Source organism: Melanaphis sacchari, unplaced genomic scaffold, assembly GCF_002803265.2.
Source record: "Melanaphis sacchari strain LSU unplaced genomic scaffold, SCAv2.0 Contig1988_pilon_pilon, whole genome shotgun sequence".
NCBI lineage: Eukaryota > Metazoa > Arthropoda > Insecta > Hemiptera > Aphididae > Melanaphis > Melanaphis sacchari.
This window is the reverse complement of record NW_020270968.1, coordinates 8284-152462: the sequence shown is the minus strand read 5'-3', so window position 1 is coordinate 152462 and position 144179 is coordinate 8284. Positions and strand designations below refer to the sequence as shown.

The 144179-nt window shown below is 30.3% G+C and overlaps 2 protein-coding genes and 1 pseudogene across 6 annotated transcripts; 1 reads left to right on the top strand and 2 right to left on the bottom strand.

Moving 5' to 3' along the window:
* Positions 1 to 39372: 39372 nt before the first annotated feature.
* Positions 39373 to 110865, bottom strand: LOC112592851 (segmentation polarity homeobox protein engrailed-like). Of its 5 annotated transcripts, XM_025336998.1 has the most exons (6): positions 110392 to 110835; positions 92907 to 93942; positions 79019 to 79114; positions 55941 to 55946; positions 45425 to 45756; positions 39373 to 40017 (listed from the first exon to the last, which is right to left on the bottom strand). In XM_025336998.1, exons 2-6 carry the CDS (start codon positions 93739 to 93741, stop codon positions 39997 to 39999), a joined length of 1290 nt encoding a protein of 429 aa, XP_025192783.1. In that variant the 5' UTR covers positions 93742 to 93942; positions 110392 to 110835; the 3' UTR covers positions 39373 to 39996. The 5 variants fall into 5 exon arrangements, with proteins under 5 accessions (XP_025192783.1, XP_025192785.1, XP_025192784.1 ...); XM_025337000.1 differs by lacking the exons at positions 55941 to 55946; positions 79019 to 79114 and having other exon boundaries at positions 39928 to 40017; positions 110392 to 110833; XM_025336999.1 differs by lacking the exons at positions 55941 to 55946; positions 79019 to 79114 and having other exon boundaries at positions 39928 to 40017; positions 92901 to 93942; positions 110392 to 110832.
* Positions 110866 to 122988: 12123 nt separating this feature from the next.
* Positions 122989 to 126618, top strand: LOC112592872 (annotated as a pseudogene).
* An 11343-nt stretch (positions 126619 to 137961) lies between these two features.
* LOC112592871 (piggyBac transposable element-derived protein 2-like) lies at positions 137962 to 140400 on the bottom strand. Its single transcript, XM_025337034.1, has 3 exons — positions 140159 to 140400; positions 140047 to 140089; positions 137962 to 139969 (listed from the first exon to the last, which is right to left on the bottom strand). The coding sequence occupies exons 1-3, from the start codon at positions 140220 to 140222 to the stop codon at positions 137962 to 137964; spliced, it is 2115 nt and encodes a 704-aa protein (XP_025192819.1). The 5' UTR covers positions 140223 to 140400.
* Positions 140401 to 144179: the final 3779 nt, after the last annotated feature.

Below are 144179 nucleotides of genomic sequence, written 5' to 3'. Positions count from 1 at the left end.
ATAAATTATTATTAATGTAACTGGTGTAGCCGTGTATATAGATAATTATAACTAAGCACCTATCATGACGCTCATGCACGCAATGGGTTTGGTCTGAGATCTACTTATGTTTTTAACGGTTACATTTATTATTAAATATTTTGGTCTTTGGGCTGATAAATATTTGAATACAATTCATAATATATTAGGTTGAAGTAAATTACTATATAATTAAGTATAAAAATAAACGTACAAGTACCCACAGATAATTTCTTTCCAAGTTGACGAAATAATAAATATCGTTATTTATAACTTAAGCATCTAAATTTGTCCAAGTATAATAAAAAAATAAATAAAAATCTATAGTAACTGTTTAATTAGTTCATTAATGAATATTTATTCAGTGTTTACTTGGAATACCAATTGATTGGTACATAGAAAATGTATACGAAATAATTAAACCGAGTTCATTAATAAATGCGGAAAATCATTGGTAGAAGAACATGAGCATCTGCGATCACATCAAGAAATACGTAATAATAATAAAGAAAAAAAATGCAATACTACCAATATTACCGATATTATATTGATTGTTAAATAATTATCCAGAGGACATTTAAATATTTAATCCAATGGGTCAATGTAAATTAAAGTTAACCACGGGAACAATTAACTTGGGAGTATTTACTCGTCCAATCCGTTATTTATTAAATGTAAGTCGATTGTGTTAAAATTGTATATGAGTTGATTTTTTCACAAATCTTAATTTTTCACACGTCAATAGCCCTGCAACCTTTTTGGATGTTGCTTAGGTACTATTACGACTGTTCTGCCTAATAATAATTACTCACTAACGATAATACCTAATTATAAACCGATTCGATCTCGCGAGACCACTGAAGTGCTCGTCGTACGCATACACATTATTCGTGTCTATTCTATATAATATATATATATATACGTGTAGATAATATGATGTGTTACACATATTATCATTATTGTTGTTATTATTATCGTAAACCTATATCATACAACAATAATAAAATACTGTGTTGTGAGACCAGGTGTCAAAACACCGAGTATACCGAGCATTGTGCAAAGGTATGCCAGCGTATATATGTGTGTGATGTGAGGTGGTCCGCTCGCGTATCGATATCGTCCAAGGTTAATGGCTCAATATCGTATATAATATTATCATTGTATACGAGTGTTCGTGTGTGTGTGTGTGTGTGTGTGTGTGTGTTGGTCGACGACGGCGGTGGCGATTTGTTACGCACCAGCGGGGGGGAAACGATCCGAATTTTCAAAAACACAATACCCCCCTCCCCCTGGCACATGGAAGCGTACTTGACACACACGTACGGTCATCACATCCATGACCGACCCGATGTTACGTATACACGTGTGTGTGTGTGTGTGTGTGTTCATGTGCGGCGTAACGATCGCCTTTTTCCACACCCGCCGCCGCCGCTGCTACCCACCCGCTGACTCGTGTACACATTATATACGAACGCGTAATCAGCTCACTTTATCGGCGGCCACCCAAAAACCTGCGGCACCGGGCGTTAATCGCGTCACCCTGTTTCTCTCTCGCTCACACGCCGTCTTAACATTTTTTTCTCTCCGAAAAGTCCCCTTTTGCTTAGATCATGCACATTTGTAAATTTATATATATATATATATATATATATATATGTATAATATATTTACGCACAACATAATAATAATATGTATAACTGCCGCCGCTGCTACTCGCCGGGTGGTAAACGACGAGCACTCCGGCCGGACGCATTATACATTATTATTATTATTATTATTATTAGTATACACGGATCGACTTCGCGGACCTTTTACGATATTGTTCGTTATAATATCGAACGTCTTGCAAGGCTTATACTTGTATAGACTCTCGCTCGTCATGCGCGCACCGCGTCAAATCGTTTTTACGGGTTTCCACACCAAAATATTGTGATACGCTCGCCGCCGCCGTTAATCGGTCCCTCGCCAAATAACGCACCGCGACCAGTTGTCAATGTTTGTTGCACGGATATAGGTGAAATATCGTACGGGTAGAATTACATATTATTATTATTATTATTGTTCATTATAACGTCCTATACCTGTATTATAGGTGTATACGGGTAAACTATATAAAGTGTGTGAGTGTGTGTGTATGTGTTTAGGTATAGGAGGTACAATATTGTGTCACACCGCGTTTTTAAAATCGATCGTTAACTCGCACACCCATCGTTATATTATATTATTATTGTTATTATTATTTAGATCTTCTGTAACGTGTATTATTGTCGTTTAGAGTGTGTTGCTAGCCAGTTATATACGTGCGCGCAGATGTTTTTCCGTTTTGTCGTAAACGATACACACGACAATCCTTTTATCGTACAATCCGCTTTATCCGTGAATCCGTGGTGTAGTTATAATATTATTTTACTCGATTTCACGCATAGTAGGTGCCTATATACTGTGCCAGTGGCGCAAAAAAATCCCTAAAACAGTTTATACCTTGCGATGATGACTTATAAATATGTTTTATCAATATATCTTTTTGACATCTCTTAAAAAGCTACACATTGATAGCGTGATGTGATCACAATTTTCCAAATCGGAGGTGAGGAACACTTTTTATGCATTTTGGAGAATTACCATTTCCGATACCAATTAGATAATAACATGAAATTTAAAATAATATTTTAACACTAATTATTATAAAACTTCAAGATTGGTATTATTATGCATAAATATTTATAATAATTTATAATCGAATAATGATAGTGTTCATTGGTTAGGTATTACCTCAATGGTATAAATTTTGTAACTAAAACCAAAGATTTACATATTATTTTTAAAAATATATGCTACCACAAAAATTGAATAAAAATAAAAATATTGAATTTTTGTGAATGGGTGACAAAATTAAAATCATTTAAAAGGGGGAAGCAGATTTAAAAATAATTAATACTCCTCTAATGTGGGCGAGGTATGGTCACACTATACATATTTATTCTCTAAACGGAAAATAATTACATCTAATTATCTAAATAACGTCAATTAACATTGCCAAAATATTTAAAATAATCTACCCACAATACGTTCTAAAGTACCAACTTAATGTTTTAAAAATTATTTTTGTATGGACGTTTTATTTTAAATATAGGTAATAGACATATAAATTATCTATACAAAATACTCTTGAAACTTATTTTTGAACATGGAACACTTTTTATAATAAATACTAATAAATAACATTATTTTTAGAAATTAATTATAAGAAATTATAGTGCAAAAATATTTGTTAGTAGATATTAGTAATATAAATATTAGTAATACTGCATGATAATACAAAATAAAATAAATAAAAAACACGTAATATATTGAATCAACTTATTTAGCAAAAAATAAAAAACAAAATATGAATATTATTTATACTACATGGTTCAAAGTAAAAATTTGAAAAATTTGTATTTAATGTATTAAGGTGAAGATAAAAATAATAATTATTATTCCCAAACTTTTTTTCCGTAATGCCTTTTTTTTTGGACCAAATTGAACCGCAGTGCCCTGCTGTGAATACCATGGAAAACAGAACAAAAAAATACCTATTGATAATGAATTTTATGAATTTTATTAAACCTAATGCAATCAAAACTAAGTACCTCATACTAATCTAATTATAATTATAATTAAAGTATTTTTAAACATAAAAAATATTGCTGTTAGTCATAACAAACATGAATACGTTGCTAACTAATAATTTAAAATGAGAATAAAATTTATTATTTAATTTTCCTTTTAATACAATTAAACCAGAATACAACAAAAAAAATCTTAACGTGGTTGCTTTCAAATATTCTAAATCATCTAATATTCTGGGTAACCTACAAAACTAACGGAACGCAAGATCTGAGATCGACTATTCGATTAGAAATTAATATTTTATTTTGAGTTTTGATTCTAACATCTTTTTTTACCTTTTAACCAAAATAAAGTTCTTATAACTGCTTCATATAACCCATAATCATATATTATGCATTTAGTTTAGTCTAAAGAAACTGTGTTAGCAATATTTACTGATAGAAGTTCTTGTGGGCTTTTTCCTTTACGATAATGTTCTTTATTTTGATTACGAAACGATTCATTACTTCTTAAGCGTTGTTCCCCTTCACATTGAGCAAAAATGCTTATGCTGGTACACTACGTACAAAATTACTTGCTTTAAATTTTAATAAAATTTCATCACAACATAAACCAATGTTTGATAACTCCAAAAGTTCAATAATAAATTAATTAAAAATATGTAAAGAAAGAACCTTGCAATTTGTAGAAATTAGAATGAACAGCATCTTAAGATCGTCAGTCAGCAGTGTCCGGGTAAAAAAATTGTTGGCAAAAATAACAATAATAATAATGATGACTTTCGATAATCGATTGTTCTAGATTTCTTCTATAAATATATTTTTAATAATATTTTTTTAATTATATTTTACGTTATTGTTTACCCATAATAATTGACAGTGGTAAATTATTACGTATATTAAATATTATTATAATACATTGTGTACACAGATATTTATGATATGTGACTTTCCAATATTAGAGCGTAGATATTAATAAATTATAATAATTGAATAATTATTTGTATCAGTTAAATATATAAATTGCGGACGTAAAATATAAAAATTATAATTCTGTACCCAGTGTTTTGTTAAAAATACCATTCAACGTCTTCCTCATATTATGTCTGTATCATGCAACATCTATAGATAACAAATCGTCGACAATAATACAATACTTTATAAAAGCCACTACAAAATTGATATGTCTAGTCAACAATTTTGTGTAAAAAATACCTGGATTTTAATGTACTCGCATTATCAACGTCTTTGTGCCGTCGCACGAATCACTGATACGTTATTTGGCGATCGACTGACGTATGTGTAACGTGTTATTAGTTTTTCAGGTTTTTCTAGTTGTTACTTGTTCATGTTACTAATTGTTCATAATTTATATTCATAAATCATAATTAATAATGTGTGATTCTGACTTGTTTAACTTCTTGACGTCATGGGATTCATCTCAATATATTGATATATTTCAAAGTAAGTTTTATCAACATATTTATAATAGTAACTAATGGGTACTTAGCAGATAAATAGTATAGTAGACTAAACTTATTACTAAAAGTTCTGAAGATATTTAATAGGTACATAAAAGTAGATACCCACATAAAAGTAAGCATACACATGAAATATGAATGTACTTTAAATAATATGTACGTATACACATATAATTAATATATATATATATATATAAAACATTTAGGTGAAAAAAAAAATGTTTTAAGAGATTAACTATGTAGCAATTATATCACTACCTATGTGTGTAATTATAATGTGCACCTAGTATTATAATTAATGAATTTACGATCTTCCAACTTTTTTTTTTTTGTTATATTCTACATAGGTTATTATAACGATTTCGAGTTTAAGAAGTTCGAAATAACCAAGTTCGACTGTAGGTACTTAAAAATTCACATTATTTTATTGTTTTTAGATCCAATGGATTTTTAATTTACATAAGTTCCTTATAATTCTCTTAACAGTTTTCTCAAGAGACATTCTGACTCTAATTTCATCAATTTTAGATACTTCTTATTGAGCATAAATTTAAGACGGATTCACAGTCGAGTAAAAAGTTTTAATTTTAATTTTAGCAATGCCTTTGGTTTTTTTCAATGATAAAAAAATTCATGAAATAGAAAATTAAAATAGTTTTTATATACAGAGTGATCTTAACTCATATTACATCCCATATTTACTTATTATGCTCATTTTTATAAATGTTTAATATAATATTAATATAGTTATACTTAAAACACATTTAATACATGATTATAGTATATAATAATTTTAACTATCATATTATGAAACCTATAGTAGCTATGTGAATTGGAAAAATAAGTATAATATGATTGTATAATATTTGAATGTAGGTATAATAAATATATATCATTTTTATAATATTGATAATACTCGTACACTAAAACAGCAAATAAATTGTGTATTATATTTTGTGATGACACTCATTTCCTGATTATATTATAATTTTATTTATTTTTTTCTTATGGTTTTTTTTCCGTTAACTTATGATATGGTTACCGCGAGGAGATGCGCGGATGCGATCGGTTTTGGTCGGCGCGCGTTTTGGAAATAATTTCATATCAACATTTTAATGGTAAATAATGAATAATAAATTACTTGTATTATTATTTATAAAATCGCACTGAATTATCAGAAGTATTAATTAAAAACAATAATTATAAATTTTATTAGGTATTGATATTTATATTTTAACATTCCATTACTTATATGATTTTTACACACCATTCAATAATCAACTGTACTAGAATAGATCTTGAGTGTATTGCACTTTTCCAAACAAACGTCATTAACAGTCTGATTTTTTATTATGACTGTTAGATGTATAAAATATAATAATAGCCTAGTGCTGTTTATTTTTAATTTGTTGTATCTACAGTATGTAATAAAAACTTCAAACGGATTTTTGTAATGTTAATTATAAAATATATAGTAACAGCCCATGATTATTTATTTTAAAGCTACCTATTGAATATATAAATTTCAGTCGATAAATAAATTTGTATAGTATGTGTAGGTTATATGTTGCTATGTATCTTGTTAGTAGAACGCAGGTCATAATTTCTAAGACCTGCAAAATAAATAAATATAATAAAAACATATGAATTAATTTTTCTAATTTTATTTTCTAAGTCCAACAACCCAGTTGGCAAGACCGGTTCGTATGAAGATAATTAGTCTACTATTATATTCCTTATAACTGGATATGATTAGGCATACATATAGAGTATAGACAGCCACTTTATTCGAAAGAACGAGGGAGGTGTATTGCATACTTGCACCTCATTCTACCTATCCTGTCGTTCGAAACTACCGCACAAATAATAATAATATACGTTCGGGCAAAATAATATGCCTATGCCGTTTTACACATTAATATATATATATAACGTAATTACGATACGTATAATACTAATGGGCGTCCGTTTTCCATAATAATATTGTGTTCACGTTGTAAAAATGTTAATATATTATAACGTACATTATACAGGAGGTAACTACTAACTATACGCATAATTTAATATATATTATTATTTATAACGATATTGCAATTCCCATATACATGCAAGCCGATGACATTGTATACGACTGCCGCAGTTGTTCTCATTAGCGTTATACTCGTATATAAACACAGATACAGGTATTCGACTAAGTGGCTACCTACCTACCTTTTATATTATAATGTAGGCTGGGGAGTCAATGCTTTAATATTTAGCGTATAATATTATAATTATTAGTGTACAACCATGTATGATGCGGTTATCGTTATTTTATCGTCTGACGTTCGCGTGCATCTGCTGCAATATGTACAAACGTGCAATAACTATATATTATAACGAACGTGCTCCTGAGATATCATCACTATTTTTCCATTATTACTTATAAGGTACCGAATTTTGAGGCCGTAAAAAATGCGTTTAGATGACTTAAAAATCAAAAAAAAAAACCTATTTAAGTTTATCAATATAGCTTACTGCAGTTTATTCACTTTTCATATAATAAATATTATTTGATTCAGATCAGCTACGGTATAAAGAACACATCTATTGAATAGTGTATCTATAGTACATTATTTTAATACAAATTGAATTAGAACAGTTAATTATGGTTGGTTAAAAATCTACGGAAAAAATTTCATAAATAAATCAGTTTTTAAGCTTTTTTTCGTAACACACAGAGCTTTTAATACATTATTTCTCTATGACTATGGTAGTGTTAATATTGGTTCATCTTATTGGATATTAATGTGTAAAATCTGAAAGATTCTTTTATAGATTTCATAAAAAATCTTTTTGAATTTCTCTAAACATTGGGTCACACCTTGTACTTCAACAGTGTTGATATTCCAGCACTGGTTAAGTACTGATAGTAAATATTTGTCAATTACTGATAGTATTAATGTTTAGTATATGTATATACTCTATAGATACCTACAGTTATAATATTTCCTATCACAATTGGTGCTGTATTAACTTAAAGTAAGATATTGCAGTTCCAGTCCTGGTAACAGCTGTCTACAAATTGTATATTTTCTAATGCCTGTCCTTACCCCTAAAACTCAGTTTTCCCCACTAAAAAATGTTGTCTGATACTATACAAAATCGGTGGAATCGAATAAGTCTATTTACGCATCACACCTGATATATTGACTTCGTCGAGCCTTTCATTTAGTAATTTATTAATATTTAAAATTATAATCTAAATTGTGGGCAGTTGATTTGTTATCTATTATAGCATTAATCATTATTTGAGTTAAATAATTTTTTCAAATGAATTACATTAATTATATTTTAAATTTATTTTAAAGTACATATTCATATACATCATACCATAGGTATTTTTCTTATAAAATAAATATTATATTCCTAGTGTTACATACATCAATAAATTAATTATTAGAATTAAGAATTGATTAAAATATAAATGCAGTCTATAACTTATTGATAGTTTCTATCAGTTTTATATGTTTAACTCTTCGCGGAAACAATAGGTATATAAATGTAAATATAGTAGCTGACGGTGTTGTTACCGGATTTTTAAATTTTTTTTAGAAAAGAACAGTATTATAGAATATTTACAATCTGTATATATAATAATACAATGAGCAAATTGGATGATAGTAAAATAAGCATGGTAGCAGTATGACTGAAGGTGACGTCTATAATACTCAACTTCAATAGTAGTTGTTTTTATTTATTTTTTATTTTTTTTTAAATTTTTGACTGTTTAAATAAATAAATCACGAGATCAGTTGCATTTAAAACGTCGAGATGGATTATCAGGAATAGTGGTAGAGAACAGATTAAAAATTAGTGGGATAAGGTGTGTGTGTTTGCATGGTAGTTAATAGTAATAATGGAAAAGATTTAATAAAATGCAAATACTAAGATCATTATGCGTAGAAAGTGGTTGCTAACATGCAATGGAGCATTCGTTATTTTTCTTAAATTTAATCGAATGAAATGATTGAAAAATATTTAAGTTTGATACTTTGGCAGCACCCCAAAGTTTTTAATACCATATCATTTCAAGATGAAAATTGATACATACATACAGCTTTTTTCAAAACACCATATTTCAGCAGAATCGACAGGTCCATGGTAATTTAAGCTTAAAATAAATATCATTATAAAATTTAATTTAATGATGATAATAATTCAGACCCTAGTGGCTGATATTACCTAACTTTTTTTCATCGACGTAATTCGAAACTTGTGTCTCATCGTCGCACCCGAAACTGAATAAAGCAGAATTCATTTTCACGTTCAACTGCACGTTTGCACTATATATTGGCGAAAATTGCAGATTTTATAAAATTGCATTTATTTATATTTATTGCATCCGATATCGGTGATAATCTGAAAAGTTTTATTTTTGCGTTTGTAATGACGTATTATGCAGTACGTGATTGTAGAATAATTGTGTAAACGTCGACATAAATCGTAAATAAATGAATAAAACAACTTGTGATTTTTTTCTGATTCTAGTGGAAAATTGTTTGTCACGATACCATAAATTACAAATGAAAAATAAACTTTGGTTATTTAGATTCGTATACTACATTTTTTTTTTTTTTTTGTTTGTTTGGAAAATAATGTAAAACAAACAAAAGTAATCAATACATCTGACCTCCAATAATCGTTTTTATTGTTTATGTATGTATAACAGGTGGTTATAGTTATATTAAATACACTATTTACACGGTCGGTGATAATTATTATATTCAATATTTATTCATTTCATTTGTCCAAACAGTAAATCGTTATGTACATACTATTATATTTGTACCCACCTACCTTAATAATATATATTATGTAAATACTTGTACCTATATATTACGTCGTGACGTGAAAATATATAAATTGTTGTTCATTAATTTTATTATTAATAAATAATTAGCCTGACCGTTTATGAAAATTATTGTGTTAATACACGTTTCGCAGTGATTTAGTAAATGGCTTCCGTATTAAATTTATTGCTGTTTCGTGTTTTGCTACTGAAAAATACTTTTGTATTTGCACGTTGCGCTGAGTAAACGTAATTTCGGTACGAATAGAAAATCACGTCATTCAATTTTCTAATTATTTTCCTACATACACCTACGCAAAAATATAACGCAACTAGCTGACTCGGTTACGCGTTGCTGTGGCTGTTATAATCTATTGAATTAATGCTATACTAAACTATTTACAAAGTTCTTAATTGACAACATGAAAATTATATTTTACAAATGAGGTAGATGACGTTAATTTTTAATAATTATTTTTATTACTTTAAATTATAAAAATTTATAATTTTAATTTAAGCAAGCGCTAATCAGTGTACAGTATTTTTGTTTAACTTATCTTTTGCTAACACAAATAGATTTGATGGTTTCCTTATACGTGAGCATATGACATAAATGACGCTAATTCATTGTACGCTTAATTTATATAAATAAAGATATATCTTTAATCGAGATATGAACTATCCTATTTTTTAAGTTTGATCAAATCACACACAATAGCAAAACAAAATCAAAATCGGTTGTGTAATTCTATATTGCATTGCACGCAAACCCGTTATACGCTTAATTCGTATAAATAGTATTGCATGTATATAAATAAAATTATACGTAGTGATTCACCAAGCAGACTTACTTTATTAAAATTCAGTATTTTGGAATATTTTTAAGTATAAAGCTATACATTCATATAGCTATAGATCAAAATTTGTCCCAGAAGTTTTTGAGTAATTAAATTTTAAGTACTATACGCTAATGATATAAGTTATAAGCAAGTATAACAAGTTTAAGAGTGAAAAATGATTCATGTATTTGTTATTTATTATCTGTAGCAATCGCAGTTGTGAGTGAAAATCCCACTGAATTTTAAATGATTATTTAGGATTTTATTACAGGGAAAGGAAACCACGGTTTCTTAAACACTCTGATAGATATTATCAACAACTACGAGTAGGTATATATTTATATTATTGTTTTCTTGAAACAAAATATGGTGATAAATTGTTTTTCTAATTTGAATAGCCAAGAGAATATTAGCTTGTGGATGGAAAAATTATTGGATTTTTCTAAATCATTTATGGTCTAGGTTCCTCGTTTCATTCAATATCATAACTGATATTTAATCATGGAAAATTTTCCTAATATTTTAATAAATGTAAAACTCAAGAAATTTTGTTTGTAAAACAATTGTATTATAGAATTTTCAAATTTTATTGAAAAAAACTGTTGCTATTCGAGATCCAAAATAAATATAATTTTATTTGAAATTTACAAAGGTTTCTATATAATGTAATTCTAATATATCAATTGATTTTAAAATATTGTTTCTTGTGTATATGGTTCGTATGTTTATGCATTTAAAACTACTGTAATATGCATGTATGCACTAAAAAAATACGAAATATGCAATCAAAACACGCGTTAGAAATTATAAAATATGCATTTTTAGCCAATAAAAACACCAAAATATGCACAAAAAAATTTATTGAAATTCATAAAACATAAATATTTTATTTTTATTGCCTAGTAGTTATTTTTATTTATTATTTTTTTAATGCAATTTAAAATACATTTTTTTTTTTAAAATTACATAGCGTTTTATTTACTTTAATTTACAATATTATTTATTACCATTATTAGTGTAACACTGTGCTACTATGGTTTTTTTAATTTGTTCAAATTTGTAACTGCGTCTATTATCGCTAAGTAAATTTTTGTAGCATGAAAAGCTTCGTTTTATATCAATTGATGATATTGGAGCATATTTGAAAAATGCAATATCCTCAACATTCAAATAATCTTCTATTTCTTCCATAGTAATAACTTCACCGGAATGCATTTTCGAAATTTGTTCTAAAATTTTAAATACTTTATTTTTTTTTAATTACATTCTGAAATTTACTGTAAATTTCTTTTCCCGTTTTTAATTTAAATTGTTTTTTTTTTAAATATACTGAAATATGCATTTTTATTTTTAAAACCCCAAAATATGCAATTAAAATTTAAAAAAAAACCATTAAATATGCAAAAACATGCAAAATAAAAATAGTATTATTTGATTCCATTAAACATGAATCAAATTTGTATCCAGGTATGAATGAAATTGGATAAATAGAAAATAATATGCAATTTCACCAACATCCAAGCCATACTTATATATAATCTAGAATGAATTTTTATAATTCGACATTCAAATTAATTATGACAAGTAATATAAATTCAAGGAATTCAAAATTAATGTTGTAACTTGTAAGTAAGATTATTTAAACATTTATGAATATTTTTATACACATAGGTAACCATTAGCCAATTTATCGTTTTCATATTTTTAATAATATGTAAAATATTATTTTAATGTTTCATACTGTTCTACTATACGTTTTACTGGCACTCACTATAAAAACAAACGTGTTTGTGATGGTTTTAATTGATAAAATACTTAAAATACCTTACATTCTGTTTGTCTTGTATAACTCTGGTGCATAAAATTGTTAATATCCCTAATTAAAGTTTCTACTTCAACGGGAAGTTTTGAGCAAACATAATTTGCACACAGAGCCAATGAATGGTATACACATTTAACTAAAAATAGCTGAGGGATATCTTTTTGATGAAGAGTTTTCTACCAATTATTTAAACCCATCATTAAATTTACAACATCAGATGCGAAACCAATCATATTAGCTTGATAATATATTTGATTTTAAATAGAAAAATTTAAAATAACATCAAACATATTTTTAAGCAGTAGCATTAGGTTTAAAACCTTAATTCTCAAATCAATGTTCGTTCTTACTGCTATTTGACAAAATTAATATTAGTTAATTCATCTATCATTAATGAAAATGTATGAGTTATCATAACATTAATTATGTTTTCAAAATCAGTAAAATCAGTAATAAAATTTACTATATTCGTATATAAATAAAGCTATTTTAATTTTTAATATCAGTGACTTCAATATATTTTTTTAACTAGTTGATTTTTATTTCTAGTTCATGGACCAAAGGAAGTTTTGCAGATGGTTGTGTTTCGATGTTGTTTTGTGTTTTTTTTACAGCTGCAACACTCCCTTTGTAATAATTTTTATATGTCTAACATTTAAAAAAAATACTCTTTTCAAACTCGAACAAATCCATTTATATTCATTTTGCCATAACGTATTATATTTATGTTTATATTTTAATTTTCTCTTTTTTGGTAAGACTTTTCTTTATCAATATTATAATAAAGTATAACATTTTTGATAATTTTATTGTGCATTTCTGTAATATTATTTTATACCATCACGAATTTGTAAAACAATATTATTATTCTTATACCAGTAAAAAAAAAAAATATTAAGGGAGAGGTAGTTATCCATTTACTCATATCCTCTTTCGTAAACAAAGCAACCACATAAATCGATAAATAAGTTAAGTTTTTTTTTAAATATGATTGAAAGTTATAGTGATAACCTGTTGGTGTTGAAAATTAATGAAATTCATAAATTACATTGTTATGATAATAATTTTATTGGTATTTTACTAGTACCTGCAGCTGTAGACGCGAGACCGATAAATCTATTCGAAAAATCAAACGAGAAAAGTTAGACTAAAAATAAACTCTGGTGTATAACCCCGTTCCATTATCGCTGACGTTATAAAAATAATAAAAAAAATCATAATTTCTGTATAACTCGGTTCAACAAGACGGATAGCACACGCTATTTAATATGTTCTGTATCTAGAATATTAATTCGAAAAAAACTCCAAAACGTATACAATATTATTTAATGTAAGTACAATATTTGTCAACGTTCGTTCCCAAACCGTAAATTAAAATGAATACCATCGAAGAACGTAGATTATTTTTCCGCCGCCACCACCACTGTTTATTATTACTACTAGTCAGTGTTATTTTATGTAATTGAAAAAAAAAGTAATAAAACGAGAGGGACTGATTTCGGTGGTGATTACCCGAGAACGACGGGCACATTACACCCGCACCGCGTCGAATACAACATGGTCGATGTTTTTTTTTGTTTCGTTTCCATTTGTCCGACCATTATGTTATTATATGAGGTACCTATATAATATACCTACCCTTTTTTTCGCGCGGGTTCTCCCATGCGTATGCCTGATATATATCAATGTTTTCTTCTACATTAACAGCTACAGTCGTGTATACATTATACATCGTTATATGCGCATGTATGCCCGAAGAGTTTACAGCCATTTAACGTTTTAAACAGTAATAAACAACCCTTAGAAAACGTCTAAAAAAATAAAAAAAAGTTTTACAACAATACACTTGACGAGCAGGCGGTATAATATAAGAAAGGTAAAAATTACTCGAACAGCCACAGAATGTGTTTTTTTTTGTTTTTTATTTGAAAAATAAAATATTTTTAAAAAGTGATCTTTCGCAAAGATATACTCTTAAATTATTTTTCGTGTGACATAACTCTCTTGTATTCAATGTTTAAATGACTGGTTTTTACAATTATTAATTTATATTGGGTTTTTCAGCAAGTTAGCGATGTTATCAGATATATTATAAATTTATAACAATAGAGTACGATTGTTCATATACATAGCTGTGAATTTTTTGGTATCTAAATTGTAATGTAATTGGTACCAACATATTTATATAAATAAAAAAGTAATGCATTTGTTGCATTCGTATTTCTTAATGATTTAGAAACTATTCATCATATTCATATTTACTTACTAACGGTGCTTTAGATTTGATAGATTTTCTTAAAAAACTTGTTACCTTTTGTTGCGGATCGGAGGACCACTACACAACACACTTTTCGAAAGTACAACGTTCACTTACACAAAACTCTGTTTACTTGAATTCCACAACTAAATGTTGTTTTTTTCTACAATGAATTGGATTGGCTCGAGTTACTACTGCAGTCAGTACAATTATGTCGGTGGTTCAGGTGTTTGTTTTATAGTTTTTAAGCGTTTGTTTATCTCTCTTTTGTACAATCCGGATATAGGTATAGGAAGATACTTATGTATTTCATTTGTCGCGTCGTCTACATAATCTAAATCCCAAGAGGCCAAAACCGTTGTATTCGGTTACCTACTGTTTGTATAAATGTTGATTGTCATCAGTCATCACGAAATCTTTGTATGCATAGACTGCATAAATTATAAAACTAGATCAGAAAGACATGTTTACACTGTATATCTTAAAGGTATATTTAAATTTAAATATAAATAATCTACGAATGGATTTACAGTTATAAACTTTGTGATTAATCGCAATTAGATATTTAAGCGACGATATGTTATCATACATTCTCAGATTAAAAATGTCCAACATTCTTAATTACTTGTCTAATTTATATAATTTATGCATAACCATATATCGGTAAAAATTCGACCACGAACATCTCTCGAGACCAACAAAATATATTGCTTTACATAAAATAAATTTTATCGTCTTGTTTTTACTGTAACGATGAACAAATAATCATCAAAAACCATTGTACTTATGTATGATCTTTTATCCTCACGCTGAAGAAAATAAAAGTACTCACTAAAAATATGACTCTGAGTTATTCAATTCACAGTTTTTATTCACAACTATCGTTTGTCTCTAGATAAATACTGTAAAATTTATCCAGCTTAAGTAAATAATAATAATTAAGTATAACGAATGCGATTATATTAAACTTTTTAAAAGATGTGTATTAATGACTAATGTTAAGTTTTCATGAATAATGATATTTAAAATGTAATTTAATGAATATATATTTTTTATACTGTTGTTTTACAAACAAAAATAATACTTTACTACCTGGTGTATACAGACGAAATTAAATGGTTCTTTGTATATTAATTCTGTAGTAATGACTCACGCAACGTCGTTAAAGCAGCCTGTATCTCGTGACATCAGAATAATGATCCGACTGAAAGTCTCAAGCACTATTACAGAGGGTGCAGTAATAAACCGTGCTACGAATTAATGTCAACAATATTTTTAGAATATATAGACAGACGGTTGGTTATTTGAAAGAGTTATGTTTAAACGTGTTTTTAAGTACCTGGTAATTTGCTATTATACATATTTTTCCCTAAATTGTATTTTGTCTCTCTTTCTATGTAAGTAGAATAGTTTATGTTCCATGTGAAATGCATAATGCACGCACCGGTGTTTTTCTTCAGATTTTGCGAAGTTATATTAGTTGCTTTGGTAAATATGGAAGACACAGATTGTTTTACGATTGAATATCAAGCAAAAGTGTTGTGAAATTTATAATAAAACATTAATCGATATTACTACTTTTACATCTGATTATAAATATGTATGTGTTTAATGGCCAATAATTGGTAGAGAATCTTTCAAAATTGATAACATTTTTTTAATCTATTTATTTGAGCTTTTATTGGCTTAAAATATTCATAACAATATGAATATTTTACAATAACAATTTTAGAATGTATGTAAGAGAAAAAAAACTAGAAGAAATTGTAACTTAAATTCTTAAATTTTGGACTTAACTTTTTAATAGATTTGCAGTTCGTAAAATGTAATTCAAAATTATATAATCAAATAAATTGTTTCTTTTTTAATTATGTTTTTAAACAATGATTTTGAATTGTATTTAGTATTACCATATTTTTATTTTTGTTTCCAAATACTTTAAATGGATATTATTACTTTCTTTATACGTTTTTCATGAAATATATACGTTTTTATACTATAATAATATTTAAATATTATTAAGGGAAGTACTAAATTACCGCATTTAATACCTACTATATAATATATTAACCTGACAACAGTATATTGTAACCCTTAAATCTGATCTGACTACACCTGCTGCGTATTTGTTAAGTTCGTGTCGTTTAGATACTTTATTTTGTTTTAAAATATCGTTAAAACGAACCACTCGCGTTTTGTGTTTCATCATTTTTACATTTAAAAATCGAATATGTTCCTAGTTCGAATAAAAAACATGAAAAACGCACGCTCAAAACCACTTGATAAAATCATAACGATATACAGCAATATAAACGCAGACGAAACGATGTTTATCCGTACATGTGATTTTTACGATATTGTCTATGCGGGCTATGTCGGTATCTATATCTTTAATAAACGCCTTAAGTTTTTGAGCGTGTTTTAGATTCGACTATAGATCATCCAACCGTTGTCAGATGATGAAATCGTTCGCTCAAATTTTGTATTTTGTATGTTTTGAAACGTCATTACGACGTTTTACATTTCACCGACTCGACTGCATGCAATGGTATATGGGACAACGCAGTTGACCAGAGCGAAACGAAAATGCAATTCGTCGCTGGCCGTAATCGCAAAAAAAAAAAAAACACGATATTCACGCTTTGTTAGCGATATCGGAGTGACGAACACTACGTCGTCAACGGACGTGTTATGACCATCGAAAGTCGTGGATGCGATTATGACGACTTGGTGGATGAGGAGCACTGTCGGAATTCCGCAGGAGTTCCGCGTCGTCAAACGTTTCGCAAACGATTATAATATTAACTACGCGCGATAATCACGCCGCGGAGTCGTCGCCGGAGCTGTCTTGGCCGACGGCAAACGACGGGCTGCAATAATAATAATCGTAACAATGACGACGACGACGATGACGACGACGAAGACGCGAGTCGAAACGGAGTCGGAGAGTCGCGTTAATTAAAAACGGTCGTTCCGTACAGACATCGTCGCCGGTGTAGTATATAATATACGGTGCGTGTGTCAGTGCGGGAATTCTCGTCCGTGATGAATTGAATTGGCGCATAGTGGCGCGGTACATACACAACACACCTACTGTGTACGGCCAAACCGTCGTAGTAGGTATAGTACCGCTCTGTAGCGCTGCGTTGTTTTGTAACGCGGAATAAATGCGAATTGACGGCGACGAGGCGGCGGTGGGCTGCGGGACGCAAAAGGCACGTCGCCGCCGTCGCACTCCTCGGCCGTCGTGCGCACGGCAATACTGTGCAGCACGGCCGAGGTATGGTAATCGAATAATAAAAGGGTGTGGACCGTGCGGGGGTCGGAAAGAGAAAGGGGCGGCGGCGGCGGCGGCGGCGCTGAAGACAGATCGCATTCGTAATTTAACGCATAAACACGCACACGATAATAATAGTAATAATAATAATAATGATATATATATGTGTGTGTATATACGTTGTGGTAGTTCATATATGTATATATAATACATAGTGTGTGTGTGTGTGTATAAGAAGGGGAGAAACACTTAACATCGTTATCGCGTATATATAGTGTCATGTCGTGTGTAAACCGACCCCGACGACCGTATAAATGAATATATATATATATATATATATATATATATATGTGTGTGTGTGTGTGTGTGTGTGTGTGTGTGTGTGTTTGTGTGTATGTATATATTTACATGTGTGTGTACGTGTGTACATTGTGCGCGCGCGTGTGTGTACATAAAAGCGTCCGAGTGCATGAAAGGGCTGCACACGTACTCGTTCGCGGAGAGCTTATCGCGGAAAGGCAACAATCGACGGCGGCCGCGCCTTTGTGAATATATTAATGTACGTTACACAATACGTATATTGTACCGCCTTATATCACGCGGACGGCCTTTGGCGTCGATACGACCATTTCCCCGTCCCCCCCCCCCCATCATTCGTTTTCGTGTTTCTCACTCGTTCTGTCCGTCTCTCTCTCTCTCTCGCCCCCTCTCTCCCCCTTGTCTCTATCTATCTATCTATCTATCTCTCGTCCTGGGCCCCCTTCTCCGCTCGAGTACAATATATCTCGTCCCCGAATAGGGTTGGTTCGACTGAATTACCCAAATGTCGCGTGGGGCGCGTGTTTATTATTATTATTATTTTACGCGCGTTTCGGCCTTGCACGCCGTGTCTAAAAATTTAATTCATGGCGTGATCTATCTATCGATATTATTCTACCCCCGAAAGACGCCGCGCACAATATGTACAACGTACACCTATTAAGACGCCGCCGACGAGAGTTTGAGATTTGTCACGCACTACAGGCGTGTACTAAACGACGAGCATACATTCGGGTCTGCTAAGGGTTCATTTTAAGTACTTTTGTACTCTACATAATATACAGATTATAGTTTTGTAATGTAAGTCGTTATAGTAGTAGGCATACTTATTTAATTCGTTCTCTCGAGAGTCCAGATCGGTGTATTGGACTCCGTCATCGATTGAGTAGAGATATAATTTTGTGCGTTGGACCGTTTAAGATAATTGTCCTATTATATTATAATATTATGTCGGTACTTATCTACAATGTAATATAAATTCAAATGACCGTTGAAAGAACAATTTACTAGGCTTTCGATTTGAAAGATACCCATTTTCAAAGTAGTATAAATATATAAAGTTTATATTGTGTACTTATAAACTACAAGTTAAGTTTACCGCATATATATGTGTACCTATGTGTGCGTGTGTTTATACTGGCTTAAATTTCTTTTCACTTTTACAAATCTTAACAAATCTGCCGTGATATATCTTGATATATGATGTGTAAATCTTGGCAAAGAATTAAACAGTATAGTAGACTTATTACGACCATTTTATCATATCCTAATCTTTAATTAATTATTTATACACAAAAACTCTTGTTTTTTATTCCTTAGCTTGGTGTTGTATTCGTTTGTACAATAATAATAATAAAATATCCAAATAATTAAACATAGAACATTATATTCAATTGCTTTTAAACTAATTTTAATAGTAGGTACACACGAATCCTCAATTATATATGTATTAATATTTAATTACCTACCTGTTTATTATTATTATTTTTTTTTTTTTTAATGGCATCTCAATAATTATTAATCACGATCTACTTATGTACATCTACTAAAATAAATTGACCGACAAATTCCAAAATAACCAGCTCAATAATTACTCCAACTAATATTGAACTGGTTATAATTAACGAATTTAATTGGGTTTTAAATTGTTTCAACAGCAACAACTACTGGTTATGTATACTCGTGTCTGATGAAATCATTATTGTCGGTTTTAGGAATAAATCTAATAAAGCTTTCCAATGCCATTCTCATTTTGGTGATTTATAGCGTATTTTTTTCGTTGATTCACGCGTAGACTTTTCAATGACGTCAATCGTTTTATCGATGATAATTATATAAGTGTGTCCAAACAAAAGATACAATTGAAACTGTTGATAGCTTAAAAAATTAACAACAAATAATTAATTATTTAGTATTTCGATTGCTCGCTTTAATTTATTTTTTAACATCTATATTGTTGTTTGTAGATATAACTACGTTATCAAGGCTACGCACAATAACGTGCGTATTATTTGATTGTTATCGGTTGAAACGTGAATAATAGGAACTTCCCATAAATTTCAAAATTATTTATTAGGTAACAAATATTGTTGAGCTTGGTAAACGACTATCGTGTACAGATCAAGACAGCATTGAAATATATTATACATACCTACTACCTACCTACCTTTGATTATTTATAATACCAATTAGGGAACTTTAAATCTTATAATTGCCACTTAATAGGTTGTCATTATAAAATGTAAAAAACAAAACCAATGACGTTTGCACTTATTTTGTTTCTTAAAACTTAACTGTAGTGTTCTTAATAACAATAGTATTTTTCGTTTAAGGATCTCCTTATGGTTGTAGAAATAATGTGTAAAAGCATAATTACGCGGATTTAAAAGATTTTAAAAATGGGTGTGAACCAGTTGTGTCTAAAACAAAATTTGTATTTTAGGGCTAGTATAATAATTGCACCAGTTATTCTTACCGTTGATTTTTCGAAAAACACAAAAATAATTATTAATTTGCGGTCAACAATTTATTATTAAATCAAAATATTATTTCATTATTAACAACGAATTAAATTGATAGACGAAAACGAGTTTTCACTTTTTATTATCGTTACGATCTATAGACTTCTATACTATCGTTACGATTGTTATTTATTTATATGCTTATAAATCGGTACGTTCCACGCATTAATATATGTACAATTAAATGTTGTTACTAAATTTGCTAACCATTTCGTTGAAAACTATATTTCATTTAACTTTACATTCACTTCGATATTGTGGGCATCTAATTTAATAAGTTCTGAACTGTAGAACCAATGATCGTGAAAATGTTCACGCTTCATTTTCATCAAACTTTAATTTTTACTATCAAAATAATATTTTTGTCTTTCTAAAAGCAACTATATAGGTATGGAAACAGAAACAAGCTCTTAAATTGCATTAAACAACAGTACTGAACAAGATAAATATACATAAAAAACGAGCGTATTAAGTAAAAAAATAGTCGTAGAATAGGACTGGAGAAATACAATTCTTAAAAAATGACTAGCAAAGAATTTTTATAATCAGTTTCTTATTATTATAGTAAATTATAAATAATATATACTATAAAAAAAAGCTTAGTGTGTGATTAATTTAATCGTAATTATACATTGATGGCTTATGCTGATGGTGATTTTGCGTTTTTTCGACCTAAAAAAATCAAGTTTACTAATGCTAGAAGCATTACATACAATTATTAAAGCGATAATCCAAAAATAAAATTGTAGTGGATATGGTAAAAAATTCCGGACTGACGCAGTACCAGAATGTCAAGACTCTTCTGTAATCATTTTTTTTTTTCATTTTGACCCATACTATTTGTTAATATAAATATTAATATCATTGTTACCATTGATAATATTTGTACATACATTAGTAGGTATATATTTACTTTGAAGTTTTAACTTAAATTACATAATTTTCATTATATTAGATACTTAATTTGTTATGATTGTTTTAGATTGATAATTATTGTATGCGCGTTACGAAAATTGTCATCTGCATTACTAGAGTAGTTGTAAACGTATAACATTTTACCATCAAAGTTGTAATTTAGAAAACGTCAAATATGGGCAGTGTCTTGCCAATTAACGTCTTTATCTTTCTTCCAGGAAGTATTGTAAGTTTCTAGGTTAAAATGTCAACCAGTATTCAGTGTTGACATATCAATGCTCATACGTTATATCTACCTATTATATTCGATTTAAACAATACTAGTCTTCAATAACCATCGATAAAGTAAATACAGCTGTTTGAATGAATTTTATGTATTTATTTTTCATTATTAAAAAAAAAAAAAAATAAATAAATAAATAAATAATAAGAAAAATACTATATGCGTACTCTACTGTAACATGCTGTGTCAAACACTTATTTTTATGATATGTTAATCTCTTGGAGATGAGTGATAATCTTCATCGCGCGTAACTTAAACGATATTATAATAATTATAATTATCGCATTGTTTACCTCGTGAAAAATCATCTTTAATTTTGAATAATATAATTAACCGCTTCTTAAAAGAATCTAAAAACATACCTTAAAAATAATTATAGATAAAACAGATCGCATATTTCAGCATTGCAAAATATTAACAACTGAATGAAGCTATCTTTAGATAGAACTATAGAAGATTATAGATAGATCTTTAGAAAGATATTTTTTTGTTTGAAAGGGCGTATTTTACACAAGTTAACATGTATCTTACATAAAAATCAAATTTCTTCCACCTTTAAATTATTAATTTATAGCTATTATGTTACGCATTTTGTATTTTATATGATCATTTTTAAATTTGTCAACTATATCCAATTAAGTTAAAAATTTCATAAAATAATTTCAAATCAATTGTTTATCTTTGACCGACTTTGTCCAATTGAATTGAATATTTTAAATATGTATAGTAATATGTTTATATTTGTATCATATTTAAAAAAGTAAATTTTTTAAAATATAATACTATTAGTTACACGCGTAAGTTGAACAATAAACGTAATTATTATTATTATGTACTACAATGATAAGAAGTTTATAAGACCATGGCCGAGCAATACCCGTACAGCTCATGCGGCACATCGTAAGCATCTGCTGTGTGATAATATTATTGTCGACGTATAATTCTCAACACGTCGGGATGGACGCACTTCGGTCACAGCGCGAAAAATAGACTGAAAAAAATCCGCTGTCGTTGGCGGATTTCAGTTTATAGCGCTCGCTCTAAATGCAGGAAGTGATGTGCAATAAAAACAGTTAAAGCTCTCGTCTCCGACCCAAAACCACCCCTACCTACACCCGCCCCCCCGACTATGGGGTCGATTAAAATAACTATACGGTACGTGTCGCGTATACACTACCGTTGACACAATGTACACAAGTGTGCGTGCATGTATACTAATATACATTTACTCGTACATATATATTATGTACAATTACATATATATACATAGACGACGTTGTTTTGTATAAAGAATTTCCGACAGCAGTCGCCCTCGCTAACCCCTCCGTTACTATCCACTCCAGAAACGCCGTTGAAATAAAAATCGCTTTCACGCGAATTACGTTTTGCCCGTATTATATTATTATACACATACACTATCCGCGGGGCTGCCACCGTTGCCGGCGAGTCGTTGTATACTCGTATGTATATATATATACTTACACCACAGCCAACAGGGTCGGACCCGACGACCCCCATCTCCCACCGCCACTCGATAAGTCGTTCGATTTTGAAACGCGATTTTTTTTAAATCTCTCTGGAATTTAATCAGCGGCCAATAAACCGTGTGCGCGCGGAATGTCTTGTCTGCCACCCACTCGGTATATCATATTATCATGCACAATATAATATAATAAATATATATACATTGTGTGTGTGTGTGATGTGTATAGTGCTCGCGCCAATTGCGTGTGAACAATTTAACGGCACAATTAAAATTTTAAAAAACTTCCCTCACCCCAAAACTACTCTTATACCTCTCCCCATACCCTGATATAAGGGTTGATGTGACATGGACGAGTTATACGCTCGCCGACGAAATACGAGCTGTAGCGGGATATTAAATTTAAAATTAAAAAAAAACCGTCCAATTGTAAAATCGAAACGCTGAACGCTCGACCGACGGATATAGTATAACGTATAATATATAACGTCATGATATACGTAAAAATGTATAATAGTTACACATTATATTATATTATACAATATAATCGCTTCGCCACCGGCCGGCGACGGGATAACGAAAAATGCGTTTTTAACGAAAACATGTGTGCGACGTATTATACGCGTTTATACGAATAACCGATTTCGAGAGATGACCGAATCGACCGTGAGAAATGTGCGACATGATTCCCCGCAGTTTTGTAAATTACATATTATATTATACACATGTGCACGAAACGATGAACGTTTAAAAAACTTTGATATTCGATTAAGAGCTGTGTGTCAGAGCAGAAGAGCGCGATCGCAATAACAGCGGCCGTCACACTTAAAGAAGGAACGCACATTTCACCCAAATCTATATACGCATGGCAGCCAAACGAACAAAGACAATATAAATCATTTGGGTTTTCTGTGGGAGGGCCATTTAATCAAGTCTTTTGTAAAAAATGGTGCTAGATAGCACGCCGACTTAAATAAGCTTAAAAAAATTATAATACAGTGAATTGGATAAAAATAATAGGTGCATGGTACTAGGTTATCAAAATAAACTTTATGAATACAATTCTCTATATATGAATTTACATAAAAAATTTCAATCTCACCTAACCATATTAATTTCAAATCCCACAACAACAATGCTACTATAAGTACTAGATAATAGATATACCAGTTTTGACTTTTAAAAATACGCGTTGTCGGTGATCTTTTAAAAATCAATATTCATAAAAAAAAAGTTAAACTAATGTTTATCTAAATCTGGAATTAATCCTTTTTTTTTTGCTTTTTGTCTTGTAAAATTTACAATTTATAAAGAAAAAAATAAGATTTAAATTTAAACTTTACTATTTTTCTTCATTATATCATAACTTAACGAGTTACACATATACATAGTTACTTAACCAGTCTTGACAATAATATTATTGACGAAAGCTTAACCGGAAAATGTTATTACTTCATTAAAGCAAATTATACTATTTTTCACAATAAGAGTACGTTAGTTAATTAATTTTGTATAATATAAAACCTAAAACGGTTGAATCTGGTTCGTAACTTTGAGATTTTTATAATTTTTTTATCATGGTTATAACTTTAAAGTTTTAGACAATTTTTAACAAATAGAATGGATTAACAATATGTAGCTATATTTTTAATAGTTATAGTTAGTCATCAATGTTATTTTTTTTTAGATTTTATGTATATTATATACTTATTTCAAGTTCTGTCCAAATATTTCCAATCATTTATACTATAATACCAAACTAAATTATTTTTTTATTACGTAACATAAAATAGATGCGTAACAAAGTAATCAGCACAATCGGTTGATAGGTATAAAGAATATTATTTCGGAATGGCAGACGCGCCCGAAAATGGCATTAGACTTTATTTTACTCGCACTACCGCGGTTATTGGTATTTCATTAAAATATTATAGGTGTGTTAACTACCTACATGCTATCGCCACTAATAAACAATAATATTATTACTATTATAGTTAGGTATAATATATTTTAATATACGCATGCGGCGGTCATTCCACTGGAAACTAGCCAATTCGACGGGCACGATATTATTTATGCTATTACCCATCATAATGTTTTTATTAAAACCGTTGTCCGACACATAAATCACCTATCGTCTTAAGTTCTTTCTGAACGTACCGCACAGTAAATTAAGGTGACATGATAGTGTTGCGATTAAAACATTCGGCGTATTAGTTGGTTCGAGTGATCTCGCGTATAATAATTATTGTAGTTGTCACGTCAGCTGATCTGTTAATAATGAACTCATTCGTGATTTTAGCCAAGTATTTCACACAATCGTCAGGAAATATTAGGTGCTATATAATAATTACTATTAACGTAAGACACTCGTTATTTATTGTTAATAAAAATATGTGTTTATTCAATTGGAAGTCATGAAAATACAACCTCTTTGAAAAAACAAAATTTTAATTAAATCTAAATCAATAAAGAATAGACCGACATTTTGTTCAGTATCCTTGTGTCATACTAATTTGTTCAATTATACTAAATCCCTATAGTTATAAAAACTTAATTATTATAAGTTTGATTTTTGTGTATCAAAATACTTGGACAAATATTATTCTTTAGAATGTAAAATGTCAATTTATAAAATTTAAACCATAAAAAAAAAGTTACATTTTTCCCAAAATATATTTTGAAATGATTTTTTTTAAGTTAAGTAAGTAGAATATTAAACATTTCAATACTTGGACAAAATTTTACAAAAATCTAATTATCTATTTTTAAAAATAAAATAACTATAATTTAGTTTTCATAAATATAATTAAAAATTACAAAAAACAAAACTTGAATATACGCGCATAATTAAAATATATTATTTGGGATAAGAATAGTAAATCGTGAATTATAGTGAAACGTCCTGTATTCAATTATGATTATAGGTACTTAACGATTTGGTTACTGTATGTTGAGATTCAGAATATTACTCAAACAAGTCAGATTTAATAATCAATGGTTCATTATAAAATGATGTAATAAATATATTATAAAGATTTACATATTTATTGTTATCATTATTATTATTATTATTTTTACATTTTTGCATTTAAGATTCCGTGACCAATATATTACTGTATTAGAGTAGATCATTATATTTTAATGAGTATAATGTAATCATCTAACAGTTTATGTAAAATATATTATCAATACTTATGGATCTGATTATCGTAAGTATTAAATAAGTTCTATCATCAATTTATTTATGCTTCAAGAATTTTGTTTTGTAATAATAGGTTTTCACAAAGGGCCCTACGATTTTTTAATGGGTCAAAACGTCCAATTCCTTAATCAAATTATTCATAGATATATTGTATTAATTGCATTAAATATATCTAAATTACTAAGTCAATTTTTGATAATACTTTTAAAGCTAATTCGAAAATTTAAAACAATTTATTGTGTGCACTCTGTAGTTAAAAGTCTGTATACAGTTAAATGTATAGATGTATATAGTGGTTAGTATTATATATTAAAAATCGTTGAGAGCTAATTGTAATTGTGCATTGAGAAATCAAATGTTCAATGTTTTACTTGTGATTATCTATTATTGATAACACCGAACATTTTTCTATCTTTTTGATTGTATTTTCACTTTAATGTTAACATCCATCACGAATTGTTTCTCGGAAACAATATGTAGCGTGTGAAACTTGTATTTTTCTATTATGTGTTTATTAAAATCACATTAATCTTAAAAAAGTCTTAATAGTTTTTATATAGAGAGCCGATAATAATAAATGGGCATTATCTACTTTTGAATTCCACGAATACCTATGTTTGTAATGAGTTATTTCTAATGACTTAAAATTTTGTTAAAACATATACCTATTTCAAAACGCTATTATAGTTTTTGAAATTAGTCATGTTTAGTGTAATAGTGTAAATTAAATAGTTCTTAAGTCTTAATATAGGTAAATATTATAGTATTTTATAGTCTATATATAATATAATATTTAATCAAAGTATTATGTATGTGGAGTGTGCCATGACTGTGTACATGTTTAATATTATTGGGTATGCACACGAACTGCAGTTTCCTGAAAATCTTTCAATACGGTATTACACGGTCATCTATTATTATTGTTTTCGGCCGCCAAAACACATTGACCGCAACAGTCAGCAACAATAACGTCGATGTCACGCGCTGCGCTGCAGCAGTTCGTTTTTTATCGCGTCGTCTAACCTTCAACACCATTTCAGTTGGACGCCCATTCCGTAATGGTTTAAAAAAACCATAATAATATTATGTAGGTACACAATAATGTGCTACATAGGTACTCATATAACGTGGCTATATGTATACATGTATATACACACATTATATGCACACACGCTGAACGCGTCGATTTATTAAATGCGATTTATCATCGATTAATCCATTGTATCCGATCCAAGTGTATATTATATAGGTACCTGTACCGATGATTAATCGTTTACTAATAAATGTAGATTGTCATTTAGTATAATACGTGTTTATGCGTTTTATAATATTATAATAATAATATGTCAATGTATAGCACTATGTATATTATAATTGAAATAATACAATTTATTGTCAAACGTTCTGGAAAAATGTTTCGAGTAAAAATATACACCATTTAATATAATTTATTATAAATGTATAATACAACATCGACTTTGAGCGAATGATATAACCTTTATATTCGTTTAATTGATCGATGTCGTAATTTTTTTTTCTAGAAGTTTCGTAAGTGTTATTATTGACTTTTAACTAAAGTGCTCTAAACTTTTCATCTTATTTTAGATTTATATTGTGATAGTTCTATAAATTTATAGTGTTATTCTTTAAAGAGGTTAATAAATTTCTAAAATTTCAGTTTTATAATTTCAGTAAAATGTTAAATATACTGCAAGTTAATTTAAAAAATTGAATTTAGTTGTTCGTGTGAGTAGTCAAAAGTAAAGGCTGTCTACAACTTTTTTAAATAATTGAGAAAAACAAATAAAGACATATTTATTTGCGGTCAGCGACTGAAGCTTGCTGGTTCCACGCGCTGTCTGCCAATGACAAACTCACTACCGACTCAAGACGCGTGCTATAGCCGAGGTGTCATCTGTGCTACGGTTCTTCAACAATCTAGAACCGATTCATCTTACACGATGCCCTTCAGAGCCAATCCTTATTCCCTATTTACGAATCGGGTTTGTCGACTTTTTTTACCTTAATTATTATATATCGCTAGAGGCTGTGCTACCTGTAGTGAGATTAAAACTATCGTGGTCTGGGTCACCACCAAACCTCTTTTTCAGATACATTTTATCTTGATTGACGGACCTTAGTATCTTATCATTTGGGCCCGGATTTTTATGCAAATGCATATTCTTTTACATTTGACTTCACATAATTCTTATTAAAAATCTTGATGATTCGTAATACGTCGATTATAAAAAATGTGCATAGTTTATAAATGGTAAGTAAATTACTTAAAGTTTTTTCAAAGTTATATTCGTAGATGCCGATATTTCTGACAAATTTAATTCGACCGAATAAAACAAAATATTTTACTACGTATAACGTCGAATATAGATAAAGCCATGTAGGTGAATATAATATACATAATCTGATCCCTGGGACATACAATTAAGTCAACGTAATGTTATGGTAAACATTTTTATATTAGTTACTGATTGTTATTTGACGGTTAGCGTGTCCACAGTTTCCCTTTTTTAATATCAAAATTTAAAAAATTGCCAAAGGAAAATAAAGCACATTATTACGTAATTGAATATCCAAGTATCTATAGAATAGATGAATGTATATTATTTTATATTTTTTTTTGTTTTTTAAGTACAAATTAATGTTGTGTACCTAAAAATCGTAGAAATTTTCAATTTGATAATATTTAAAAGCACATTTTGTTACATCATGTTGGTACTCATTCAATAATTAATATAAATTTTTATACTATATAGGTACTCGTTTTAAATACTAATGTTTAAATTGTATCTTTTTTTGCTAGATATATTTTTTAATTGCTTCGTTTTTTAACACACAATAAACATTTTTTTGAATAGTTTTTAATTTTTGAGTGCATATATATGTACATATTTAACAAAAATTTTTGCATAAAAATTCGAACCCTACTCATCATTGTCGGACCTATTATTTATACCTATCTTAAATAGGTACTTACAAGATTTTTCTGAGTCCAGCGTTCTATTTATTGCTCTGTTGGAATATATCTATATGAGACTATGTATACTTAGAGAGTATAAAGATACAAAATATTATACGATTGTAAAATATTTGACGTCATCGTATGTGTAATACGTATATTATTCTACTCTTATAATAAAAATAAATAAAATAAGCGTGTACACTCGTGGAGTGTACCGTACCTATGTATGTATTATTAGACTTCATGTGTGACTTATTATTGTGTAATATTATTGTTGTAAGTATTATTTTTAACAAAGTCATTCCTTCGGATCGTACAAAATTTACATATAAATTGTGCATAGTTATAGTTACAGTCATAGGTGTACACCAATACACGGCTAACGTATATTATCATGTGTATAATTCACCTGAAGAGGCGGGCGGTCTTAGATATCAAGACTTTCGATATTTTCACTTCGACAGATAAACATTAATAATACATTTGTATTGCGCTACGGGTTACAAGTGGACTTCAAGTATATATCCGTATCGTGAATATGATGACGTTATTATAATATTAACACAACGTGTACAATCGTTTTGTCCACTTAACGAAAATGGAATCTGTTCGTTTTGTGCACTGAAAAATTAAGATTTTTATTTACACAACGTACATGGATTGCTTTTAGTACGATGGATAATATATTTTTTTAAATATTTATTAGAAATTACACACTGTAAATATTATTTTTACCATAAGAGTGTTTTAGATTGATTTAAATATGGAAATAGTTTATAAGACTTGTGTTATTTATCCAATGGTAACACTACAAGAAAGATGGTATATATATATCTTTTTTTGTATTATTAATCGAGGATTTATACCATTAGAATTCTCTAGTTGGATTTCTAAGAAAGGTGTTGAAATTCAGTAGAGTAATTAAACGAAAAAACGCATAATTTTGTTTATTATATATTAATTAATCACATTATTATAAATGTGAAAAAACTAATTAAATATTATTCGTGTTATTATTTAGATATGAATATATCAAAGAATAGTTTCTATTCCTAGAAACTGGTTATGCGTTACAAAGTTTTAAAAAAAAATATTAGATTTAATAATACAATAGAAGTTAAAAATATTTTATTTTTGTCAATTTATTTATGTGAATAACATGAACAGTAAACGTGAAAAAATCGATAACATTTTAAATACAATTTCTCGTTCGAATTCTCGGCAGTAATACTTATTAAAACGCGTATTTGCATACCTATTAAGCTCGCTACGTTTTACTATATCCGCGCAACAACTATATACCTACCTCAAACCTCGCTGTTAGCATTACCTTTCTATGTATTTCACCCGATTTAAAAAAGATAAAAATGTTAGACGTAGCATGTTAATTTTAATAAATCGAATCAAGATGTCTACTTATATAGATGGATTTCATATTGTAATAAGGTTTTTATTTTTGCTCCAATCACTGTCGAACTATAACTGTTGCTATAATTCGATAAAACAATATTTTACACAATGTACATATTTATTTTTAGGCAGTGTGTTAATTAATTTAAAAGTCAGTAACCTCAGTTCTAAATATATTTTGAATATTTAATTGTTATTTTTTAACGCGTGGTATTATTATAGTGGTCTTTCTTTTACCATACAAGATGTAACTATATGATATATCATATTATATTTTGTTTGTACATTAGAAAAAAAAAAATCTCGTGATAAAATTATAAAATATTCGTCATACAATCATGAATACATTGTATTAATTCTAGTATATATTTTTTTAAATACAAAGGAAAATTTTCCGATAGTATTTTTCTTAATAATAATTACTATATAGTCATATAGGTTATATGTTAAGGTTATAGGTTATGCTATGCAAGTTAACATTTAATTGACAGTTATCGTAAGTTAGCACACATGTTGTCGGCATGGTATAGTTATAGTTAGTGTTATATGGAGAAAATATGCATTTAAACTCACTGTTAATGACCCTAAGACCTATAATATATATAATACAACTAACGCAGGGTGGTCCGTTTAACCCGAAACACTTATTTTATCAATCATTTTTTTTTTTTTTTTTAAATAAAAATTATAACATATTTAGGTTAGTACCTACCTTTATATTCTGAGAGAAGCGATGAATGTATTGATTTTACAACGATGTTATTGTATTTCAACCTACTGCATTACGAGTCACGACTTGTAAAATAGAATATTTTTATAGTAATATTAAAGAATATAACGTGAAATATACAAAGTGATATTATAGACTAACGGACTGTTTGTCTTCGCTCAGAACTGTTTTTCGTATATGATTCATCATTGAATAATTTTAACACGTTCATACAGTGACCCACTGAACATTAAGTATAACTGTACAAAAGAGTGGTTATACTAACTTGCTCATTTTTTTTTCATATATCTAATGATCATTATTTTTTTTTTTAACACGTTGAACGCTGCCTGTGATTTTGGCGGTTATGTACCTACTGCGACATCGTGTCGAAAATGCTATGACGCGATGGCATTAGAAGCACAACTATTGATTTATAAAATGGTATTACACATTTTGTTAATAGTTTTTACAGTTTTTTGATCTATAATGGCCTTTTTCTATGTTAAATATTTTTACATTAAAGTAACTTATATTAACGTATATTATTAAATATCATAAATGAAAATAAAAAATAAAATTTTTTAAGATAAAAAAGTCATAAATAAATTTAAATATGTATTATATAAAATAAATTATTGTTTCATCATCATTATTACAGAATAAATATAAAAATTATTAAAAATTTTTTGAAATTTTAACTATTTTATTTTGTATATTATTTTACGTGATAAACTTTGAAGCAGAATTCTAAATTATAGTAGTGGTTTCTGTGGATAGAGAACACAGTTATAAGATGTGTCTTCACGTTTTTCAATTTCTTTAGAGTAACTACATCATTTACGTTAAATTTTAGATGTTTTTCGCTTTTTGGTAAAAAGTTGTGAAGTATATATACACTATACATAATGTAGAACTAAAGATGATATTTCAGATGAACTGCTCTCAAGTACTTCTACGATTTTATAATTTTGTTTTTAATAATGAATGTATAATTTTAATCGAAAATTATATTGGGTTATTTTACGTTTATTTTGACAATATAGATGATATTATAGTAGCTGATATTGTAAAATATGAATGCTAACTTTCTTATATACCATTAGAGAGTTTTTCGTTCATATATGTTATAGGACATCATTAATTGGTCCTGGCTATCTACTTGACATATAATCATTATATTTTATTATGGGCTATAGTTTTAAATATTATCATCTCCTCATCTATTTTATGTATTTACCATATCTAGTGTTCTATTCTGTTGATATAACGAAAACATTCCTTTTGTTTTTCCACTTAAATATATAAAAATCCCGTCATTTGAGTATTATTTTTTTAACAATGTCGTTCGGATTTTTTTCTAATTTGAACGTAATGTCTCGGTGTAATAAGTATTTTTTGAAATAAGTTTTTGTGCTAAATCTACGTTATTGTAGTAGTTGCCCGTGTAAAGCGAATAACCTTGGAACAATTGCCCTGTGATTGTTTTCTATTGACGTTTTTGTTGAAGTTTTTGTTCGCTATAAATCATAAATTTTAGATTCAAGCTTGCCAGTTTTACTAAAATTTAATACCGAATTTATAGTTTTTTCCTTTATATACTGTCGAAAAACTAATTTACATCGCCATAAAATCATTGATTCGTATATAGATACTTTTTTATCGGGATAATAAACCTCATCCATTTTACTATGAAGTATTCTACAATTGATAAATTATGATATTAAAAAAAAAAACAGGTCATTACATTAAAATTAAGAAAAAAATCATTAAAAACTAGTAATAATCGGTTTTTCTCATGTAAAACATAGGCTTTTATAATTTTAAAGTGAGTTATGAGCATTTTAAAGTTTTAATATTTGAAACAGCTATAACTCAGTTTAGTATTAAAATATCAATAAAAGCCTACCTACGAAATTCGTATCATTAAGTTTGATAATAGGAAAATTTACTCTAATATTAAAGCTAAAATGGATTCTGCTAAACAAAAATTTTCCATGTAGTATTATATATGTAAGACAGATATAACACATGCAGGTTTCGCGTCCTCTTATGTAGGCTTATAATCGTATTACTTCCACAAACTATTTATGTCAGTGGTTTTTAGTGGGTCATGTATAAATACTACTCAAACCTTTTTATCTTCTAAAACCTTAAAACCCAAATGAAATAATCGATGTAGTCGTTGTGGATAAAACCTATAATATATTATGGTTTGACGAATATTATTTATACTCGCTTTATGTGTGAGGAGTATATATGTCATATTTATAATACACTTGTGTATACGACCGCACATGTCACGGTTTGTTACACGATGATAATAATAATAATATGACGTGTGTCGACGCTTGTTCGTAGAACGCTATCGTTGTGTGTTAAGAAATCAGGAGAGAGAGAGAGAGAGAGAGAGAGAGAGAGAGAAAGAGTCAACGAATTAAAAACAAAAATCAAAATCAAAAACGTACGACGACGGACTATTTCCTGCGTTGATTGAAATCGGAAATGAGACCATTGAATTTGGGTGGTGGTAGACTAATATTTTACATATCAAATCGTTCAAACGAGCCCGGACGTACTCGTCTCCGCCGATGGCGAAGACGACGTATCCTGGACGATATTTAATGTAATATTATCTTTGGCGGCGCCGATTTCACATGTTAAACTATTATACATACCGCACCTATCTTATTGTTGAGTCCACGTGTACCTAAACAAGAGGTGAGAAAATATATATATTTTTTTATCGACGTAACACAATATTGTGTTTAGGGCAAACAGTTATTGGCCTTAAATAGCGACTTAATACGTTTCATACAAATATAAAATTACGTAGGTGTACTGATTTACAATAAAAATTAATTTTATGCAACTTTGTGTATGATATTTAAAAAAAAATAAAATTAATAATGATAATACATTATCTATGTTACTTTATTTTAGCATAATATAATATTAATATGATTGTGGACGTGAAGTAAAATACCATTCTCAAGAACAGCGCCGAAAATACTAAAATTTATCGCTCCGCCACTCTTGTTTATTATTACCCCCACCATAAATAAAATTGAAAATATAATAAATAATTTATATTATTAATAATGAAATGTATTACAATAATTAAAATTAATATATATATATATATAAGTAAAATAAGTATAAAAAATGCATAAGTGTATATGTATAGGTATAATATATGCATATTTGATCATAATTATAATGGAGGCCAGAACTCAGATATCTTGAGATGGTTTCAAACGTGTATTTCTCCCTGAGACGTGTTATCCAAATAAATTCTGCCAAATACGATTCCAGAAAATTCCTTTTAGTTTCCCGACGCTTTATATTTCCTCATTTAGCAGAACCCCATAACCTTTCGGTGTTTTGGGCGTGTGTCCCTGTATCCGGGACAGCAAAATTATAGGTATGGTTAACTGTATTATATTGAAATTCCGCTTGCTACACATTATTGTAAGCTTTTTCAACAATCTGATGAAAAAAATATTGAACCTGATCTTCTATATTTTTTTATTATAGATAATAAAATTGTTCGTTTGATTTAATTGTTCGTATTGGTTTAAAGTAAGTACAAAATCTAGAAACGTACCTACTAATATAGGTATTATGATATAAAATATAGTTTTCTCATTTTCTAAAATAAATCATCTATCACGGTTGCTCACTTATCTTTAATGTCACTTATTATTTCACAGGGCTATTCCGCCGCTATAGCATATTTACACGTATCATGATAACAACATGCTAACAATTTTGATCGTTTTCGTTTACAAAAATATTCAAGTTCACCGGTTATTATAACTCTCAGGTATGGAGTACTATTTAATATTTAATTATTTTTTAATATTTTATGTACATTTAATTATATTGATTACTGATTAATGTTTTATTAATGTTTAAAATAGTTAATACAATAAGGCATTGAAAAAACTAAAGCGTTAATAAAGCATTGAAAAAACTAAAGTGTTAGCATAAACTGAGGATGTACGATAATATGTTTATTAATTTTTAATTAATAGTATAGTGTAACTAATAAATAATAACCATTAAATAATTTAGGTGTGTTTTTATTTGAAAAATAGATGTTTTTATCGCCACAGAACATTCCTTAAATGGTACACAAAATCTCAAGAACTATATGGTCTTTTTTAATAGAAAAATACGGTCTTTAAATATTTTTTATAATATTAAAAATCAAAATTTGAATAAATGCTTTATTAAATAAAAAAAAAAAAATGGTGGTAAGCTTACCTAATGAATCGCTCTGTATATGACTGAACCCGTTTCCCTGGTTTCAACATTTTCTATTTATAAACAAATTCGTTGATAACAAAATAATTTAATATTCAGTCATAATCCCGCAATAATAAAATTGGTATAGCAATATGCGACCAACCAAAATTGATGGTGATCTGCAGCTACTTGCCTATATTGTTATGAGAATCTTGTTTTTAAATTTGTAAATAGGTATTCAGTATCTGAATTTCGCGTAATAATTTTTTTGATTTAATGGGGACATTAACATTTCTTTTGAATTTGTCAATTTCTTAATGCAGAAGCAGTTTATTTAAATTTTTAATTTATTTTAATCCCGCATTTTTTTTCAACATAAGTATTAAGAAAGATAAAAGTAAAAATTGTCAGTGTGTACAAGACGTTTGTGGGTCGACAAAATGTTAATAACCGTGAACTCGTTTATCAATTGCAAATATTATGGTAATAAAGTCACTATATCGCGTTTATCTTTGTCAATCAATCCCTAACTTATACTTTCACTTCAAGTAATTGATTTTATTTTTAAATCAAAGCCGCCTAGCAGATGCATTTTTATAGTCTTATATTGTGATGATCGATCTACCTTCATACTAACACCGAAGTAATAATTATTAGGTTGATGAATTTTAATGGATTTGAAATAATTTGTGTTATCTATTAAATGAACTAACAGTTTGTACTATATCTATATCTTCTAAGATTTTGGAATTAGAATCTGAGACGAGCATATAATAGCCAATAGTTCAACGAACGTTATCTCGTTTTTATGCAAATACATAATAGTTATAGATAACAAACAGTTTTTTGTTAAAATGTAATTTAGTATTTTGAGTGTCTTTTAAATAATTTTTTACTGAAAATAAGATTTTAACTAAATTAAAAATAAAATATTACTAAATTGACTAAGAAAAACATAAAAATCGATTGATGACATGAACGATCAACATATAAACGTATAACGAATCGTGTTGTAAATATATGCACTTCCGTTTTTAAAATTAAAACCAATTTGTCGACAGATATTTGATGCCAAAAATCAAAAGTAACTAGCAAATATTCCGACGACTTTTTTTTAAATTTAATTTTGTCTATGTTTATAATATACGTATTAATATAACATTGAACGTCATTTCACATATCTTGTACTTACGTCTTACATCAATCATTGTAGGGGTCTTCCGTCTTCCCTCTTACTCTTTCTCGAAACCGGATCGTCCAAATATCTATTAATATCTGTTACCTAAATGGCTAAGTATAATATAGATTTAGTTTCTTTGATTATTCCGTACACACGTCTATCTACTCAATATTATATTACTTTTTTTTTCATACATAATAAAGTTTAAAACAAAACTGTACCTACGATTAGTAATTAATATGTTATATGATATTGTAAGAGGCGTAAATGGCGAAAGTGGTGTAAATAGGTAGTCGGTAATACCTTCTTTAATTTTATTTATGTATTAATATAATCGAGGTTTCAAATAAATAATGGTATATTAACCGGCTAGGATGGTTATCAGTGTTATCGCTTATTAATTATCAGAAATAGAAAGGAAGACCATATATTTTTATTTGAAAGTTAATGTTACAGAATATTTATTTGGAATTAAAACTTTGTAATAAAGTTTGGCTAGGTCATAATTTATAGATCTTTGTGTTATGTGATATTAATTATACACCAGAGTATCGGTAACACAACACGGAGCGAAATATTTTATAAAATTCGTATATATTATAATCAAATGTGTTTAATTTCTGCTTTGTCAGGAATAGTTTGATTTTAAGAATTAATTTTAATTTTTTAAACAAAAACTAAAATTATATAATCTAGAGATGACTGTGTTTTTCATGATTTGAAACTTTGAAAGTAAGATTTTGAGACAACAGTTTGTTTCTCTATGCTTTATTCCAAGATGTTCGTTTTTATTTTGTACTTGAGTAATTTTATAATGTTACTGTTCTTGCGGTTATTTGGTTGTTGTATTAATATCCTTTTTTCTTAATAGTATTATACCATACCTACATACCCCACTCTTGTATAAAATATTAATCTGTATGTGGACTATGGATCTCATAGCGTTGTTCAGAGAAAGTGGTAATGGTATGCCATTTAAAAAAAATTGCAAGTATGGCATTATTTCAAAAATGTCTACCCCTTTAAATTTGACAATAGCCATTTAAACTTAAATTATCTATACCACTATATTTAGTATAGTACAATTTCATATTAGATAGACAGAAACTATGGGTAAGTAGGTACGCTAAGTTTTATCAAGAACTATATGTCATGTACCTAAATACAACGATTAATTAATATCAAATTTTTTATATTTAAACCTACAGTTATACTTCCATATTTCGAAGTGTGACGAGGAAAAAAATCATACTATAGTGAAATTTTTTAAAAATAATTAAATAATTTGGTTCTAACTTGGTTTGGTCCTCCAAAAAATTTCGTTAAAATGAAAATGTTAAAATGTATAATTAACAATTATTATATGTTTAGAATCATTAGATAATTGTATGCAATCAATTAAATTTTATCTCTGTATTTGTAAATATAATATTATTTATTTCTTCTCTCAACATATTAGGATTACTAATATTTTTATTTTGTTACACAATTTAAAGTACGAGTTGCCTAGCATTCATATATGCTGTTTTAGTATAATTTACGAACGTATGTGGACATGACGTGATGCACCTGTACACCCAGAAACTAGGATTTCGGTAAAAAGTTAATACTTTTTTTAAGTATATGTTGTTTAGCAATAATTATGAATAATGCATAAGTATGCACATACCGGCTAAAGGTGTAAAACTGCTATTTACCGATGACTGTAATCATTATCAAAACTGTACTATACCGCGGTGAACTATTTTTTTTTCGATTGCTTTAATTCTCTGTTATACCGCGTTCACGTTATATTCACGTTGAAACGAATTGTTTGGATATAGTTTAAAAACGTTTTTATATCAAAAATAAATCAGTAGACATGTTTTGCTGTTTTTTCTAATTAAAAATCGAATTTATATATTATATATTTATAGATACACATAAAACTGCATTAAATATACAATATACAATATACATATACATTATTTAATATGGCTAACAAAACTAGTGTAGTATAGGTTAATTTATTTGTATTTAACACAATATAGTAGGCAAATGTAACAAATTAATACAAAAGGAACTAATTTTTATTTTAAATTTAAAAATAAACATCTAAATCGTGTGTGGGCACACGTTTTGATTAATGTTTTTCATTTGTTCGCTTTTAATATACAATTATATAAACTAATTTATTTCGAAAAGGTAATAAATCGCACACACAATGTTACTGTACACATTTTACATTTTTTTAAATCGGTCGTCTAAATATACGTCGACCGTTTAATAAAATATCTAAATAAAAAATAATGATAATAATAATAATAATAATGATAATATGAAGTCTCACACTGGACTTAATATAAAAACAAAATAGCGTATGTAAAATACGCATCTTCTTCGGTGGTGTGCAAGGTCATAATTTATGTTCGAATATCTTTCTAACACAATTCGTTGCCTCGTCGATTGAATTACAAAAATAATATTATGCACGTTGTATACAGGTAAGTATACCCATTTTTTGTAACGGTGTCCAGGCACCACGTCGATTGTTGGCGTCGGGTGGGCAGCATCAGCGTTTGAAAGGCCAAATAAAACGACGTTAAAAAAAAAAAAAATGCTTATTCAGTCGTTAATTTCCATAGCCTGAAACACAAAAAATGAAACAAATCACATTAATACATATAACACTATGTAGTAACATTTAAGGTATAATTAAAAAAGACGCGTGTGTATAAGTATTAAGTAGTAAGCTAGTGATGGATAGGGTTAAACTAAAGGGGACTTAGCCTATTCAAATAATTTCTCCTCCCCCGATTTTTTATTTTTATTAAATTTAAAATACCGGTCTAAAATTATATCTTGTAATTATAATAAGTTATTATTAATAACTATTTTATTTCCAGCTGTAATCAATGGTAACCAGAGATATTATTTTTTTGTGAGCCAATTAATCCATGTGTGAGCTCCTCTTAAAGTACAAAATGTAAAAATTTTATATCAAGGTACACATTTTCAGATAATATAGGATTTACTATGTTTGAAATTTCAGAACCTGAATTTTAACCTGTTTCGCTAAATGTGGAAACACCCATTCGTGTAATAATTTAAAAAATTATATGTAGGTATTAATAAATATATTTTAAACAAAATTAAAATTTTCAAAACATATGTTTTATTGTTTGTGCGCAAAGTAATTTTTTAATATTAGGTTTTCATAAATATTGTGGACTAAATTAAAAATTGACGTACCATTTTCAAATACTAAAAAAAGTGTTAAATGCATTAACATGAACTTAAAAAAAAACTTCAAGAACAAACTGTATCATCTCTCTGTGGATTTCTCTGGGTAACGGTAAATGATACTCAAATACTAATTTATTATATAATGTATGGATAGTTTATGTAATACATTTATTGACTTTACCAAAAACTTGAAAACAGAATAATTTTATTAAAACTATCATAGCCAACTTAGTTTTAAAATGATCATAACTAGTTGGGGAAAAACGAGTATCATCCATGTGAACAATGTGTGGTTATGCAAACAAGTTTTATTTTTTTAAATCCAACCTTTATTAAAAAAAAAACTCAAACCCCCCTCGTTTAATTTTAAATCTCTGTCCTTCGGTATTACAATCAGCTATTATGTACACATAGCGTTGTTTGGGAAAATAATAGACAGTAATTATATTATGAAAACACTATAGCGCTAATGACCGACAATGTCTATACTGTACAACGTATTAATGTATACTTATATAGCGTGTAACTGACTTGAAAATGACTTTACCGAAATCCGCAGAAAACAACGCCGGATACTTATAATAATAATTATTATAATATTATTATTATCGTAGACATACGTTTTGCCGGAAAAATTACCTGCGCATTGTGTTTCTATTAGTATTTTGTAATCGTATTTCCCATTATACGTATATTATGTCATTATGAGAGTGGGCTTTTGATTTTCGTCCTCGTTTTTTTAACGTCTGCAATTTTACTGAACACAAAAAATCTACTGCGGATAGAGGTCCGTTTTTACGAGTTATAAAAACGTAATATAATATGTATCTTTCAACTTTAATGCACTTTCTAAACGTTTGCTTGAGTAGACGGACCGCGAACTGCATTATAATATATGATTTCCCCCGCAAAGCTTTCCACGTCTGTTTTTGCGGTATAACTACCGACGATCGAACGACACTGTCGCCCAGCCGATAATGATATAGGTTTTGAAACAATCGTCGGCAACGAAAATATCATATTAATGTATATATTGACCGTATGCATGTCTCGCGATGTATGTGTATTTGTGTGGTGTGTAGTGTGTGTCTGTACGCAATATATTATATTATGGTTATTAATGTATACGGCTATAAAGTTTTCATAACCTGGTCCTCTATCAGCCGACCGTGTATTGTACATATTATAAGTACACTATAATATTGTCGTTTCTAATGTCGACATTTCCGAGACCAGTCAAAATATTTTTATCGTCAGCTTGTTCGTATGTATACATACATAATCTTTAATATATAAAAATCTCGTGTCACAATGGAAAATATTTGTCATTAAACTCCTCCGAAACGGCTTGACTGATTTTCACGAAATTTTGTATGTGTATTCAGTAGGTTTTTCATACACTTAGGTGTAAAGGGTAGCTCTTCACAAATATTTTTTTAATATTTAACGTGTAAAATCATAACCATTTATTTATTTATTTTTTTTTGTTGGTCAAAAATAATTAATAATGCGCGACCAAAGATACTGCTTATGGTCAGTTTCCACATAACAATATACAAATATTATTCAGCTTATCTCTAATAACAGAATAGTTTAATTCTTTCTGTGTATATAAATCGATTTAATACGGCATTAAGTACTTCAATTTAATCGATTTGTGTGTTTTGTACAATAATCAATGCCAGCAAGATGCAAAGGGTCTGATTTAGCCCGTCAAACGACTGAAACCATAGTCAATAGCGAGATAGAAAGGCATAAAAAATAGACGAAAAAATCCAACAGAATAATAAAGATATGCCGTATTGCACCTATTTATATATATTTTTTATTTAAATCATACACATTTCAATTAATTTTTTTTATCTATAAGTTGTAAAATTTATTGTCTGTTTACAGTTACTACGAAAATTATTTAAATGAATAGGTTATTATATTTTTAAAATACTTCAGTGTAGGATAATATGTGGACCTATAATGTAGGTTTTCTTGTATTAGCCTTATTTCGGCTAAATGTCAATATAAACTTATCTTGTTGCCAATTATAGTAATAACATGAAGTGTAGGGATTACATAACCATTGATGAACATCTGTTGCAGTTCGTGACAGCCGCGAGAATCGACTATTGTACGCAAATAATTAGGTATCTACATATGTGTTTGTTTTTGTTCATTATTGTAAATGGAAAATTTGGGTAGCAGGTATATTATAATCATAATACATCTCAGTGTGCATTTGGATTAATGTTTGTACTAATACGTGGTATACGTGTTTACGGATCACGAAAATGATCGAATTCGGTGTTGGCTTTAACCGTGCTTCGAAATCGGTTGTGGAAAACTTCGACAAGTTTAAAAAGTATTATTGAAAATAATTAATACGAGTAATATATCGTGTTCAGTAAAAGATACGTCATAATGATATAATTATTTTAAATCGTCTACGTCAAAATAGCAAACGCACGAATACACAATTATTGTGGTGTACGACGGATTTTTAAAAGGATATAACGAGTGAAAGGTCATGCCCGGGAATGGAGAGAAATCAAAGGAGGAAGAAAAAAACTCTTTAGGGATGGTAACCATAGGAGCTTTTCGCTGCTGCGGTACGGTAACTATAATGACTATTGCGATTCACGGTCATGTTATATTATAATGTGTGCGTTTGTATAAATGTGTATAGCCACAGTGATTATTCATACAAAATACATAAACGGTTGTGAGGGGGGGGGGGGGAGAAATTGAAACGAGTGAAAAACCTATTAAAAAGGCATAACATACGGCGTACGCGTACGCTGCGGCGGCGACGATGACACGTTTATGAATGTTTAATAACGCCGCCGCCGGACTGAGATGAGACGGACGTATGTGCCGGTCGCGCGCGCTCGCGCGTGTGTGGTCCTCCGGCATGATCAAACCAGCGCGAGACGATGATCAATGGTGCCCAAACGGTGCCGAACAAGTTGCGAAAAGAACGTTGGGGAATCGGATGATAATCGTATGGTGAACGACAAATACAAAAAAAAAAAAAAAACGTACATCGATATGAAAATTTCATTGGCGATTTCGTCGCATTTCTCCAACCATATTATTTTATGCCTCGTTAATATTATATCGATGTAGTCTTGGAGGTCTAAAATTATCATAATTGATGCGTCATCAAAACTGCTTTTACGAACGTTTTGTTCGTATTTTATTTCCAACGACTTTTGTCTTGTATCGGCAAAATAAAACATTAATGTAATTCATATTAGGTACCTGATGGACATAATGTATCTAATTAATAGATCATTATAGATGCAATATTTGGTTTGATAAATATACGATTTTCCTGCATCCTAAACTCAATATATAAACCTATTACATCTAAATAAATGTGAGATGCACTTATCAAAATACTAAAAAAAATGTCTACGCTAATCTCTACCTTTTTGTTTTAATTTTTAATTATTATTGATTCATGTGTTACTCAAATTTATAGCGATGTGCGAATGGTGACAGTTAAATTTATAGTGTTAACAGGAAAATAAGTTATTATGATACTTAAAATGTAAAATCACTTTTTATCGAAACTAATAAAGACACTATCAGTATCGATCAATTAGTAATCGGTTTTAGCAAATGTCTTTGGATATAAATTGTATACTACTAACAGATATTGTCTCTTTGAAATGCATTCTTGAAATTTTGTAATGTTGGCCAAGTTTTCACCAACACCGTATGTCAACTTAGGCGACTTTCCATCGCGGCAAAATATTCGAGAAATCCAATAACGGCGGGAAGCACGCCTCAACACGTCGCCGAGTACTTGACTTTTACAATTTATAGTATATTTACTATCTACTGCACGACTACAATCATTATCATCATCATTGTGTAATGCATTGTTATATCATATAAATATTACAACAGTCTGTATATGTCTATTATCGAATACTTATGTCTTATGATAATAATATATTATACTTCTTTTTCTCGGTGTACGCCAATGTTTATGTATGGTCCTCGAACGGATTTCAATGTAGGTTTACATTTGCGCACATACACACACGTACACGTAAAAATGTACAACACTCGTATGAAGTCGATTATTAAAACCACCAGTGATATAGAAGAAGATAATATTATTCTATTTTTTAGATTTAAAACACCCACGAAACAGGTTTCGGTGGGAGTTTGGCAGACGTATCGACGACGACCAAAACAAACACAAAATTTATCATCCCGTATGCCTTATTATTTATGTTTGAAAATATATACTTTGAATTTTCAATTATTACTGTAGTACAAACTGTTGTACGCTACACATTTTATGGGTTTTCACATTTATTTATTATTCGAGCTGTTTTACCGATCAGTTTGAAGTAGTAATATTTTTGATTTTGAACACATAAAAACTTAAATTTTATTTGAAACGTTGTTGTTATTGAATAACCTACGTAACTACGTTACTCGAGAATCGTAAGTTTAATAGACGATTTAGATTTATTGATTATATGCATGGATACATAATATTTTTAAAACCCAAAAAATTTTATAGTATAATACATAATATATGTTCATAGTGAGAAACTCTAGATACTTATCAATTATTATGTTATATATTAATATTTTTTTAATACGTTTTGATAAATTATGTTGTTTTTTATACATTATCTCTTTTTTGAGCATTTTATTTCGTTCAACCGAATTTTAATAACATTTATTAAAAAAATAGTGTACCAAACAATACTAAAAATTCGACTTGTTTTTACGTAAACGACGGCATTTATAGAGTTATAAATGTATGATAATAAATATAAGCACTCACTTGTGCCGCGGCCATCTGTTCCTCTTCCTCCTTAGTAACCATGACCGTGCTGTGATTATACAGGCCCTGAGCCATCAACTGCAGGGCAAGCGGATTCTTGGTGCCACTGGCTTTCTTGATCTTTGCCCGCTTATTTTGGAACCATATCTTTATCTGGGCTTCGTTCAGACCCAACTCGTTGGCCAACTCCTGTCTCCGTCTTTCAGTCAGATATCGATTTTCGGTGAACTCCTTCTTGAGTCGGGCTAGCTGGTCACCACTAAACGCAGTTCGTGGCCTCTTTTCGTCCTGTTGCTGCTTATCCTTTTTCTTCACTCGCCTTGTCCTCGGACCTAAAATGGAAAAACACATGGTTACTAATGTTTGACACTCATACACGGGATCGTATATTTGAGGAGAAGAATGAGCGATGTTTACGTGAAATTAGTTTAAAAAATGTATTTAAAAATAAAATTCAATTAATATTTTTTTTTTTTTTTATCTACGTGAAATTTTATTACGATAAAAAAGTAGTAAAACTATTTAACAATTTCCAATAATATATATATTGTTTTGATTGCGTAATCGCATTCATTTTTTTTATCAAACATGAAATCATAATTATTAACTAGTAACTAGTAATATGTCCTTGTCGTGTATAATTTTAATTGTGCTTAAATTAGCTATTTAAAAAACAAAAATCACTTACACAAATCGTATAAAATATTATTTAAAAAGAACTTCGAAAAAAATTGTGTTTGATATTTTTGGAATAGTGTATCAAACCATACTGATAAATAAAAAATACAAAACGCTTCAATATTATCTATAATCCTTTCTCCATATGAAATCAATAAAGATTAAGTAAAATCCGATATTATGAAAACGCAATTACTGTTATTTTGGTTCAGTTTCATTTATAGATAAATTCGAACATACGACTTTTCGAATGATTTATCATACAATTGATGTTTGAAAATATTTTTGAACATATGACCCCTTACCGAAAGAGACAGCGTCAACAATTCTATAATATTGATAGTTACATTACCAAATATTATGTTGATTTAAGTAACATATTATCATCGTAAGAATTATTGTTTGAAATATCGTGAAATGGACTTGCTTCGTTAAAAAGTAGAGGATTACAATTTGAAACATCAATATTTCTCAAGTCAGTATTACAAATATTAAATAGATTACTCTTTTCGGTAACCGTCACTAGTTATGGGTTATATTAAAGCCGTATAGGTTCACATGGATGTGAACTCATGGTAAATACACCTATATTAATTATACTAATTTTGTAATATGTGCAAAGCATATCATAATATACACTATACAGACAACTAAAATATAGATAAAATTTGTGACCGACAGATATAGAAACGATCTTAATTTTTAAAACGTCTATTTATATGTTAGATAATAGCTAAGGATCTAATAATACAATTGAAAAACAAAAATCTTTATCTATGTTTTTATAATTTTTTGTTATTCTTAAATTCCCGCGTTTTTACTGAAAAACGTTGTATTAATTTTCCTTTAAAAAAAATATTAATAATAATAATAATAATAAATATAAATATTTTATTAATTTACAAGCTAATAAATGCGAGTTTTTAAGTATAAAATATATTGTTAATCATAAAATTTCACAATTCGCGGCCACTATATTGAAATATCAAATCAATGTCTTTATTCTTAACTTGCGAAATTGCACCAATTATTGTGCTAAAAAACTTTTAATATTTCATAAATTTTTCTAATCACGATATTAATGTGTAGCATACCTAACAACATATCCAATAAACCAAAAAAAAAAAAAAAAAAAAATGCAACTACCTTTACCTCGGTTCAGCCTTAGTCTAATGGATCACACATATAAAGAGTGTACGTGACGGGTGTAGTAAATTAGTTTTTTAGTCGTTATATTTGCGTTGTTTTTGTTTATTATAAATACATAGTTGACCAAGCCTGTACGACTCCTCGAACACAGGAAAACGTTATTTGTCACGGTGTTTTCCAGTATACCGATAGCATTATTGTATCACGACGCGAGACATACTAAATAAGCAAAATTCTCGGCTCATAACTCATTTCATGATGTTATAATGCCTACTGAGACTGCACACCATATATAGTCATTTGACGACGGGGGTCAACATATTGAAAATATCAAAAACCCCGTGTAATGTACATAGATTACGATAATGTCGGACGAAAAGCGTGTACCGTGACTACGGGTATCGAATCCTCCTTACGAAACATGTGATGCGCATGTGGTACGTATACTATACAATAATATCTCGGTGAACAAAAGACTAAGATATTGACGCATTAATATTGCATTGGTCACTTCGTTTCATATCGGAAACGACCGTAATATATAAATATATAATGTTATGTACGAGTACTACTGACTGCTGTAGGTCGTCGTTTATCGTGGCAATGACATTTTCGCCGAAGTAGACTTTTCTCTGTTGCTTTGTAGTATCTGCAGACGCCCATGATAAAATTTAGTGCGATAAAAATATATTAATTTTAAAATACAAACAGATTTTAGGGTCGTTTTGCCTAATACGTGGGCGGACGAGTATTATTAATATTATAATGACCCCCGATATGTTTGCATACATTAAAAACTATTTAATCTGATTGATGGGCAGTTGAAAAATGTACTACCGTTTGACGTTTGAGGAACACACACATGTATTTAAAGTTCTAATTCAAAAAATATACAATATTCATATGTTACCGATAAATTATTACTAAAAATGACTCTACACTATGGTAGAATAAAGTGCCATAGAATAATGGTACTTATTTTATATTTAGTAACAATAAAGAAGAGAGAAAAATAACAGGAAAACAAAACTCATTAGATTAACAATAATTAAATGAGAAGTTGATAAATTTTGTAATATACATTTAAAAAAAATATTACTGTGTATTTAAAGATTATTGCAAAACCAATTTTTTAATTTATAATGTGTAAATAATTTGAACAAATTAATAATTCTTTTGCAATCACACTTAGAGACTTTAAAACAATTTTCAAGAAAGAAGTTGAAGCTTTTTTACTTCTATTTAATGGTATTGCAAGATTCATTTTTCTGAAGTTATATTTTTGATTTTTAGTATCAAATAAGTATCGTATACATTTTAAAATTAAGTATTCTTAAAATTTTTAACAATTTACAAGAAAGGTATGTTTATTTTCTATTTAGTTAAGTTATTTTGTCTAATTAACAAGTTATATTTTAAAGAGGTATTACAATCACTTCAAACTATTATGCCTTATTAGATCAAAGATTGATCCATTGTAAAATATGTTATACTAATAAAGTTTTTATTCAGTATTTTTTTAGTCTAATTATTAAGTTTTTAATATGAATAATCTCATGTTAAAATTTTATCTATTGTTATGCCTAGATATTTAATGAAAGCGTGTTTAATTAATTTATGATAGGTATATAATATTGTGGAGATGAAATTTAATTAATTTTGTATAATAATTTCATTTTTTTTTTTTTTGTGGTATAGTTCTTGTCATTGAAAAGAGCAATATATTTTGATTTATCATAATTCATTAATCAAAAACCGCTTATCCATTATTAATATGTCAGAATTTATTCCAAGATGTATCCCTATTAGAATCAGAGAGTGTAATAACTGTATCGTCAAAATATGAGTAAATTTTACCGAGTTTACTTAACGCAGCTACTTATATAATGTAAAAAATAGGTGATAGAACTGTAGGTACCTTGAGGAACTTCATTATTAATTTGACCTATTTTATTTTCTGTGTTACCTATTCTAACCAGTTTTGTTCTTTTTTTTTAAGTGTGATTTAAAAAATTGTAATAGTGTCCCAGTCAGGTATGTATATTATATATACAGAACAATATTTTAAAAGTATAAGATGTTTAATTATTTGTTATTAATTTATAAAGTAAAATACTCTAACGTAATCAAAATTTATCTAAAAATAGTTTACAGACATACTACAGCTGATACTGGCTAGAGCAGAATTATGGCAAAGGAAGGATTTCAAAGGTATTCATTTACTTATTATTTTAATGTACATGCACTTCTCGTGCGGGGGTAGTCCCATTATGTACAATGTTTTATAATGGCCTTCTAAACATGGTACAGCCATGGATATTGAATATCAGTATATATAATATTATATAAACATGTATAATTTGTGAGCGTTATTTTATCTAAAAGTACATAATATTATAGTATGCGACATGCGTGCGTGTGCATATCCGTTTGAGTTTGTATGTATGTAAGTGTTGCGCGTGTATGTATGCATCGATGTAAAGATGTGTATGTGTAGATAGGCAATAACCGGTCGGATGTATCGTGTGTGGTCATACAAGCGGAAGTGGCGGTAATTATAAATTATTCAGATTCAAATTTGTTCGTAATTTTTTTTTTTATACGGAATTTTGCGACGATGTTTGTTGTGTAGATACTGTGTATTATTACTTTATGCCATATATATATACATACATACCTAAATTTACCATTATGTATGTATAGTAAAATGGGTACACACATACGAGTTTCGCATCAAACGCTAAGTCCTCGTTTGGAAATCCTAAAGTCACATTGCGCCTTTATGTATATGATTTAATGTATAAATATATACCGACTATAACAGACCTGCTTCGGATACACATACCTATATATATGCTGCTCAGAGACACTATATACGCCGCGTGTCGGCGCGCCGCAGTGATCCCACGCCGTGGCGTTTAATAGCGTCGTAAATGCAGGCGGCCAGGTCGGCGTCGTATAAAACATAATAGGTATAGGAATGTGTTGTCGCTCGTTATTATACTATTACACCCCTCAACCCGAGAACGCAAATCGATGCACACGGCTGTCGCCAGTTTTCAGGAAATACTATTATCATGGTGTATCGTTCGCGCTAAGTCTATGTATATATACGTTTATAAATCTTAATGTCAAAGCACAGTCATACTCTGTCTGCCATCAACCCTATGGCTTCTATGTACATGCATCTAAAGCAAAAACCGCTCCATTAGGATCCGTGGATAAGGTAACAGTTCAAAGTCGCCGTTATAGTCATGAACTGGTCTCCCTTTTCCGGACAAGGCGTTTTGGCAATTTGCCTGCAGAGAAAGAAGATATTGCAATCGATGACGTTACGGTAACCTGTATAAACGGCACCTCTAATAATATTGTCACTTGCGTATAGGTGATTTAATTATATGGACCAAAATATGCCTACTCGTAGTTAAAGGCGTTTTGAACGAATAATAAAATAAAAATCAACTGTCCCTTACGCGTTTCCACCATGGCACCATTTAAGCGAATTGGCTAAAATCGTCTCCAAAACAAATCTATATATTACAGACATGTATTAGCCTTTATAATCGTCTGATTAAAATCCAACAATCCGCCTCTAAAAAATAAATTTGTGCGTCCCTTAATTTTAATATATGATACAAAATATTATAATGTATTTTTATAAAAATAATACTTTAATAAATATACTACAATTAACAACTTTTTTTTAAGTGCTATAGCCGAAATCTATTATATTGGCTATGATATTAAATAATTCAAGTGATAATAAATAATAATAAAAGCTGTCCAAAACCACGACGCGTGAGTAGAATTTATTCGATTTTGTGTGAGGTCGTTAGGCCACTATGGCAAAAAAAAAGTCCCTATTGGTCTACAATTTTTTATGGTATCACTCGGACAGTGTTCAACCTGTGCCGAGTGAAGGAATTGCGCACACTGAGAGAATAAATAAATAAATCAAAAAAAAAAGGAAAAATTCATTTGAGACAAATAAAAAAATAACAAATGAACGTCGGTCCAGCTCTCCTCGCCTAAATCCACATAATCCATACCAAAATATACGCGGGGAGCGAAGTAGTCGGACGGTAAACGTATATGGGGAATAGTGTATAAAAAGGATTACTTTGTCATATAAGCAGCGGATCAGGAGTACATATAATATAACGTAATGATATCCAACTAATTGAAATTGCATGAACTCAGCAGTCGGCACAAATACGAAGTAAAAAGCACATATTATATTACATTATTACGAGCACAAAAGTTGAGGCAATGGTTCACATAATATATTAATCGTTTAGCCAACCGTTTGAATTCTATTTTAGTCATATGCATCTCAACATATATATTTTTTGTTTGTAATGTTAATTTTTTTTTTGTAGTAGTAGTAACGACGTGATATTTTGCAAACAACGGATATCAGTGATAGCTTTTTTTTTGAATTTATATTATTGACGTGTTGTGCGCATTTCTAAAGTAGATTTGTATCACACTATACCACTTTTTATTATACTTTTTTAACTACACAACAGAAATATTATACCATTGACGATATACTTGGCACATACTTTTTCTAGACATTCAAAAAGGGGCTTTTTATGTTGCATTATACTGTCGAAATCTTAATATTACATTATTTTTACTGTAACTTAATATACTCGTATGGTTTAGTATGGTATGGCTCGTACGAAATCTGTAACGATCTACCGTCTATATTTATCAATATAATTCACACAAATGGATAAACGATGTTTTAATATTTTGTACACGTGAGTTTATATTGTGTCGTCGGTATCGGTATGATTTTTGTATTTTTTTTTTCGTGTCCGGATCGCATTTATTATAAAGTGTATTTTATATTTATTTTGCGATAAGTATTTACATGTGTTGATTTATAAATGGGTGTTTCGGACTTAAAATCGACTTGAAATTTCTTAGCTTATCTCGAGAGGGGGAAGGTATTAGCTATGCATGTGTATGTATATGAATATATTTAATTTACATACAGCATTGCAGCATGACATAGACAGATCCCTCGGGACACTTGTTGCACGTCAATACAAGAGCCTAAGAGTTACACCCACGCATTTGATTTTACTATGCATACAAACTACATATTATAATTATCTTACTCGCGTGCATCCATACCTACGTCGGATACGCAAACATTTAAGCCGTAGGAGTTGTTTTGTTTTTAAATAACTATCCGATATTTTTGATACCAATTACGTCCAATCGGCAGTTCTTATTATTTCCCAATTTCGATGCGAATAAACCATAGCTTACCCCCACAGAATCGCTAACCGTGCTCACCTTACATTTTATTATTTGATTTTTCAAATTTTGAATTTTTTGATAATACTTTTATGCTGCTTTAAAAAACATCGATTTTTTAACCATTTTAAAAATGTTCTAAGTCGATCAAAACATTTTTTGTTTTTACTTTAAATTGTAAATGTGTATACCTAATCTACTTAAATTGAAACATATACGAGTTTAGTTTTCGATTTTTTTATATTTTATACATACTAAAGATACAATTTCTTAATAAATAATAATTATGATTTCTCATATTATTTAAATAGATACAATATTAAGTCTAGTTCTTTCTGCGTCTTAAAATTTTTATTAATAAGTAATAAGTTATAATCCTATAGTTCTTATAATTTTTAAATACAGCACCGTATCTTAGAAACCATTTTTCATTTATAGACCATTATAATTTTAAAATATTATCTTTAATGTCCGGTCGCACCAAATATTTACTCAAAGATAAACTCGTTAAACTGAAGTTAAAATAACATATGTTGCATAGACCATGTTTTAAATTTTATCTGTTGTTAAAAATGTAATTTATTACCAGTTAAATTAGATGCTGATTAGTCGCTGTGTAAAATTGTATGTATGGTTGGATTTCGTTATCAATGTTTTGTGATATGATTATGATGATAATATCAACTTATATTTAAGATACCATTTATTTGATAACCAATATATTGGTAAAAACCTGAACATAAAACAATGAATGACCAACACTTTTCAAATTTAACACATGTTAATTTAATAAACGTTAGTTCATCATTAGATTAAAATTTAACAGTAGAAAAAATAATTTACCTATAGATCAACAAGTTTGATGCAACCGCGGGGCATAAGTATTGTATCTACTTAAAAATTGAAAAATTAATATTTGAATAAATACTCAATCAAAGGAAAATATAGATGTGAGTATGTTTATAGTGAATCACTTTGTATTTAGGTACTAGTCAGTGATGTGTAGTATAAGGAAAAAAGTCCCATCGTATACGTGGATGGACGTTTACTTTTTTTATTTTTATTAAAAACGTTTGAATTCTCTTTCTCGTGTCTAATTACGATTTATAAGCCCACGCAACTTAACCGTAAGGAGTAGGTATTATTATGTATAGTTTGATCCAGTTCACCCGACGTAAACTACCTATACGTACGCGCAACGATACGTTGATTTATTATCGACGAATAATTTTTTTATAGATCCGTAGTAAATCATTTAGCTTGATGTTTATATGACAAACCTACATAATAAATCGCATAAAAAAAAAAAAAGAAAAAAAAGAAAAGAAAAATAATAAAAACGAAAAAACGATAGAAATAGACCTCGTGGGACCTTAAAACGTTATAGTTATGGGATTGGTATTGGATGATAGGTACTATAACAATTTTTACTATATCGTCAATTGCAACAGTAAAGTACCATCAGAAAATCATTAATCACGCGTTGGACAAACGTCACATGACTGACGATTATTGCTGCTGTCGTCATGTTATTATTACCACGATATCGTTATTTTTGTATATAAACACAAAAATAATTTAATAATCAAACGTGAACACATTTTTATTATTACTATATTATTGTGTGTAACCGATAAAATATATTTACTGTCTCGGCGCTGCAGGTCTGAATATTTTATGTCCGTGCGATCATTAAAATAAATGTCAAATAGTCTGCGCACACCATAATAATGTGTAATAAAATACATTATTATATATTATATCGGTACACATAATGTATAATATTATATAGTGTGAGATGAGTCATCCCGGTCATCCATCGGACCGGTGCGTTATTTGAACGCAAAATAAGGACGTAGGTATATGTGTGTTATATATAATTTATAATATACTCAGTGATTTAAAGACTATATAGTCTGCGCGACGCACTAAAAAACACACAGAAATGACGCGGCAAAGTGAAATGTTTCGAATCGTAAGAAAATGAGAAAAAAAATACGTAGGCATCATATTATGGGAAAATCGATTTTGTTCGATATTGGTCTACCTACGCTGCCTAAATTAACATTTCTGTTTTCTGTTTTTGATCGAAATTTGTTGTGATTTTTTTCTCTGCAAATGGGAAATTCCGGTTTATGCGTTATAGTCACTAGATACATTTTTATTGAATTAGTGCAGACATGCAATGCAGCGAGTAAGCTTCTCCGTGCGGCAGTGACCGCTTTATAAAGAAAATAGTAACACACACTCAAGTGTACGGGGTAACGAACGGATTATTATTTTATAGCTATTTTTTATTTTTGGATCCGTACTAGCGTACACGCGGCGACGAGTCTGTCAAACCAACAAATCTCTCGTGTTCAGAAATATTAATACGTTATACGTTGTATACGCGGCAGTCCCGCCCACAGCTACTTTATGATATTATCATAATTTTAACTGTACAAACGGCGGCGGCTCTATATATCACCCTCCCCGGCCCACTTGAATTGTTATATCCCGCTTGCGTATTATACAGTCTCTGAATGAGCGTGTGTGTGGTAAAATGTTAATTATTAAAATAAATTGTTAGAACGATGTGCGTATGATATGTTGATCCGTCGCATATCATTATTATTATTATTATTATTATTGTTATTGTACATCGTATCACATAATATTATGATGTGAGGCACAACGCAGATTTGGATATCATTTACCGTGTTTATTTTAATATCATACATTATCATTTTTATATTGTACATTAGTGGCACTGTGACCACACGTATATATAATATCATCTTATAAAACTCGTTTCGGAATAATAATAATTATGTTGATATAATATAATGATCCAATGGCATTTCCAGCGTCGATGTTATCGATTATTTAGTGTCTACTATTATATTATAATATATACATTAACTAATACCTATATGAATGTGTTTTATAGGGATTCCGTGACAACCGAAATATTAAAAAAATCTATTGACCAATGAATCATGATATTATATCCTCTCCTCTTCTCATTCAAACTCGACATTTTATACAATATCAATGTAATTTGAACATTCGATTAGATAAATCGAAAAATAAAACTATAATTAACCGATGCGGTATTAGTTTTTAAAAGAATCACGTTTTTAAAAAAAACCTGCAATTGAAATTATAGTTATCGACGAGGACAAACACGGTAATATGTATCATTGTTATTATTGTTACTATTTTGTGTTATAGACAAGTTTGTGTCGTTTCTTTCAATCTTTCACGCGTCATTTCGACGAGCATAGAAAACGAACACGACGATACCTGCTAATTATTATATTATATTATAATTGTTTAGATCTCACTTTTTGTGTATTTTGTTTTATGGTATTTTTTTGTTTGTTTGGTGTTGGCAATCTTATTTTTTCAATACGTCAGCTTTTCGTGTACTTACTTCTTCCTATATTTGAATAAAACAAAACAAAAACAAATATTATTAAAATGTTAACATAACTATTGGATTAGCTCGGGTAATGGAATGGCAGGCAAGTGTAATAATATTATAATATACAAAAGTAATGGTACCTATACATGGTTTACGATATTAACAATATAGGTGTGTTACATAAAAACATATTATTAAAAAAATGGGTTTAACTGCTTTCAAGAATATGATAACATGAAATACCGTATTATTATCGATATTATTTATTGTGCTTGTGCAACTGCCATGCAGGCGACACAAAATAATCTCAAGGACTCTTCCCGTGACTATAGTTAGGTACATTATTATAATCGTACATAATATACCTACTACCATAAGAATCTATTAACGATAAATCGTCAAAATATTGCCCGAAACATGTGCATGACCCAGATTTGAATTTTACAATATAGTTATTATACTCAGTACTTATTATATTTCATTCATCAATATCTCCGCTCAGGTTATTCATTAATAATAATAATAATAATAATATTGACTAATATAAATATAATTTACGTATACCAGTTAATAATATTAATTACCACGAAATCTGGGCTACGGTAATTTGCCCATATACATATATATATATAAGTTATAACTAATAAGTATGCGTGTGCTCACACGCCACACGCATACATGGAAGTGGTGTCGACTCGACATCGTATAGACAACGATGTTGTGCATAATATTATACAGGGTGATTTTTGATCGTTTGTGTGAATTGTTACTGTGGCGATGGTATTACATGAGTTTGCAAAAAAACACTCGAGTAGATTTCACCGTCAATTTTCGTTCTCGAATATCACTTGTCTGATATTTAAGAGTGTGTAAACGTGTAATTTTATTTATGTATTGAAACGAATAAAAGGGGGCTTGGATCTTTACCAAAGAAATCAAATTAGTAAAATTAATAAGTAATCAAATAATAATTTTTAAACCTAACTTTGATATTAAATCTAATAAAATTATTGAAAAATTAATTACTAAAAAAATTGTTTTTGTGGTTAGCACATTATTTCTGATAAGTGATAGACGATAAAAAACATTGTTTTTTGTTAGAAAAAGTGTTAAAGAAAATAATATATCGTATCAGTAGAGGTTAGTAGGTGTGCGTACTATTCGTTTTGTGTAATTCGCACAAATGCACAAGAAAAATAATAATTTATCAAGGACGTATAAAACTGTAGCAGAACATGTAAACATTATTTTAGACTAAAAATTGATTTAAAATTAATTTTTGCTCTAAACCTTCGCGAACTATTCTAGTATAAACGTCACTCTGTATGCATAATACTACGATAATATAATTATGGCGCGTCGCTACAGCCGCGAGGGGAAAAAATGATTTCTTTCTTTTCTTGCAAGATACAAATGAATAATTAAAATAATGGCATGTCTCGTAATCGGAATTGCACGCTATATACAATACTATTATTATAATATCAATTATTGAAAATTCGTATGATGTACACGAAATAACAGAATATTATATTTACGTGATATTAGTCATGAGAGACGATGTTACACTCGAGAGTGTGGTTGACTTCGTCTTACAAAATACAAACTTACAACACAAGTATGTAGCAAAACTATGTTCAAAAGAATTCATTTTATGTTATTAGTTTCTATAATATTATTATAACCCATTATCAAATTAAAAAGTTTAAAAACATCATTTAGTAGATTGTATAGGTATTTTTAATGACTTTTTGTTTTAAACTGTAATATGTGTCTATACATTTAAATGTTATTGTGCAATGGTTAGTACTCAATTATCTTAGAAACCTTATTAGCTATTGAAACCATACTCGTATATTCGGTTAAGTTTGTGATCCCATTGGTTTTTGTTTTGGTAAGGTGCCATAAAAAAAAAAAAATAATGATTTATTTATTTGCCAGGTCAGCTAAAGCAATATATATATTTATTTATTTATTTATTTATTATAGGTAGGTAAAGTATAACATTTTAAAAATAACTTTATAATTTAAACAAATATGTATATACACATGTTAAGATGTATGACCGCAGTAGGCGAATGTTGACAGTCACCGGTGTATGTTGACCTTTACCAAAAATTGTAGTGAATGTTAACAAAATGGTCTAAACGCGTTCATACACCGGTGATTGTTGATATTTACAATTTGTGTTTGGTAAATGTTGACCGGTTTGACGTTGTGGATATTATACACTAATCGTTCCTGTGACGATTGCCGTCTATCAACATCGTACATTATTCTTTAAGTAGGGGCAAGTGCTGCCAAAATTTTGAGTGTGAGGAATGATGAGCGGGGCTGACTGCTAACCAAAGGCTTTTAGGCACACATCTAGTGTATATAAATATAACTATTACTAATACGTAGGGGGTGTGTGTAGAAAGTGAGAGTATTCGATTCGGAGCGGAAACAGACAGTGAAGAAGACTCCACGACGATCCGTATGGCCACCATCAAATATCCACATTCAAGTACGTCAACATCTACCCGGATCGGTAACTCCATATACTTACACATTATTTAAATATAATATAATTACAAATTATCTGTTAACAATAATATACTTTAAACTTTTAATTATATGTTTTACTTAAATAAAATAACCCTGATCTCTAATATTAATATTACACACCGAGGTCGAGTCCCCGAAACCTTATTAATAAAAACAACTTGACCAGTAGGGAACGCAAGGTCCGCTAGCACCCAGTGAAGAGGGGACGTTATACACCTAACCAAGTTTATTCAGTTAAGACCTCTAAAATTTAAGACTGCAGAAAAAGTTGCACATCACTTATTAAATATATTTCTTATTTTCGGTTTTCCAAATGTTTTACATCCCAACAACGGACGAGAGTTTGTAACATAAAAAAATGTAATTGTAGAATGAAGAATACTTCATAACAATCAATGCCACGATAGTTTACCGTGTTATAATAAATAAAACTTAAAAAAATATAATACATGCTACTTAAACTAAATATTAAAAAATTAATTTGTTAAACTACATTTATGAATTTATTACCTATATCTATTTGATTATATATTTTGTCAGACATTTCAATATTCACTAAAAAACTATTGCGTATGTCAACAAATATAAGTAAATTTCCGCATTGTGAGATATTTAAAAAAAAATGATAACATTCACCAAAATGATCGGTAAATGTCAACATACACCGGTGACTGTCAACATTCACTACTAAGCGATCATACACCTTAACATTTATTTATATATATATATACCTAACGAAATATACTCTAGATAAATAATTTTAAATTTGACAATAGGTCAACAATTCAATGTTGAATAAAAATTTGTTGCGATTAAAACGAGATACGACAATAATACTGGTTGATGTAACGTCCTATTAATGTATGAGGTATAAATTATTATGACAAGCATGCTGCAATAAATCGGTGCTCTCTCTCTCTCCTTATACTCGCGTGTAGACGAAACAACAATATTATTATGTACATTTCGCTATAGGAATATTTATTTATGCTGTGGCTCGTTTCCATAACGATCAAGACCAATCGATCGATCACACGTTTCGAAGTCGCGCGCGAAGGGTCTACCTATAACATAAATATTTATAATCTTATACGCGAACGGTGTTAAACTATAATATGATCTATATCTATTTCATGTGTGTGTGTGTATAAATATATGTATGGGATTTAATTAACAACGATCATTATCGACGTTTTCTATGGTTATAGGTATGTATGTGAAATCATCGTTTCAACGTATATACTAACATCAGTTACATCCATAATGTTGATGAGCGAGGTCAGTGTTTATGTAAGGTACAAATGTACAATATACATAATACTGCGGTGCGCGATCGGGCCCGTATTTAAAATGTTCACATAAGTCGATATTTCTTTTTGGATACTTTCTCAATTAAAAAAATAATAACATAATTCAGTATCATCTCAATTTTTTTTTTCTTTTGTCAGTAAAAATATTAAATTTTCAGAGTAGTTCAAAATTTTCCGTTGCCAACCTCCTACCTACCTAAATTTGGCACTACTTGGAAGTCTTCTCACGCGTTCTTTTGCAATTATTTTGAATGTCGTAAATCTTTAATATCGTCTGTTATGTTATATACTTACGACCGTATTCACGCAGTAGTCGTTTCGGTACGACAGGTACGTGTTCGAGTATAAGTGGTACCGTTCAGATTACACATTATTCAATTATACAGGGCGATCCACGTTCACTCAATTATTTCTTTTTAATTATTTAATTTTGTTCAAATATTGATTTTTGGAATTTTTGAAAGTACCTACCTACTTATTCTTCGATTGAAATCTTCAAAAACTTTGGTTTTTTTTTACATATTAAATAATAACGAGGTTGCGATACGAACTTATGTTTTTTTCTAAATACTAATAAGTTAAAAACACTCGTCAAAATATAAATAATTTGATTTGAAAAATATGGATTATCTCTTATGAAGATAGCAATATCAAAAACTATGTTCGTTAGGGATCCGCTTTTTTCTATCTTAGATCCCGGAAGATCCTCGGAATAGACGAGTTTACCCAAGACCCATATTTACGAAAAGTAACCATCAAGCGTGGTATATATGTTTGACTACACTGTTTCAAGTGAGAGGTACAAGATACTTATGGTCAACAACCATTCCGGAATAGATCGCGGTTGCTTTAGCAGCAGTTTTTTCCTTCAAATGCTCCTATTTTTTGGATAGGTCCTGTACTTACTAAAAACAAGACCGAACGAATCTCGGAACAAAAGGGAAAGGGTTGTTTAGCGAATCGCTCTGTATAATACACACACACACACTTATCCGATGTGACGTGTATATGCGCTCGCGGAGCTACGCGGATGCGTTTTTCGCGTGCACAAAATTAAAGAATTCGAAATAATTACGCGCTCGTATACGTATAATAATATAATATATTTTGTACGCATATTATTTTACATATATACGAGTATATGTGTGTGTGTGTGTGTGTGTGTGTGTATATATACGAGTCTATAATAATATACACACGCCGGCCCGACCGACGGTCTCCCCGCCGCCGCAATGGTATATATCGTATACTGTTTATAACGTCGTCGGCGTGCGGATTCAGTATATATAAATGCGCGCGTCTATGTGTGTGTGTGTGCGTGTGTTTGTGCGCGTGCGCGTGTGCGTGCGTGTGTGTAAACGTATATATAAATACACATACATGATTCCAATTAAATTAGCGGCATTAATTTGTAGACTTACCAAAAGACCACCCATGGTGTTTGCTGGCCAGTTGCCTATCGCGTAGTGCGTGTGCGTCTGTGTGAGTGAGCGAGTGAGCTCTTGCGCGTGCGCGCGCGCCCGTGTTTGTGTGTGAGTGTGTGTGTGTGTGTGTGTGTGTGTACGCGCGCGCGCGAGTTGATAAGTTTGCATAGTGGTCCTTCAGCATTTTATGCGTTTACGTTTACCGTATGCTGCACATATAAATATAATACACGGACACTTTTTTTTTTTTTATTAGTATTATTATTATTATTTACTGTACTATCGCCGTACTTATACAGAATCGTTTTTTATACGTATAATATAGGTTATACATTTGTGTTGATACGCGTTTCATTCTGTCGCAAAAAATTTGAAGAAATAATGCCTCGCGCGAGTACAGATACTATACCTGCACCTGTTGTATGGCATCGTAAGCTCGTAAACATAAAATATTGATCTCTATAAGTCTATGTGTAGCCCGTGGCGGAAAGATTGACCGGAAATGCTTAAGACATATTACACCTCGGGCGTGCCACTTCGATGTTTTTTCAATATTTACACTCGCCGAATCCAACCGAAATGGATCTACCAAGAAGGCAAAAACGTTAGAATCTAACTTAATTTTAATACAACGATATATGTATCGATATATAGTTTATATTATATTTTATTTTGTTCTGTTAACCTGTTACGAAAAATAATGCACAATGTTCGATTATGATACGTGGCCTCGTGCGTCGGGTACCTAATGCACAAATCGAGAGGAAATCAGACGTCTCGTACAAGCCCGTAATAGCTATAATATAAACATGAATTAAACATAAACATTTCGCGTCAACTGCAAATCGAATATTGTATGTGTCGTTTTATATAATACACGTTCGTACAGCGTTGTAAGACCGGAGAAATATGATTAGAATCGCAAACAAGATGTGATAATTACACGATGAGTTCGCTTGGGCGAAAACCCCAGGGGGGTGGTATCGAGGTCGCGAGCCATCAACTCTGCAGAATGGTATTATGAGACCGTTCGCTCTCGGTCCTCGTTATAATATATTATATATTTTCAACTTCTTCCACGCGCGCCCTACTGTGTTGCTCACAACGACGATGTTAAATGGACATTTAGACACGGGCATACCACCAGCTGCATTCGTATACAATATAATATATGCTATTATCATGGATCTTTCGGATTATGTACACAAACACATTTGGTCACAACGAATGTGTGGTCGGTATAATCTGCCCCGCACGGTCTATAATTTCTTTGCATTAACGCCGAACCGAACACATGGATACCATAGAATTTTATTTTCAAAAGCCATGCCATCGTTTATCATCTATAGATCGTTTTCTCTAGCCGATTATTTTACTCTGATTTTGTAATTGTTTTTATTTTTTTTTTATTTCGCAGCAACCCAAATCCTTAAATAGTTGAAGATATTGTATTAATTATGCACTTGGCTGATTTTTATAACATGTCTAACTTAACTCTCTTAAGTTTTGTGCACTCTATGCAAAAAGAAAAAAAAATCAATTTATGATAAAGGCACCAACAATGAATTATATGTATAATAAAACAAAATATTAAAATTTTTCTACAGCTTTACGTATTGACAATATACATCGTTTAAATAATTTCTATGACGACTACTACACGAATCCGGGTTAAAACTTAAATAAGATGAGTACGTTTAAGACGTGTACTTCATGTTGATAATTGACGACAACGACGGACATCCTCTAACAAAAATATACACCGACCATGAATTTTATTTTTTAATTTATGATAACACAAACCTCTCATTAGCACAGCTTAAAATTTGAAATATTCGATGTAATGTATAATAATTTATACGATAGATTCTCGACGAGTGTGAACATTTACACTCATGAAACCAGAGAATTGTACACAGTTTGATACAGTAAGTAATAATCATACATACTAATTATTAATCATATTATAAATTATAATATTAAAAATTGCGTCTCGGAGTAAATGTAAGAAATTTAGACCAAAATACGAAAACAGTTTTTTGAGGTTTAAATTATCAGCCATCTATATATAGTGTATACGTGTCTGTATTATATCATAATATGTTAACAGTAAATAGTAGCTAGGTACCAACATAAAATCAATAAAATGACATTCGGTTTTTTTTCAATCCTATCCTATGACTGCATTTCATAACAGTTATGTTATAATATATAATTTAATTAGAAAGCTACAGCCTATAGCTATATTAACAATAATAATGTAATAGCTCGCTTATAAAAACGTATTTTTAAATTCCATTTCTGACATTTTACATATATATTATACTGATCTCTACATAAATATTATAATACATGTACTTGCAATTATACTCGAATGCAAAAAAATACAGAATTAAAACGTATACGTATATTTTTACACGGTACATATTATATTCCGACTTTCCATTTTAATTACACACAACAATATATTGTATACAAATATAAAGTATCCACGATATTTCTCCATAACGCATGTTTTAAGCAGACGTGGCATGCACCCGCGGTCAAACTCGGATTTTCGATCGAACGCGCGTGACGCGTTTTTTCTACCTATGGAGAGGAAACATATAATAATAAATACTCGTCTGTATTTGTTACAAGAAACATAGCAGACATCACTTCAAATCTCATTGACAAGTCCAATTTTCACTCAGCTTTATCACGTTTTTTATTTGGCGGAGAAAATCGCTTTATTGCCTATTGAATTCTATAGTATAGTATCGCGAACCAAACGGGATTAACGACAATAATTATATGTTTAATCTATTAAACTTATTTAATTAATCGGGAATGCACAAGCATAAAATATTATAATGCAAAGTTGTTTTACTATAAATTATAAATTAATTACATTTACTGTTCAACTATAGTCCAATAAGATTGTATAAGATTGGTTTCGGCATAATAATTAGTAATATTAAATGAAAAAAGCATGTGCGGCTTTTACAACATGCGTCTATAGAACCGCTGAAATTAATTATACCAGAAAATATAAATAATGCCGACTATTATTCTGTTTATCAATCTTGATTTGAGAGTATGAAAATATTTTCGTAAAATTTGGCACAACTAGAGGAGTGAAGTGATTATTTTATGGATAATCGAAATTTGGATTGGATAATTGTATATGGCTTTAGTATATAAGTCATTAAAATCTGGCGATTCTTTGATTTGCGAACGCGTGCTGGACTTGTATAATATAATATATTATGATATAATAAGCTTGTCATATCAGTTACCACCAACTGCCATCACTATATATTTCGGAATTTTTGAAAAATTATATTCATGTATATACGCGTGCACACGTTTACTTCGGTGACAATCTGCTATAGCAAAGCAATATATAGGTGTACTGCAGCAGGTGTAAAAACAAATATATCTTAAGTTTGTCATAATTGTTAAGAGATTTATTACTGTTACGCATAATAATTATAAAGATAATTTATATATTATAAACTTCGATTAACGGCGCGGTATAGGTACTTTAGTTCTGTTATAATTTATTCCCATTGCAAGTGGTGCTTTTTCGCCTTTTGAGTTGGGATAGTCGTCCTTTATCCTTTCCTGTCTGCAGTAAACTTTTCCGCGTATACTGCACCCTAAACAACCCTTCAACATGATAAACGAGGGAAGGGACCACGCGCGACAAGGATCGCTTGAAAACAATTTGACTGGAATTTATCGGGGTTTGTGAACGGTTAAGTGATTAAAAGCGTGTATAATGTTGTAAGGTCGTATAATATACATAAACATGGATTTATTGGATTAACAATTTCAAAAGCTGTAGTATCATACGTCTTATGTACGCATGAATAATTTTTATGTGTATAAAATAGGATGACATTCGGGTATAACTGCGCGTTAAAGAAGAGTTTATTGAATTCGTCGCATCTCTCGTGTAGACTGCAACCAGACACAAATATGAACCAAAAGTGGTGGTTATAACGGCCAACGGCTCGGCGGGTGGCAAAACATAGAACGCAGGTGACCGCGGTAATCGACAAGTGGTATTGTGTACCGACCGCGTGCGTGTGTGTGTTCCGGAGGACATCGGCTGTATAGTATATAATACCTATACCTGTATCTACACACGAGTGTTACACATAATACGAGTATAGCTTCAATAACAATATAATACAAGTAGTAATGCGGCGTGGAGGACATAATATAATGATATATTAATAATAACAATAAATAGTAATAATATGATGTGCACAACACGTCCGGCGGTGGGATCACGTCTTATTATTATTGTACCGACGTACATATTATGTTGACGGAGATCGCCAACGACGAAGCGCCAAAATCGCCGAAACCGACGTGTTAAATAATATTTATTCTCGTCACACAACGGTGAACATCGGCTGCCTAAATGATAACTATCTGCAGCACCGAAACCGGAATGGTCATTACACGTATATTTATTATAATATGTAATATAGTTGTGTATACGCGACTTCTCGTTTTTCAAATGTACGAGAATGAGATTCGTATGAGTAGTAATAGGTATTAATCGTATTAATCATTAAGTAGTCTTAAAACAGTTTTTGCAAAATTACCAGAGGCAAAAACATATGACATAATGATCATAGTCAGAATGGCACGTTGATCTGTGAAGTATAAATTCGAATAAAAATCTTATACGTCCGACAGATTATCAAGAATTTAATTAAGTCTTACTTAGGTTAGTGAAAATAGTTAAGTTTAAAAATCATATAAACGTAAATACATAATATTTATGAACGCTTAAACCTCTATAAGAACGTGATATAAAATGGATATGACTACATTGTACAGTTTACTCATCTTAAAAAAAAATAAGTTTGTACTTATTTGAGTAAAATATCGATATTCTAAAAACTGTGACAGACGATAAATTAACATTATTTATTATTTATCTACAGTTATGATATTAAAATAATGAGTTATTTAATATATTTAAATAAATAACTGTGCTGCATTTCATCTTGTTTTTGGCTATCGTGCTGATTTATACAATTAGAATATCAGATTAATGCATAACAACTTCAAAAAAAAAAAGACATAAAACCTAATCCGATAATAAAAAAAAAATTATACATATCATGGCTTACAAACCATGTATAATACATTATGTATGAAGTCGACTAATTAAGAAATAATCAATTCTTAAATTCTATCGAAAAAGAATAATTTTATTTAAATTAAATACTTATATTAATTTATAAATGATTGGTATTAACGACTACCGTTATGTAATGTAAACGAAATATTTATTTTTTTTTTTATTTTTTATACTCATTACGAAACTCATAACAATTTAAATTAGGTAATTCAAATAACTGTTGGCGTTTTATACAAAATCATGTTCGTAGAAAAACCCAACACGTGAACTTGATCCGACCGTAATAATCTTACTTTAACTGTGCTTACAAACTTCAACTAAAATGCCTACATCTTAAATTATAAACTTTTGATACCTTTTTGTTAATAGCACTTAAAACAAATGATAAAGCTTGTACAAATTTATATAGGTGCGATCATCTTTTAATTACCTATCAACGTATTACTATATTTTTATTTCGTCTGGTATATAAATTCTAGAAAACTACCCTCCTGCACGTCGCCCACACAAAACACCTAGCAGCTCGTCGAGTTGAAGTACCGATGTCGTCGACCAAACGAACGTAGGTATATATTTTGTGTTTAATATGTTATATATATTGTGGTGTGTATATTTGGGTAAATGCATTCCTCCATCATACGATTTTATCGTCACTTCGGTATAATACGATATGCAGGTAATAATGATATTATTTTAATATGTGATGGCCCATCGGTTAGGTATACACATACATTAGGTATATCGGGGACCATTTATCCTCGTTAAGTATTTTTTCTTTACTATGTACACGCAGGGGAATCACCACCGGTGAAAATATTGTGTCGTCTCGCGATAAACACACCGGCCGACACGCGGTTAATTAGGTTAAAAACAACGAAAAAAACTCTCGTTTCGGGCGAATGCCACAACTCGTGTGATTATGTCTCCTACCGTGTATATGTTTATCGATCACGGCCGAAGAAACGTACGTCGGGTCCTGGTATAATTATTATAATATTATGGGTATGCATACATATTCCTATTTTTCGTATCGCCCCGTTCGATCGTCATCGCTGCGGCAGAGATGGATCGTCTGCGTGTCTGACAATTATTATCGTAATATACGCCGCGGCTCTGTAATGGACGACCGGCACACGACACACGACAGCGATACCTAAGCGGTATTATTGTGGATACCTCGATTTTTTTTTCTTGTTCATATAGCATTATGTTATTATAGCGCATTAAGTTCACCGTACCGCGGTCGTAGCGACGATGAATCGTTTTATCGATACCTCATACCTATATTTATTTATATATATACACCGCACACACGGCCGAATATCTTTCGGACGTCAGTTGCAACTCACGGATAAACTGCCTTATACTATTATTATGACTCATATGCCGATGCCATCATTTACAGTTTACCACCATCATCATATTATTATGAGTACTCCCAGCAATAACATTGATTTTTTAATCAATTAATACTACTCACCGTGAGTTTGGATGGCTATAAAAAAAAATTACAAGTAGGTATACGTAATAAATATATCAGGGAATATGTGTTTACTCAATACACATTATTCATATCTATTTTGAACTCAGTGCGTACACATAGGATTTGGGGATTATTGGGCAAAAGGGAATAAATAGGACTTGACTGTAATAGTTCTATATCTTCTTGAACTTAAATCGAAAGCAAAAACAGGCCGTATTATAGTGATAAAGGAATTTGATGATTGAAACACGACATAAAAACGAAAAGTTTGGCATAATATAATGATACACACCTACTGATTATTATATTTTTATAATCTAAAAACACATGTGTTAATTTTTAATTACTTTTTGATTGATAAAGTTAAAGAAAAAATGATCTAAAATCTAAAAAAGTTAATTATATGACTAGAATATTCGTTGAGAATTTTTTGTCATGTTAAACAAAATATCGTTTGTTATAGTCAAATTATTTCTCGACGAATATCCTTTTAACTAGATATTTCAATCAAAGCTTCGCTTGTTGAATGAATGCCCGAGTGGTTTAAATATAAAACATTATATTAATAACTTGTGTTATATTTATTTTGAATCTCTTGAATTATTAGTCACGAAAACTACGATTGATTATGAAATAATTAGCTTATTGAGTTGAATCGACAACGTCAAAATACAATAACGTAACTTACTGTACGTCAACAAAGAATATTCTTTGTACAAAGTACCAACTGACGACAGTGGAGATTCTTTTGGACCGGAAGGAAAAAAACAAAAAAATACAAATCTCATTCGTAAAAAATTAAATTTTTTAAGCAACTAAACAAACCAAGACAGTGATGGATATTATGACGGATGGCGCGTACCGCACACGCATACGTATTATATTTATAGACGTCAGGGTGTTGGTGGTGATCCGGAAAATGCGACCGACCGCGCATTACACGAAAACCGTCATCGCGTATATTATACGACCAGTGTGCGACACGTTGACATATCATCGATGACAAATACACGATCCATGAGAAAATCATGATATAATATATTATGTTATAACTTATAATAATAAGTATTTATACGTATATATTGTTTCTGTCCAATTAAAACACGTTATGTGTATACATAATGTTTTTGTTGGATGAAACGCGCATGTGAATGGCGTAAGGCGGTGACGTTGGTGGTCGACAGAGATATATAAGCCGTGAATGTTTTGCTCCGAACACATTATGATATACACTTATACTATACAGTAACAGTGTTGGGAGGATATTAATATTATAATGTATTATAATATGTCTTGTGTGTGCGGGCGTACTTTATATCATAATTGATAAAAAAAAAGTTATAATTTATAAATAATAATAAGCTGTGTTTTAATTAATACGAAAAAATTCTCATAAAATAACGTCACAATATCGAAAATTCAAAAAATAAAAATCACGTATTTATGTTTGTGTGTGTCGTGTAGATATTTTTGGTTTTTTTTTTGTATACGTATAAATGTTACTATTATATGCCCAATGTGTGTGTGTGTGTTGTTCGTACATCTATAAATCTGATGTATATTACAATATTATTACACGTTGAATAAGCTCTATAGTCGTTAAATTTAATTATATCATAAAAAACATGATATTATAAGTATTAAAATAAAAAACGCGCGCGGTTTTATAAACATATTTATGTGTTACAGTAAAAGTCTGATCACCGGTAAAAAACAAGGTTTAACAAGTAATTGCTGAAATTTACTACATGAAGACATTCAATAAAAGATCAAAACGTTTGATATTTTTCTGGTTTTTTTGTATAATAAAAACGTTTAGTACATTCTAGGATTCTATAGATTTATTTAGTAAAAACTGACGAACGAATTTAATTTTGTAATGAAATGATAATTAAAGTTTTAAATAATTAATATACTGATAATATCCATTATTACTTTGCTGTTTTTATTGTTGTTTGTCATCGATATTTTCTTCATTAAGAATTTTTTAATTCTATTTTCATCACTTCATCAGTAAAAAAAAAAAAAACTTTTATAATTTTTATGATTGTGGTACTATTATTAGTTTGACCATTGCATTCATGCGGTATTTGTTTCTAATTATTTCATTCGTATTTAATTTTATCTTCATAATATGGCTGTTTTAAAAAAGATTTATGTCAAGCTGTCAGTCAACTTTTATTCTCTGGTGGGTTGAAAATTATTTAGCTGTGATTGTCAAAATAAATGTCACCAGAAAATTTAAATACACCATTCAATAATAGTTTTAACTTATAGTAATGCAAAATAAATAAATAATTATTTCTAATTTTAAGTTCAGTACAAAATGATTAAATTATTAATAATTGAATTCAAGGCTCCTCAAAAGTTTTTGCTGTAGAAACTTAATGATCTCAAAATACCTAAGCAAAATTGTTATTATAAACATTATTGAAGTTAAATTTCGACAAAATTGGACATTTGAACTATAAATAAGAATCAGTCGAAACTATTGGTGTCGGTAGCTTTATATTATTTTTTGCGACCTTACTGATTATTCAGACATGGCTCAATTACTAAATATTACGTATTTATCCATACTGAGATGTTACAACGTTCTAATAATATTTCTAATAGAACCTTTTTGTTTTTACTGAATATACTTTGTACATTTTAACATTTACACATTTACAATAAAAAACATTGTTTTTATTAGTAATTGGACTTTCACTATAGCTTAATATACAGCGCCTATGTATAATGATGTTTGTGTGTACACATCAAATAGTGAAATGTTTCACAGTCCCAAACAGACCGTTGAAAACCGCTTACCCGAAGATAATGATACTGATTTACAGATACGTTTTGTCATACATACAAAAGATATTTTTTGTATTGTATTAATTATAAACACCAGATAAACATTCTAATACTTATAATAATGATCGTCCAGACTCCAGAATATGTAAGTACGTGAGCCAAGATTGTTCGGACGATTTACATAAAATATAATTTGTGTAATTATGTAAAGAAAGAGCAGTGGTCTTTTTATTTAAGAATTTTATATGACAGTTACAAAGATGATTACATTTAATTTAATTGCGTAATTATAATTATGAAGATGTAAAAATGTATACCTGTATAAACATATTATATATATTTATAACTAGGATCGAGGCCCCCCACGACTATAATACCGCAAATACGTCACCGATGTATACATAGAATGAAAACAATATATATCTAAAGCGTGTTATCGTTACGATTGAAGGATTAATAACCTTGATTTCGTTTAGTGTGATATTTTAATTTATAACTATAATAAGAGAATAACGTTTAAAAAATCTCAACGCTCAGAAGTCACCCGAACGTCGTTTAAGTCTCAGGTCTAGAACCGAATACGAAGAGAAATTTTCAGGACTGGAAACTGATAATACATAATATATATCGTTCGAGAAGATGGATTACAAATCAACATAGGGTTGACGATTAATAAATGTTAATATAATAATTCACGCCAACGCAATGTTTCGAAACGGTAGTACGACTGCGTGTCTCAACTCATCCGCGTACAGGAGCGCGTAGAAAAGCTCTCGGAACCTTAGAAAAGGATAGCTCGGTGTTGATACACCGGACTCGTCGAGTGCCAGCATGTTACGAACACGGACAGTTTAACGCGCACGTCATAATATGTCATACGGACGACAACGACGGCTAACGCATAAGTTTTCGGCTAAGCGGATTGTCGCGTGCAACAGAGAGTTAGTGAGCGGGACTGAGACAGTGCGACAGACACAGAGTTACGGAGTGAGAGAGTTGATGATACTCGAGATCGAGTTCGGACTGCGTCGAAAATAAAATAAAACATAATCATTTTTTTACGCGGGTGGTCGCGTGCGCAAGCACGCGGCACTCGTGACGCGTATGTGTGTGTGTGTGTGTGTGTGTGTGTGTGTGCGTGTGCGTAGAGTATGATGTTGAAAGAGGAAAAAAATTGTGCGGGCTCGCAGACTTAGGGGCAGCAGCAGACGTCCCGCGAGCGAGGATATCGCTCTCGCGCGACGCGCACCGGGCCGCAGCGACTTTAAATAAACGCTATAAATATACGTATTATAATATTATACCATCACGTCGGCGTGCGCGCGCAACACCGAGCGAGAGTCGCGCGGCGGCAACAGTAACGCGTGTATTATTATTATTATTATATTATTATTTTTATTATTATATATCTCTATACGCAATAATAATAATAGTAATAATAGTAATAATGTTAATAATAATAATAGTAATACGTACGGCGTAGACGGAGGATCGACGACGACGACGACGAAGACGGAGCGAGCGAGAGCGGATCGTAAACGCATAGCGGTGGGGTGGGCGGCCGGGCGGGGGGATCGACCGCCGCACACATCCGCGCGCGGCTTCTAATGAGGTAATGTTATGAAGGAGTTAGCGATGTGACATGGGCACTGTGGTGGGTCCGGCAGATCTGATGTCTCTATTAGGACCTCTCTCCGCGCGCGCCCCTCGTCGTCGTCGTAGTCGTACGTGTACGCGCGCGCGCGTGTGTGTGTGTGTGTGTGTGTGTGTGTGTGTGTGTGCGCGCGCTCACGTCTGTTCCCCGCGCGCGCGACGTCCGCCGACGACGTCGATGACTGGGACGACGACGACGACGACGACGACGACGACGAAGACGGAGACGGCGGCGACGGCAACGAAAAAATACTCTCTCGACGGACCACACAACGCGGTCGTTGGTCGATCACAACGCCGCCGCCGCGTTAACTTGCCGTTCGTCGCAGTCGTACTATATACACCACTACTATACATCTACACACACACACACACACGCACGCTCGCGACGCGCACACTTAGACTTTATATACATATTATACTGAGTATTTTATAGTGATATTTATTTTATAGACAGTCTTTGTTGTCTAAATAATAATAATAATAATAATAATAATGGTATTCTCGCGAACTTAAAAGACTGCGCTGCCTGCCCCGTCGCGTTATCAACTGTTGATCGTAGCGACCGGACGAAAATCCTCTCATCCTTACAACACCCCCCTCTCCCCGAGAGAAAAATAAACGATATTTAAAGGACCGTGCCCGAGAAATATCTAACCTACTACTACCGCCGGCGACGCCGACATCCGGAGACCCGCGCGAAACGCACCACCAAAATAATAACATCGTGTCGTACAATAAATTTAGTCTCTCGTGACCTCATTATCATTAAAAGCCGCCGCCCGTCTTATTTTCTCATGCGCCGTGCCCGTATACCGAAATCCCAGTGACAACAATAATAATAATACAATTATTAGTTATTACTTTTGTTGTTTACGATTGCGACCGTTTTCGAAATTATTAATTACGCCGCGGGGCGACGACGACCCGCGCGGGGCCAGCAGTTGTTTTACTCGTTATTAACGTCGTCGTTTTCCCCGAACCCCTCCCGATAACCACCGAACGAGGACCGCCGCCTATCAGCCCAAGCCACCGCACGTTAATACGTTTATAACGACTTGTATGTACATGTGTTTACAGGGGATTAATCCCCACGGTAGTCATTTTGACTAACACGTTCGGTGTTATCGTTTTATGGCAATATATATATATACATGTATACTTGGGCCCTGTATTTATTTATCCATTCACATTTATCGGCTTGTTCGTTAAGGCGGGGACGAGGACTTGGTACGTTTTTCGTATCACTCAAACCGCACTGGCGCTAGGACTTATTACACACAAATCAGTGCACAGTTTTTTGCAAAAACATTTATCGTAAAACTAAATCATCTGTTTTTTGGTCAATCCAGCTCGGCTCGGCTGCATACAAAATACAAAATCTGCATTGAGCGTATAATAAATTACGCATGCATTTTAACATTATAACCAGTAATGCAAACCCAATAATGTCACCACGACAAAATTTCCGGAGTTATATTAAAAAAATTAATAAAAGTATTCAATATAATTACCTAATTACATTTTTTTGAAATTAAGATACGTCGAGTTAAAAGTTAATTAAAAATAAATTTACTGAGTTAATATTATGTGTTTATGATTTTAGTACAATAACTTATGTGGTTGGTTTAGTACAATCTGTCACTCGGGTGACAAATTTTTTTGGGTGGATGAAGTCGTTAATGTCTAACTATGCATATATGATGACACATATTTTATTTATTTATTATAAATATATAGTCGTGTGGTTGTCGTCCTTATACCACTGTAGGTGTGTACTATGCACCTGGTTAGTCGTATCGTAATATACTAAACTGCTTCGTTATAACTCCGTTCACGATATTATTAAACCACTGGTGAAATATACGCGTTTATAAGTCTAAAAACACTATAGTTAACACCAATGCAATATGTAATATTAAAATTGTGTGAGGTATAAATGATTTTTTTCGATGTTTAATACATCTGTAGCTGCGCATAAAGGTAATATAGATTGTTATGGAATATACAAGTACGAATTCTCAATCTATATCTATATAAGTAGGTACGTATAACATAAATATATTAATATGCTTGTGTAAATATATACAATACTCGATGCCCTTCGCGCCCAAAAGACATAATATTGAGACGTGTACCGTAGTTTATATTATGGGTACTAACACACGCTGCGATGTATAATAGACGTTGCCTCTTTTTCTTGTCCTCAGCGACGCCGTACGACAATAACCTCCTATGTGTGTTGGTCCGTGTATTTAATATTATAATACAGGTAATATTGTCACACTCGTCGAACCTGCTGTACACTATAGAGTAAGTATGCGCGACTTTATCGGTTGACCATTTAGCAAATAACACTGCAGACATGTATCGACATTATTATACTATCGAAATCGTTAATCGGTGTCCCGTAGTCCGTTGATCGAATCCACTCCTTCGAAACATCGTAATCAGTGACGCCGAATAAATTTTATTTGGAGGGACAATAGAAACCAAGAAGTACCTACCCACTCAAGCAAGCGGTTACAGGATCTGGCATCATTCGTCGTATATAGGCAGGCACCTATATCTAATCTTAATCTTAAAATATTATCAATATATGATACCCAATGAATTTAAATTAAATTAAAATAAACCCTAGTACGATGTTCACATTATATTATAAAAATCCGATTATTTTATTTATACTTGCAGGACTTATCTATTTAAGTAATTGCGTTGCAATTTTTTTACATTAAATCACTACCATTTTTCTCAAATCTAGGTCCCGTCGAAAAATAAAGGTCTGACATTAGGTACAGCTCCTTTAGTGTTGAGTTAACAATATTATTATATAGGTACCATACCAGCAATGTTTGATACAGTGTAGTGTGCCGACGGTCAACGTGCATCGTTTCATCTGCATAAGTGTCATTGGTTTTGAATTCGGATTCGTTTTGTGCTAATCTGCAAATCCACTGTCACCGCGGGAGAGGTTATCGGCCCAAATCGATTTTCTCCGTCAGTGAACTAAAATAATATTCGTTGCGTGTGAACACGAAATCGGCCAGCGGGCTGATGGGCAGACATGCAAGTAAGTACTGACCCCACTGCTGTCCCGTGTGATTTTTGCTGTGCAGACGCAATAATATGCCGCCGTACACGTCGTGTGTTTGTTTTCGAATTAACGATGACGTCACAACTACGGCGTCGATCGAGTCTCATTTCTCCGGCGGACTGAGGTTTCTTCAAAAATAATGGTTGTTTCCAGTAAAACGGTTCTTAACGTCGTGGAAAAACGAAGAAAACGACTTATTATATCGTAAGTGTCTAATAATGTCGATAAGTTTTTTTTTTTATATTTTTCTCCCAATCATCAAACACGCTGTCGTCGTCGTAGCATAGGTACATACATAAGGCAAACGGGACGTGTATACTCTTTGGATTTAACGATTTATTAGTTCCGCGTGATTCTCTTTAGTATACACCACCTATATATATACGTATATATATATAAATATGTGTATAGTATTCTCTGCAGTGCGCTCGTCCGATAATTTCAAGGATAAAACACTTTGAGCACTGTACGATGACAAAGCAAACTTTTCTGGATAAATCCGACGCTTCGATTCTTCTTTGGTCCACACCGTCCATCACTCCCGCCCCCACTCAGCAAGTGGCAAGCAGCTCTGTCTCCGTATCTCTCTCTTTTTTATTCATTATTTCTGTTTCTCTCTTTTTCACTCACATCAAGAGTCTGTGTGGATACCGACTACTATCATATATATTATATAGGATGTTTCACCATGTGTGTCCGTTATTTTCTGTCTAATTATCTATTTTTGAAATGATAAAATATCAAAAACTGATATTTTATTATGATAGATCAATTTTTTTAAATTAAATAATAGATTTTGAGTTAATTTTGATTCATATAACAATCTTTAGTCATATCGCTTATTTCCATTTGGTATTTAAATAGTTATATATACGTTTTAATGTTTATACAGAAAGCTAGTTTATGGGAGTAGATACTAAGTAGTTGCAGTATATAAGGGCAACTCGATTGTATATTTATATCTAAATTAATAATAAATAACATATTGCACACGAACACCAATACCATTATATCGTATTTTATACACATAGGCGTACACGACGTTTGATGATCAAATAATCACTTATTATGCATATAGAACTGTATTGGCCTGTCAATATATAGATAATCACTATCTATTAAATACATAGCTTTGTCATATCACCAGTGGCGTAACTGGATAAAAAACTAGGGGGGGCAAAATAATTTATTCAACATAATCAAAAATGTAGGGGTCAGCCTACATTGATTTAGTCTTAAAGCCCATGTTATGGTTAAGAAAAAAATTGTAGGTAACAGGTTAAATATTATTAAGTACCTAGAGAAGTCATTAATAAAAGGTGTTATAAGTAGTTTAAAAAGTAGGTTAGTATATATAATATATACACATATTTTATGTTTGGGGAACAATAAATAATAAATAAATAACCAACAAATAATTTAATTACTTTATTAACAAATAAAAGAAAGAATAGGTTTTATTATTTTTATTTTAATGTGAGTTTTCTGTTACCACCTACTCCATTCGAAACAAATTCATCAATTACTTTGTCAAAATCAATTGGCACTTCTCTTTGAATTTGTAATAATGCTAATCCGCTTAAGCGCTCTTGTCCCATGCTGGTTCGTAAGTAACTTTTTAAGCGTTTTAAGCAGGAAAATGTTCTTTCACATGAGGAAGTATTTGTTGGTATGGTCAAAAATATTTTTATAATTTTTGTGTAATTTGTAAATCCTATTTGTATATCACCACATAACAAATATACTATTTTATTATTGATGTTAAACTCATCATATTTTGTCTTGAACATCCGATTAAACATAGCAAGCTCAATAGTGACTTCGTTAAAATCTAAGTTATATGTTTCACATACTAATTTTATTGAATTATTTTCAGGTTTTTCACTGATAATAACATCCTTCATAGCTTGTAGTATATTAAGATCATTTTCTTTAAATCTGTCTTGTATTTCTTTTATTACAATATCTAAAACAATGTAATAGATATTAATTTTATACATATCTTGAACACTTATTATGTTTGTAGAATTAACTTGACCTCCTCCCAATTTTAGTGGAATAGTTCTTTTTCTGGGAAGTTTTGGAGAGCTAATATTGTTTTTTTTTGTTATTTTCATAGCTTTGTTCCAAGTTTTATCGAATTCTGTAACTGATCTATGCTCATTTAAAATAGCTACTGTTTGAAGTGTCATTGTATTTACATTTGCATAATTAATATTAGGGGATTGCAAATATTTTGATAAGATATTAGTTTCTCGCATTACATCATTTAAAAAAACAATGCAGAACACAAATTCAAAGTTTGATATAGAAAAAAGCAACGAAGAAGCATCAGATCCATATATTGAATCTTGTTCTGATATGTCTTCTAGAGTTTTGAGAATGACCGTAAAATTGGACAGAACTGAGTCTAATGCATCTATCCTACAACTCCATCTTGTGTCACTCAAACTTTTTAAAGTTTTTGGTCCAATTTTATCGCCCATTTTAATCCGTATTTGCTCAAATATTTCATATCTTTTAGAAGAGGCACCAATAAAATTATGCAAAGCCTTTAATGTCCCAAATGTATTTCTCACATATGAAACTTGTTTAGCCAAATCAACCAAACAAAGATTTAGAATGTGTGCATGACAATGAACATAAAATGCTAATGGATTTTCAGTTCGTATTTTAGCCTGAACACCATTATAAGACCCTCTCATAGAAGCTGCACCGTCATAACATTGACCTCTTAAATCTTCAATTCTAAGATTATAACTATTGAGTACCACTTTTATTAAATTAGTCAAACACTCACCATCAGTTCGGGCTGTTCTATAAAATCCTATGAAAACTTCATGGGGGTTTAAATTACCATCAACATAACGTATGATGAATGATACTTGTTCATGCCTAGCAAGATCCTGTGTTTCATCAATTAATATACTATAAATACCAGCCAATTGTATGTCCTTGATAATGTTTTTTGTTACAAACGCAGCCATTAAACTAATAAATTCATTAGTATATGTACCAGTCACATATCTGAAAGATTTCTCTTTTTGTAAAAAGTAACGATCCAAGATATTATTATCTTTTGCTCGTAATTTCATCAATTCTAAAAAATTGCCCATGTTTTCAGAATCTTCATTTTCTCTATGTCCTCGAATTGGGATACCTTGGTAAGCACAGTATAAAAGAGTTTCCAATAAACATTTTATATATTCTCTATTTTCTTTTACAACTTTCTTATGATTACTATCAATTTTAGATATGACATTACCATGTTTAATAGCTGATTTTAAGCCAGCATATTTGGTCAAAGATTCCTTATGGCCAAAACTTTTGGAATGATTAGTAGAATATTCATTCATTTTTTTCCAAGATTTAAAACCATTAGTTATAAATGCTTGATCACAACTGGCAGACGGTAACGCACGACAATAAAAACAAAATACTGAATTTTGTGAAGGACTGTACTCAAGCCATGGATATTTCACATACCATTCTATTCTAAATTTTCTGCCATTAACTTTAGGGAAGTCACAATCAGTTGGCTGATATGGACCGAGACCAGAACAAAGTAAGTTATATGCATTTTTGAAATTTCTACCTGGATCACGATCACAGTTAATTTCATACTCACTGCTCTGAACATTTTCAGGTTTTAGTATCTTCATAATATCATCATTTATAGTGTTACCCATACATGTGGTACTATTTTCAGGTTTTTCTGCACTTTCTAAAATACAATAAATTTAATTTAATAATCATAATAATTATTATAAAATTATAATTAAATAGGTAATAAATACATAATAAGAATCTTTACACTAGAATTTAGTATAATTATATGTATAATAATTTCCATTTTTTAATTCATTAATTTTTGAGTAGATAACTTTAAATTAAATAATTTTAGTAGGTACTTATTATTCTATCTGTTCATAATATGAACCATTCAAATTAAAATAATGTAAGAATAATGCTATAAAAATTAAAAAATATTTTTGTTTAAAAAATGTATTAAATATTTAAGTAATACTCACTGCTTTGGATATTTGTTGAATTTTTAGATTTCGTCGATTTCGATGACAAGAAATCGACCATCGACAACTGTCGTTTAATAGACATATTTAAAAAAAAACGTATTTAATAAATATTAACAAATAAACAATTATTTAGGAAAGCACACGTAATAACTAATAAGTACAACTGAAGTAACTGAACAGGGATATAAGCAATTATCCAGACAAAATAATATAATAATTATCTTTATTATACTAATAATATACTATTATATCAGTTACTTGTTATTGATCTAAAATTAACCTCCCGTTCGGCAATCGGCCGTACGTTCCTGTAATCTCGATTTCAAGATAATAACGTGTTCTCGAATCATGGATAATAATAGCCACGAATAATGAAATTATTGCAATAACAGTAACACTGACAATATACGTCAACATTATAATATTATTCAACAAGAGAAACCTAAAATAAATATAAACTTTTATAAAGTAATTAGAGGAAAAAAATATTTTAATATTATTGTTAATGTTAAGAACATTTTTTAAATGGGGATTATTTGTGGGGGGAGCAAAATGATACTTTTGCCCCACCACAAACATTTCTGGGGGGGCAATTGCCCCCCCTTGCCCCCCCGCAATTACGCCACTGCATATCACTGCAGACTGCAATGGTTATCTAGTAGTGCCCGCACAAGTAGAATTAATTACTTGGGGAGACAAATCAATTTAATTTATTAAGATTGGAAAAAAAAATGATTAGTATATAAATTTATAAGTATATAGCAGTCATTTATTGAAGAAAAATTGATTGAATTTATCGTCAATATCAAATTAAATTCGTAAAACAAAATACGTATTCCCTACTCGTTTGATTTAAAATTTAACCGGCAATCTTCGTACGATTAAGGATTTTCAGCTGGCTTCGAAATTAATGAAGAATTTTTTCAAAAAACAAAAAAACCGTCTTACGAAAATTTGGTTTGACGATAACTGTCATTATGCAATCTTGCTTACTGACCTTAAACGTCGACATAGTACGTATATTAGGTACGTCTTTTATCGTTTCGTCGCACAGAGTTTTTGCGAATAAATAATCCCACCACGTTTTGGCGCCTCTCCGCGGTGGTCGTTCTCAAAATATCTACTCGATAAGTCGGGTAGAGAGAAAAAAAGGGGAAGTGTGGCGAAAGATGTGTGACTATAGCTATCGCGGTATGCCTAAGATACGGGATCAAGATTTGTCGCGAATTTTTTGGAACACATTGACGACGACTGTTCTATGCGAATAATCTCGCAACGTATATATGTAATATAATTTAATATTGCTGCAGATATCTTATTAAATATTTATATATATACGCATAATATTATAACATGTACGAGTGCGTTCGTGTATATTATCGCGAAGCGTCGACACGGAGGGAAGAGAGTTGAGTACTTGTGTGTGTGTGTCAACATTACCGTAACGCATATACGTAGATGATATTCTTATAAAGATATGATGTGCGTGTAGACGCGTAGTTCCTGGCTACGAGTTGACTGTACACAAATGTAAACGACGGACAAGTTTTATTTTTCTTGTTATTATAATTACCGGTGAAAAATCATTGTGTATATCATTCGCGTGTCGATTGGTTATAGTCGATTTAATGTATAGTAATTCGTGTCTTTATATCTATATATATGTGTGTGTGTGTGAACCGTAAGCAGTAGTATAATTATTACACACACACGTAATATACACATACATATATATATAATACGCGACATTGGGTATATTATGTCGATATAAATATGCCTATATTATAAATGTGCATGTCATATTATATAGTTCTTGTTATGTGTATACACTTATAGATTAATGTTGCTCATGCGCGCGCATACAACAAACTTACACACGATATATTATGTAGGTATCTGGTATATATATATTGCATAAGTATACCAAAAGCCGATTATATTAAAATAAATATTATAATATTTACCGGGCGGCCAACGTTATATATATAACATTATATGCGTGTACATCACACGAGGAGGCGGTATAGACCGTGACTGCTCGAATCCAGTTACACTCCCTTTTTTAACGAGCAAACTACCCCTGGGAGTACCCCCCTCCCTTCCGCTAATTGCTCCATCACGCCGTGACGTCGACGCGCGTACCTACTATACGCACATATACCTACCTACCGTTAACGACGCACGCGACTTGCACGAATAGTACCTATACCTCTACTAGTCCGCAGTATATTATACGTACAATATAGTATTGATATAAATATACTATAGAGGGAGCATGTAGGAGAGAGAAAATAGTACGTGTATTTGTATGTCTCTCGTAAAATATATTATATAATAATTCTCTACACTTCACACATAAATATTGAATGCGAGAATATATTATTTTTTTATTATGCTTATGTGACTAAAACGCGTAAAATAACACCACACGACGCGTATATACGTATAGATTATATAAGTGTATTATAGGCACCTATGACAACCCAAACAAATTCAGTGGCGCCACACTGAAAAAATAAATAAATAAATATTGTTGGTTCAAAACTTTGACCGAGAACATTATTTGAATAACTGATGGCTGACAACATCGGTAATGTTTTGTTAAAACTATTATTAGAAAAATATCCAATGGCAAAAACTTCTATTTGGAAAATATATTCGGGAATATTTCCAAAAGCTCATACGAAAAGAAAAATTTTTCGATGCTAGTAAAATAACCGTAACCTAAGATCAATATTTTGTATCTCTTTTCTATAAACTTTAATAAAATTAAGTGTCCGGGCGAAATAACAAATATACTAACAATACATCGTAATTATTATATTATTTGAAATAGAAAATATATTTTTTAATTCAAACGTTATGTACATTTTTTGTAGACCACAGCTACATTAAGAACGTCAAAAAAATAATCAGCGTGCGGAAAAAAATATTTAGTTTATCGTGTATGTACAACATAATATAGCGTGACACGATCAACTTTTAATTGAGTTATTTCATGTGCACTGGCATACGATTTCATTTTGTTACCGTCGTATTATATTATTGCAATTTGTTCGTATTATTGTATTAATTACATCCGGTATACAGCATGATGAAGGTTTTTGCCGAGAAACCACCGTATTACGAGGCACCAAGTCGTATATTAAAAATGCATACGATGAATGATAATTTAATAAACAGAATGTCTCTTTATATTTATAATTTTATCCTCATACATTTATCGTTTGTCTATTTCTTTATATCTAATACCTGCTTCTTGACTACATTTATTACTTACATTACTAGTATAACTATATTTTAATAAGTATTTTTAACGGATAATATATTAATAAATAACTTCTAAAATTAATTTATATGAAAATTAGTCTTACGGCTTGATTATTATAAAATCAAAATATATTTTTATTTTTTTATTTTAGTTGAAGTATATCAAAAATAATATTACAAATATTTCAATTACTAGTAAAAAAGCTATTTATTTAAGACATTGCCAAATTAATATCATTAGAAATTAATGTAATATATATATTATATATAATAATTAATATAATAGACCAATCTGCAGTATTATAATTTAACACTGAGATGAAATTTTGGTAATGAATATAAAAGTAAATTAAAAAATTGGTTTTTATATTAATCAACTATAGAATTATTAATTATTAGTTTGAAATTAATATTCACTATTTTTTTTAAATTACTATATTTGTCTATTTGATCATTGATAAATTTTATATTTTTCTCTATTTAGTTTTGATATTGTCAAAATTCAGAAGTATGTATAATAAATATTATATAAACGCTCTTATGAACAGTTACCAATACCGATACAAAATTAATAGACTTAAACTATAATATATCAAAAAAAAAAATCTTATTATTTTAGCTAGTCAAATAACGTGTTTTTAAATGAAAAGTACGCAACTAAATGTTACTTTCGTCCCGAAAAATAATAGATGAAAAATTCCGATATTATAGTAAGTACTTACTTTTATTAGAATGTAAAACACTAAAATATACCACATAGTAAGTTATTTCAGTATTCAGACACAATAAGCATTATCTGCCTGCTGTCATATATGATATGATAGGTAGGTAACCTAGTAATTATAATTCATATAATAATCATAGACATGCCACATGTCTATCATGCGTGACAGCGAACAGATAATACTTATTGCACCAGAGTACTAAAATAACTTACTATGGGACACTTTAATATTTTACATTCTTTTATAGGTGTATTTACTACTTATTATAGTATTGAAATTTAATATTATCTGTAATTTGTCGGCACGAAAGTAATAACATGTAGACGTGGCTTGTGTCCTTATACGTAAAACATGTAAATATATTAGAAATTTACAGTACATTAAAATATGTTAAGCTAACATAATATATGGTAAATATGTCTACAATAATATTATGGTATTGTGAATTGTGATATTATTATATAAAAAACAATATTTATAAATGTATTTATGTGCGTAAAACAAACATTATTACATTATTACAGGCGCGTCGGAAATCAGAGAAAAATTTTTACCCGTTTTTTATACTGCACGTGGTAATATGAGAACGAGTAGGTAAAAACGCGGTACAGCACACGATATATATTATTATTATTATTTCGTCTTGTGTAATGGAATTATTTATCGTTTTTTATGCAAAACTATGTCGCTTTCAAAACGCATATCAACACGCCTGCTTTATAAACGAAACAAAGACTATACGGCGTTATAACACACGCATAATAGGTATACAATGGTGATTTTTTATTTATATATAGGTATATAAACATTTATACTGTTCAAAGCCAGGTCAGGACCCCGAGGACTATAATATTATATATTGTGTATATACTATATATAGGCAAATCGCGCAGTGAAATAACGCCGCAGTCAGCCTGTATAATATATTATGTGTATTAAACGCGTGTTCGCATTTACGATACATTATATTATTATGTAGCGATATATATCATTATGTTATACCTAAGTATACCACCGCGGCCGTTCGTCTCACCCTCATCACGTGAATATAATATTATCAAACTGTTTCCCTTTAATAATATTATTAGTGACATCACTATCCGACGATCCTCGAACGGCTCGAACACATCAGTAGCAACCACGGCTAATGGCTATACATTATGGATGATCCCTTTTAACTCTTATACATACATGAATGTATTAGGTACACATAGAAATACCACTATGTCATCATGTTCATGGTTTGATAGCATGCGTATTTTTTCGGTGTATATAGTCTTACGATCTCTTAGTACCTTTTTACTTTGTTTATATAGATAAATATGCGGGAAAAACATTCAAAACCACAGAATTAATCCCCGTGCGTCAAAATGAATGCAGTGATTCTAGTTGTATAATAAATCAAAATATTATAAATGAACCTTCGGTGTTATTCCATTTAAAGACGAACGTTAAACCAAAAAATTAAATAAAAGAATCCTTTTGCCAGTTAATTATATATAACGATAATATTAGTTATACGTCGAGTGAATTTTGCGAACCATTGGTTACCGACACGCGAATTAATACTTTTAGCTCATAATAATAATAGGTACATTATGTCTAAAAACTTATTTTATATAGATACAAGATTATAATTCCGACTGTATTAAATTATAGAAGATTAGCCTATATACATATAGTGTGCGTATGTTCAATGCTAGGTTATGGTGTATAAACAGAATTAATGATTTGAACTTTTTCATATTTGCATATTTTTTATATTATTCATATGTGATGTATATATGATGCACGAAAAATAAATATTATTTTATTATTTAAAAAAAAAATCTTTTTTAATACTATCCTATAGTTATAACTTAATTTAAACATGATAACTGATAGCAATAGATTTTATGTGCACTTATTTAAAAATAAATATGTTTAATGCTATCATGGAAAAAAATGAATTATTTGAAACAACTGATGATAAATAATTTCACAAAAAAATTTTTTTTTTTTAAATAGGTGTTTAAATTAAATCAATATTACTAATCTGTGCGTTCAAAAATTCATTTATAGGTTTTACTTAAAAAAAAAGTAAAAATAAATAAGTACTATTTTTGCCGATTAAACTTTACAAGTTCTAAGTAAAATCACAAAAACAGTTAATACTTACGTTTTTAATTGGGATTTTAGAGTGTTAAAAAACGACTAGTATAATATTTTAAATAAAAAATAGTTTTTTTAAAGTTTAAGATGAAAGACACTCGTTTAATTTTTATACACGATAAATATAAAATGTGGCACAGTGCTCTGCATTGTTTATATACAGGTAGGTACTTCTTCACATTTTCATATATTCTTACATCGAATTTATAGGTAGATAAGTACGTTTTTTTTTTTGAATTAAACACCGTCGCGTCGTCTGGTAAAACACTCGACCGACAAGTGGACGGTGAAGGGGTTATGTGTGTGTGTGCGTAGTACGTATAAGTGTTTGTTTTAGCGTGGAAACGTTTGTATATATGTACATAAATTGTACACGGACTACTTCGTTTAAGCGAGTGGAAATACACGAAGGTCACTATATGTGGCCTTACATACATATTTAGGTTCTTATAGGCATATATTATGTCTGTTTATAAATAATATATCTATTCCTTATAAGTTCCTGCGCTACAACAGTAATGTAGTTGTACTAGGCCATGGATCGGCAACGAATCTGGACTGCAGAGCGCAAAAAACTTGAACATGGATATCGATTTTGCGAAGCATGATTTCGGTAATCACGGTAAATACCTAATATATATCCATCAGCTTTAATAGGTATCTAATTCTATAAGTACCCCTTCATAGTTCGCGATCGAAACACGGGTCCCATTTGTGCGTTCGATTATTATATTCAGCGATATCGTATAATATACCAACGTTTATTTTATCAATTTTGCTGCGTGTCTGTACCGTAACATTTATAACTCGCACCATACCACGGCCATAATAATATAGCTGATATCTTTTGTGCCAGTAAACGATTGTTAAACCACGCAATTATTCTAAATACGTTATAATTTGCATTTTTGTTTGTTTTTTTTTTTTAGCGATACGCCTAAGAATGAAAGTCATGTTAAATCGTTCAACGGGTTATATTTATTCAACAAATTGTCGGCGACAATATTATTACTACATTGAAAACAATAATATATGCACGATATAATATGACTCAACTATAGCAAGTACACACACTCACACGCTATTTTCGTCTGATCTCATCTCTCTCACACACACACTCTTTCAACATATCTATCTCTGGTCTCTCCTTGGGTGGGAGCGACTCGGACGATAATTTATGTAATCAATACGAATAAAAACAGCGACGGTACTCGTTTGAAATCCATCGGCACATTAACGTCGTGTTTTTGAGACAGTAGTGGGTTTATCGCACAGGTGTATTAAAATAATACAAAGTAATCAACATACTTGCTATATAATATTTCGGTATACATTTATATAGGTACATTGATGTATTGGAATATTTTAAGCCACTTTATGATGTATACATATCTAATCGTTTTACTCAGTCAGTACTCAGGAGTCAAACTATACATGGATTTCGTATATATTGAGAGCATTCACATTTTTTCTATTGCTTTATTTAGTCTATTTTATCATCATTTGTAATTTGATTCATAGCAATTATTTGATTTTTTGTTCGATTACAAGTTATTTTTTCTTTTTAGAAATTTATCATCAATTTCGTCTATTTATTTGCCCGATATTTGTGTGACTATTTATTATTATTTTTATTTTGAACGTATAACTACAGAAGACGTTTCTACACATTTTATAAGATTTTTAACTAATTATAATCAGTATAATCTGTAATAGTCCACATAGTAGTTCAGTAGCTGTTGATCCATTAAAATAATAAAACAAAACTAGTGTGTGAAATAATGATTTTTTTTTTTTTTTGTTTTTAACGTTATTGTTGTTTTTTGGGGTTGTATAAAGTTTCAATATTGAATATGATCTCGAAACGGACTGTTTTCACGAATTACGATTTAACAATATCATGCAGAGCTTTGTGCCATCGACGAGGGAAGAACTATCGCCGCGTCCAGGGAGACTTTCGAAACGGATAACAAGACACACGCATGTCCCTCGTATAATAACGAAGATATATTATTATACAACATTTACGGCGTACGCTTACTATTCTATAACACACACACACACAGTCCTGTGATACGTCTACGGGTCAATCGTGTCCTTTTGATTACAATAATATAATATTATTATGTACGTAAATAGAAAAATTATTCTCTCAAGTGTCCTGCAGCCAGCAACAGTGGCGATGCGTCTCCCGAGTGCTGCAGCAATCCATACAGTAGGTATCCACACACACACACACACACACTCACCGGAGACGGTTATAATGTATACCATAATATACAATACACACGTACATGAATGAGCGATCGGCAGGTAAATCTCGGTCTGGTTAATGGAAATCGGAATGAACCAAAACCAATATTGCATTTGGGTGGTCCGACAATCACTTGTAGCGCGCTCACGCGCGTAACACTCGCACACGCGCACCGGCTCGGAGACACGGACGGACGCGGACAGACAGACACACACACTCTCTCGCTCGCACACATTGGTAGGGGTACATATTATTATGCATTATACATATATCCAAGCTAAGCTATAATATAACATTATACAGTATTTCGTTTTATGTTTCGCGCGCGCGCGCGCGTGTGTGTGTGTGCGTTGTCCGAGCCGATACCGTTTGTCCGTCTCTAAGTACGCGTCGTCGTCGTCGTCGGATACCTTCGCCGCACTGGTCGTGGTATTCCGATTCCGAGACCTCTAAAAACCGTCTAAACCACACATTAATAATAATTATACTCGCGGTCGCCACAATGGGTCGAGCTGGCTCTAATACCGCGCGCGCGCGCGCGCGCGGCGCTCACTAAACGTCTATGCCTATAATGTGTATATTATACGTAATATATTATGCATTAAAAAACGGTGTGCGCGTGGTCTGTACGCGGGCACACGACGTACGTTTTTTACGGTGTTGTTTACGCGGTCGGACAAAATTTTATCCAAAATTATAATTATCGTTGTCGAGGTCTTCCGTCGGAATTCGTATACACCGAAACGTCGGCGGCGTAGACGCACTCGCACGGCACAATCGTATAATAATATAATACGTGAAACGTCCGATCGCAAAATGAAAAAAAATATATTCCTGAGCGGTACCGCCGCGTCTGCGGTCCGCGGTAGTTCGGCGATGGCATAATACAATCATTAAACTTCCTCGGTAACTCCTGTGGTTTTTTTTCTTCTACATTAATTAAACGTCGGCCGAATCGATTCCGGTCCTCGCACTGCAGCAGATAACATTACCTATTGAAAGTCCTTTTTCGTTTATTTTTCTTGCCGCCATCATTAGCATAAGTACGGACGTCTCGCGGCGTATATACACAATATACATTATATGGTATATATGCTGCTGGTTGCTTCGACCCGACACGTATTATAGTGCCTATTATATGTACGAATTAGATCTGTTTTTTACCCGTAGGATTTTTAATAAAACGAAATCAACGTCTTTCATAGTGCATATAGGAATCTATTTTATTATCACCATTCATCATCATCATCGTTCGCTGTGTGACGGTCGACGCAGACGGCCGTAAAATGGATTTTTCGTCAGTTTAATAATAAGTTTATACATATAGATAATCGCTGCAGAGTTTTTATTTTGTACGACTACTGCGTTTCGTCGGTATTTTGATATATGATGTATTATAAATTTATTATAATATGATGATAATATGTTATATAGGTTGGATCCACTGCAGTTATGGTATTGAATATGGATAATGGCTCAACAAAATCAACAAAGATTTGACAACATTTTGTTTATTTTTTTTTTTTGTATTTTGGTTACGAATAACGTGCTGGTATTTTCGCCAATTTTGAAATATCCTTCGAAAGGGCCAGAAGCAACTGGGGCCTAAATCTATAAACCGCTTTTAAAATTAGGTGTATGAATGTGAAAATTTTTGTATTTCTGTAGGGCATAATAGTTAATTTAATTTGTTGATTTGTTACAAAGTATATAATTATCAAAGTAATTATATATTATTTAACGCAGTTTTTATAAAATACTTTTAATAGAAACAAATAATAGTGCGGTGATTTCCATTTACAGAACAAAATGTCATTTCAATTTGTTTCAAAAATATCATATTTTATACTAAGGTAAGTAAAATAAAATCGATCTATTTGTTACATTGTATACGTATAGGCATGTGAAGTAGTCACCATATAAAATATAACTTGCTAGCGATTGTTTACATTAATTTATTATTCATAAATAAAAACGTATAAAATACATATTATACTAAAGGACCATCATTAGTTTTATCTTTCTTATCTAGATTAGTATTATTATTTTAATGATGTTATGTTTGTTATTACATATTTCGATGTCATTAAGTTCAAAAAACTATTATTTTTATCATTTTTATCTTATATTATTATACAGTATATATTTCGGAACTTCCTTCGCAAAAAATTTTAAATATTCGTTACTAAGTTAAATCAAAAAATGAAATAGATTTTTTCGAATGCTGATAGTTTGCATAAAATTTCTGTTTTTTCTTAATTTTTTTGTTTGTTTTACCAAATTATACTATAAAACACAAAGAATTTTTAATTTTAACCTTTTAAAAATACAAACTAGATCCAATTTTATGTCAGAAACCATTCTCAAAATTGAAGATCAAACTATATATTTATTGATTACCGTGTAACACACACACACATACACATAACTGTAAAATTAATATATTAATCGCTCCGCAAAAAATCTAAAATGGGATTGAATATACTTAATGAGTCATTCCATATAATATACGTTTTATATCTTCTGTATAAATACGCTTTTGAAATTTTCATAATTACGAAACGTTTGCACGTAGATACGCTTGTTTCGATTGTGATCGCGTATAATGTAACACGGTAAAGCATTAATCACAATTGCAATATTCGATTTCCTAGCGGTGATTATATATACCGTCAGCTATATTTGTTCAGGTATTAGGTATTGTAATATTATGCGCGTATATATATATATATATATATATATATATATATATATATATATATATGAGTATGATTATTTGGACGTTCGACAAATGTCGTCGTTCCCGTTTGCCTACTATATAGTTAAACGAACTCATTTGTAACCTTACGGTGCACGCCTCGGCGACTCGATAATCGTAAGACTATTATACGCGAACACATTTATTATATAGCTACAACGTATGAGTAGGTATATTATAATATATTAATGTGTTATCATTTGCATAATAGTAAAATAAATAATATTACACACATTAATTTCGCTTACTCGTCTAATATCACGACTCGAAAACTGCACCGATCGATAATTTAGTTATTGCGATTTAGTAGTATATGTGTAGTTGTACCTAATATTATTATCGGGGCTCTTCGACAAAGATTAATGAAAAAAATAACTTGATAGTAAGTTAAATCGGTGAGATTTTAAGTCAATGCGCAAAGTTGACGAAAATCTTAGTATGGGCCTAATACGTATACCGCGCATAAAATAAATTATACGTATAGGTATTTATATAATACACAATACGCCATAATTATACTTTACGTATAAAATTATTTATTTTATGTTCGTATTGATTATAAACGTTCAATGTTCCTTGATCATTATTTATACAATGATTAATCTCGAGTAAACACACAAATACGAAAGTGCGTTGTCTGTAACCTATGAGCCAAACCTATTATATGTACCTTTATTATATCATATTTTATTTTCACGCGTAATCGTTGACCGAATAATATGAGAATAATAATCGTATTTATTTTTGCATTGTAATTTAATTGTGGAAAATAAAATGAAACATTGTGTACTTGTTTAATGATATTCTAAAAACGGCAAACAAACGTCAAGAACTGTTAAGTGTATCACTGCAATGGCTCTACGCGTTACACGATTCCGGCGGGCAATAATAGTTCTGCAACGCAGACATAAATTACTGATAAATATTATGTATATACCAGGAGTCACTTGATAATAATACTGAACACCACATAGTATATTGTAAGGTAAGCTACACATATACACACAGAAGTTCTTCATCAATATTACTGCCCGCAAGCGCTACTCAAGGATTTATCTACACAACATACGACTCAACTGACCTATATTATAGGTAATATTACAAGCTTACTAAGTTTGTGAAACTGTAATTGTAATGTGCGTACTTCACGAAAATCAATTCGAAAATGATGTACTTGATATAACTCAGTAATCTGCTGTATTAAATTACGATCGATTTATCCGGACAGCCATAGCCTGTAGGAGATGTTATTTAAATTATTCGCAATTAGCGTTCTGTGCGTGCACTACCCTAGCTACATGGTGAAACTTACGTAAGAAATCAACTACTAACCGGTAGGAGGAAAGGGTAATTTATATCTAGCAATAAGGTCAACGGACTTCCGAAGATAATTTATAACTGAAAAATGAGGTTAAGTTAACATATTGTACAATAAAACAGTATCCCTCGTGTTTTTTTCGTAGATGAAACGAAAATATTCAAATTTAAAAATACTAAATATTAATTTTTAATTTTAAAACTAATAAAATATCATTGAAATTTTCTGAACAAAATTAAAATAGGTACCTACTTCAATAATATGTATACATAAATTTATTATATATCTACAATTCAATACTGTATAATCGACATAACTGACACTTTGTGAAGTATAAACGAAAATTCATCTAGGTATATCTTAAAGCAACATCTATTACAACCCGTCTATATATATATGCGTATAAAAAAATAGTGTGGTATGTTTATACACCAATAGTAAAAGCTTCAATTGATTTAATTATCAATATCATTATTCTACAAAACAATATTCATGCTTGTATCCGATAACAGCAGTTACAATCAGAACTTTTAAACGTTTAACTGTGACGAATTTACTAATTTAATGACATGACATTTCATTCAATGTGCAATCGTCCTTGAATTTATCATGGTTTATTATAATTATATTAACTATACGTTTATAATTTTTGCATGCTTCCTTAATCGTTTAGATCTTAATGATATTGTCTTATTTTTATTTGATTTTACGCACGTACCTATTTGTTATTTGGATAAATATTTAATACACAGATTCATTAACAATAACTAATTAATATTCGAAATGACTCATTGTATGATTCTAATTTATTTTAATCAAGCAACTTTTTTTCTTTCTAATAATATTATTGGTAAACGCCAACGTCATATTGGCAATGAAAATTGTGACGGGCACACAACGCAGTTGGGCAAGACGAATAATTAATAATTCTTATGGAACGATTGAGTGTTGACATTGTAGTAGAGCCGAGAGGGAGGAAGTATTTATCTTGTATATTAACTTCTTCCGGAAGAAGGGCGATCCGAGTATCTAGTGCAGTACACCCAGGCCGGCCATTGTTGAGAGCCCTCTTTATCAGCAACTGCATTGATGGCTGCGTCTATGGAACCAGTGCTGGTCGTAACGTGCGTGGCGTTGGCGGTGGCGTGGGCAGCGGCTGCGGCGACAGTAGTGGTGCTCGCGGTTATCGAGTTGGCGGGGTTAGCGCAGGTCTGCGAGTCGGAACACGATAGATCAATGGGCGAGCTCAGCGGTTCGACGGTGGACGACGACGAGGACCGTCTGCTGCTGTTGGACTTTTCGTGATCTGACGACGCCGGGCCGGCCGAATCGTTGATAGCCGTCGCGGCCGCACGAACCGCCGTATTGGCGTTGACGGCCACCGTAGCAGCGTTGTGACTGAGTTGGCTGAGATGATGGAGTTGATAGTTTAGGTGATTCAGACGGTCGATGTGGTTGAGGTGGAGGTGTTGTTGTTGTTGCTGTTGTTGGAGATTGTGAAGGTGGGGGTGGTAGTGTCTGTGATGGTGGTCGTACGGGTTGAACACCGTCGGAGGACTGCCACCGGACGTGGCCAAGCTTCCGGTACCGCCACCGAATTCCGGTCGCAATATGTTGTCTATGCTGAACTTCAACGGACGCTCGGCCGAACCGTTCAGACGACCGCCGGAAGTGGGCTGCACTCGGTCGTCGTTGTATTCGGTAGCCGAACCGTCGTCGCGACCGGACTTGCCGATCGATTGATCGCCTCCGCCCCCGCTATTCCGACGGTGCAATTCCATCGCCTGCATGGCCGTCGCCTCAGCGCACACGCTCTGCTGCAGACAGTTGGTCATCATCATAACGTGCAACGCGTGTATTGTGGCGTCCGTCTGGCTGTCTGTCCACTTGTTCCCACCTGTCTGTTTGTATGTCTGTGCACTAATGTGAAACAGCGGTACTATGAACGTATAATAATATGTTCTTTAGTCCAGCAACAGCGACTACAACTGCAACGGCGATTCAGGTGCATCACTCGTATGTCGCGTTGGATCGATGATCCGCTAAAATAACAAAATTAAAACGTTTAATATTATATATCTATAAACATATTTTATAGGTATTGATTTAATAATTAGTTATATCTTTTTCCCCTATTGTCACGTTATCAAATTGACATCGGCTGTGTATCTGCTGCAGTGTATGTACTGCGAACGGAATCTTAGAGTGGGCGCAAGAGGGGAATTATTAACGCCACATCTACAAATGAATTAGACCTTCCGATCAACTCTCGGTTATCCGATTTAGTTTTTAGTCGAGTGCCAATATATCAATAGCGTTTTCATTTCTATATACTCAAAATATAAGAATTCAATTCAAAATTCAATATCAAAAGAATACACAGAAGTATTAAAATGTACCTACAGCACTATAATCAAATCCGCTTACAATGATCGTGCGCTGCTTTGGAAATGTGTATCATATAGACAACGTGCTCGCGAGAACGATGAAATTCACATAACATTGTCAGCAGTTGCTATAATTATATGTTATTTCATATGCATACGATATTATCTTGTTATGTGAACAATGCTGATACAATATATTATATGTAAGTACATAGTATACACATACATTGCAGAAAAGCGCTTAAGACGATATTAATTCTAGCATGATATATTTAAATAATATATATATCGTTACAGATACGAACTCATATTTTGATAACGTATTTTGATAAGAGACAAAAAGTAAAAAAAAATGCCATTTTTCTTACATCTCATGAGATATATATCATATATTTTATCGTTCAGGTGATAAAAGTAAATTGTATAAACAATACATAAATAATAAATAATTACTATTATAGATGAACACGTTAACTCCTATATGAAAAGACTCATAGAATTTTTTTTACGTTTAAGTCGTTATTAGAACACAGCGAAAGTGGGGTGGGTCTCTGACAGGCAAATACAGGTTACGATTACATTTAAAAATTATAGACATATTATCATTGCATTTTTAAATTTATTTTCCATTCATGCAATGTTTACTATTCAAATTTCTGATAGGGGTATTAAAGAACAGTAACATTTTTTTTAGCGTAGAAAATTTAATAACTCAGTGACTATGAACTTTAAATAGAATATGATTTAAATGCGTCAACATTTTCAAGAAAAAAAAATCACGTGTTTAAATTTAAAGGAAAAAAGGATGATGGGTTCATCTCGTTTTAAACAAGACGTTTTTTCCACTATGGGCCACTTCCTTAATAATTTTAAATATAAGTAGGTACCAACTCAAAATTCCTAAAATCATAATTTCAATAAGTGTATTGAAAAATAAAATCTTGTTCAGTATAAGGATCGATTTATTATTCGTATATAGTTATATATTCCCAGCTATCTTATAGTATATAGATAGAGTAGTAAAGTTGCTAGGAGTAGACACTATAAAATTAAGAAAAAGATATATTTATCTTAAGAAATTCAAAATGGTCCTTTTAGAATATTTAAATAATTATCAAAGTTCTTATCTGCAGGTTGTGGTTGTTTATATGCACTGGATACGATAAAATTGAAAATCCTAAACAACCATAAACATTTATTGTTGTTAGCACAAGATATAATGAGTAGTAGCGTTCTTCTATAGAGCTAATAATATCTGTTTACATGTTATACTGTATCATATTATATACATTGTATTGCCTAATAGTTGGGTACCTAATTAGTTGATTAAATTCCATTTCAGTGTTTAAGCGCCTTTTATGATAATAATGTCCATTAATTGCACAGGAATATACACTTATAATAATACCCACTATACATATTAATACTATAAATCATAAATTATTATATAAACTTAAATTATGTATATAAGTGTATATATTAGTAGTATTACTCTATAAGCTATAATAGTATTTTGCACGCAATTTTTTTCGAATTTTGCGGGGCCCACGTCGCTAAAGTCATGGTGTCACGATTAGGTATATCATATATTATACGTAATGCTGATTTTTATCAATTTTTTTTTTTAGCAGACTTTACTTTACTGTATGTATTTACATAATTTTTGTAATTAATGCATATAAAAGCCAAAGCAGACGTTGTCATCGCACTTGTGAAATTGGCACCTTGTAATAAAGATAATTTTATAATCAACAAAAAATAAAAAATTGTATAAAATGAAAAATAAAACATTTTTATTTATTTATTATTAACTATAAAATTTACACATTCATATAAACAGTGGAAGTAATAAACATACATAATAAAAATGCATGATAAAAATTAATGTTAAGGTAAAATTATTTAGCAAAATGCTATTTAAATAATATTTTCAGTAGGTATACTTAAATAGCGAGTTTTTTTCTATTATTTAGTAAGTACGGTGTACAAAATGTAATTTTTTTATAATAAGTATAGTATATTAATATATTTCATATCTACTAACTATATAGGCGTTATAACGTTTATGTAAATATTATACTTCCTAAAGTACCTAGGTACTTTTCGAGTTATCATAAATCGATATATCATTATAAGACGTAGATGGCATTCAGATTTTTAAGACTATTAGTTAAGGTATAACTTCTATGTGTCTAAAAAAAATATCCGAACAAATATGTAGGTTGTGAAAAATAATTAAATCAATCTAACGTATTTTTTTGATTACGGTCGACGTAGGTTTTAAAAGCAATAAACGCCAAACTGATTAACGATTTTTCATGCTTGCTATTATTTGTAAGTTATAACACAATAGTATGCATATAAAATAATTTCATATCCATACAATAATGCACCGGGCTCCCGAAACCGTGGAGGGTTACAAAAAAAAAAAAATAATATGTTTGATATCAATTCTGTCACAGGATAGAATTAGACGCACAAACCTCACTAACAATAGAATATTACATCGCACTAGAACCTGGACCGGCTTAAAAGGGTAGGCTACAGATGTGATCTTCACCGTCGTTGGGTAGGATTTAAAATGTTGAAAAAAAAATATTTGAGGGTAACGAATGACGATCTTGTTAAGTTTGCAAAGATGTATTTAAACGCCGTGGAAAACTTTAATATTAGGTATACATAAAATACAATTCTATATAATAAACATGATATTATTATTAGTGAATTGGTAAACATTATTATCATAAAAGCTCCATTAAGTTTGTTAATGAATTGTGTATATATTTTTATCTGTCTTAATATTACTAATAGGAGTGCGATATTTTTGAAAATATAGGAAGGTACATTAATTTATTTCAAATAGATAAATCATTTGAAAGTTAAAGATACCAGTCAGGAATACGCTTATTAAGAGGAATCCATTGTGCAATGTGCAACCCGTGTATGCATTGCACTGCAGTGGGCACTATTATACACAATCAAACAGCATAGCAAATTTATGTTCAGCCAATCCAGTTTTGCTTTGTAAGCTTCAAAGATAAAAATACATTACCTAAATTCAATATTACATCTATTTTATATTTTTATAGACTATTTTTTTTATTTTTTTTTTTAAATACCCGCTAAATAATTTATAGTAAAAATGTAGGGTTTTTATTGAAATAAACAGATGTTTCTATCACCATGGAACACTTCTTAAGGAGTACAAAAATCTCAATAATTTAAAATTAAGATCTTCAAGTTTATCCATTATTTCAAAATTAAAAAAATTCAGAGATTTTGAATAAATTAATTACATGAAATAAATAGGGGTGAGCATGCTTGGTGAATCATTCTGTATACGATTTAAATATATATATCTATTAATTATTATTTAGTGTCGGCCATAATCCAAACACACACACGCACATATACAACTATACGTAAGCATGAAAACAAAAACGGTATGTGCGCAAGTCGCAATTAATAGCTAATTAGTGCAGCGGCGGCATATCTGTGCGTTTAATAATATAATGTCTTTCGTTCGTATATATGTATATTATGTGTTTAAAGCGACGCGTTGACGGCGAGCAATTAAAATAATCTCCGCAGTCCGCAACAGATCTCGTCGTTTATATACCATGTAAAGGATATAAATAATACAGTAGTTATACGGTAGGTGTATATATATAAACGCGGCTGTCGCTGAAAAGAATTCCGCCGGGAATGCCGACTTTTTGGCGGATTTTGAGCAATAATAAACCGTGTACAGCAACCTCGTCGCGTTCTGTCATTGCATTGTATTGCGTATAATGTAGGTAAATACGCGTGTAATAAATTATAACACTGCACCGACGCGGAATCCTGCGCGAGTCCCGTGATTATAATAATATATTGCCCGACAATGTGTATCTCTATGTACGCCTACTTACATACGTGCATTATTATGCGTGTGGAGAAATTAGCCCCGGAATTCCGTAGGGGAGCAGATGCGAGTGATATTTTAAATGCGCGGAAATCTTGTTAACTCGTCGTCGTTTAACATAGTATAGTTGGATCCTGCAATGGAGAATGGGATATCCCATTGGCCGGATAATATAGTATATGCATGTTATATCAGGATTTCATTAATATTTAATATATGTTCTAAATTTCTTAGGGACATCGCATTATTGTTATTATTTTAATATTAATTATTATGTTCGTATCATACTATAGGTATCTACGAGTATACGAATGATAAAGTTTACTAAAATACAACAATGATTATTATAAAATTAAATTGCAAAGTTATAAGTATATATAAGTTTTTATATTTAACATCGTGTCAGACTTGACTAAATGTGTTACTACGTGTTTACACGTATGTATTACTTATGTGTATGGCGAGTGAAAATTATACATTTTTTTATTTTTTTTTTTTACGTATTACTATATTAGTGTATTATTTTATTAAGTGTAGGATCATTGCAAAAAAAAAAAAAAAAAATATTGGATATTTTATAGTTTTAATCATGAGTTGAACGTAGCGTAGTACCTACCTATATATTATAATAAACTAGTTATATTGTATCAGTGGCGTAACTACGGGATGGAAACATTTGAATTTTATTTTAAAATTCACGAGACATGTACTATTACTACTTATTAGGATAGGAAAAAAGTGCAAAACAGCTTATTATTGGAAAACAGAAGATGTTTATTTTTTATATTAATATCACGATGTGTATAATGTTTATAGAATCTTGAATCTTGAATTATTATGCGATAAAAATAATAATCGTCGTACCACTCGTACACATAACACATACTATCCAGTATCTACCAACATAGATTAAATATACTAGTATATTTAATCTATGCCACTCATCATTAATGGCAATCATACAACGATTATTATTGTCGTAATATTAATATTAACATCGTCTATTTTTCATTTTGTTCATCTACAAGTCATTTTATATTTGATTGTCGAATCGTCTGGACAACTTGCATAGAACAAGTAAGTTTAACTTTTAAGTTATAATGTTTGTTATACCGTGTGTTTAAAAAGTTTGGAAACACTTAAATTATTGTTTAAAAATTGTAATACCTATCTACTATACAGAAATAAAGTGGCTATTTTTTTTTTAACTTTGGTATTATAAATATACGGAGGCCAACACTTTATACTGCCCCGGAGACCCAAATTTATAGTTACGCCACTGTATTGTATGTAAATTTTAAATAATTACTTATTAGTTATTACAGTAAGTATACTAATTACGGCCAATTTTACGCGCACATGATTTAAATTATTCGAAATTCTTTATGATTCATGTTTTTTTTTTTTTTTTTTTTTTATTGTCTTGCAACTGAGTTTAAAATTATTAATTTATTAATTGTTCGATTTGATAAAAATTCATTCGGTTATTTTAATATTGGACTTGCTTTTTGTCGGTGACCAAACACGACTAGTGGTCACGTATATATATTATATCGTCTTAAGATGTCTACCACATAATTTAATACTTTAATTATTACAATAAATTTATTCAAATAAGCATACATTTAAACCGTTGGAAAAAATATAAAAAATAAATAAATACATATAGTCTATAAAAATAAATTTTGTAAATGAAAATATTGTATAATGTTACATATGTATATTTTGTTGTAAAGTTTCACGTGTAAAATAAATAAATATCTATTCGTAAATTTAAAAATGTTGAAATGCACAATATTATAAATTTTAATGATATATTGTGTAAAGTGAAAAAGATATTGATATACCTATTTTAATAAAAATATTAATGTAAATTATAAATGTTACATTAGGCAGCTAGTATAATAATTTAATATATTATAAATACGTTTTGTACACATAATTTAATGTATAGAAAATTGTTTTTATGACTTTTGAAAGTTACTTTAAATTTAATATACCTACTTATATAATATATTATCAAAAAATTAATAGGTATATTAAAAACCATGCATGCGTTATTTGATTGAAAATTCATATAAATGTGCTGCGCAAAAGTATTACTTATATGATTTTTGAACTTTTCTATGAAATATTCAGAATTCAAAAAAAAAATGAATTACCCTCCCGGGTTTTTGTGTATTAGTATATTTAAAATAAATATTATTACTATTATTTTTTATATAATTAAAAAAAAATTATCACTAGAAAAAATTTAGTTTCAATTATCTTATAATAGTGAAATTACATTAATAAAATAACTACGCTTATCAAATAGAAATTAATAGAACTTGTTAGACGACGTTTAGGTCGTTGCGAATTCGTTTTACAAATGCATTGTGTATATATTTAGATGTGTAGAATAATTATAATATACGTACTGTTCACGCGTTCGCAGTTTTAAAAATAATATACTATGTTTGTATTGTGAATAATTGAAAATTGCAAATATAATATTTTATACATATAATATAGCACAATTTAAAAAAATTATGTATTATAATATTTTTTCACGTTTTCCGAAAATTTTCCCGCTGTACAATAATAATGGATTTACAAACATAAAAGTTGACCTCTAAAATGAATGTATCAGTGACACTGTCACGTTTAAAAAATTTAGGCTTGTATAAGTTCAGGGTCGGAATAATATTACCTATATATTGGGTTGTATTATATATATAACCTAAATGGGACTTTATAGGCCGACTGACGGAACATGTATACCCACTTAATATTAAATACGTTATAATAATGTGTTATTCTTATATTGGTGTGTGTGTGTGTGTGTTTTATGATTTTTATTTTTCAACCGTGTCGTTTCGCGATAAAAGTATGTACATACATTATTGTTTAATCTATAAGCGGCGCGTGACTTTACGGCGAAATTATTAATATCGCCCAGCAGTCGTTACACGATGTACGCATATACCACTAATACTAACAATAATAATATAGTACGTGGCACATAATACGAGCCAAAAAAAACAAATCAAGTTTATTATTATTTTTCATTTTTCATTTTTTTTTTTTTTCATAAAATATTACTATAATTTACGGTTTGTTTTCATTTCGTCCATCGCGAAATCTAGGGCCAGTGGCGACGTTGGATAGTGCTAATAATATAATGTACCTAACAGTTTAGTATTTTTTGCGTTGCTCTGTGTACACACGTAATGTTGATGCAGAAGTGTATAATATTTTGGTAACACCAATAACACCTATAATAACACTGTAAAAATAAACTTTTGACGATTTCTAGAGCTTTTCGATTCTCTGAGTTGGGTGTGTGATAGTACGTAGTTACACCGAACAACTTTAACGATTATGTTCGACATTGAAAGACAATAAAGAAATCCGAAATAATATTTTTGGGAGAATAAAAATAATTAAAGTTTCGAATCATTTTTTAAATATTTTACTAGTTTGTGTGACCTACTATATCTATAAGTAGCACAAATATTATTTAAAATCATGAATATTGGTAAATAAATGCTCTCCCATTACAAACATTTAAAATATGTGGCATTTTTTCATAAAATTATTTACATGCATTTAAGAGATCAATTTTGCCTAATCTATTATGAATTCATCCAACATTTTGAAGACTGAAAAAAATATTTAACATATTTCACTAGCAAAAATCCAACCAATTTATGAGTGATGGAGAGAAGGTATATATTATATTGTATTATTAACTTATGACGTTAACGACTGTATATTTAAAGTAATTTATGCATACATTATAATATTAGCACATATTTCCTATAGGCATAAGTATAGAGAATTTTTTGATGTATACAAAAGACACATAATATATATGTATTTATACGGGAGCAGCTTGTAGACATATTATTATTATTATTAATATTACACCCGCAGACAGAAAATAAGAATATATATATTATTATTTTTCGGTTGACACGTGTTGTGCCGACGACGACTTGTCTGTTCTCATTTGTGCCGTATAATTAAACACGAGTGATTATTCATATATGTATGTGTAATATTATAATGTGATGTACGGTCTTCTCTATCATCGTGATCGCCCACGTATCGGATTAGCGGACACACGTCATCCATTACGTTATACATACGTTTCAATTGTGGTGTGGTTGCTTTGCTGTTGCAGCAGTTGTCAACAATTAATGTCACCCGAAACGTTATGAATAGAATACGTTCCGTGTACTGATCTACACTATATACGTGTAAGTATAACAGAAATATCCATATTATCCTCGAATTTATAGTAAATATTATATTTAGAATATGACATGGGTACATTATAAGTACCTACTAGCTGATAGATATTAATTATTCAAATTATTATTATCAGTACGCTATACGTACAAGAAAATTAATTTTGTAACTGCAGTTGCAATGAGATTTTAGATAAATTTCATATCCCTAACTAAAAAACATATTATATAAGTATAATATATTTACATATTACATTATATATTCGTAAGCTGCAATTGATATCTACATAAGTGTATTATGGAAGTAGTAAAATGACATAGTGTGTTAATATTTTTTTTAAATCGTCAAGTTTGTAATTTTTTTTTATATGGTCACGGTTTTTAAATTTTAATTGATTTCGACTTTTAAACGTCTCGTTATTTATTATATTATTGCAATTAAGATGTATATATTTCCGAGAATATATGTACATGAGTTCAATTAAATTAGTGTTTGAGTCATTTACATAAATGTACGTTCATTTGTATAAATATACACGTTTTTAACGCGCGTGTCTATATTATGTACAGATGCGACAATAATAATAATGTTTAATTAATATGTCATTTGAGATTATTCGACAATATATTATAGTCAATAAGTCAATATGTTTACTTTTCTTTTTTGTAAATAAACGATGACATATATAACATTATCTTTAACGCATAGCTCAAATTCACTCAATAAAATTTTTTTTTGTTCCTATTTTATACTTAAATAAATATATGCAGAGGAGCTACAGAGTCACTTTCTATATTTATTTGTTTATTGTTTATTTATGTGTGTGTGCGCACGTGTGTATGTAGTACTTTTTGGTGCTTACCAATAATTATTTAATAAATTTGTTAAGTTATTAAATAACAATCTCGCTACTTTATGAATAATAAAAAGAATATCAAGAAGTAGCAGGGATGTAGTATGGTGATATGTAATAATAATTATCATATTAAAGTTCTCAATCAGAACGACAATGTTGAATTGTTATTACTTGGGGAAAAATAAGAAAAAGAATTCTATGAATCTATTGAATATAATTGTATCAACAATAAGTATCTGGTATACTAATATACTATCTATATATTTATTAGAGAAAGATGAAAATAATACATTTACGTAAAGGACAAGTATAGTTTAAAAATGCGATGGGTAACAAATCAATTATGACAAAAAAAAAAAATTACATTTAAGTACAGACTAGAGAATTCACTCGACAGGGACTGTCTATATGAAATAGTAGGTAAATATAAGCATCTTAATATAAAATACTCTCTGCAGAAACTATATGTGCGTGTGTGGACGTGTGGTGTGTGTAGGTATATAAATGTTGAATACATTTTGTTTTCAGAGTTTAAACATTTAATTGGCTTGTTATTTACTTGTATTCTGTCATACCACGGTGAAGTGTTTAACATAGAATATGGTCACATCTTCTTACGGATACTATATGGTTAATTAAACATGGATAACCACATTTTGTGCTTTACTGCAGAATTTCACGCATATTGATATAAAAATTATCAGACATTTAATTAACATATTATCTGCTTTCGATCAACCAAAATTTATTAACAGGGTTCTTTTATTTATTTATTTTTTTTTTTTATAGTAACCACCTATCTATGAGAACATAAATTATTTTTAGGTTAATCAATTGGTGTTTTATAATAATATTGACAAGATATAGGCATATTATATATTATTATTATTAATGTACTTCTATATATTATGGGTATAAGTTTATTCAATTATATTACAGTCCCAGATTTAAATAAGTAATTAAAGTAGGTAATTATATGAAAAATGTTTTTTGTAATTTTTCATTACAAAGGACAACTCATTTTTTAATGAAAAGCTCTTTCACGTTTTTTTGTATGCTTTTGAAAATGTTTGCAATAAAAAATGTAACGTTTTGTTTGTATTTACAAAAAAATATAGTACAGTTAATTGGTACGCTCAACTATATGAAAATAGATGCTCTCATAAATTACGAATGCTATATACATCAATATTATGTTAAATATAATAATCTATGTGCAATGTACATGAGGTGTATATGACCTACCATAATGATATAATATTTTTATTCATTAGTTATTAAATAAATAGAAAAAATCCATATTAAGTCAATTGTTAATTATTGTGTACCAATATTTATATGTTTACAGGTAATTAACACGCTCTTGTATGTACTAATTAAGAGCATACCTTTAAAAAAAAAATGAATAAAAATTGTGCAATGATAATTTTTAATCGAATTTCCTGTTTATTACTCACAGCCTTGATCAACATAAGATAAAAAGGTTTAATTTCCATTGACTCGATCGACACACGCTACGTACATCTGTTCAACTTAATAATTATATACGCATGAATTTGTGTGGAACATTCGTCCGAAATACTATTTTGCAGTGAAGTGTTGTGCACAGTGCACATAGCACATGGTGTATAGTTATTATTACAGAAGTATCGTTATCATTATGCTTTGTGTTGAGTAATATGTTTATAATTTTACTCTGTATTTTCCTCGCTGGTACAAAATGTTAATTATGTTTAAAAAGATAAGACTTGAAAATGTATCTGTGTGCGAACTCCATGTATAGCTGACCCTCCTTCATAAATTATTCACCGTAATTTAAGTTTTAATACTTGATGTTTAATTGTCCATGTTTTAATTATGCTAACTATGCCTATCTTTAAAAAACACACGCATTATACAAATTAGTAAAAGAAATATCTTAGAAGATACTTTCATTTGTATACACCCATATACATATTATATACATATATACACATATATATATATGTGTATATACACATATATATATACACATATATATATATTATAAATATATATAACCAGAAAGAATAAATAAAATATGGCAAACCTATATAAATGAATAAGCAACTTCTCTGATAGAAATAGGTACCATTGTTTCAGCAATAAAGTAAAAAATAGGCGGAGCGTAGACGACATACTGAATATTTTTTTTTTTTAGATTTAGCTGTTTAAGAAATTGTTTTTTAATTTTAATTCTCAAAATACTCAGACGCTTAAAAAATTAAATATAAAATGGACCCAGATTGCATCTGTGATAATTTAAAAAATAGAAGTTATTGCATTAATATATTTATATATTAATAAATATACATAGTCTACAAGTTCTTAAATCTAGATAATAATTAGTACAATACATTAAAGAAGTGTTAACAATGGCACATTCAATAAGTTTATTTTTTAAACGATTTTTTACAGTCAAAATAATTTAATGAAATACTATAAAAATTACAAAAAAATTGACATTTAAAATTTATAAATATGGATTCAATCTTGTATATAGTTACTGATGGGAACTTCTCTTATATATCTTGTATCAATTAATAAAACTTTATGAATATAATAATACATATATCTGAAAGTCTAAATAACACATAACAAAAGAATAGATGTGTAACTATGAAGAAATTTCAACATTACTTTTAATTGCATTTTTATATCGATTAATTATTATTATTACTATTTTTGTAATCACTTATTATTATAATTTACTAATATTTAAATAAACGTGAACATTTGTGTCTATATACTCTTCACCATGTAGGTATAGGTAATTTTATAGTGATGAATAGAATAATTTATTTACTAAATTAAAAATATAACAGATGTTTTGACGTTAACATACTATTTAGAATAGCTAATAACATTAATTGTTGGAGAAAATAAATCATACGATATATATATAAATATACACTAAACAGTAAGTGTATACTTTTATATTTTACAGTATAAACTAAGCTTACTAAGCACTCAATGACGGTAATTTTGTTAAAATTATCTAAAAAAACTATTTATTTATTCATATTTAGCAAGAAAATATATTTAGATAAATATACTTATGTTTATTTTAAATTTAATAATTATAAATGATGAAATATCTATTTCATATTTAGCTTTAAATTTATAACACATTTAACATATTTAGCTATTAAAATAAGGAGAAATACTTCAAAATATATTGGCTTTTATATAATATGTATATGTATCTGTAATAATCTTTTATAGATAACATGGAAAAATAAAAAAATTAAAGAAGATGTTATTTAAAGAAATACCTACTTCATATTATTATTTATTCACGATGAATTTAGATATACAAATATATTTCTGTAATTATAATAAATTATAACTTAATTCATAAAGTAACTAAATATTGTAAATAATTGTAGTAAATAACTGCCTATTTTGAATGGCAACCGAATACCGAATAAATAAAATTGCAATATTTAAAATTACTTGATATCAAACTAAATATTTTAAAGTGTAGAATTTTTAATAGCGAACCTAATGTGATATAACCATAATTTACCATTGGATTTTCATCGAGTTTTTCACAATATCGTATTTGGTTAATAAATATTTATAATGTTGTACACATACTTGGTATTTCAAACAACAATTCAGTATATTCTTTACCTACTATAATATTTTATCTCAGGTTGACACAAAATTGAAAAGTGTAGACATGTTCAATAATAACAATGTGGCAAAATGTTATATGTATATCCTTATAAGTAATATTAAACAACCTTGTGTATTGAATTAATTAAATTAATTTTATGTTGTCAATCATTTATCGATTTTATATACATTATTAGAAGTGTACCTATATTATATTGTTCATATATACATATGTGTACCTATACTTCACGTGCTGCTTATAAAGTGACCCCTGATTTCTATTTTTCCACACTTTTACGTCATTTTTTTCATTACTTATTCATAACTAGGCAAGTAGACGCTTACTTAAGTCTAATAATAATTTATTTAATTCTATATGATAAATATATTGTTAATGTTAATCAATCACTAATTATAGTTATTTAATGTATACATAGCACTGACAACGAATGTCTAAATTCATCTGCAAACGCGTATTTATTATACACATGTAATCCTTGGGCTTATAATCACACAAATACTTCCAAAGATTTTTTAATTGCAGCTAATTCTAATATACAGATATTTAAAAATATTTTATATATATTTACATTTTATTTATGTATTTTTACAATTTTATAAGAAATTTTAATGATATAGGTACTAAAAACTACTCTAGTTTGGTCCGTTGAATCGTTTTTTCACTACAACATTTTTATGCGGGTTTAGAAAGCTATAGTTATTACATATAAAACATTATTGAATTATTTCAAATTAATTATATGTAATATATTACCTATATATTTACTAAAATCTGAAAAATCACTAATAGAATATATTATCTTAATATTGGTCACATTGATTAGATGATTGTCATTTTATAAATATAGGTGCATATGTTTAATGTAAAATGTCTTTAACTGACAGATTAAACACTATTAATTGGTGATTTATAATGTGTAAGAAGCATTAACATTTACATTTTACATTAATTGCATTTTTTTTTTTGTTAACAAATAACTTAGCTTAACAATTTATCACATTATATTTAAGAAAATTACAATTCATTAATATTCACTTATAGGTACCTACTTAAAAGTTATCATAATAGTATGAATACATTTATAGCTTATTGATTGTGACCTATGCACATCACTACTGCATTTTGATTAAATTATAAATAATTACAAAAAGTTACATTTTAACAATGACTCGGTATTTCATTAATTACATTTCCTTAAAACATTAAAAATCATTTAATATAAATAAGACTATCTGTAATGAATGTTGTTTATAATTTAGAAACATTATTATTGAACAAAAATTTGGTCAATAAATAATAAATTAGTATCTTAAACTTCAGCTAATCAATAAATTTAGTACGTATGTTTTCCGAATTAAGGTATTAGATAATATAGAAATATCTTAACTTATATAATATACCTTTTTTAGTATTTTTTGTTATTAAAACGGCATTCGAATGTTTTGAACATTATTCTAGTAACTATAAATTTCGTAAATAACTAACAAAAAAACTTTTGAAAACATTTTTCCTTTTTTGTCGTATTAAATTATTTTATAATTTATTATCATATAATGCAGGTAGGTATGTACATGAATGTAGGTCCTATACATTATTTTTGGTTAGTAATGTTTGTATTTACTTAAAAAGGAAGTTGACAAAAATTACTATAATTAAACATTTATAAATTATAAATGGTTTTTTTCACTTTTTTTCTCCAGCTCTTATTATTTTCTTAATTATATCGTTAATAATGTATTATTATATTAAAAAAAAACTTTGCACTTTATATATATACCTGCAATTATTTAAAACAACTATTAAATAATAAACAATTTAATGGTAGTATACCTACCTAAATATTATTCTACAATAGATACCTACGTGGATTTATATAATATAACCTATTTATTATAAAATAATGTGTTATTTGTAATACATGTATTTTTATTTATCAATATCTTATTTAAATAACTTAAAATAAAAAGATCAAATTTATCAAGCAGGCGCCTACTTAAACAAATTTAAAGTTAAAATAAACATTATTGTAAGTAATATGAATCTGGTAAGTGGTAAATCAGATAAAATAAATGTTACTGTTACGTGTTTATACAGTATATATCCAAACATAAATACATCTATTATTTTCAACGTAATTTTAACATAAATTTTTTTTAATATATTATGATACCTATGATACTGACATATGGTAAATTACTTATCATTTATTAAATTAGATGTAAGTTGTGGTATCTATGCATAATTATTTAAACGTACTATTATTATACACATTATTAAATTAAAAATATAGAAACTTGATATTTTTGTATAGACAATATTTATAATCATAACAGAAGCTAATAATTTGGGAAATAGTCATTTCTGTTTAGAATAATTAAATGAAAAATCAGGAAAATATAAATGAATAACATATATGTGTTATTCAATGCGTGTTAATTTTTGAGAAACAGCAATTGAATGTTATAGAATGTAATTGTCTGTGTGTTTTCATTTTATTATTTGCTCATAGTAAAGTAAGTGTATGACATATGACTGTTTTTAATAACCTATAGTAAAGTAAGGTAAATTTAAATACATTCTTACATTAGTTCATAAGAAGGCATGAATTCAACACTAATTAAAAAAATGACATTAACACAATTCAAATAAAATAAATAGGCCGTCTATGTTAAATTATGGTTTTAATTATTAACTTTTGTCAACATATGATATACGTGGTTATATTTTATCTAGTATCGAATCTATACGTTTATAAGTTAAAATTACGTTATTCATAAGCGTGAATGGTTATATGAAATATAAAAACCAAAATAAAATAAAAAACAAAAATTAGACGCCTCTTCAAATTCCAATATACATTATTAATATACGTACTATTCCATTATTGTATGTACCTATTATTATATTTTATAGGTACCTAATAAGTAATATGCATCGAATACATAGTATACCAATATAACAGATATAAATTCAGGTCTTAAACCTACCTAGGTAAATTTATTAATATATATATATACAGAATAGAAACACGTATTTAAATAATACGATTTATTTATTTATTTTTAGGTAACTATATCGTGATTAGCGAGGAAGCAGGCCAATATCAATTGTTTTTAAATAATATTGTTACTCCGCCGTATGTAACATTAATACAATATCGAGTAGAAATCCTATTATTACAATCGAACCAGTCACACACGTAATTACAATATCAACCACTAATACAGTGGTGATATAAGACCGTTTAAACTCATAAGTAACCAACTATACCTGCCAACGAATAAGTATAAGCGCATATATTTTGCACGTGAATAACATTAATATCAAATAACCACGGGCTCGCATCAATGCACATAATTGCATTATACAGCAGCCGTCCATCATTACGGCAGCTATAGGCCGGAATAGATATAAATATATAAACACAAATGATTTGTAATTAAGTACCTGGTCCGAGCGCGTGGAGTCGGAAAACCAAGAGATGCTCCCGTCGTGTGAAGAGGAATATGCGAAAATTCGTCGGTGTAGAAAACTTTTGTGTAGCGTAGAAGACGATGATGATGGTACCCGGGTGAGCAGGTACGGCGTAGGTGTAATGTCGATATTATTCACCCGCAGTATAGTATTATGGGTATACACCCGCGTGTTTCTTAATATCTTAAATCGAAATCGGATTTACCGGGTACTACGTGTGCGCGTGCGCGTGCGGGCACCGCCGAGTTAAACGACAATAGTAATAATAATAATAATAATAATAATAACAATAATGATAAATATTTGTATTCCGTAGGTGCGCGCGCGACCTCTCGAATCTGACTGGAGCGCGGCTGCACTGCAGAGACCTGATGACCGGACGGACGGGCGTACGGCGGACGGATGCGACGGCGGCGGTGGAGTTGTTCGCCGTCGGTGAGCGGCGGTCGTGGTCGGTCGGCGGCGGCGGCGGCGGTGGATCGTTGGCTGTCGACCGGCCCGAGGTGGGGGTAAAATGGAAAAATGGCGTCGGCCGCCCGGGCGCCGCCCACTTGGGCGCGGTGGCGGCGGCGGCGTCGGGGTCCGCGTCGAGAAGGGGCGATCGTCGCTAGCGCGCGCGCACACCAATGGACGACCGGCGGTGGCGGCGGTTCAGACCGCTACGGCGGCGGCGGCGGCAACTGCTTCGTGTGTGGTCTTTTCGCCGCCGCCGCGTTCTATTATACGTCCGTCCGTCCGTCGTTGCTGGCGTGTACACACTACACTCCACTCTCTCCGTCGCACACAACATTTGTACATAATAAATTGCATAATATAAGATAAAAAAAATAACATCCGTCTCCCTCTCACTCCCCGTCGTGTCGTTCTTGCTCGCTCTCGTCCGACGCGAGCATCATTATTACACACACGCATAGTAGTGAATATACTATTCGGTCCTCTTGTCGTTTCGCCGCCGTCGCGTTTGCTATCTATTTTATTTATATATATTATTTTAGTTTGTGTATACAGACACATACGCGTATGCGCAATACGTATATAAATTTTATGGTGATAATATTATATTATATTATAATCTCCCCCGTGTGTTTATATACGTATATGTGTACAACACAATAATACCTACCCATAATGTATTATTTGGAATCGCTTTTCGGATTTCCGTTCGTATAGCGTGCGCACCTACATAGACGCGTAGGTATACACTACCTATGTAACAATATTATATTCGTACACACCATACTGCAATATAAACGTTTCGGGCGACGGCGATACACGGCTGCACCACTGCAGGCGTGCGCGATCGCATGCAATAATGTGGGTATAGGTAAGGTATGGTGGGTACACTCACTTACCGACGACCGCGGCGTGCCGACTTGCATTAACCGCATTTATACTCAGGTCCGCGACTGTCGCGCGCACACGTAATATTATGTACCTATTAAAAAAAAAAAAAAACACGAACACATTGCATCGCCTTCGCCGCGATGTTCGTTATTATTTCTATTATTACATTCACACACGTTTTTACATATATTATATTGGTATATTATAAAGGTGTATGCGCGTGAAATTATGAATAAACCTATATAGTATATATATATATATATATATATATATATAAATACGATTTTACTCATATGCAGATACGCGCGTATAATCATCGTGTGTAGTTGTGTACATGGCCGGTGAAAACCACCTGCAGTCTTAACTTTATTTTGGCAATTATAACATCAATAGGTGAAACACATAATATGTCACGTAGGTATTGTATCATAATTGCCACAATTAAAATTAAACAATATCAATTATAGGCTATGATTTAGCTATTAAAAGAAGGTATTTATAAATAAATTATAAATTCCATGAAATTCTATATTTTTTTAAAAAAAGTGAAATTTGTCAAGTATGTAGATACCAACATATGTTTATATCATTGGAGATTTCATAATAAAAATAACTCGTTTTCAATGAGTTTTTGGAGGTTTGGGTTAGAGATTGAGATAAGTTACAGGAATAAATCTCATGAAAACTGTGTCTTCACCAATGTACCCCAATAATATGGCTATATATTATTTATATAAATACCTAAAACTATATATGTACCTATTAATAATATTTATAATTATAATTATACTTTTCTTTCAATTACTGTTAATCTGAAATTATCTACTGTGTATAGTTTAAAACCGTTTGGAAAAATTAAGATATTTGTATTTCATCTTTAGGTAGGTATACCATAATATATAGGTAGGTAACTGTTTAATAAATTATAAAATTTAATTCTAAAAGTTTTTATATTATATTATATAGGTGCAGTGTATTAGTTGCGTCGCGGAAGCAATGCGAAAGCAGTTCCCGGGGCATAGTCGGTTAAAAACTGAAAAAAAAAAGGTACATATTATATTTTTATATTAGCTGGTTAGCAATACTTAATTCAAAAAAAAAAAAAAATACATGTTTATATTTTATTTAGTTTTTATTATTTTTTATTCTAACATAAAGTTATTAAATAATTATATAAACAATACCTATTATTTAGGTATACTAATTAAGTAATAACTAACAATTTTTTACTTTACTGAGACATGTCTTAAGATGAAATAAGAGTTTTGGAAGGCTACTGAATTCCGTTATCTTTTATTATACACAGGAATTGTCTTATAAAATCAAATATATCAAAAGTAAATTATAATCATTTTCTTCTCTTATTCGTATCTATTAGAATCCTGCGTTAAAGTGCATTTTCTAATAAATATAATGATTTAGCCTCAAAATTGTTAAGAGAATTTGTTCAAAATTATTCATCTATTTATAGTCCTATATTAGTTCATTAACTACAATTTGCACAGTTTAATTCATCTATTCTTTTATTTGTTAATTTATATGGACCATTAAATAATTGCAATGTTTTCAAGAACAAGAATTATCTTCAAACTCTAAAAATTCAATGAAATGTTGTAAATATCCACTTTATAAAATAAAAAATAAAATAATAACATTTGAATGCGAAGAATTGAAAATACTAACACAATTAATAGATGTATTTTAAAATGTATGAAAATCTTTCAAACTTTAATCTTAAATTTTACTATCAAATTATACTTAAATCTAACAACTATTGTAAAATAAAAGTATACACAAATATATTTTAATTTCTATTTAGGTAGGAGTATAAAAAGAGTATGGCCCGCACTCATTTTAGAATTGAAAACGTACAGTATTTTATGGCTGTCAGATATAGTAGATAACACACCGTAATACCTGCTAGGTGTTGATATATATTATAGGTATTTATATTTACACATTGAAACGGTACAAATACACGTATCAATATTTTGGAAAAAGGCTCTTAACAGAGCCAACAATTGACACATAGTTACGACAACCAATCATAACACAGGATGAGCGCAAAACTCCACATTTTGAACTTAAGGGTTAAATCCAAGTCTTTCCTTACACCATATAGACATCATACATACATCAGCGGATAGGGGAAGATGAGACAAAGACAACAATGCTTTATTCATGATTGTATATCAAAAAACATCGGAGATATGACCAAATTCGTCACAAGACAAAACACAACGATCTACCAAAAAATCGAGGTGTTTACTAGTCGGTACGGATATTAGTACTTATACTGGTAAGATTCGGCAGTGAGACCAGTTTCATTCCACAGTTCTTCTTCAACCTTATACCAATAAACATCGAAGATTGAAGATCAGAAGAAACACCAAGAGCGACTACCAGCGAAGAACGACCGATATGATCCCGTGTGCAACTCTTAACGAGCTTTGCCACAAATCGTTCAGACCATACGACGACTCCTGGGTGTTGCGGACTGCCAGTTATTTATCTCTGTCCACGGAGCTAATCAAGTGGTAACCTCTCGTTATATCCGACGTCGGAGAATGGTGTAAACCGGAACTTCGACGCGGATACTCGATGCGCCACACATAGATTCGTGGTATAGAGATATAATCCGGCGCCCCGGAAAATCTCCAGAGGTCTACACCAGACGGGCACATCGAGCGAATCAGAAGACGAGCCAAACTCGAAGAAACCAAAACTGTCCTTTTCAGGACAACCCGTATATAAAACAAGTCCCCTCAAGCGCGCCTACCTAGGCCACGCCTAATTCGAACAAATATTGCAAATTAGACGCCACTTATTTGAGCGGGCATAAAAAACAATATTCTTGTTCATCCCATGAAATGTAAAATTGTAAAAGTAATTTTTATTATGTATATATATATATATATTCAAATATTTATAATGTATTTAATTATATGATAAATAAATTACATTATTATGAAAAAGGGTCGTATTCATATATAAATACAAAACAATTACATTGTTACATGGTGTGAACCGTTACAACATGCCTATTATAGGTGGTACTATATAAATGTTATATCTATAGTATGATGTAGCCACAATAAACATCAATTATTTAAACGTAGGTAAACTAAATCTCACATAAGTATATTTATATAGGTATAGGTATAGCCCGGTATAGATACATATTTATTATTACCAATATATAACTTATACCTACATAGATGATTGACGTCGCAATTATTATATTTTCGTATCAATTTATATCCACCGTCATTTATAAAAGTATCTATATAGCAGATATATTTAAGTATGCATATCATTCACACTATACTACGCAGTGTGCTGCATTATTATTCGGCTGCAGGCAGTGCAGAGTTAACGATTATATGTAGATATACTACTCGCAATGATGTAGTGGCAATTGTGATTTTCATTTTTTACACGCACCATATTATATATTATTTAAGTACATTGTAGGTATATACTCTCCTATTCTGCAGTTCAGCTATTTAGATTTTTTAGGTGGCTGATGATGGAGTGCAAGAATTTAGACTTAGTCATCTTGCGCTTCAGTTTCTATATGTACCTATAATTTTTTACATATTCTTACAAAAATATACTTATACGTAATAATTTATTAAGTATAAAAAATAAATCATAATTTTTTATTAATCATTAAAAAAGAAGTTCATTCGTACTTGCCTTATAATCTATAAATATCTATATCTTTTGATAGTTTTATTTAAAGGATTTTTAACTAAATTAATAAATAGATACCGATATATAAAAAACTATTTAAGTTAAAAATATAATTATTGAGAGTGTTCGAAAATGCTGTTCTAGCTTTTAGGGAAAAATATCGTTTATTATAGTTATTAGAAAAATTAAATTGTCGTTATTTTAAAATATTGGTTATAAAACTTGCAACCCACTGTGCAATGTGAATTACACAACATTATTCTGATATTGAATTTAGATAACAAAAAAACATAACTAATTAACATCAGTGCGATGTTCTATAATTGTTTCATGAAAATAAACTTGTCAATAAAAAACATAACTTAGATATTAATTATATAATACAGATGCGATATTACATTGTAGTTAATAATTACAATGTTTCATTTTTGCTATAAAATTACAAAATAGCTAATAATACTCGTATATAATATAAATATTGCATGATTCAGACATAATATTATGACGAAGACGTTTAATGGTACTCATAACAAAATACTGGATATATAGAATTATAACTTTTATTTTTTACGTTTGCAATTTGTATACATAATTTATAACGAAACTGTCTGCCTAATGTAAAATATACATCGCGCCGACGGTGGTGATGAATGAAACCAGTTTACTCCCGACTAAAGTCAGGATATAGTCACCAACGGATCATTCATCACCACCACGACAGATGGCGCGCATGCCCCCTTCGTTTAAAATAGAACATCTCCATGAAATATTATTGTTTCATATTATAATATTTACATATTTCCAAATAATTCTCACGTATAACACTCCTGATTATCAATAGAATCACAAACAAACCAACAACCAACCATATTCATCAAAATAACATACTTACAAATTTTATTTTTCGTCCCTATCGTTCCCCCGTATAATTCATAAATACGCCACAAAATCATTAAAAACAACATACCTTCGATTCATTTAATCAATCTAGTATTCGGTTCGTTTAATATATATTATATTACTCTTAAAAACGTTCGGATAACAAGGTCTCCTCCCCTCACTACACTGAAAAAAATATCACAGGTAAAATTAACAAATCAATTTTATAAATTAATAACGAATATCTATTTTGTTAATTCTACAAGAATAGTGTTGAAATAAAAATTAAATTGTACAATTAACAAGCTTAGTGTATACTTCATTAATAAATTTATAAAATTTACAATCTAAGTGTTCGTTATTTATACAAAGAATTGTTATAATAACAAATTATACTATGTTAATTAATAACGAATAATATTATTCACGAATTAACCTCCATAATTGAAAATATAAATATTTTATAAAAATAACAAGCAATATTGTTATTTTAGTATATTTATTTATTAAATCATGAATGAAACTTTTGTAAAGTATTAAAATGAGAAATTATATTAGGAAGTACCTATTGTTGTTTTATCAAATCCTTAGTTAAATTTAGAAAATTTTATTGTAAAATTAAAATTATTTTTGTATTATTGGGGTTTTTCCATTATGATATTTATGTGGAAATCCTCCCACTGCATCTATATAATCAACGTTCAACGGTCAATCATTTCATTTCTCGTTTTTGTTAAGTTTCGACAGTGTATATGACAATAATTGCAAATATGAAATAATTTGCAGTTTGCACATACATTGGTTTAAAAGCCTTAAAGTATTAGGTACATGCTTATACGTATCCACCTTCGAAGTTATAAGGTAAGTATTAATTAAATATAAATTTTAAATTAAAATATAAAATATAATTAGTATAATATTGTTATACATATTGTTAACCTAGTTAACAAAATAATTTAATTATTTAGTATTACCAGAGTAGATACTAGTTACAGTAAAAACAAATAAACAGATTTGATCATTTTTGTAAAGTAGGCATTTTAAATTAGATTTTATCATGATTTGTTATATATGTAAAATTGAGTGTTGACAATTACAGTCATTAGTTATGCATTTTAAAGTATTCCATTCACTTGGCCCCGATAGTTCTTATGATTGTTGTGAAGAATCATGCTTGTAGTCATTTCAGAGCTTGAGCTCATTTAAAAGGCATGTTAAAAACAAACATAATAAGTTTACATCAAATGATTCTGTACCTATTCAAAATCATATTATTAACAATTCAAGTATCGATATTCCGAGTATCGGAGGAGTACCTCATCTAATGTACCTACAATATTTGTACAAAATGATATTTTAAACAGTTTTGATTATCAATATTAGCAATTTCTGATCTTCATAAATTTGCTGTACAATTTTTTCTTAGTTTATATGTCAAGAATAACATCACGTTTCAAGATGTCTTGAATATTCAAAAAGGAATTGTAGTACTTATTACCAAACCTATAGCCTTGCTACTGGACAATTTTGTGAAGGAGAAAATTAATGACCCACTTTTATTATCATCACTTAAAAAATTGTCATTAGATATTTCAAACACATTTACACTATGTAGTACTGAATACCGTTTAATGAATTGGCTCATGGTAGAGCAGTATATTAATCATTTAAACCAAATAGTTGTAAATCAAGAAGTTACTTCTGTGTACAATAAAGGAGAAGTAGTATATGATGAACATGTTACAAAAGATTTATTAATGCCTATACAATTCCAACTTAAAAAATTTTTTGAACAAGGAAATAATTTTCAATTATCACTTGACTGTATAAATAACTTAAATTCATCTAACTCTTTGAAGAATTTCATTCAAGGTGATTTATGGAAGACCAAAATACTGAGTTTTTCTGATAAAATAGTGTTTCCATATTTTTTATTCATAGATGACTTAGAAATAAACAATCCATTAGGTTCTCATTCTACATTTCAAGCTGTTAGTGCTGTATATTATTCATTTCCATTATTAGAAAACAATTCAAAGCTTACCAATACATTTTTAGCAGCTATTATTAAATCAGTTGATATGAAAGAATATGGTAATGAATCCTGTCTAAAAAGTCTCATAGATGATTTATATAGTTATTCCTGTTATTCCTGAAAAAGGAGACACAAGGGTTTATTTTATGTTAAGACTTGTCTTGGGAGATAATCTTGGATTAAATTCGATTTTAGAATTTTCTAGATCTTTTTCAGCTACATACTTTTGTAGATTTTGTAGAGCTACTAAAGAAATTACAAGAAACTTATTTGAAGAAAATAGCCTTTTAATGAGAAACGTAACTAATTACAATATTGATGTTGCTATCAGTGATATTATTAAAACAGGAATTCACAGTGAGTCATTTTTAAATAAAATACCTTCTTTTCATGTTACGCAAAATTATTATTGTGTGGATGTAATGCATGACTTGTTCGAAGGTATATGTCATTATGATATGTGCCATATCATTAAATATTTCACTAAAAATATCAAGTATTTTTCTTTAGATACACTAAATTTAAGAAAAAGTAATTTTAATTATGGTTCAATAGAAATAGGAAATATTTCTCCTCCTATAAATACAAAAAATTTGCAAAACTTTCATCTCAAAATATCTGCCCGAGAAATGATGACTTTCACACATTTTTTTTCCTTTAAAATAGTTGGGGACTTAGTTCCTGAAAATGATGAAGTCTGGTTATTCTTTTTGAATTTAGTCCAAATTATTGACATACTTTTATCTCATAGTATATGTGAACAAAAAATAATGAGTTAAAAAAATTTAATTCAAAATCATAATAGACAATATGTTTTATTATTTCATGATTCATTAAAACCAAAGCACCACATATTGATTCATTACCCCACCATTATTAGGCAGTCTGGTCCACCCAGGCATTTATGATGCTTTAGATTTGAAGCAAAACATAAAGAGCTTAAATTATATGCACATGCAACTTCCTATCGTAAAAATATAACTTAAACTTTGGGGGAAAAAATGCAAATGAAATTTGCATATTAATTTTTCTGTCCTACTCCTTCTAATTTAATTATAAATAAAACCCATGAAATAATAAATAATAAATATATACAATTTATACAAAGTTTAATATTGTCTCATCAATTTAAATGTTATATCTAAGTAGATTACAAAGGAACTTTGTTCAAAGTAGATATGTTTGTCACCAGAGTGATTGAAACGTTAAATCTTTTTAAAGTGTTACAAATTATAGTTTCTGATGAAAATAAATGTTTAATTCTTGCTAAAGAATTTAAAGTAAATTATTAACATTCACATTATGATGTATATGTTATTGAAGAAAATTGTATACCACTAGGTAGTTTGAGTGTTTTTAATATTGATGATTTAAATGGGCCCCAAATTAATATTATTAAAGTCATTAATAATCAAATTATGATATGTCTTAAAGAATATTATTAACATCCTATATACCTAATTGATAATATTTTGTAAGTTTGTAACAGTATTTTTATATAAATATAATATATATATATAAGGTATATATTAACTGTGCATCTATGTTTATGAAAATAACACAAATATTAATTTTTTTTTTTTATCTTGTTTTACTTATTAAAATATTTTCAACATGTTTGTATAAAATAGTATATTTCAACATTCAATTTAATAATTATTTATTTATCTATATGTATGTTAGATAAAATGGATCAAAGTAATGGTGTATCATCGTCGTAAACTACACAGCAATTTAGCAAAATTACATAAAACTAAATCAAAATTGTAGCTATTACAACTGTATTAATATTAAGTTTAATTTCCTAAATATAAGATAGCTTAGATGACTTATATTTTTTTTACTAAACAACATTACTGTCTCACATTACAAACATAATATTAACTAAATTATTTGTTTAAAAAAAAAACTTGTCATTTCTTCAATAAACAGTATTATGAAATTAATTTATTGTATTATTTCAAAAATATCCTATACTTCGAGTTTAATAAGTGGTTATAAGTACTCAAATAATATTTTTTTAAAAAAATTGAGTGGGGATAAATTGATTTGTGACATTGTTCCATAAATAATCATAAATGTATGTATACTCAAAAAGGTACAAGACATTTCATATGTCTTTACTCTCAGCACCCTCTTCCTACCAAACACAATAATTTTCCATAATTATTACAACAAACTCACATGTTTGAACCTGTGATAGTCCAGTTCATGACATGATTATTTTTGTCTATGCTTGAGCAATATTGTGATAAATTATAAAACAATCATTTGCATAACTTGGCATTGGTTTTTCAGCCTTCTAGGAGAGTCCTACTAATTTTTTTTTTACAAATTAGAGTACTCCAGCATTATTTTTTCATTAAACTCAGAAAAATTTTGAATTATTTGAATTATTTTTCATATTTTTCAACAACTTGTGTCGTTGGTGTTATTGTTTTTAATAATTTTAAACTCAAAGTTATATTCATCAAGGTAAGATTTTTAAAAATTTTTTATTCTTTGGATTTGTGACTTAGGTTTTAAATATCATATTTTCAAATTTATCATTTAAAATCTTTAAATATTTTTTATGTACATTTTTATCAAAAAATAATAAATAATTATTTTAATAATTTATATAGGTACATATAATTTAAATGAAGTGCCATTCAATAATTCTAGTAATTGCTATAAGGGTAGTAATAACTAAAAGACTCCATAAAATTTAAACATAATATATAATATTTTGATACAATAAGTCATAACTCACAAATCTTGTTAATTTTTAAAATGTGTATAAATTAAAACAAAATTATATAATATAAAAAAAATATAGATGCCAAATTTAAACCGCAAGAGAAGTGCAGTATGGAATCATTTTAGTGTTGAGTCCCTTACTATTGCTAAATGTTCTTATTGTAAAGAAGGTGTTATAGTGGTGGGTCAACTAGTAACCTTATACGCCATCTTAAAACTAAGCATGTAACTGTGTCACTTAAAAGACCACTGCTGGTAAATGATGACAACATTGATGACCCATCCGACCCCGACGTGCCAGCATCTACAAGTGCCTCTGTGAGTACAGGTTCGTCGAGAGTAGTTTCTGAAGCAGCAGGGCCATCAGCATCAAATCTACCTAAACAAAGTGCCATCACACAGTATATAAATAAACCAATTTCTCTCACAAAATCAAAAGCTATAGACTTACAGATCACTAAATTTATTGTCAAACATTTTCATCCTTTTTCATTGGTAGAAGAAACGGAATTCTGTAATCTGATTAAGATGCTTGCACCAAATTACATTGTACCTTCCAGAAAAACAATATCAAATAGTTTGCTAATACAAATGTATGAAAGTGTTCTTGAGAAAGTTAAAACTGACTTACATGATGTGAGTGCCGTATCTTTGACCACAGATGGTTGGACATCCATCAACAACCAACATTATATAGCCTTGACCGTCCATTTTTTAAATTCTGAGACTAAATTGTGTTCTAGACTAATTGGTTGCATCAACTATAATGAGCAATGTACGTAAGTTGAACTTGCCAAGTTTTTGATGACTACTGTTGAAGCATGGAATATTGAACGTAAAATATCAGCAGTAGTCACAGATAATGCTTCAAATATAGTCAATGCTGTAAAGAAAAATAATTGGAGACATGTCCCATGCTTTGCTCATGTCCTTAATATCGGCATTCAGCGTGGTCTGACACATTTGAAAACTGTCATGACTAAAATAAAAAATATAGTTGAATATTTCAAGCAAAGTTCTGGGGCTCTGCATAAATTACAGAAGCATCAAAAACAAATGGGTTTACCAGATCTTAAGCTGATTCAAGAGTGCAAAACTCGTTGGAATTCAGCCTATCACATTGTGTACGCCATATCTCCCAAATCTCTTGGTCACGGTATAATCCTTTTATTGTTATTGTTATTGTTATTCTTATTATTACTTATTATCGTATAACTTATATTCTGATATTGATTATTATATTATTATTTGCACTTTCGGTGATTGCGCTGTCCGGTTTCTGTCACAGAACACGGTACCTATCTGTTGAAATTTGTAACAGAACACGGAACCAGAGTAATGTGACCGCCGAAAAGGCACCTATAAAAGGCCACGCGAACAACGAACGAGCACCCATTTCTTTACCAGCATTGTAGTAAAACCTACCCAGGCAGACTTACGCATTGTTGGTAAAGGACTTCCCTGCCTTGACGGATCTTGTTGGACTGTTGTGGTGCGCGTCCAGTGGTTCAATAGTTGGAGTATTCCGGCATTGGATCGGCCGCCCACAGTCAATGAGGCAATAGTCAGAGTTATTCAGGCATTGTCTCGACTGTTAAACAGTCCAACTTGATTCCTCCGTTGTCTTCCGTCAGTGCGATCATCGTTGCGTTTACGCTCGGACAGTGCGTTCGTCGTTTATGCGTTTCTTTCATTTTAATATATACAATAAGTTATCATCGTAACGTTTATAATTGTAAGTTACATATTTTTTATTGTGTTTCGTCATTGCGACATTTTATTAAAATATTGTCATTAAGACAACTAAACCAAAAACCGTAAATTGTTATACTTTGTCATTGCGACACCATAACCTTTTCTTCAATCAAACACACATGATGGAAAGAATACTAAAGTTAAAAGAACCTGTGTTGTCAACATTAGCCATAACCAACAATGATTTAAATTGCATTAATGAGGAGGAATGGCAAACGGTATCTACTGCGTGTGAGTTTCTGAAAATTTTTGATGAATTAACAACTGAGATGAGTGCTGAAAATGTTGTTACCATCTCAAAACAAAATTTATTTTATTTGTTTTTACTGGAGCATTTGCGTAAATTTGTTTTTGACATCAACATGCAACGTGACATAATTTCAATGGCTGCAGAAATAAAGGCAACATTGGATAAGTACTTCAAAAACTTAGAAGGTAACGACGTTCAATCACAAGCAATTATACTCGACCCACGTTTTAAAAAGTATGGATTTTCCAGTGATCACAAATTTGAAACGTGTAAAGTAGGCTTGGCAAGAAAATTACAGGACATAAATGTTCAAATGCCAAACGAACCTGTCGAAGAATGTCCAACTACTTCTATTATACAAAGTTCGACAAGTATTTGGAAACAGTTTAATGAACAAGTCAGCTCGGTTCTTGGTCAAAATAATCCATCTGTGGCATGCATTGTAGAGTTAGACAAATACTTGAGTGAAAATCTCTTAAATCGTCAACAGGATCCTTTGAAGTGGTGGTCTGAAAGAAAGCTTTTATACCCCAGACTATATGAAATGGTTAAAAGACGACTTTGTGTACCAGCAACATCTGTTCCCAGTGAGCGAATTTTTTCAAAAGCTGGTATGGTTCTTTATAGCAAAAGAACCAAACTTATAACTGAAAAAGTAGAAAAAATTATATTTATACAGTCAAACATGTAAATAACTATGATTATAGTAAGTAAATAATTAAAATATATAAAAAAGAATATTAGGTATACAAGGTAATGTATTTATTATATATTTTATTTTTTGAGTTTAAACTTTATATTATATGCATAGTATTGCATACGCTCATTTATTTTGTTTAGTTTATAATAAACAGTTACAATTTTAGTTCTATTTTGTTATGACAATTTGTTTGATATTATATTATTTTCATACAATATAAAGATAACATTGTGTAATTAAAAAATGCATTACATACCTTTACTTATAATTAATACAATTTACTCCACTGATTTAACGCAGATCATTTTTACAATCGCAGTATGTATGAAATATTAAATAAGAAATAAGAATATTAAAAACTAATAAATCACAAAAAAGACGATGATAATATAAAATATTTGAATAACTTTAACAAGAAACAATGTACTGTGTTAAGTAATAATATTGTTTAATTTTTCTTAAGTCATAATTTAATAATTATAATTTAAACTAATTAATACAAAACACTAGTCATAAGCACAAAATTCTGAAAAGCAAAATAATCACTGCGGTCTGAGACGCATGTTAATTGTTGAATATTGTTAATATTTAATATTTAATGACTCCATCCATATTATTATTACTATGATTATGATTTAAGATAGTACTAATAGTAATGTTCTATCCAAATCTTATCAGTTATCATCAGACAGTCATATTAACTGATAGTTGGCACCACAAAGTAGGACAGGTAAATTGTAAAACGGTGTATTGATAATACACCTTGGTATAATTGTATAATAGATTCATGGCCGGAGAACAGCTGCAACAGTGCAGCCGGCTGCTTTGAGACTGAATTAGACTTGAATCAGTGAACGAAATAACGAATCATATTCATTGGTAACAATATTACAATATTGATGATTCGTAGTCGGTCCGGATTCAAATGAAGTTACGAACGAAATTAATTTTGTGAACGAATCGTTTTAACTTTCCGAATCTGAATCAATTCGTTCACTGAACTGATTCGTTCAAATTGAACGAATCGTTCGCGAACGACCCATCCCTAGTGTGAAAAATTATTAAACAAATTTCTTCAAATAAAATTTGAACATCATATTTCAAATTGGAAAACAAACAATCAGATTTCAAATAACTTATTGGAACTTCAGAGTGTATGTAAAAATACTTTAAGCCAAATTCCCGAAATTTTTCCTGAAACCATAACAGTAATTAAAAAACCAGTATTAAATGTATCCAAAATACTTGATGACTCATCACAGGGATCTTTGGTGTTTGCCCACTACAAAAAGTTTAACTCATTAAACGATACATCGAGATTAATTCTTGTTGACATGGTCATTTAAACAGCTATAAAAGAAAATATTATAATGACAATTAAAACTGCTGAAGAAATTGCGGTTCAAATTGTAGCAGCTTTTCCTAAAGAAGTTAAGGTACATTGTTTTCAAAATTTTGTAAATAAGCAAACAAAAATATAAAACGTGTTTTGTTTAGGATTATTACTTTATGCGCGATGACAACAAAGCTCTTAAAGGAAAGTTATATGCAAAATATCACATTGTGATTAAAAATTTAAAAAATGGTGGGCTAATAGAAACAACAAAGAAGCATAAACCTTTAAAGTACTGTGAAAATAATAATGTTCGTCAGTTGAAAAACTTTGGTAAATATTTTGTTGTATTTAAATTTGTTTTTGCTTTTCTAACTAATAATATAATTGTTATATTATTTTAATTTTATTTTCAGATTCAGAAACTGATATTGATCAATATTTGAACAGTTTAAAATATGATAATTGCACATTCAATGAAATTGAAACTATTTGGAGAGCAATGGTTAAGTATAGGTTAAATTATATTAAAAAAAGTCAAAGTACCACTGATACTTTAAAATACTGAACAAGTTATAAGCTCCCAGCTGGTTACAAATTGGTATGTATAAAAATGATTAAAAACTAAATTGAAATGTTTTAATTATTTAATAATATATAATTTTATTTTGTCATTCTAGGTAGATATTGATTTTAATATAATTTATCCATCAGCATCTAACTAGATGACAATTTACCCAGATGTATCATTTAAACTTTTAGTTGTTAAAATTAAAAATCAAAGATTCACAAAGTTTAAAACTGCTGGGTGAAGTTCTAGAAAAGAACCTACTAGAAAGTAAGGATTCTCTTTAAGTGTTAAATATTACATATTACAAATAATTTATTATTTTTCAGATGGCTGTGATGCTTGTATATTTCATCTTTTACATGTGGTGTTTATCCCTACCGCCAAAAAATCAACACGCAATGATAAAGGAAAAAAATCTACAATAAAATATTCAATCATAGATTCAAAGCTATCATTTATTATTAATGTTGATACAGTATCTCAGTTTGAAGACATAATTTCTAAAAAAAAAAAGGTATAAATTACAGAAAATAGATTATATATTTATTACAAATCAAAGAAAAGCATATCCTGCCCTAACTATAGTTATTATATTTAATTTGTTTGCTATTTTTTCACAGGTTTAGGAATTCCAATACAACCAATCATAGTAATTATTGGTCAATTACTTAAACCAATTGATATTATTGTATTCTTTGATGATATTAAATATAAAGTTTTAACTGTCATGAGAGCAGTGGATATACTTTTTAAGTTGTTCCATACTTTTAATTTGTTGTATCTAGAAGAATCCTATATTTTATGGTTGTTTATACAAAATTTTTTTTACGATATTTATATCATGTCAAACCAATCTCATCCGATTATAAGTCTTATTGTTTCAGAATTAAATAAATAAAATATATTTTAAATTATAAGTGTTGTTTTTATTATTATTATATTCTTGTTACATTGTAATACTCATATTTTATACTTAACTTTTTCATTATTTTAAATGTGTTTTTTTTGTACAATTTATTTATCTATTTTTTATTTTTTATAATATTTAAAAAGATAATTTTTTAATAGTTAATGTACTTAAGTTTAAGTATTTGAATAAATTTATTAAAAACAATATTTATTTTGATTGAATTTTTTATATTTTATATATTTATGAATACATCTATTTTTATTAGTAAAATATTTTTTATCTATAAATAATAATATAAACAACAAAACGGCTTTGTAAAAAATATAAATAAAATTATGGTATTAACAGACAAATTTATTTAATTTAATAAATGTCAATGGTCTATTTAACATTATTAATGTTGTTATTAACAATTTTATTGTTGAATTAACTTTATTAATACATGTTATTAACAATACGGTTCATATAGAATTAACAAACAATTTGTTGTATTAATTGGGAGAATTTTTGATACTATTCATATTGTAAAATTAACAATTTTGATGGTGTAGGAATAACAATTTCTTTGTCAGCTCAGGAGTAACAAAAACATTGTTAAATTGACTTAAATTTTCATTATTTTTACCTACTAATTTCTTTCAGTGCACCCAGTGAATAATGAGGTTGATGGTTACTGCTGGATCGTGGACACTACAATCGGTGGAGCACTAGCCGGTACTGTTGGGTGGAAAGAGCGGAACATGGCACCACCGGTAGATGCGATGTGGGGCTAGGGACTCCAGTCCATGATAAAAGATTTCACCAATTCACCAATAACGAGTTAAAAACGGTATCTATAGGCCAGGGGGCTACCAGGGCGATGTCAGGTATTACATTCTCCGAAAACACTGTCCTATTCAGAGGCACAATGGACTCACCCATCGGCAACTAATTTAATTTACGAGTGCTGGACGCGCCCAGAGGAATAAACGCCTCTTTTTTTCAGGAGCTTGTCTCTAAAGACCGCTCTCCGGGGAAGAACAGGAGACGGAGAAGTCGAAGGAGCCACAGCTCCAGATCGACGAATTAACCGCCCAGATCACCGAGTTTACTACACCAAGACAGGACGGACAGGGTCGCGAGAAATGGAACAGAGACGACGCTGGACCGGAGTCGAGCGACGAGGCTTTGGTAGGTGGCGTACGTCAATCGGACAAACAGGCTATCGACCCGCTAAGGGCCGAATCAGGTATTGGGGTGACACGAGACTTGACAATCAAACAAGACCTTAGATGACACAGTGGACGAATTGACAGCTGAACAAAATAGATCAGTTATGACAATTGAAAATGGTGACACCGAAGAATATGACGATATTTTTTTTTGTTTTTATTATACAAAGGTTGTTTTGCCTTTTTTAACGTTTAATTTTTAAGTAATTTTCTTTTACCTTTTTAGTTCATATTTTCTTTTTTTAGTTTATTTTAAATTCCGCCAAAATAAACACACGAAAAAAACATTTCAAAAATGTTCCAAGTGAATTATTAAAGAAATGAATATTAAAGAATCAATCAGCTTCAAAATCAATTCAAATCAACTTTTTCTAATTTTTTTTTCACTTAATAAATACATTAGCAATTAAAAAAAAATTAACAATAGAAATCAAAATCAACAAAACAATACAATCTTCTAACACTAAAATATATTTACGAAAAATGACGAAATTGAAACTAGATTACTCAGTGAATTACAAACTGAATAAACCTTCATCCGACCCATGTATTGTAACAGATATGGGCAATCATGAGGAGGATGTAACCAGATGGAGAATACTCAAAGACCTTTCTATTCACGAGGTCGCGTCCTACCTATCGAGTGAAGACGAAGACGTTTTCCGGATGGCGAAAGGGTCTATGGTAAGCAGCGTGTAGTCGAGGGCGCGGAACGCCTCCAAATGACTCAATGTCGGATGGACATTAGGAGGCGCCCCCCGATTGATCACACACGAAGGCACGGTGCTGGGAGGGAAGCACAGGAAGTCGATCATGCGGACCATTAGGAACACACTCCGGCTTCAAACGAAGCGAAAACCTGATCAACAAACCAGATCAAGGCAGAGCCGTCGAATGTGTCGCCGATTGGCGTTTCGTCCATCGGGCAAGGCTGAACCTCGTGCCGTTGAATGGCTCTTCGTCGTGAAAAGCCGGTGGTCGCAGGTGTAGACGGTGTGGGTACACATATGAAAGCTTAGTCAAAGTCGTCGACCACTGTATGCGATACACCGCGCTTTACATGGCGCGACACTATGCCATAGTCGCCAGAATCAAGTAAGCGGGCATCTACACGGTTTGAGGTCTTCTCCGAGAATCAAGACAAATTTATTTTACTTTGTTCACTAGAATAAGTCTTAAAATTAAATTTAATATATGAAAATATATAAATATTCTACCTGCTGAAATGTAATTTCTATTTATTCAGTTATCATAGTACTACTACAAAGCAATAAGGAATTTTAGTTTTTCTGTTTTTCTACAAATCTTACGTGGGTCGCAAAAAATACGGGCCTAAAAATATTGGGTCACTTGTTCAAAAAAGTTGAAGACCACTAAGCTATATTCTGAGATTACTCAAAAATTAATCGTGCAAGAGTGAGCTCCCAAGAGCCAGGCACTCTCAAGTTTCCCACTCTTATTTTATAGGTAAGGCTAGTCTAGTAGTACAAGGTCTAAGTAATATTATTATAATATGAATCTTTCATTGAATTGAAACCATAGGAAAAAGATTAAAACTTTAACTTTCTTTTTGTGCTTCAACACCTTCAACATAAATACTAAATACAAACAAATATCTCAGAAACGTTATTATAAGTATTATGTATTTAATTTAATCATTTTCTTAGTCGGGCGGCGGAGATTCTTAAAACGGGCGCTCAGCCACGCTATCTATGTAGCTATTAGGTATTACGTTGTATGCGCTGTATAGGAAATGTGTGCGCGCGTGCGCGGCGGTGTTATAAATGGTTAATTGGGTAACGAGGCACAGGAGTGTGACACTTGCACCTGGCATTCCGTTTTGTCTCGTTACATAGTCCCCTTTTTTAATATTACTAGAGATATAGGAACGTTAGATCTTGAAATAATAAAAACTTGTTGAGCTATGAATTTGCGGTGGTTTTGATAATATCAGTCAGTTATGGTCGATGTTGTTTTTTCAGAGCTCTGATGTGTTTCGTCTTTTCCTTGTAGGCTTGCTTTTTCATTTGGGTTTTGGATATTCCTTCAAAGGATTTAAGGAAAGTCTTTGCGGTGGATAGGCTCTGTCTTAAGTTGGCATAAGATTCTTGATTCGTTGTTAACAGGTTACTTACTAATTCCCCAACTAGGCCCGGTTCATTCTCACTGTTTGTTTCTGGCAGTGGAGAAGTTGCTATGTCAATCTCGTTGGAGATCTTCAGTGACTGAGGTGATTGAGTAGTTGGAGGATTTATATTGGATTCAGGGGTATCATCTAAATGACTATCCTTGGGTTTTTGAATCTTTACCGCTTTGACTGAGTCTGGTAGATTCCACATTAGCTCAATATCATATTTCGTCCTCTTTGCAGCCTCTTCTCGAAAGAACTTCGCTATTATTTTTTTCTGTTTAGTTGTAAGATGGGATTCAATGTGAGTCAATTCGATCTTGTTGATGGTATTGCTCCGGCGCAGTTTTCCCAAGGAGATCTTAACTGGAATGTTCATTGTTCTGATGCCTAGGATTGGTGTATGGGTTAGTTATAATTTGTTATTTTATTCACAGGCATGACATGAAGGTGTTAGCGACATATATCTATATGGTTACATCCGAATTGCGTGCGGAAAAAAAGAACTATGTTTGACAACAACCGAATTGCGTGCGCGGTTTTTTCGAGACACAGCCGAATTGCGTGCGTGGTTTCTTCATGACAGAGCTGAATTGCGTGCGCATATTTTATTTAAAGACAACCGATTTTCACCGAGCTGGATGTGTCGGCCGGAGAATCATTTATCTGTATTTTATATGATAGCTATATATGGGTATTATCATTGATTATAAATACTATTATTTATAATCAATGGTATTATGTACTATGTAGCAGTGGCGGTTTTCCCGGGGAGGCAAGGGAGGCACCGCCTCCCTTGAAAAGTTAAAAAGAAAAAAGAAAAAAAAATTTTATATCCGATTAAAAATATTTATTTTATAATTTTTTTTTTATTTTATATTATTTACTTTTTTTATTCAATGTACAAATATTATTGTATTGTTGTAAAAAATAATTTTAAAACGGATGCCATGCGCCCCTATAATGGCCAATTATGTATAATATTTCCAATGATAGGAAAAGCATTAAAAATATTAAAAATATTACGTTATTTTCGTACTGTACTACAACAGCTGCCCGCTGTAGAGGCTTGAGGCGGCAACCGATTCTGTTGCCTACCTTGCTATCAAAGTGTACACGAAATTACACACTCACACACATAAACAATCGTTTGAACTGCGCATGCGCTTTGCTAGTTGGGCGGCAATAAACATTTTCGCCTCCTTCAGTGATAAGGATCAACCTCGCGGCTTATCACAGTGACACAATCACAAAACTGCTCATTTTCAATTATCAAAATAAATCGTATATCTCTATGCATAAAAATAAATAATTATGAAAATTGAAAATGTATAGTTATTGGTTACTATAATAATTAATTTTGTAATATTGTATGTTGTATTAATCATTAGTGATTACTGATTAGTCCCTATGCAATTATTTATAAGACATTATCAATTATAAGTATAAGTATAGTAATTCTAGTCCCTACTTCCTATTGTTTCTAGTGTTTTGAGTGTTTCTAGTTTTTTTGTGATTCGTGGTTTTAGTTCTTATTGTATAAAAATATGAATCCAATATATGACCCAATTGTATGTTTACTTGGAACTCTTGGAGATTTATTGAATCATTTTTTTTTAAATTAAATATTATGAGCTTATTATTTTATTTGTTTAATGCATTTTTACTTTCAAATTGTTTTTAAAGAAAAAAGTGCAAATTTTGAAATTTAGATATACCTACCTATTTATTGTTATTTTATATTTTATTTATATTTTATACCTACTAGAAAGTACTAGTTATTTTTACACAAAACTATGTACTTATACAATTTTATCAATTAAATGTATTACTATTGAGTTTTTACTTTTTTAGTATACAGATCACAGATTATTCATTTTTGATTTTATTCCTTTTTAAATAGGGTCAGGGATGTGGGGGGCGAAGCCCCCCCCCACAGGTCTCTTATGTGAAATTATTTGTCGCCTCCTCAGAAAATTATTGCCAAAACCGCCACTGCTATGTAGGGAATGGGACTTTTCAGCAACAAGATATAAGCTGATAATTTGATAAATAATATTAAACGATCTATATTCTATATGAAATTGGAATTGAATATCAGTTGATAGTCAACACTCAATCGCGACCAAAATGGAAGTGAATCAAATGTTAAGCGAAAAAAATAAAAAATTATATATAATTAACAGTTATAAATTTCATTTTCAAACATTTTTAAATAACAACATACAGAGATGGGCATGTACTAAACGTTTGTGTAAATCTTTTTTTAAGCTAAGTGAAAATGGTGATATTGTTTTTAGTGTTTTAAATCACGATCATGACAAGGATAATATAAATATTTTAACTCGACAAAAAGTCAGCAACAAATTAAAACGTAAAGCTTTGGATGATCCGTATGAAAAACCGTGTACAATTTTACATAAAGAATTACGCCAAGGAGACATATCCAGTTTGACTACTGCAGATACGATTACTGCCGATACTGCGGTCAAGCATTATTCCAAAGTTGCCTACAAATTTAGAAGAACTACATTTGGCTCTTACAAATTTAGGTGAAATTAAAACAAATCGAGATGAAATATTTTTATTCATAAATAATTCAGTAAAAAATATTGTCGGTTCAGCGACGTCCGTCGTCCGTTGCAGATGTGCGGTATAGGTTACTCAGTGTTTTTATTCAATCCGACAGTTTCTATCTATACTACATCCTTATGTGTAGTACCGTTTCAACCGTTGTGAAAATTCTACTTACACTGTTTATTACTCTGCACACCTAATCATTATCCAGTCTCAAAAAACGGAAAAAACTGGCAAATATAATTACTTTACTGTAATTCTATTGTTACTCAACCTTGTTCCCATACAATCGATAAGCACTCAATTACGCTTATCGACACCCCGACCCCTCGGCGGTGGTTGATCATTACCCACTACCTACACGGTCACTAAGCCGAACTCGTTATCAATAATCCTCATATATGAGCCGTATACAGAGTGTGTCAAGTGATGCATTTGAAAACGACTCCGATATGGATTTAGTTCAAAACGATGATTCTGAATTTCAAGTTAAAACCTCTAAAAAAAATGAGAAATCATCCAAGTTAAAACGTGCGTTACTTCTTTCGTCAAGCTCCACCTCACCTAAATCGTCAAAAAAAAAAACAACAGATCCAGTTTGTTGCAGAAAATAGGTTTGCTCCTATCTCACCTGCTGCTACAGCTTCTGAACTTGCTTTAAACCAATCAGCTCCAACTCAACCAACATCATACAATATTGAAACTGATGATGTCCAACCAATCCCAGCACCTCCACCTATTTTTGTCAGCAATATTGACAATTTTATCAAGCTGCGTACGGACCTTATTGATCTGATTGGCACTAATAATTTCTCATTTAAGTCAACCTCGAAAAATCTAAAAATTGAAACTAAAGATTCTGATGCATACCGAAAGGTCATCAGACATCTCAAAGAAAAGCAAATCGAACATCACACGTATCAGGCTCGTGAAGATAGAGCTTTCCGAATCGTAGTACGTAACCTCCACCCATCTACACCAACTTCTGAGGTCGGAATAGCCATTACTGAAATCGGCTACTCAGTTCGCAACGTCAGTAACGTTTTACATAAGACCTCTAGACAACCATTACCATTGTTTTTTGTTGATCTCGATCCTGCTGAAATCAACAAGGATATTTTTCACTTGAAAAATCTACTTCATACCAAAATATCAGTTGAAGAACCTCATAAACGTCGCGAGCTTATCCAATGTACAAATTGCCAAGACTACGGCCACTCAAAAACCTACTGCGCCTACCCACCAAGATGTGTCCGTTGCGCAGGACAGCACTTAACCGCCAATTGCACCCAGTCCAAAGACCAGCCACCAACTTGCACCTTATGCGGAGTCAACCACACCGCCAGTTACCGTGGATGCAGCGCACACAAAAATCTCCAGCGTTTACATCGAAATTCAAGTCTGTTCTTTAAAAATTCTAAAACTAAAATAAACAATGTAATTAATACCAACAATGTAAGCGTGGGTCAGGACCCCAGTGTGGACACTCCCCAGACTACACCAATTACACAAGATTTAAATGCATGCCCCCCTCTTCCCAAAAAACCCCCTCCCGAAACACACGCAAAAAAAAAGTACTCACAACGTGAAACACAAAATCCCACCCAAGAAAATAACATAGAAAAACTAATGCCCTCATTTTTAACCGAAATGAAATTACTAATTAACCCGCTAATCCAATTGCTCACCACAGTAATCAATAAATTAATTTCAAATAATGAATACTAATCCCCCCAACACCAAGTCTTTAAAAATTATACTATGGAATGCAAATGGTTTAAAACAAAACGAACCAGAGTTACTTCACCTTTTAATCCAAAGTAAAATTGACATCGCACTAATTACGGAAACCCACTACACTTCCAGTACTAATCACTTTTTCCCTGGGTTCCAAGTATACAAAGCCAACCACCCCGACGGAACCGCCCACGTGGGATCCGCTATTTTAGTCTCAAACCAAATCCAACACTACCCACTCCAAAGCCTCCAACTACCATCAATTCAAGCAACGAATATCCAAATCGTACTAAATCATATTCCAACCACACTATCCTCAGTTTACTGTCCTCCTCTACCGGCAATAACGCCTCCTCAAATCAAAAAATTTCTAAAGTCACTTGGGCGCTCGTTTATCGCTGGTGGCGATTTCAACGCTAAGAACACATAATGGGGTAGCAGATTGACAAACTCTAGAGGGAGATTATTTCTTGACAACATTCAAAAACTAGGCTGCTCTTTTATATCTCCAAACGGCCCAACCTACTGGCCTACTCACACAAATCACCAGCCTGACATTCTTGACTTCTTTCTCACCTCAATTCCAAAACATATAAGACATAAAATTCAAAATAGTTGTGAAATTTCATCAGACCATACCCCGGTCATTCTTGAAATAAATGGTTCAACAACCTGCAAACCTTCCCGATCCACCCTCGCAAATGGTCCTGTCAATTGGGAAAAATTCTCCACCATCTTAGAAAATAACACAAACTTAAAAATCTCTCTAAAAACCAGCAGTGAAATTGAAATAGCGTCCCAAGACTTTGTCAACTCAATAATAGCAGCGATCTCTGACTCATCCTATACTCCTAATCCAAACAAACCACCAAATTCAAATCAATACGATATACCTCTCAACATAAAAACCTTAATTATCGAAAAGCGTCGTGCACGCTCACGCTGGCAACACACTAGACTGCCATCCGACAAAAAAAGTTACAATTACCTGTCCAATACCATAAAAACAAAAATTCGGATCCACAAATCTGAGTTATTCAAACACAAATATGAATCCTTATGTTCTAATGATGGATCCTTATGGAGAACCACCAAAAATATTTTAAAAATATAAGATCAACCTTTCCATTTAAAAAAAGCAGACGGCACCTTAGCCTTCTCGGACATTGACAAAGCCAACACTTTTGGTAAACACGTATCCGAAATATTTACTCCTCATCACGATATAACTCCTGAACCAAGTCACTTAAAGCAAATTATAAACTTCCTAACTAGCCCGCTACCAATGTCACTCCCTACCAAACACACATCTCCCAACGAAATAAAAAACTTAATACAAAAGTTAAAAATCAAAAAATCACCCGGACATGATCAAATAACAAATAAAATACTCCAACACCTTCCTAAAAAATCAATAGTTCTTCTCACACATATTTTTAATTCTATGTTGAGAATGTCCTACTTTCCGTCAATCTGGAAATTATCTGTAATCATCCTTATACACAAATCCAACAAACCTAAAAATGAACCCTTCTCATACAGGCCAATAAGCCTTCTACCAGTATTAGGGAAATTATTTGAAAAAGTGATGCTTAAACGAATTAGACCCATTCTCAAGTTCCACAAAATTATACCAAATACCCAATTTGGCTTCAGAGAAAACCACTCCACAACCCACCAAATCCACCGAATTGTCGACAAAATAGCCTCGTCGTTTGAGACCAAAAACTTCTGCCCAGGAGTATTCTTAGATGTATCACAAACGTTCAACCGTGTCTGGCACACCGGATTACTCTTTAAGCTAAAAATGTTCCTCCCGACTCCACTCTACTTGTTGACCAAATCATATCTACAAGACCGCTCATTTCTCGTCCGCCAAGGAGACTCCCTCTCATCACAATTCAAAATCTTAGCAGGAGTACCCCAAGGAAGTGATCTATCACCAGACCTCTACAACATTTATACAGCTGACATTCCCAACTGCGAAAATACACTGATAGCTACTTACGCCGACGACACGGCAATCCTCTCATCCCATCCCGATTCCACAACAGCATACCAAAACCTCCAAATTCATCTTGACAATATTTCACAATGGTCCACCAAATGGAGAATAAAAATCAATACAGACAAGTCCTTTCACATTCCTTTTACTTTGAGAAAAGCTGTTCTTCCTACAATCTATTTTCAAAACAATCCAATCCAAACCACAACTCAAACCAAATACTTAGGTCTAATTTTAGACAAGCGTCTAACTTGGAGCCCACACCTCAAAACCAAAAGAAAGACTCTCAACACCAGACTTCATCTACTACGATCTATCCTCAAGTCCAAACTCTCTATTGACAACTAATTACTATTATACAAATCAATGCTAAAACCTATCTGGGCATATGGTATACAAATTTGGGGATGTGCCAAGCCTTCCCAAATACGGACCATACAAACCTTCCAGTCTATTTCCCTTCGCCTAATAACATCCGCGCCATGGTACGTCTCAAACCTCTCACTTCACAAGGATCTTAAAATTGAAACAGTCTCCAAAACAGCCAAAAACTACTACAAAAAGTTACACACCAAAACAGCTAACCACACAAATCCATTGATTTCCAACTTGGCCAGTGAATTCATGCCTAATAACCCCTTACGTCGATTAAAAAGACACTGGTGTCGTGATCTCCTAAATCCCGAACTGCACTAATTAAAAAAAAAAAAAAAAAAATAAAATAAAATAAAACTCTCTCCCCCAAGCTAGAGGGTATCCACACTGGTGGACCTCCCTCCTCACGCCATTCATGTTATACCTACCTTTTCTTTATTATCATATTTACTTATTGTATGTATATAAATTACAGATTGTAAATATTCTATTTTATCTAATAAAAAAAAAATAAAAAAATATTGTAGCATTTTCAACACAATCCAACTATTGTTGACATGAGGTCTCTTTAAAATAACCGATGTCAACTATAGTTGACATGTGGCCTATTTCCCTACACTGCATGATGTGCCATATACGGTACAATTATTATTGACGATGAAAAATCGTAGTATAATTACAGAAAATACGCCATCTATTGAACAATATAATTCTATACATCATGATCATTTAAAAAATCAATTTTATTAAAATTTCAGTAGATGGCAATAGCTGGTTAATGTGGATAAAATAATGTGGCAGTCATCGATTATAAAAAACGTGTACAGTCATAACAACGATATTGTTTAAAAATAGAAAAATGCCTATTCTTATGATTTGTAAATTATCAAATAACAGGGAATTACGTCTTCTTTAACCCTTCATTGCATGACTTTTTTTTTACAAACAGTTTTTTTTCTATATATAAACCTAGGCTCTTAGAACCTTTAAAAAATAATTTAAAAATAAATTTTTATATTCTAAGTACGAAACTTAAGTACTTATTATGGTGTAGCATCTATGCTACATATGCGCGAGGAGAATGATTATCACAATATAGGTAAAAAAATACAATATTATTTACTTTTTGAAAATAATTGTTTTTATTTAAATGTATACCATCTTTAACTATAAAATAAAATAATCATTCTTTGAAATTAATACTGATTATATAAACAAAAATAATAAAAATAAAAATATTTCCTTTTGTGACTTAAAAACAAAATAACAAAGCCAATTGTATATTTAAAAAAAAAATACTAATTTGTATAATAGCTAACAAAACAACTATTGTTTTTATTAAAACACATAAATGTCTTGCATTTACTGCAGTTTACATAAGTAAAGCCTTTGCAGTTTGTATACTTACACCTTTGTCTAGTAGTATTCCAAACTGGCCAATGACTTACACAATCATATCTTTCTCGATTAGTTATAGTTGATGTATGCACTACTCTAGGTTTTTTTCTGTCTGTCATGTACACATTATTAGCCTTTTTACAAGGTCTACCTCTGGTTGGAGTTATGTTTATGTTTTTACTTGTTTGGCACAAAGTCACAGCTAATACCTCCCTAAATTTTGCCAAAGTTATAATTTTATCATCTTCATTTTTTTGTGTAAGAACTCTCTTTTGCAAAATCCATGCATTTACCACACATGTATCTAGTAAATGGTAAAACAACCTTATGTACCATTTTCTACTCCTCATACGGATTTTATATCTGCCAATATTGGCATCTAACAAATCTACCCCTCCCATATGCTTGTTGTAAATAGTTACAGCACTTGGACATGGCACATTTACACTTTTTTTTTGAGACTTAGAAAACCTTAAAACTTCAGATTTTGGCTGTTCACCAATAAATGTAGACAATAAAGTAACCAAACGATTATCTTTCCATACAACTGCACTTAGAATATTATTTTGTATTTTTGTGATACATTCAGCTGATGACCCTCTTTCAGATTTCATGAATTCTTTTTCATTTGGAAGCTTTACTTGTTTTAACCTGTTTCTACGTACAGTTCCAAGTGACAAAACCCCAATATTTTTTAAATATACCAAAAGACCCAAAGAAGTATAATAATTGTCAAAATATACTACATAATTTTTATAAGTAGGTATAATTCTACAAAGTCTCACTACTATATTAGCACTTGCACCTAAATCAGGTTCATTTGTAAGGCGATATTGAGGGTCATTTTCTTGGCCACTATATATTTCAATGTTATAGGCAAAACCTGAAACACCTGCTAAAATAAACAGTTTATAGCCCCATTTATGAGGTTTCATAGGCATATACTGCTTCATGTAATGTCTTCCTTTAGTAGCACATAGTTGCTCATCAACAGATAGTGACTCCTCTAAAGGTACAGTTTGAAATCTTTTTTTAAGAGTTTCTAAAACAGTTCTAATTCTAAACAATCTATCATGCCCTGGTTGTCCTCTAGGGATATAAATATCATTATTACAAAAATGTAGGAACTGTCTAATTTTTTCAAATTTATTTACTGTCATAGTGTTTTTTATTACATTATTTTCTAAATTCTCAGACCAATATTGCCTAATATCAGGAACTATACATATGGAAGTCATAATACATATTCCCAAATATCGTTTTAAATCAGTTTCTGTTATTTCAAATGGTTTATTCACATTTTTTTGTAAACTATACCTCAACGATTCTTCACATATATGTTGTAAGAGATCAGAAGAAAAAAAATAGTTAAAAAAATCTAAAGGGGATTCTAAATCAAAAAAAGGGTCTTGTGGGAGAGAAGTGTCACCTTTAAATTTAATTTCATCAGGAGAAATCTGAAATGGTCGCTTTTTCCAAACAACAGATTTAATTTCACGAAATTTGGTTCGTTTAGTAGTATTTATTTTATCAACAGTTGGAGTGTGCACGACTGACACTTCACTAGTTTTAGTACTATTTACCAAAGGCTGCCTTAAATTTAAAGATTCAGAATTGGGTACAACAATAAGTATCGGATCTGCTAATTCAATAGCATTATTTGGAATAAAAATATTTTGATCTAAATCAGGAAGGTCAATAATATCAACATTATCATCATTATGATCATACATATCAGTATCATAATTTTCACAAACCAGTTCATCTATATTGAAATCCTCTAATTCATCCTCAGATCCTTCAGGAGGTGTTAAAAAAAGTAGATCTTCAATTTCATTATCTTGCAATATATTTTTTGAAGCCATAGTACAAAATTCTTGTAGATCAATAATGAATGATACAAATATCCTATTTTATTAATTTGAAACAGGACTTTCAATTAAACAGTAAAAAAACAAATTAAATAATAATTTTTCGAAACTTACCAAGAAAACTTGTGATGGAAACGTTGAAACTTGTAATATTGATCAATAAGTAAAGAAAAAGTTATCAAATATGTAGAGAAAATAAATAAATAACGAATGATAATTACTATACCTTGTACGCATATGTAGCAGATATGCAACTTATCCAATTGACTGGGTTTTTCATTGCTAACCATTGTAATTGATTAAAAATAACTATTTTAAATGTTAAGAAGACAACAATAAATCCAATAATATTTTTTTCAACTAGTTTATTATGATATTTCAAACAAAATTAATGTGATAAAAACATGCCTATCAGCAGTTTTCTGATATTACGATGCACACTACTAAACAGCTGATTTATGGCGGTTAAGAGGCTATAAGGTAACTTCAACACGGTAATATATAAACATAAGTATGCTTATGATAATATAAATGACGAGCTATATGCCGATACTGACACTTTTTCTTGGTTATAATACGTTTTAGTTGTTGTAGCAGATATGCTACATATGCAATGAATATAATTATTTTATTACTTGATTAGCATAATCATTATTTAATCAAAAGATATTATAAATCATATTATTGTGCCATATATGGCACACTATGCAAGCATTCTAAAAAAATAAATTGTTTTCAATAGGTCATTTGTATCGCGTATCCAGTGGTTACATGCGTTTCGCAAACGTTTTTTCTTGTGCGTTCCTTTTTTAATTTTTTTTAATTTAATTTTGTTATAATTAACGTTTTGTTTATAATAAATAATAATTATATATAATTGAATCTGTGTAAATATGGACGATATTTCAAATAATATTGATGAGATTTTACACGCGTTGGATATTCCGATCGATAGCGATGATGATAATTGTGACAATTTTCTATCAGATGACGAACTATTAGACGGACTAGAAGATTTAGATGTATTTCAAGTCGATTTACATCCTAATATTGAAGAAAATATTGATTTGAATGTACAAAACGATATAGCTGTTGAAAAAGAAAGAAGTAAGTCTCCAGCGTATCGCCGAAAAACTCAAAGGGTACTTCCAGACATTTCCAACAATAAAAAAACAAATAAACGTCTTATTTCACCGGTAAAGGTATATTCAAATATAGATTGGAAAATGGAAATTTGATTATGAATGAGCAGTTTATTAAATTTTCTGGAAATACGGACTTACCACCCGAAATAAAAAAATTATACACTCCATTAGAATTTTTCAAATATTTTTTTGACGATATTTTATTAGAAAAAATTCTTTATGAAACTATTCAATTTAGTATTGAAAAAAATGTAAATAAGCCTTTAAAAATATCTTTGAATGACTTAAAAAAATTCATAGGTATTTTAGTGATGATGTCAATTATTAATTTACCTAATTCAAGAAGCTTTTGGAATGAAACCATAGGAAATAATATAATTCAAAATACCATGAGTGTAAACAAGTTTGAAGAAATTCGAAAAAATTTGCATTTTAATGACAACAATAAAATGTTACCTGCTGCAAATCCTGAACATGACCGTCTTCACAAAATTCGACCACTCATCACTTATTTACAAGAAAAGTGTAAAAGTATTCCATTAGAAGAAAACTTGTCAATTGACGAACAAATTTGTCCAACCAAATCACGAAGCTTTTTGAAAATGTACATGCCTCTAAAACCTCATAAATGGGGTTATAAATTATTTGTTTTATGTGGCGTGTCAGGGTTTTCTTATAATTTTGAAGTCTATACTGGTTTAGAAAATAGCTCGGAAAAAAGATTGCCATCCGAACCTAATCTTGGAGCGTGCGCAAATGTTGTTATGAGACTTTCAAGATGTATACCTGAAAATATCAATCATAAATTATATTTTGACAATTACTACACAACGCTAGCGGTTATGGTTGAACTCGCTAAAAAAAATATACATTGCTTAGGAACATTACGTAAAAATAGAATACCAGGGCTTCTTCTTCCAAATGAAAATGAAATGAAAAAAAAACCAAGAGGATTTTCTGCTGAATGTTTAGCTGGAGTAGATGGAATACCTATTACTGCTATCCAGTGGAAAGACAATAAAACGGTATCTCTTTTATCTACATTTGTTGGAAAAGAACCAATATCAGAAGTACAAAGATTTGACAAAAAATTAAAGAAAAGAATTCCAGTGGAGTGTCCAAATGTAGTTCAGGTCTATAACAAACACATGGGGGGTGTTGACCTTCTAGATTCCATAATTGGTAGATACAGAATTGCTATGAGAAGTAAAAAGTGGTATTTCAAACCACTTCTTAGATATGTCTCTTGTAAATGCATGGTTGTTGTATAGAAGAGCATATGAAAATGAAGCCACAATTTCACTAGCCAAATTTAGACAAGAAGTTGCTGTTGCCCTTTGTCAATCTGGAATGATAAGTACTCAGACACGAGGAAGAAAAAAAAAAGAAGAGACAAAAAATTATAAAAAGCGAGGTAATTAAAAATGTTTACATTATTATAATGCATACAATTAATAGTTTAAATTATTTGTTTATTAATTTATAGGTATCCAAACACACGCACCCTCACAGGATGTAAGGTATGACCACATTAACCATTTTCCTAAAGTTGGGGACAACAGAGTAAGGTGCAAAAATGAAAAATGCAATAAAAAATCATTAGTCAAGTGTATTAAGTGTGAAGTGTATTTATGTTTAAATCAAAAAAATAATTGTTTTCTGTCTTATCATCAACAATATTGATTTCTGTATTTTTTTTTTAAATTTAATTATAATTAATGTTATATAAAAATATATAATTATACCGTTTTTGCTACAAAGAAGTAGCAATATAAATTTACTAATAAATATAACTTTATTCGTATGTTGTGCCATATATGGAACAATTGCGAATTCTTATCCTAAAATGCAAATATTTGTTGATTATTTTTTATTTTTTTTTTTTTTAAGGTATTTATAAGGTATAAGTAAGTAAAAACAAAATTTTTGAAAAAAAAAAAAAAATTATACAGTGTAGGATTTCTGATACGTGGTTTTTTTCAACAACCATATAAATTGTATGGTTTTATTCAACACATTTTTCTTTATCATTGGGTATCATTGGTTTTTGAATAGCTCCACTAGATCGCGTTTTATTGAATTCACAAAATTATTAAATGCAAGCTGTTACCCTGGGTTTCTCGATCGTACAAACATTTGCTTCCACGTCTGATAACGTTGGTAATCAATTCCGAATCTTTGATTAATATATTATAATATTATAACACATTATTATGTTAGGTACATGAATACATATTCAAATAAAATAGAATTTTTTCAAAAGATCGTACTACAGTTTCTTTTTTTGCGATGAATACTAATGAAATCTCAGATCTGCTTGACTTGTCTAGTTCAGATTGGTTTGACGATGATTATAGTTCTGATGAGTATGTCCAACAAGATTCAGATAACAATAATAGTTATGAAATTATTGAAGATTCGGATACAGACGTTGAAATTACAGATAATGATTGGAATTCAGATATAAATACTATCCCTGAGTTATTTGATTTTACTGGTAATTCTGGATTGCAATGCACTTTATCAAGTAATAATCCTCATGATTATTTTTCTTTATTTTTTGATGATAGTATTATGAATAATATAGTGACTTGGGTAAATTTGAAAGCAAACATTTTAAGATCTCAAGGTGTAAAGAAACATTCAAATTTAAGTAGTTGAAAAAATATTGACATATATGAATTGAAAAAGTTTATTGGTCTCAGTTTACTTATGGGTATTCATAAACTCCTTGCTATACGTTTATATTGGTCACAATCAGAAATTGATTATCATCCAATTTATGGCCAAACTCTTAGTCGAAATCGTTATGAAACTATTTTGAGATGCTTATGCTTTTATGACCCATTTACAACAGATAAGTCTGATCGTTTACACAAAATTAATAATGTCCTTGGTCCTATAATTTCTAATATTCAAACTAAATACTATCCTAAAGAATGTTTGTCATTAGATGAATCTATGCTTCTGTGGAGAGGAAGGTTAAGCTTTAGACAGTATATCCCTAGTAAAGCACACAAATATGGAATTAAATTTTTTGAACTTTGTACTGATGATGGGTTCATTTTAGATATGATTATTTATAAAGGTAAAGGTACAGTA

Excerpts from the sequence above, each read along its gene's own strand:
- LOC112592851 (XM_025336996.1), bottom strand. The coding sequence starts at position 93,741 with ATGATGATGACCAACTGTCTGCAGCAGAGCGTGTGCGCTGAGGCGACG. Across the intron at positions 79,115-92,906 it reads CTCGGATCGCCCTTCTTCCG|AAAGTGCAGAAAAACCTGAA; the intron begins GAAGAAGTTAAT and ends ATTGTATTTTAG.
- LOC112592871 (XM_025337034.1), bottom strand. The coding sequence starts at position 140,222 with ATGGTTAGCAATGAAAAACCCAGTCAATTGGATAAGTTGCATATCTGC. Across the intron at positions 140,090-140,158 it reads CTGCTACATATGCGTACAAG|ATCAATATTACAAGTTTCAA; the intron begins GTATAGTAATTA and ends CTTTACTTATTG. Across the intron at positions 139,970-140,046 it reads TTCCATCACAAGTTTTCTTG|GATATTTGTATCATTCATTA; the intron begins GTAAGTTTCGAA and ends TTAATAAAATAG.